Source organism: Erithacus rubecula (genome assembly GCF_903797595.1).
Source record: "Erithacus rubecula genome assembly, chromosome: 4".
NCBI lineage: Eukaryota > Metazoa > Chordata > Aves > Passeriformes > Muscicapidae > Erithacus > Erithacus rubecula.
In genome coordinates, this window is record NC_136686.1 from 17,097,815 (window position 1) to 17,224,637 (window position 126,823).

At 41.3% G+C, this 126,823-nt stretch overlaps 2 protein-coding genes and 1 long non-coding RNA gene across 4 annotated transcripts; 2 read left to right on the top strand and 1 right to left on the bottom strand.

The window, feature by feature from the left end:
• The first annotated feature begins 27,322 nt into the window (after positions 1–27,322).
• STAB2 (stabilin 2) lies at positions 27,323–101,231 on the top strand. Of its 2 annotated transcripts, XM_079304298.1 has the most exons (67): positions 27,323–27,607; positions 29,777–29,910; positions 30,759–30,874; positions 34,392–34,477; positions 35,301–35,370; positions 37,159–37,254; positions 37,405–37,530; positions 38,937–39,133; positions 39,821–39,954; positions 43,885–44,018; positions 45,505–45,587; positions 46,181–46,330; positions 47,600–47,743; positions 48,529–48,591; positions 48,683–48,802; positions 49,421–49,474; positions 50,146–50,226; positions 51,182–51,331; positions 56,304–56,390; positions 56,907–57,018; positions 58,171–58,351; positions 59,312–59,405; positions 59,603–59,761; positions 60,160–60,255; positions 60,997–61,092; positions 62,078–62,125; positions 64,573–64,709; positions 65,075–65,189; positions 66,015–66,092; positions 66,232–66,324; positions 66,444–66,551; positions 68,720–68,851; positions 69,803–69,928; positions 70,504–70,560; positions 71,479–71,574; positions 72,249–72,444; positions 72,926–73,021; positions 73,968–74,013; positions 75,048–75,124; positions 76,651–76,776; positions 77,281–77,354; positions 78,671–78,742; positions 80,590–80,709; positions 81,109–81,156; positions 82,075–82,158; positions 82,245–82,391; positions 82,785–82,910; positions 83,219–83,278; positions 83,671–83,847; positions 83,927–84,016; positions 85,987–86,133; positions 87,179–87,235; positions 87,689–87,812; positions 89,508–89,657; positions 91,380–91,484; positions 91,845–91,952; positions 92,605–92,798; positions 93,762–93,903; positions 94,194–94,327; positions 95,009–95,174; positions 95,413–95,519; positions 96,137–96,256; positions 97,026–97,184; positions 98,013–98,120; positions 98,796–98,924; positions 99,927–100,046; positions 100,640–101,230. In XM_079304298.1, the coding sequence occupies exons 1-67, from the start codon at positions 27,524–27,526 to the stop codon at positions 100,688–100,690; spliced, it is 7,497 nt and encodes a 2,498-aa protein (XP_079160424.1). In that variant the 5' UTR covers positions 27,323–27,523; the 3' UTR covers positions 100,691–101,230. The 2 variants fall into 2 exon arrangements, with proteins under 2 accessions (XP_079160424.1, XP_079160425.1); XM_079304299.1 differs by lacking the exon at positions 91,380–91,484 and having other exon boundaries at positions 100,640–101,231.
• A 413-nt stretch (positions 101,232–101,644) lies between these two features.
• Positions 101,645–121,541, bottom strand: NT5DC3 (5'-nucleotidase domain containing 3). The gene is made up of 14 exons (XM_079304300.1): positions 121,302–121,541; positions 118,217–118,401; positions 115,352–115,426; positions 114,840–114,895; positions 112,594–112,684; positions 110,815–110,952; positions 109,455–109,515; positions 109,118–109,220; positions 108,876–108,977; positions 107,814–107,895; positions 107,393–107,479; positions 106,120–106,260; positions 105,695–105,759; positions 101,645–104,643 (listed from the first exon to the last, which is right to left on the bottom strand). The coding sequence occupies exons 1-14, from the start codon at positions 121,492–121,494 to the stop codon at positions 104,382–104,384; spliced, it is 1,641 nt and encodes a 546-aa protein (XP_079160426.1). The 5' UTR covers positions 121,495–121,541; the 3' UTR covers positions 101,645–104,381.
• On the top strand, positions 106,270–106,904 carry LOC306801332. The gene is made up of 2 exons (XR_013774062.1): positions 106,270–106,603; positions 106,648–106,904. It is a non-coding gene; the product is annotated as an uncharacterized lncRNA (long non-coding RNA).
• Positions 121,542–126,823: the final 5,282 nt, after the last annotated feature.

Below are 126,823 nucleotides of genomic sequence, written 5' to 3' on the forward strand. Positions count from 1 at the left end.
CCGGCCGCGGTGACGGGCCGGGGGGCGGGGGGAGGGTGCGCCTTATTAGCGGAGAAACCTCAAGCCCGAAGTTGAAGCCGAAGAAGATAAAAGGAGCAATATGATCAATATGGTTTCATTGTTGAGCCCCGCTTACCTCGGCGGGAGACCATCTGCTCCCTGTCAATGCATCACCTGCTTGTCTGGCCTGTTGGCCGGGCAACGCGGGCGGGGGGATTAAGGGGCAGGGGGCCGGGGGCCCAGCCAGGGGCCGCTCCCCGAGGTGGGGCAGGGTAGGTGGGGACCGGGCGGGCTCCGCTACATCCCGAGGAGCGCAGAAAACAAACGCCGCGTTTCGAGCGGCGGGGCGGTTTCAGGAAGGCCCTTCCTGCCCCTGGAAGTCAGCATTTTGCTGCACACGCTGGATTTAGGGATGCATGAATGAGCCAGCCACAATGGACGCCCGGGGAAGAAAGGGCAGCCGAGGGGTCCCCACAAAGCCAGGCACTTCGCCGCCGCAAACACAGAAGGGAAACAACGCACAGTGCTCTCAAATTCCCTCAACCCCAGAAGAAAATATGCTGTGGAAGATATTGAAACAGCACTGACATTTTGTTATTTTAATACCACCGCAAAATCAGGGCATGTACATAGGTTGAATGTAAGGGGGGAAAAAAAACTAAAAACCCTCAGATGTCGTACAGTAGCAAATGCAAATAAGATGTTGAGTCTGTGCATTAGAACCCAAAATTATTTACTTTTTTTATAATTTTGGACAAATTGATGTTAAACACCAGCCACTTAATAAGCAGATACATTACAGCTCCCTGGGTCCCAGACTGGGCAGTATCACACCACTTTTATCAATCCCTCAGAAGGTGTCAGAGCAGATAAAATGTTGCAGGTGTGGTACCCCTGGTTTTGGAAGGTGGGTGAGGGTGGGGCTGCCTCCTGCTCCTCCCTGCTCTGGCCACAGGAGCATCTCTGCTCCACCTGCATGAGCACACTGCCCAGTGCTGCATACACCTGCACTGACTGGGGCAGGTTATGTATCCACACGGAGATTCATGAACATACATGTGTGTTGTTTGCACCTGCAAACATCATCCTCTCACAAGACTTTGCATCTTGTATCCACAGCACCATTGCCAAAGCAGTGCCTGCTCTCTGTGTTTTACAGCTGCATCTCAGCCAGCCCTGCTGCTCACTGTGTTCAGGCATTTGGTTTCAAGCCTCACCTGTGAAGCAGTTCTCCCAAAAGCAGGCTGAGGTTCTTCCCCCACTGGAATCACTAAACATCCTAAGAAATAAATGGACAAAAACCTGGCAAATCTTGGTGGTCTGCTGAGTTTCTCGTTAGCCTTTTATTTTATTCTAGCCCCAATTAGGAGGCCCAGGCAGTGATGAGGGGTTTATAAACAGGAGTGCAAGAGAAGCCAAGTTAAACTGTCAGCCCTGCAGAGTTTTACACTCTACAAATCACTCTTCAGAGAGCAGATTTCTCAGATGAAAACCTTCTCAGATGAAAACATTCATTACAAAAAACTGGATTTGAATGCTGTCATGCCTTGCAAAGTCATAAGCAATAATACATAAGCAACAATTAGACCTCACTGCTTGCATGAATAAATAAGAAACCAGACTTCTAAAGATGGGACATTTTCTTCTCAGGATATTATTATTCTTTTCAGTACCATATAGTTCAGAGTAATCCTCACAGAAGGAGTATGGAGTATTTGAATCCTGGATTTACCTTGCATTTGAAAATGTGTATTTCTAAGCCAACAAAGGGTTGCAGAATCAATTACAAATAAATGAGGAAGAAATTGAAAGAATCACTTCTAGGAAAATTAAAATCAATATATTAATAACTAATACAGAGAAACAAAGGTCAGGCAGACATCTCATGTTGTTGTCTAAAGTAAAACTTTTGCAGTCTCCTTAGCCAAATTATTGAGGAGGTTGTTTGTATCTCTAGTGCTAGCTTGTTTTCTCATTTTTTCTCAGAAAGAGTATTTCAATTAATTAATTGTCTGCAATTCAAGATGCAAACCGTCAGAACAAGAAAACTGAAGAAACATTCTGATTTATATGAATAAAGGATTTCTGTTATTTCTTTGCTCTCTTATGCACAAATTCAGTAAGGCATTTAGACAACTCCATCTAGTAGGGCATGATATCCTGAACATCTTTTCCAGTCTAAACCTTGGAATTCAGAACATCAGGACCTAACCTGCACAAGAGGAACAAAGTGAACATTTCTGTGGACATTTCTGTGAATAAGTTAGCAGATCCTGGCACTTAGGAAAAAACCAACATTGTATGGAAATGCAAGTGACATGCAATAGATAATATAAACAAAAATTCATTGTTTAAACCATAAGTCATCACAGAATTCCCAAATCAAAGCTGTAAGGGACCTTCTTAGATCACCTGGTCCAAATTCCTGCTTAAGCAGGTTGCTCAGCAATGTGTCCAGATGTATCTTCACAGACAAAAACTCCACAGCCTCTCTTGGGTAACTCCCCAACAGCAACAACAACAAGAAGTAGCTCCTTGCATTCAGATGGAATTTTGTGTTCTTCAGTTTGTACTCATTGTGTCTTGTACTGGGGCCAGGTTCAGCAGGACATCCTGCTGATAGCACCAGCTACAAAACAGGAACTATCCCATATTTCCTTCTGAAAATATAGAGACTTATTCACCTTTATCAGGAGTTTCATTGTTTATACTAAATTAGAATTCAAATTAGAATCACTTTTTTTCTGACCCACATCATCCAAAAACCATATTCTATGCATGCAATGGCAGGTAGCAAATTTTAGTGAGATCTCTAGAGACAATCAGAGACTCCCAACAGTATATCCTTCCTTCCTCTATTTGTTGGTGCGTGAATGAGCAGAGATTTCAAGAAGTCCTTCTTAAAATACATGAGGATCATGGATACCTTATATCATGTTGTAGTGGTGAGTCTCTAGAAAGGAGAAATTTTTCTCCTATCCATATGCAACTCTCTCCAGTATTGCTTCTGCCACCCACTATGGCTATTTAGGGCTTCCAAGAAAACCCTCTGAACAACATGTTTCAGGGATATATTTGGCCATTTTACATTTTTAGCTGGTTTCCAGCAGATATCAGTGATATGTTGGTTAGACCCTTCTTTGCTCTACTGTGGAATTTACCAGAATGGGTCCATGGTGCTCACACATAGTTGAAAAGTGACCAACTTTTACAACCAGAATAAGTCACTATGGTACAGGCAGCAGTTCTGAAACTACAGGTCACAATAATTTCCTTTTTTTTAAATCCAGTATGGGATAGTCTATCCTTGTTCTCAAAATTGATTCAATTCCCTTCACTACCATTTCTTGGAAGTTTGCTGTTTAAAAGTTCCATACAATTGTCTGTAAAATCTCTAACAAATCCATGAAATGCAACATTTCATTTCTTTCCCACCACCACACCACAAAAACACTGTGGTGTTTATTCTCATTTGCACTCAAAGGATCCACCTGTAAGTAATAGCTAAAGCACATCATAACAAAGGCCTTCTTTTAACAGCTTTATTTCTAAAAATTAAGCTCTGGAAAGATAACAGCTTGTCCATGTAGAAGCCAGCCTACTGTTCCTTGTGATAGATCTGTGTTACTTACTGCCTTTACTCTGTGGTCAAGGATTTGCTATAATTAATGTTTTGGACAAAAAAAATATTCTTAATTTTATGCAAGTGATGCTTCAAACTGTACTTGGATATGGAGAGAGAAGACTGGAATTTAGTCCCTTTTTTGCAAAATTAGCTATGGCTGGGAAGCAGCAAGCACAGCAACCTTGTGTCCCTGAGTGATTTTAGTCTAATACGCCAGTGCTGCCTCTGCTCTGACTGGAGCCACGAGCATGCAAACCGAGATGACATGAAACTCCTTCACATATGAAAATCTGCCAGCACAGGTAAATAAAAATATTTGGACCGAGTTTAGTCATGAGGAAAAATGACTTTGAAAGACGTTGAGGCAGATAATTAGGTGGTAATGAATGCAGAGCTGCCCTTGGAATTCCACTCCAGCACACCGGGCGGGATGTGGAGCTGGGTCTCCATGCTCCTGCCATGCCTCACTGAGGACGTACACAGCATGGCCTCAAGTTGATTATTGCTGCTCTCCAAGAGGTTGTCAAAATATGTAAACTGTCAGCAGGAGACACACTTTTAATAAAACTGCCTATTCTCCAGTGGTATTTTTCAGTTATGAAAAGAGCATCTTTTCATATAACATGCATGTGAGCAAGAGAGCATGTAAAACACTGCAGCAGCATTCCCAGAAAACAGCATTTTCATTACAAGCAGGCAAATTGGATATTCATGTAGACTAACATGCTCTGTGCTGTCTATTACATGACAATGAGATGATTTATTGTGAACTGACAAACACACTGTGTTTGCTGTGTGGGTCTGATATTTCATACTGTCTTTTCAATACACATATCTTAACTCATTGTTTTGGGTGAGAACACACAATCCCAATTCAGTATTTTTTTTATATGTGTGTGAGAGAGAATGGATGAGACAGCAACATCAACATTTTAATGTACCAAATCATAATACTCAGCGTGCCCCAGGAGTGTAGATTCACTTGATATCATCTCCTGTCTTCTCTAGGAGAAGAGGTGTAAATGGAGCCCAGCTGGTTTACAATGACCATGAAAATAATCTCTGGAAATGTAAGGATAGAGCTGGTATAAGCATGTCTTGTGTGGCCTATGTCCTATTTCAAAACCAACAAAAGCATTTTTAACAAAGGCAAATTTCAGATATTTCCCTGAGATTTAGGACTTCTACATTTCTCAATGGGTTTAAGAATCACAGTCACTGCTCAGGGTAGAGAAGCAGGAACTAAAGAGAGGTTATGGACAGTGAGAAGGGGATGATGTCTGCCTCCTTTTAAGCAAAGATCAAGTACCACATACCCTCAATTTGTAGAGAAGAAATATAAATGCAGGTGAGTGCATAGGAGAAATTGCAATCAGAGTTCTAAGTATTGATGCACCAGTTCTGAAGGGCTGCACGGGCATGGTAGAGGAAGCTAGAAACTCTTTTTCTAAGTCTCTTGAATTGTAGCACTTCAGTTCCAGAGCCTGGCACGGGTTGTAGTGACTTGTACACACAGTTATTTCATTCTGGGTGCAGAGCAAAAAAGCTTTTCCTGCTTAGGGTATGTCTTGTTAAAACCATCTTTTAGACAGCTAAATACATAAGAGTTATTTTGTGAGTTTATTAACATGGCTTCTTTTTAACATGTTCTCCTACCTCCCATGGTCACAGACTCAATGTCAATGTCAATGCTTCCTTACCTAACCCCCATTTTCTTTATCCTCTGATAAACGATCGTATTTGAAAACATGCATAGATCAATGCTAGTGGGAAAAGTAACAGTAACCTTTTCAAGAAAGAAAAAGTGAAAAACATGACTGACTTCCCACTGCATCTTTATCAAATTCAAAATAATTGAGGTATTTGAACTGGCAGGTTTGGTTTGTTAGCATAGTTTATCTAGGGTTTAATTTCAGAGTCTTTGTCCCTTCCTTAACTTGTTTTTCTTACTACTATATTCTTCATTTGTGCATCATTCTGCTCTGAAGTATCCACCATCTATCCTGTGTTTGTTCACTGCATGGGTTATTTTTCTTCTCTGCATTGCTACAAATGCCATAGAACTAACAAAACCCATTTAGTTTTTCTTAAAGATAGATTTAAAATCATGTAGTGAAATAAACTGACAGCAAGGGGAATCTTTATTTAAAGGGGAAGAGTTCCTCTAAAGTGGCACTACTAAAAGCAAATACCAAAAAAAAAAAAAAAAAAAAAAAAAAAAGGAATGGCCTTATTTTTCCATGCCTCTTCTTTTCTTCTTACTACTAAAAAGAAACTCTTATAATCCCTGTTACCAAACAGGGCAAGAAGTGCATCTTTGCACTCTAGCATCAATGATCAAAACAAAGCTGGTGATGGGCAAACTTACATTAATATTTGTGTTCATAAATAATTGCTTTGTATTTAAATTCATCATTTTCTAAAAATTGTAGGCTAGATTTGCTTTTTTTACTGTCCATGACAATGTCTTGAACAACTTTCTGTCAGAGTGCCCTGAGATTAGTAACTCATCACAAGCAGCCATAGATCAGTATTGTGTTTGATTCCTCAGATAATGGAAATTTTTATAAACATGGCAAAGAAAAGAAAAATCACATCATGCTGTCACAAGCAGGAAATTCAAACATGGAAACACCTAGGAGTCAGGCAGGCACCCATAGCAATGGTTTCCTCTCTTTGCTCAGCCAGCTGACAGCAGGAAAAAAACTGGCAATACCCTTCAGTGCTTTTCTTCACGGAGAAATATGAATGTTAATCAGGAGGCTGATAGACAAATCAGTAGACAATGTCTATCAGAACCCCAATTAGCACACATTACCCAGTAATTCTCTCTTTATAAGAGACACTGCTTACCACAATGTTTTGGGAATCATGCAGCAAGGAAGGAGATTCAATAGGTATTTTCAATCTTCTTTCAGTCAGAGGGAGCTCTGATTAAATCTCTACCTTTCCCAATAGCTTCAATCTCAGCCTCTCTTTCTTGATGTTATGACTGCAAATCCAACACAACCATGTTTCAGGTCACTGTTGAACCTTTAATATAAATTTCTCCTGAAAATGGTAATTCTTGAATTGGCAGTCTAGTTGTGCTGTAATTATTTCTGAATTGCTCAACATTTTAAGGTGTTCATCTCTGAGATGCAGTCACAAACTAACCTTCAAAAATTTAGCTGCCTCTCACAATGATGAAAGGTATAACCTCATCTCACTCAATAATTCTTCATCTTTCATTTTGGTTTCTGATACAGATTTAGTGTGACACTCCTCAGCACAGTTTCACACTAAGTCTGTCCTGACAGATTTAACTGAAACATGCAAGAATATGGAATTATGTATCACCTACAGAAATAAGGAGGGGTCTATTGTGCAGCCCTCTTTTATCAGTCCACACTGCTCACAAGCACAAAATGGTGCCCCATTTAAGGCTTCAAATACTTTGGAGAATTTAACCACTGGCAGAGCATTTACTTGCTATTCTCTTCATTGCTTTTCTTTCTGGCACACTGTGGTGTTTGGGGATGTTGCTCTGCTTGAAGAAGCTCTGTATTAATCAGTCTGATTCCTAATACTAAGACGTAACACCTACTTTTTTTTTTTTCCCCCAAGAAATTGCATCTTCAAGGCATTCCAAAATACCAGAACACCCATGTATTTTCCTCTGAGCTAGAGGCTATCCTTCTGCACATGCAATTCTTAAGCCAGAGAAGGAATCACCTCTAGTGAACTATGTTATGAACATGAAGTTCAGGTTCAGTGATTGACATGAGGCTGCCTTTACCCTGCGGGCAGTGGTTGCAGGTCACCACGGAGTTTGATGCTAACTTCAGGCACTAAAACCACCCAGGCTTCAGCAGCACAAAGCACAATACAGGCTCCAAAGTTCACAAAGATTCTGGATAAATGATCATTTCTTCTGTCATGCTGAGAGCACTCTGCTGCAGCTACATGGCAGCAGTAACCACTGCAGCAGGTTGAGAGGCAGCTCCACTGTGTCCAGAGGATGCACAGTTTAGCCACACTAAATATCATAGAAGCATAGTTTATAGTTCACCAATTTATTAAAACTCTATCTCCAGTCCTTCAGGGAAAAAAAAAAATAAAATAAAAGCAAAACCAAACAAAACTACAAGTGCTCTTTAAAAGCTTTTCTAAAATGGTTTGTTCACCTTTCAGTGAGACTCTTTTGCAAACCTGAGTGTCATTCTTCAATTAAAAGCTGTATGATAACATATATCCTGCAGGAGATTGCTGAAGATTTAATTGCAGTGTTTCTTAACTCTTACACATCTTTTTCACAATGTTTATGTTCTCAGCATAATTTGATGTGGCATTTTAAAACAGCTTACACAAAATTAGGAACAGAAGTATAAATCCCAGAGGCACAATTATCTGACAAGCCGTATCTTCGACGCAGTATCATGTTCAATTTCTCCAATTATATTTTATGGGAAAGAGATAGCACAGAGAAGATAACTTCCTTTCATCACTGTCTCACATCATTCTGAGAAGAAGACTCCACAAAGCTTTGTTTATTGGGACCACATCACAAGTTGAAGGTCAAAATACAGAAATACGCAAAATATAATCTTAGAATCATTGAGGTTGGAAAAGACCTTTAGGATCATAACTTCAAACCATGAACTGCCAAGAATGCCAAGTCCAAAAATGCCAAGCACTGCCAAGTTCACCACTAAACCATGTCCCTAAGCTCCACCATCTACTCATCTTTAAAACACCTCCCAGGATGGTGACTCCTCCACTTCCCTGGGCAGCCTATTCTAAAGAAGACAAGCCTTTCAATGAAGAAATGTTTTCTGGTGGCCAATCTAAACCTGATACTTTAGTACCCCCACCTACCTTTTAAAGAAATCTCTTTTCCGTGGATTTCATGCCTGTCTCCATGCTCCAGCATATTCCTGACAGACTGCTGTGCTCTATCAGGCTCTTCTTGTTATCCAGTGCCCCATACACCTGAGTGCTCTCCATTCCCTGTTGCTGGTTCACCAGGTTTCACCAGCCCAGCTTAAGAACACAAATGTGATATATATTATTCATATTGCTTTCTTGTTTTAAGCCATATTGCCCTTTTAAATAAGGGCCACATCCTACACTCAGCAGTCTCTACCTTGTCCCAGTAGCTGTAGGGTGGTACACAAGTGAAGACATCTTTTCCCTAACTATATTAAAACTCAAAAAGTCGGCCAAGTTAAGCCAGACTTATTTCATGTTCAGCTCACAGGCAATTACTCTTTTCTGAAAAGCTGCTCATTATAAGAATATGCATACTCAGGTGAACCTTAGTAACACTGCAATGTTCTGATAAGTTAGGTACACATGAAAAGGCAAACAGCAATTTTTAAATAATTTTTAAGTTCATTTGTACATTTCACTGAAAGTATAATTACAGCATCAGCAGATGATAAAATTTGTAGTGCATTTAAAAATTTCATCTTTTCATATATGTTAATTACTGAAAAACAGGATAGAAATATGTCTAAGACTGCTCTGCTAATGATCTAGAACTATGGGGTTTTTTTAATGTTTCAATCTCTAATTCTAAATTTGGTATAAAATGAGCATACAGATGGGTTTAGACATGTTTTTTCTAAAAAAAAAAATGTATTTTAAATTATTTCATTCTAGTCAACTTCTCTGAATGCTGCTGTGGAAAGCAAACATGTTTCATCTAAACAATGGACTACCACTTTTATATCTAATCCTGCTCTTGTCTGTGCTAACATAAATCAGGACAATAACTAAAGCCAATAGGATGACATGGGGTCAAACCAGTTTGAAATCTGAATGAAGACCACACACTTTTCATCCCTTAGAAACACTCATACCATTTTGCTGTTGCTTCTCTTAACTAGGCTTTGCTTTCTGGTTTTTACATACCAAGCATAAGACCAACACACAGACATTCATGGATTTAAATGGAAATGAAACAAAAGTAAATTCAATTACATGCTGCTCCCCAAGGCTAAGTCAGACAAGCTATAAACTTTCTGATGCTGTTTCCTTTAAAGATATACAGGATTAATAAAAAAACCTTTTTTTATGCAGTTTGTAAATTGAAAATTGCTATGATATAAGTTCCTGATCTAGTTAATTTTCACTGCATAGTGAGCCTAGAAAGCTTTCTCAGCTTGACCAAGGAATCAGGGGAACAGATCCTTTAGCTTCTGACAGCAAAACAAGAAGGGGTATCGTCTAGAAGCTCACAGAATTCAGTGAATCAATGTTTTTTTTGGAGTGGGTAAAAAAAGAAAAGAGTGATTCCAGCAATACTTTTTTATCCAGAAGGGCAACAGAATCACAGGACATGGAAAGTAGCTCCTCAAACTGCACTCACTGACATCTAAGAAGCACTGGATAATATTGTAATTTGAGGTTCACGGCGATGCATTAATACTACACCATTAAATATATTTAATGTTTTGCTGCAATGTCATTTTCTTCCTTTTTTTTTTTTTTTTTTATTCCCTGAATACTTTAGCCTTTGATACATAAAGTCAGGTGAAAAATGGCAAAGGAAAAAAATCAGTTGTGGTACAATGTGTTTTTCCTGTATCATTCATTCAAATCAACACAGCTTTTTTTTTTCTCTGTATGCTTTCTGAGGTTTTCCTAATTAGCTCTAGGCTTTATTTCAAATTTTGTCCTGTTTTGTTTTAAATATCAGAGCTCATATCTTCATCTGTTTGTGGCACACAGACTCAGATGGGAGTTTATCATGCCCTTCAACTGTTCATAGTTCCTTTTAAACAGCAGCTTTGTCCTCTCCAGTTTGAGATAAAAATCCTTAAAATCAAAGGCTACTAGTTAGAAGAGCCTACATTTGAAGTGCCTTGAAGTCTTTGGTTTTCCTTTCATTTCTGTGGGCCTCGGCTCAGCCTGTACAGTCCCCTTTGTTCATTTATAAGCACAAAGAAAAGATTCTCTTTTATTTATCAGAACCATAGCCACTCGGATAAAAAAGACATTTTTTTATGCGGGATGTTATGGAGTTATTTAATGATCTTATAAGCTAAAAGCTCATTACATGTCTCCTTTTAGATCCCTGCTAAGGGTCTGAGCGGGGCTAGGCTTTGCACAGAGACAGGGCTGGCTTAACTAAGCTGAACCCATGCCTGCAGAAGACTCAGACTCGTTGGAGCGTGTGGGCAGAGCGAGGCCAAGCACGAGCCTGAGGTGTCTTGCCAAAGCCAGTGGGGTAAATCAGGAGCTGGGCTCGGCCCCACGCGCCTGTGCAGGAATCTGAGCTGTCACCACCACATGGAGCCAGGATTGACTTATTAAGAGTTTGACGAGAGGCACTTGGTATTCCAGAGGGAAGGCGGCCTTCGCCTGTGTGTTGGGAATGGAGGAGTTATGGCGTTTCTATGGGCCCTGTGAGCCTTTTATTTCATTCAGCTCTCCCTGCTGCACAGCATGAACTGACTGAGCCCCAGAAGAGGTTAACGAGCACAACAGCCATCATTTGTGAGGAGTGGGAAAGAGCCATGTGCTGCACCAGCTTCTTTTCAAGGCTCCTGATTCTTTTTTGTCTTCACACTGGCACAGGGGCAAGCACCCAGCATAGCTTGTCTTGGGGAGCTTGGCAGCATTCTCCACTCCTGGCAAACCTGATGAAGCCAAATAAAGTAATCTGTGCATTGTCTATTCCTTCGCTTGGGTGACTTTTAAGTTGAGGGAAAAAAGACCAGGGGGGTGATAAGACTTTTGGACTGGGGGCTCTGTTACTACTCATACCACAAGTATCTTGCTTGGGACAAACTAACTGAAATTGTGTTTTGAAATTGCACTTATTAAGTAGAAATTATTTTTTGAGCCAGGTCTCTCTCCACCATCCTCCTCCCATCTTTTCTGAAGCCATCGTTGCATAGATTTATTCTATTCAGCTCTCACATTAGCAGATGTGAATGAGGGAATCTGACTGAGCCTGTCAAGGCAAAGAAAGCCATGAAAGAAGAGAGAGAAGAAACATTACACAACTATAATAGCAGCCACAATGGAAATATGCTGGCGTGAAAACAATTAATGCAATTGGTGCTCTAAGTTCATGGCTTACTCCAAAACCAAGCAGCCCCTGGAAGCAGGAAGCTCATCCCAATGTAGGGGACAAACCCCGAGCCGCTGAGGAAAGCACAACTAAAAAGGCTTTGCTGTGCATGCACAGCTGCTCTGGGAAAGGGCTTTAGCATGGAACTTCTCTGCCATGAGCTGCTGCTCCAGGCTGGAGCCCCACTTAGGGACCAGAAAGCAGCCCATGTATCACACTGCAAGGCTTCGCCTTGCTGGTGTGCATGAATCCATACAGCCACACCATGGCGTGTGAGAGCCAAGCTGGGCAGCCTTCCTCCCCACTGCCAATCCGAGCATCCAAGCCTTCCTCTTCTCAATGGAACAAAAAGGCACAATCCTGAAAAGGTTTGCAAATCAATAGCCATAAGGAGAGAAAGAAGGGGAAGTGCAGCTGGAATGTTTTCTTTTGGTAGTGTCAAGTGTGCCAAAGCAGAAAAAGAAAAATTTCATCCAGAAAATGGTGAAATATGCAGTTTCAGGAATTTTTTATTTCCTGAAAACAGCCTTTGCTGCAACTAGGTATCGTCTCACAGGGAAGAAGAACATTTTCTGGAGGTGTCTAACTAGCTGTGTTACACATGCACCCATCTGCAGCTGACTCCAGGTGTCACTCATAGCACATTTGAGTCCCTCAGGACTGGTGGTACAGGACAGCTTTGGCACAGCAGAAGTGCTACTTTCCCACAGCTCACTCTCACTAATGACTCATGGTAGAAGAAACAATCTTTGGACCCAAAAAGAGAAGTGTTACAGAGCATGCAACCTTACATGACAGCAGGTCTGAAACAGGATTATGCAATAGGTTTCTAGCTGTCTCTGCATGTTGTTCCATCTCATTTGCATCATTTCTCTTAAATGTAGTCATAAAAGAATGGTGTATATTTGTTTTTCTATTTATAATTTATCTCCTTGTAGAGATAGAAATGATCCCTCAAAATGCAAAGGAGATCCATCAGCACATTTTTCTTTCCTTCCTCCCTTTCTTTTTAGAATCACCTCTTTCCTTTGTAGTGATAAATAAGGCTCCTTTTCTTCCCTTTTGAGAATTCTAGGGGAGCTATCAGTCACTGCTGTAGGTCACAAACTTTTTACACGTTATGGTGATAAATCACTGTCAGGAGGCAGTCACTGTAGATTAAAACAGGGCCCTGCCCCATGATAATGCAATAATACATTCAAGTAGACCTGCAGCATCTCACTTCACCTGAAAATCCTGAAATCCTCACAGTTATTTTCAGAAGATTCCCCAGAAAGTTTTTCTCCCTTTTATTTCCCAGGGCACATGCACATTTCCGTTGAACTCTGTGGGATCCCCAGCACTCCAGGTCACTCACTGTCAGAGCATGGGGTAGGGACGTCTTGGGGTACTCCGTTGTATTGACATTCCAAGTTTGGTCCAAGAAACAATCGGTGAACCAGAGGGAAAGGGAGGGAGCAAGGAGGCAGTAGGTGACACAGAAAGCCTGGGCATAAAGAAAAAGGGCTGAGCAACAGTTTAAAGTTATAGAAAATAAGTGAGTTTACAGTCAGTTCACACATACGGCACTATCAATAAATTCAATTTTCAGTGAGAAGGTTTGCTGAAGGCCAAAAAATAGATCGAGTATCAAGTGTCCTACACCAACTTTCAAGTCAGAATGTGAGCCTCAGGCTTTGTACACCATGGAACTAGCTCAGATCTCAAATTTTAATATCAAAAGGACAAAATTCTACTTACATTATCAAGTTACCTTATTGCTCCCCATCATATGCTGTTCCTAAGGCAGTACTTGAGCTATACAAAAGAGCATATTTTCTTTGTTTCTTTCTGTTCAAAATAGAGAAGACAACATAAACAAGATGTTATAAGCCTACTATGCTAATTAGATTATTATTAGAATGCACAACTTCTAACTATTTGACAAAAAAAAAAAAAAAAAAAAGCAGGGGAATGAGGAGAGCAGCGGCAAGCAGCAGTGTTTGCCAGCTCCCCATTATGACAGGGTGTAAATAGAGGTTAGGCTCATGCCTCTGTCTGCAAGGGGGTCACATCACACTGCTTTCACCCCACAGGCAAGGTGAAAACAAGACCACACAGACAAAGAGGAATTGAGCTTCAGCTGGCATGACTGGAACCAATGCCAGTCAAAGAGTTCATTGAACAGTTCAATCATTTATCTTGACAGGATATGATTCTTTTCAGGCTCCTTCTAGCACTCAGGCACAGCCAGCTCCTTAAAACCTGACACAGGATTTAATAGCTCTAATGATCCAAATGAATATTTAGTCTAGAAAATTAACTTTTGATAACAGTGGCTGATATACCCTCTTATGGCATACTGTGTTTATCAAATGCTACGCTGATTTATCACTGGGGAAAACAGAATGTTAACTTGTATCGACAGACTCCAGCACTTCTTTCTAAATGTAAGTTTAGAGAGGGATTTACAGTGGTCCTTACCACACAGGTTGCCAGAGGCTGAATTTCCTGTCCTTGAAACCAAAACACATACCTTCATCACTTGGGAGGGAGCACAGTGCTGCTGGACCTCCCATTCAGCAGGTGTTATGCATTCTTCCTACAAAGTCTGACTTCCAAACTGGTAACTCTCTGAGAATTTTCACATTCTCATCACTTGCATTATTTACATGTTTTGTTATCTCCACACATGAAAACCATGACTTTAATAAGGAAGGTTTAGCCAAACCTAAAATTAGACAGTAGCATGTCCCAGTTTTCCTGTAGCTTTGTCCGGCTGAGGAATTTCCAAGTTTCACAAGAGTCTTGCTGCAAGATGGACCACATAGGGATAAAAACATATAAGTTTGCAACAGGATTTCTTCCCAGATCCATCCCAAGCTGCATCACACCACTGTGCAGCTTGGTTGTGTTTTTTTCTGTTGGTTTTCAGAGCAATGGACATGATATTAGTTATTGGTGGGGTCCTACCTATGACACTTTTAGGCCAACTGACTGGAGTGAACAACCTACTCCCCCTTTTTAAATTGTTCCTTTTCTCACCACTAGCTGACTCTTTTCTAGCTGTTCTTGAATGACTTTGGAAATATCTCCATAAGATATTTCTGTAAGAAATATCACAAATCAGTTTTTCTTTCATTGTTCTGAAATCATTTCAGTTGCAAGCAGGGATTATTTCTCTACTCTGCTGCCACAGAAATATGTTTCTGGGCTGCAATGAATACAGTCTCCAAACTACCTCATTAATTCAGCTTTGGCTTCATTAGCAACTCTCTGATAACAACCCAAAATCAGGTGATTTAAGTGAAAGGTGCCATCCTGACCAGTCAGAATTCAAACACACACATCAGCCAAAATTTACAAAAAGGCTAAAACCCCAAAGCACAGCTTGAGCAGAAGTTACAGACCCTCACAATCCAGCTGAAATCCTCTGGCACAGCACTAAGGTACACTCATAGCTACTCATACAACTGCAGCATCTGCTCTTGAAAGGTGCTTAAAAATCTTCATAGTCGGGTTAATGCAGCTCAATCCAGCAGATTGTTATCCAGAAGAATTGCCTCAACTATAAAAAATATTCATATTTTTCTCTTCTGAAATTATAAAGTTTTGTTTTCCTCCTACATTACTGCCTTTATTGTAGAAGCACTACCTAGTACTTCTGACACTAGTTACCTCTTGGCTTTATTTAATTAAACAGACTTAACCTTATTAATCGCTTGCATAAAGCCAGATTTTCCAAGAGCTACATTTTAACATTACAATATTTTCATCAGTTCATTGGCAATTATTTTCTAATATCAATAGAAATTAAACCTATGTTATTTTCTGTGTATTAGTGCCAGTGTTCATAATTGCCAATGCTTGTTTTAGAAGTAGGCAAAATATTTGGACTGATCATTTTAGAGCAACAACATCAATATGAAAATTTTAATGAGAAAACTTAATTATACTTTATATTACTACAAGAAAAAAAGTATTTTACTAAAAAGATTCTGTTTCCCATAAATTTTACATGGGATTTAAGCAAAGAAGTCTTTACATACATCCAAGCACTTTCTAAATATTGACATAGCAAAGAGAAAAAAAAACCCAAAACCCTTCCAAAGTCGGCAATAATCAGAATGAGAGAGATTTCTTTTGTAAAAGGCTCTCCATAGCCAAGTGTCTAAGAGACAAAACATCTTGGAGCACCTATCACATGGAAGGCAATTACAGCAAAGCAGTCTAGAGTGCTTGCTGACAAATAATAATTTAGGAAATAGAAAATAAAATACACCCTACCTGGTATCATAAAACTGTAGCTTCACCAGGGGATTTTCATGGTGTTATTAAGTTTGAGAGACAAGCTCAAGTGGTTTAAATAATTGAAAGAAGAAAATACAACTTCCACAACATCATATCTCAAAGTACACTTCTTTGTGTCTAATATATAGGGCAGCCTCACTCCAAATACATTTGAGATTTTCTATTTCATGTTCGGAGATGATGTTTGCAGCTCTGTGCAGGTATCTAATTTCTAACCAAAGACAATACACTGGGGGCAGCATGAGGTTATAGCAACAAGCCAGTCAGAAAATAAGTTATTCAAAGACTGTTCAAAATAATCATGTAATTCTATCTATTGTGCCACCTTTGCTTCCAAAGGATAGAGCCATAGACTGCTCACTGGACAGTTTTCATGAAACCAACATTATATAGTTTAGATATTCTTACCCAATTTGAAACAAAAATAATAAATATTTCACTTTACAATATTGCTGCCATACTTCTGCATGAGTCCCAAATGACAGAATTATTCTAATTTCTCTGTCTCAAAGAGTAAAAGAAACTGGGAGTATGTGTCTGCATCAATACCTTGCTTTTGGATAAAGAAACCATAAATGAAAAATGAAGTTTTTACAGCAACTTGATAAGACAGCTGAGCACCTTGGTCAAGAAACTAAGACAATAGATTTTCTTACACGGTACTTGCAAGAGTAAAAGTATATGATTAAATGTTTGTGAATTCTCTGACAAAGAGCCTGCTGTTTCAAGGAGTGCAGATCCCCAACTCCATCAGAGCTATAGCCAGGTATGTGACCCAGCCACTCAGGCTCCTGACAGAACAGCCCTTTACAGAAGCCTCTGAAAGGAAGCAAGTGGTGATGGAGAGAAGCTCCTCAGCTAACTGAATTACAGGGAATGGAGGAAAGGTGATTTTTCACACTAGAGGGAAAATGCTGGCCGGCACTAACCCTCATGTGCATGGAAAAAATAACTGTGACCCAAGGAAAAGTCTTTAAACCAGTACTCACACTCCTTAAGTAAAATATGGCACCCTTATGTCTCCCCCTCTCTACTGTCAGCTCCATTTTTAAGAGGAGACAGAAGAGTATACACAATGCTAAGATTTTTAAGGTGAATTGAGAATGGAGAAGAAAAAATACTGTTACATAGTAAGAGAAATCTATGAGACACAAACATCTTGATTGCTGTTGGCAGCTTACATCTTCCCATTTCCAAATCTACAGATATGAACCAGAAGAGGTTTTAGCTCAGAGAAGAGCAAAACTCAAGTCAGAGATCCAGGGAGACTCATGTATGAGGGGAAACTACATCAACTATAGCACTTTTACCTGGAAAAAAACAAATAGGGGCCGAGTTTGGAGGAATATGATACAATTTCACAAAGTCATAGAGTATTAGCTATTACTCACACCCCAGCATGTAACAAAGGCTTGAAATAAAAGAGCCAAGCCTTTATACATAGAGTGCAACTAAACTGTGGAAGTCACTGCCACAAGATGCCATGGAGGCAAAAGAAAAGATATAAACCAGTTAAAATTAACTTGTTAGAGTTAGAATCCCGAAAAAGCACTTTAAAAACATGATCCTGCATTTGGCCTGTTTCTTATGCTATTTTACTCAACCTCCAATATTGAGAATTCTCAAGAAGTGAACATCAAATGAGCCTTTGATTTTAAATGGTGTTGCTATACTCCTGCACTCTGACAGATCTCAAGGGTTAAATTCAGAATTACATGTTCACTCAGGAGTTTTGCCAAGAACACAAATTTGGGCATTTTGCCGCCTAAGCACTGTGACAGGAATTAGTTAAATCCAACTTTGTAATGGACACAGTGTTTAAAAGCTTCACTGTGCTTCCCAATGCTGTCATCCTTGGAGGCAAGACTGCCATCAGCACTGTCTCTTTACAACCCAGACTTTGGTCTTGAGGTATTAACACTGAGTGAAGAATTCACCTTCACTCTTCTACCATGTCTTCTCTTGCTGCTTATCAGCAACTCAGCAAACTTAGCTCCATAATAGCATTCAAGTTTTAATGTGATCAACCCATCAAGCCAGGCTGCATTTCATTAATAATTAATTATTGCACCCTAGTGCAAGCTATGGCTGCTCTACAATTCCAATTTACAGAAGCTGCATCTAAAACAGCTTAAATGCTGAAAATATATAAAGCCAAATCATACACGAAAAATCACACACATGAAAAATCGATAATATACCTCACTGAGTGGTAAGACATTCCAGCAAGAATCAGCTTTTAGAAGCCATTTTATTTACTCACTAAAATAATTATTATGATATTTTCAAAGGAGCTCAGCACTCAATCTGTTGAAATATTTTGAAAACGTGTTCATAATAGTCAAATGAGAACTGAGTTCTTTCAGATAACTAGTCCACAGCTGAGAGGTGCTAAGCTGGTGAGAGCTGAATCTCAGACAGAAAACTTGCTTCATAACACCTCTTGAAATACTCAGCAGTGGTTGATGAGAACAGATGAGTATCTACTCTACCCTCTGGTTGCAGCCTGCATCAGACAAACACAAGTTGTGACTTTTCTGTTATTTTGATTTCCCAACAAAACACCCGGATTCCAAAAAACCTTTTATGAGGGAAGATATTGATTCATGGATGAGTTTGCTTTCCACTCAGGACACTGGTTCCATGCACTGCAGTTCTCAGGACATCCAGGCAGCCACTGCTTCCTGACTTGTGGATTCACAAGAAAGTAAGAGGGAAATCTGCATATTAAAAATTGTGATTGTACAAATGTTTGCCTGCTGGGACTTGAAAAGGAGATATCTGTGTTCATCCTACACCCAGCTCTCAGTAGCCACACTAACTCTGCAGCTCTTGTCACTTTCAGGTTTCCAGTTCCTGAGATCCTTATACCCACAGGGATATTTTCTTTGTCTAGGATGATTTAGAGGCCTCCTGGTATCCCATGCCAGATGCTACTCCAGGAAGTCACAGCACTCACCAGTACCAAAGGCATCTAAAGCAGCAGTAGCTGCCAGTATTTAGGCACTTGAATTGCTCCTCAACAATGTTTCAGACAAAGTACCACATCTTTGAAGAGTCCAGTGTGCCAGGCAGATGCTTTATCCAGCAACTGAGGCAAAAAGTGAATATCCATGTTTTCCATCCAATAGAACTTTTTCAATCAAAAAGTTATTCAATTTACTTTCTACAAGAAAGAAGAGTTTGCTTCTTACATATCCTAGCTGAACACAGCATAAGAAGTCTGTTAAAATATTTTTCTGCCTTGTTGTTCTCAACCACAAACTTCTAAAATGTTAAGACTTACCAACCTACAATTACACAAAAAGAGAAGCTGCATTAGCAGAAATTACTGAAAGCTTTTTCACCTCTTATTTACAAAGAAACAATTTTCTTTTGCCTTTTTTAAAGGCAATTTTTTCAAAAAACTGGAGAATTACAATAAGAAAAAAACAAGAATTTCCTATTTATGATTTCTACACATATAATAATCCCTTTATTCATTTTATCCCTTTTTACTTTACTACCTACTCCTTACACACATTTATCACTTCCTAATTTACTAATATCTGCCATTTTCATTCTCCAGACCCTTTTAAATCTTTCTATATTTTTCATGGACACCAGAGTCAGAAGAAAAATGGAGAGAAACTGTCATTAAAATATTCAGGCCATATTTTAATGAACTGTTTGGTTTTCTTCTAGGAAGTATAAGTGGTTTACCTCCATGAGATCAGTAATGTAATCTCCCCAAATGATTCCTGAAGTTTTTATACAACTTCACAATTGCAGGTCAAAATTGGAAAAAAAAACCCAAACAAACAATAACTTTAAGTTTATATTGCATTGTCATGCAGTGCTGTTCTTTATCCCTAAAAACCAGTGGCCAGCAAGCCAACATTTGTAATATATGGTCACTTAGAGGGATTTTGGGGTTCTGGTTAGCTCAGTGTCATTGAGGGTGATGGGCAAAAAGAGGATGCTAAAAAGCTGTGAATGTGAAATAATGTGTCTTTACACTGCTTTAACATTGCTCATGTTAAAATAAGAATCACAAAAAAGTCGCAGCAATAGAAAAACCCAACATTTCTACTTTGAAAATTTGAAAACAAGACAAGCACTCAAAACCTAGAAAGTTTCTGTTTTATAGCCCATACATAAGCTACTTTTTTCCTCTCTTCAGAGGACTACTTCATGATATTGTTTAATTGCTAAAGTGAGTAACAGCCTTGGAGAGGACATTTAATTCTGGATTGTTCATAGCTCTGAATACTTGACTCTTCCATCAAAACTTTTGAAATGGTAGCTCTTTTGTTTTACATTAGACACATCCAAAACTTATCTGTTAGTAGGTGAGGACTTAGCACAGTCCTTAAAAAGTGCCTCCTGTGAAGAGCTTTGCTATGCATAGGTGGACATTTGAAGAGCTTTCTCTGAATTTGTGCTCAGTCTAATCTCTTTGCCAGTAACACTGGCTTTACATTTTTCTGTTTATTTAGACTTTCCAGTGTGTTTAATACAAAGTATGGTCTATTTACCATAGCTTTTGTATAGTTGGAAAGAAACCTTGTATGTTTACTTCATCACAAAAAGAAAAAAAAAAAAAAAAAGGCACCAAACAGAAAACTTTGTAACAAAGTTTAGTCTTCAACACAGAAGCCAGAATGCATAATCTTTTAGTTGAATCTTCTGCTCCCTTGTATCTTAAATCATTCAAATTTCTTACTCATAGTGTATATACAACTTTGTGGGAGTCAGGGAATGTGAACAGTTCCCTAGATGCTCATTTTCTGAGATGCAGCATATGTTGGTGCTGACTATATCCTCTGTATCATGACTATATATATCTGACTATATCCTCTCCCTTCTACCTCATGTATTTTGTACTCTTTGCAACAGATGACTGTTTCCAAATATACAGATATAAAACATGAATCATTTTAATATTACCATAATTGCATTTCTATATCTATATGCTATATTATTTATATTCCTGTTAAAGATTTATTATATATTTATGTTAATTTTATACCTTTATTTATTTTACATATTTTATGTATTTGTTTGTCTTTTATATTTTTTAATATTTTTAGAATAATATCTATGTTTCGCAAATTTCTTTTTTATTCAATATTTTTCTTTTATGGATTTATTTTCAATGTGCTTGCTATACATCTTATATTTTTTACTCCTTATTTCTCTTCTGTATTTCTTTGTCCCCACGTGCTCTCAGACCAATTTTGGGAAACCCCCTCGGTCTTGCCAAGGCATTCCCATCTCATCCCGGGGCTGGGATTACCCACGCAGGGGAGCTGCCTCCCTCCCTCCCTTCTTTCCACAGGGAGATCGCAGCGGCTGGTGGGGACTCCTGGAGCCGCTTCCAGGCGCTGCTTCCCGCGGCTTTGGGGGCTTGGAGCCGTGGCTTGGGCTCTGCTGCCCTCCGGTGGCCCCGGGAGGGGTGAAACTCATGGTCCCCTTCCACCAGAGCATCCCATGGTCCCTTCCAGCCGGAGCATGCCATGGTCCCTTCCACCGGAGCATCCCATGGTCCCTTCCAGCCAGAGCACCCCATGGTCTGAGCGCCGAACCGAGGAGGGATGGAGGATGATGGAGAGATTGAGTTCTGTTCTCAGGAGCCATCCTCTCCTCGGGGCCACCTTTGGAGGCACCAAAGACACCTGGAGGAAAGCCAGACAAACTATGGAGAGGAGAAAGGAGACACAGCCAAGGCAGAAGGGAGAGTGGCTTGGCCACATCTTTAAACAATGGAGCCCAAAAGCCAGCCTGAGCTTTCTGCCCGCAGTCCGGCTCTGTTCCCTGTGGCAGCAGCTCACCATCCCTGCTGGCCTGCAGCCCCCCAGCACACGCCAGCAATGCCACACTTGGCTCTTCCCAGAAATGCCAGATGTCCCCGTGGCCACCTCAGCAAAGGCATTCCCATTCTGCAGTCCCACACCGAGCTACCCAGCTAGCACAGCACATCACACAGCCCTGTGGCAGGTTTACACATCGTGAGGAGGAAAACAACAAAAAATAACGTTGTGTTGTTATTCTATTTGTGGGAATTATGCTGCATTGTTTTCTACACAATTTTCTTTCTCAATCAGATTTGGGGATGGCTTTTCCTAGACAAGATAATTGGCTGAAATCAATCCACAAAATAGCGACAAACACGCAAATTTGGATAATGCTACAAAGGCTGCATTTAAAAGGAAGAAAGAAGGAAAAAAAACCGAGAAAGGGTTAATTGCTCCATATCACTATCTGCAATTCAGTTCCACAGTCAATTATTAACTATATTAATCTAACTTGTCTGACTAGACAAAACAGAAATATTACTGTGAAAGCATACAAGTTCTACACAGGCCAGAATTACAGCGAGCTCTCTGCATTGTCTAGAGGGAGGAAGGAAGTCATCTGGTAATGACACTGCAGTAACAACACAGGAGCTTCTGCTTCTGCCCTCAGCTCCACAAAATCCCTTAACTTATGGTGCCTGGATTTCCCAAACTTTCCCAGTGCTGCTGCTAAGATCTGAAATGTGTGTGCTACTCTCCATCCTGCTTCTCTGCCATAGGGTTAGAAAAGTCCATGTAACATTTACAGTACCAGAAAGCCATGCTGTACATCCCTCTAACCATCCCAAACCCTGGAATCTCAGGGTTTTCCTAGTATTTTTGCTTTACTTACTGCAACTTTAGCAGAACTGCAGTAGAAAACACATACAAACAACCCCATTGTCCTTCCTGGATGTTTATAAACTGCAAAATAGTTTTGTTTGAGAAATGCCCTAAAGATCCATTTAACCAAACTTTGAAAGTCCATTATTAGTTCCTAGCTTCCTATATCCTTTAATCGTATCTTAAAGCTGAAGCTCCTTGCATGCTGATACTACACAGCCAGATGTTAACTTAAACTACTAATTTATATTACTGTATTTACCCAGCAGCTCAAATTGCAATTAATTTTATTTCAAATCTCTGTGAGGAATACATGCTATATTTATACTGCATTAAACATGAGATTTAATGATTCTGTAGTGTGTAGGAAGAGCCACAGTGTTCAAAGAAAGTCAAGATTTTGTACCAGGGCAGTACCTTTTCCATTTATCACACCATTAGCTGGCAGCAACATGGGATCAGAGTCTATGGTCTATCAAGAATGACAAGGCAGTAGATGGGAAGTAAAGACAGGGATAGAAAGATAACTTGAATGTTCCTGTAAGCCACCTGCACTTCCAGATCAAGGTCACTAAGTCTTTTCCCCCACTCCATGGCATTGCTGCTCAGGAACCTGGCAGATCCAACCCCTTGGACATCTGTCTCATGGGGTACATGGGGAACAATTCCAAGAAACTGGGGACTTACTAGTAAGTCATGTATCCTGCAGGACCTACACAACCTGGGACTTCACCCTTTCCTCGAGGATGACTTCCATTTTTTTAAGCAAAATGCAATTATAAATAACATGAAAGGGTAGCAGAAGTACCTGTGAGCAGCCCCTGATTTTGTGGTTGTTAAATTTTAGAGCATGATACTGATTGTAAGCTCAGCCTTACAGCTCCCCAACCCAATCCTGCCCTGAAAATTTGTGCTAAATGTCATTGTCCAAGTTAGCACTCCACACACCGCTCTCTTCATGGCTCCCTAGCAAAGCCCTCTAGAATGCCTTTTGTTTACAATTTCACCAGCTGAAAGACTCTTTTGAGAAAAAAAAAAAAAAAAAACCAAAAAAAAAACCCCCCCCCCCAAAAACAAAACAAAAAAAAAAACAGAAGGGAAAGAAAGAAAGCTGAAGAGGCCACTATGAGGATCTAATCTATGGCTAAGACCACCCCTTGCCTGGCAGTCTGCACTGCCATCAGCTGTATGCATGGTGAGCACATTGGGGTTTAGATCAGCTGTCTGTGCCTTGTCCCTCATTAGCATGGATAAAAGCGATGGCCTCTGCCGGGTGCACGGCATTCCTCAGCATACCAGCTGCAGCTCCATCTTCATGCATCCTCTGGGCTTGGAGAATTAATTAGTTCTGATAGTCACTGTGTTTCAAAATGATGGCTGTCATAACCCCGCAGATAAAATTACACACCCCTGGCATTTTCCACATTGCCCATTCAGGCTCTCCATAGGCCACCGTTGGCTTCCTCAGATGTATGGCACTGGAAAGGTTTAACTTGCCAAACCCCTTTTTTTATATCCCTTTGTTATGTTCCAATTAAGTCTGTGTTAATCAAAGGCAGTATGTCTCAAATATTCCCCCCCTCCTTTCCCCAAGCCTCCTCCTAGGCAACTTGATGATTTGTACCCCCCTTCCTCCCACCTACAATTAGCATTCAGACGTTTCTCTAGGCAGAGTCAAAGCCTCCCTCCCCCTAGGAAGTTTTCTTATGAACACATTTTATATTTCCCTAGCCCTCTGCAAGGTGCTTTAGCCAGTTTCCAAACAAAGAGCAAAGTGACTTCTCTCAGACATGTGGAGCCTCCAACTGTATTCAAACACCCCTGTGACAGTTTTCCTGCTGTGACTGGCTCTAAAACAGAAGCCACATACAGTAAAAAAACAATAATTCATTGATTTTCTTCTGCTTACTTCCAAATTACCAAGAATATCAAATTCAGCTCAATACTGCCCTCACCCTTGATGCTCTCTAAGATCTCACTAAACAGGCTGCACCCCTGGGAGAGGAGCAAGTAGGGTAGGACACACCAGGAGAGCAGTACCAGCTTCTATCATGCAGAGCTCACAAATGTTCAGCCTGCAATGAGTGCTTGCTCTCAAAGTAGCCTTGTTTCTTTCTTATTTCTTCCTCTGAAATGGGGCTTTGGCAATATGGTTGTGAAATGGCTGAGCTTTGTATGAGTCTCTGAGACATCATCATGTAAGTTCACTCACCTCTGGTTGAGAGAGATTCACATTCTGAAAGTTAAGGGGAACAATACAATGCAAGCTATATGGTCAATACTCAATTAAAAAAAATTTAAATACAGAAAAGCGTGTGGTCACCAAAACTGTGTAGAACAAAAACAGTGCTGCAACCATCACATCTGTATCTCTGCTGATTTTGATTTACTTTTGAACTGACCTCATGAACTTGGCTCTAAGGAAGAGCAGCTACCTCATTGTGATGTTGAAATAAACATAAACACTGTTTTAAAAAACATCTACATAAATGAGCCATCATGTTTTCTCTGGTTGGTTGACATTTACAGCACAAAAATAGATGAAGTAACTTGGGGAGAGGCTGTAAGTGAATGAAGAAAGTAAAAGGACTAGTTCACAATTACCTGAAGTAGGAGCATCCAGTCCAGGAATGCAATAGCAGAGCCAAACTGTGACACACATAAGGGAATGCCCTGGCATGGGGTATTTGCAGTATTAAAGCACACACAGTGACTCTTAATAATCTTTTTCACAGGCTGCAACCTGAAATTTTCAGGGGTAGAAGGGTGACTAGCAGCTGAGACAAGGGCATCTGAGGAGGAAGGCTTGGCTGGGCTCCCCATGCCAAACTGATCCCAGCTTTTAGGAAGGCAGCTCCCAGGCTGGCACCCTGCCACAGGTTCTTCAAGCACTGAGGTGCCACCTTCCCACCCCAAAGGCCCAGGGACCCCCACCCTGTGTGCCAGGTGACCTTTTAGCCCAAATTTTTGCCCAAAGTGGGGTAGAGCTGTAGCCAGAGCCTGGCACAGCCTGTAACATCCATGAATAAGGAAAATGCCCGTCACCAGCAGGAGGAAAGGGTGGCTGGTCCCTCTGGAACAAGGAAAGCAATCATCATAGCAGTTATGAGGAGGCCATGCTCTGATGAGAAGAGAGAGGAAGGAAAGGGAGAAAGAGTTTACTTCACACAAATGCCTATACAAGAGGCAAGAGCAGATAACAAGAGAGCTGATGCTGTTAGTTTTTATCTCAGTGTACAGGACAGGAAAGGGACGTGCTTGATTTACAGCTCCTTTCAGCACTGCCCTGCTGAAGTGGTGACAGGCAGGAGACCCAGCTGACCCCAAGCTGCTGAAGAAGCTCTCAGCTCCTGCAGCAGCACACAGGGACCTGCAGACGTGTTTTGCCCAGGTGGCACAGACCTGACCAGACAGCCACTCTGCCCATGCTCCCACAGGCACTTCTGCAGAAGAGGGAGGGTAAGTCTGGCTCCCCAACTCCCCCAGAGAATGGGATGTGGCCATGGGCTATCAGCAACCAGAAGAGGAGATCCTCCAGGATTCTTCTTTTGGAGTAAGAGCCGAGCCATCCCTTCCACCAGGCCAGACTGTACGTGGTATGCAAAGCCAAACTAATGTGAAACCTTGACCTCAGAAAAAAGAAACACCCCTTCTTGGGAACATACATGTGAGCATGTCCATCACAACCCTGGCTGTTATCATGTCTGCACAAACAAGGAATGATTTACTTTCCTCCTCATATAGAGAAAGGAACAGGATCTGATGAGTGCACAGGAAACACCTTGCCCTGCCACCTCCAGCCATTTTGCAGCGTTCTTTCAGAGCATATAACAAAAGTAGATGGATTTGTATGTTATGTTATATGTTTATCACCACTCAGTTCTTTAGGAAAACCACACAGAGTTAAAGACAAAGTGTTAGGAAGCACAGCTTTGTATTAAGGCACCCTTAAGGAGCATCTTATAATAACAGAAAAAATCCTAAAGTCGTGGGGACCAGGCAAAGCTGAAAAACTGGAAGGAGCCAAATTATTGTGTATTTGAGACATGAGAGAGCCTGCCCTAACAAGGCTGACCAGAGCAATGGCAAAGAGCAGCACTAGAAATGAGCTCGAAAACTCTGAGATGAAAGAAAAAGTCTTGCTTTAGGAAAATCAAAATGGCAAAATCAAAGTTCTTTTGGCAAATCTGAATATTCATCTCTCCCAATCATATCCAAGTAATATAGATGAGTCAATTTTCCTCTCCTTAGCACCAGAAAACCAGTCAAAACTATGTAACAGAAATAGCAAAAGGCAAGAAAAATATGCCCCTTTTTATCTGGCTAACCAAATCTGGGGATGTTCTTTTGGCCTCCTGAGATAAAATCAGTTGTATTTCTGCCAGAACCCACATTGGGGTGACCTATCCGTGTGTTATTAGGAAATAACTGTGTTATTCCAGAAATCCTTTGCTCTCCCTGAGATCAGTTAAATAACTGTAATAATAAGAAGCACAGTAGCTACTCCAGCCCCTATCCATGCTCACCTAAGAGTAGAAATCATCCTCTGTCATAACAGTTCAGTGTCCTTGGTTTTGTACTATCACCAGCTCCAGAGGGAGGATTAAATGATTGGAGCCCTGTCAGGATATCCTGCCATTCAGCAGGGGGGCTTTATTCAGCTTTCCAGGGAGAGCTTTCAGCAAATACCCTGCATTTTGGAATCTCTCCTGCCTGGGCAAGCTCTGCATGCCTTATCCTTCATTCATTTACTTTGGGGAAGACAAGACTCCTGTTAAAAGTATTTGCCTGAGAATGAAGAAGAAACAGCACCTCTAACAATAATTTTACATCAGAATTTCAGTTTTCATTCTTGGACGGCTCCAAAAGGAAAAAGTCCAATTCACAATGGGGAAAAGTCCAGGGGTTTTATTTTTGTTTTATTTTTTGGTTGCAATGAAACTATGCTTGACATCACAAGTCCAAGATGAGGTAAGTAGAACCTTTTTACATAATGGATTATTATTTGTCTATATTACTCTGCATTATGGAGAGAACAGCTATCAGATACTGTATCTTATAGCAGAAAAACCCACTTAAGCAGTCACTGGTGCATATGACAATGAATTAAGAACCTAGGAGCTATGTAATTCAGTCACCTGAAATAACAGCAATGCATCTGTTTGTTCTGCATGAGAATTTGACTCAAGTGATACAGCCTAAGCACGCTGAAAAAGTCTCTAAAACTGGCATGTGTGACAAAAGATTGTAAATTATGCATTTATCAAAAGAAATTGATTGGGATTTCTGCTAAATCAGAAGATGAAAGCAGAAATTTTTTCTATAGTGAAAATTATCTGTTTCTAGTAACTAAAAGGAGGAAAAGCTATTTTAGACAAGAAAGGGATAAAAATCTAAGGAATTGAGCTATTTAAAGTAGTAATACAAAGTTATAAATGTAATTAAAGGGTTTGTAGACCTTTGGGGAAGTGGTGCATTTGTCATGTACAAATACAATGAATCTGTGGAATTTCACAACACCTGTTTTCACCACTCTTGTAGAGAGGCAGATTTAGAAGAGGAAACAAAAGGACAGAGAGAAATTAGAAAGGGGTAAAGGAAGACATTCAGGTGTTTTGTTGTTTATTGGTAGCAGTTTTTAAATGGAAATATTGAAACACTGTACATTGAAATGTACAAAAATTATAGGGAAATATGTTAAAGTTATTATTTTACTTTTTAAAAAGATTAAAAGAGGTGACACTAAAAGAAGAGACACTAAGAAGTCAACTTTCTTCCATTTTCTCTAAAAGCAAAAAGGGAAAATGAGGAATTGGGAGAAAGTGGAAATAATGTTACCATTCAATAACAGTGTTTTGCAGCTGGTGTATAGAAAAGGCACAGGTCATTTTAATTTAAATTTTTCCTTTTCAAAACACTCAATTAATTTTATTTTTCCAAAAATGAAATTTTGTGGGATGCCTTTTTTATGGCAACCAAATGTCTTTTCAAGCTGTATCCACATTATACCTACATCTGGGAAAAGGTCACATTTTTACTTTAAACTAAAAAGCATCTACACAGCAAAAGGGTTTCACTACCCAAATATTTCGTGTTACCCAGACCAGACTTCAACAGTGCACTTATGAAGACTAAAATATGACAGATAGATGTTGAAATGTGCTTATATGTGGCTGGTGGTAATCACATACAGTGTCTCAGAGGTTATGAAGCAAAATCTCCTTATCAGTGCCTGTGATATCTCCTCACAAACTTTGCTGCTGCAATGTCCAGCTGTCAAGGGGAAAAACTGCTGAGTGAGGGCTCCATCCAGGAGCACCATGGACATGGAAAAATCCTGCCCAAGGTGCCAGGTACCCACCCAGACCAGCTGTGAGGTTCTGCAGAGGCTGCAGCATCCCATGAGTGCCCAGAAGGTCCAGGACTCTCTGGATTGAACAGGGTTGTGTTGCTGGTTTTTAAAAACTGTATTCTGAATTAGGTCACTTCTCACTATTTGTGAATTATGAACTTCTACAAATTCTAGGAAGAAAGAAGATGAAGTCAGCATTATATGCAGTTCAGAAGCGACTTAACTGCTTTAATAGACTCATAAAAACAGATCTAAAAAAAAAAAAAAACAGGTCTGCTCTTCTCAGTGTCTTCTGGGTCAGGCCCAACACCTCCACCAGATTTGAATGCAAAGCAAGATGTCATTCTTTGACACCAATTTGAAAATAAGAGCCACAGCCCTTTAGATAAATACATTTACTTTTCCTCCTTCACAACCTGTTTAATTTTGCCTTTGAGTGGGGAAGGCACTTGTCAGCAACTTTGGAACTAACATTCTGCAGGCTGATGCTGTCCCTGTAACCTGGTTTTTAAGTCTGACAAACTAAGCATTTTTTGATTGACCACTCTTAGGAAAAATATTAGACTTTGAAGGGTTTATCTTGCAGTGGTTGGACATATTTTGTGCAAGCAAAGCTTTTACAAAGCACTAACATGTGGTCTATTACCTGGTTTAGCTCCAAAACAAGGAGCTCCTGCTGAACAGAAAAGAGCTGTGAGTGAGAAGAAAACTGAGTTAAACTTGTCATTTTTCAGCGATGTCATTTGGGATAGTATTTCTTCTTGTTAATTATTTTTCTCCCATTTCAGGTGAAGAAGCAATGTGATCAAAAGCTGCTCATTAGAGTGAAAACCAAATGTGTACCTTGCTCTTTAAACCTTGACACCCAGTGCCCTGCTGGTTACACCAAAATTACCAATGGGACAGGGACACCAGACTGCAGGTATCTCCTCTGTCAGAGCTTTTCTCATCAATATTGTTCTCCAGTGACTAGAAAACGTTCACACATATCAAAAATTCTCTAGTCTATGCAATTTTCTTGGAAATGCAACATTTACCATTGGCTTCACTAACTCCAGAACTCATTCAAGATGCATTCAGGATATTTGATGCTTGGAGTTAAACAGCAATGATATAAGAGGAAAATAAATATTGCTATTGGTGTTCTAACAGATTTTCTCTGGAACAGTATAATAGAGTCTCTTCTATAGTTATTCTGCACACTTGATATGAATGATACAAAAACATATGATAAATATGTAATATTATATTTTGTTATATTTATGTATTAATCTTATACAGTATATAAATAAAGTATTTTTCACACTTCTCAAGGAGCTGTGAGGGTGAAGGACAGGAAGAGATATCTCAAAACTAATTTGACATCTTGACATTCCAATTGGGAAAAAAAATAAAAAATTTTTAAAAAGCAGTATTTTAGAGAAAATGTAGCTACTTTAGAGAAAATGTAACTATTTTGAGCTAACTTAGCATTTAAAGAACCTTGATATTAAAGAATTTTTAGACTTTTTTCAAATCAAAATGTAGAGAAATGTGCTGTATTTAGGCTGGGATGGGACGATAAATACACCATCCAAGAGAAACAGCTCCAAGGATCTTTTTAGACCTTGGCATCCAATGTATGTTTTAATGAAGAAGAAAAACATGTAGATCAATGCAATCAAGCTTAAAGAACTCTCGTCTGACACTGAAAGAAGAACTTAAGGATTTCATTTTTTCCCACAGGAGGTTTGTAAGTACTTTAAAGCAGCTCTAACTTCTTTTCCACAGGTATTACCTGGAAATTAAAACCCACACACTTTCTTTTCCGGGCTGTCGGCATCGTTGTGTGAAGGAATTTGAGCAACCCGAGTGCTGCCAGGGCCACTGGGGCCCAGACTGCATGGGTAAGTTGTTCAGGGCTTTGGGGTTTTACTTTCATGTAGGATTTGAGCAGAAATAAAGCAACAACTTTTTTTCTTTTCAGAAATTATTGCTGTGAGAAGTTTGCTCCTCATAGCTTGTTATAAAAGTAGAAATAAATAGCAGTTTTCGGGTAAAACTTTGTGGATTTGAAGAAAAACAGATGTTCAAATTTTCCTTTAAAAAGAAAAATTAATAGAAAAATGTAAAGAGCCTCAGAAAACCTCCTAGATTTTTGAGATTCTCAAAACAAATCATTACAGCCAATGCCTGCAAAATCATTTCGTTCAGGAGGATCCCCAAAATGGATTTTAAAAGCTAGGAGTTTCAAACTAAAAATTTAAATGTTTAAATTTTAGGTCCAAACCACCCTCATCTGCAACTGAAATATTTCCAAATCTCCCCAATTCTTGACTTTGTGATGCAGGGTGGATCTTTTCTTTCAGCTCATCTTGAAACAGCTTCTTGAACTGCCTGTGAATGCTGAAGGCCATTACTGAAACAAGGAGTGCCTCTCCTCCTGCTGCCCTTCCTCAGGAAAAGCTCTTCAGTATCTCCACACATGCATCAAATCTCAGGCTACCAAGAAAGGCATACAGACCCACAGAGGAAGTTTCTCTGCCCAGCCAGTGTTTTTTCCTTTAGTTAATGACCTCAAGTTCTTTTTCCATGTCTGTGAGGTCCTTCATCCACAAAATAGATTTTTAAAAAATTATAATTTCAGCCCAAGCTATTATTTAAATACCAGTCTCTAATCTGCTAAAGGAAAGCAATCCAGCTGCAGCTCACAGCAAGTTTAAGAGAAAAGACAGGCTGGGTGTTCAGTGTGTGCTCATGTCTTCTGAGCAGAGTGACTTGTGGGGTGGTTTGGCAGCCCACCACCAAACTTACCTCACCACCCCATAGTCAGGGTGCTCTGGACAGCCCACAAGGGGCTGCAGAATTTCTGGAGAGGGGCAGAGTCCCCTGCCCCAGTGTCAGAGCCCTGCCTGCACCCTGTGTGAAGGAGACTGCAAAGGCAAGAAAACCCTCCCTTCCTTTGGACAAACTTCCTGACCCCAAAAAGCAAAGAATCAAGGTCTCGGCATTGTTTCTGCTTTCATTTGGAGGAAAAGAAAATACTTATCTCTAGGTTATCACAACTTCTGTAATAGGATATGGCACAAGTTGAAATATTTGGAGGAAAGATGGTCCTTCCTGAGGCTGGGCAAAAATCCCTGACTAGGGGTTTACTTCACATTTAGCATCTGATGGCAAGGACAGAATTAGGTCTTAAATAGCACTCTGACTTCCTTAAATGATAGCACATGCTGAAACACACAGAATGAATGAAAGCTCTTTTGTCCCGTTCCCTCCCCACAGCTGCACACCAATCCCTCTGTAAAAAGTCATCAAGTCAAGAGAGAAAAGGACAGGTTCAGTAAAGGTCCAGGGGGAAAGAGCACAGCCTTTCCACACTGTCAGCATCATCCAGCCACAGGTATTACAGCTGGTGGAATTCAGATGCAGCAGGAGCTGCATGACCAACAGGGTAGAAAGAACTGTAAGAATAAAGGGGTGGAAATGGGAGAAGAAAAAATAAAGGCCAAGAGGAAAGATACTAAATCTAATGCTATCAAATTATATGATTCAAAATACTTCTTTTCAAATATTTTTCACTGCTTCAGCCTCACAGGGAGTCAGGCAAAGACAAGTGCTTTAAGAGGTTCTATTTGATAGCACTTGGAAAGTGCTGAATTTAAGTCCAGGAAGGGAAAACATGCTGATAGATTTAGGTTCTTTTGGCCTAGATTCAAAGACTTGGCCTTCACACTCTGGCAGCTGTTAAGAGATAAGCAAGAGCATCTCTTTCTTACTGCTTTTCAACAAGCATCCCCAATAAAAGCAAAGGTCTGTCTTCTCCCTGGGGTGGCAGCAGGTGACTGTGCCAGCACTGCTCCAGTGTCCCAGCACTGCCTCCTGTGGCCCTGCTGGTTGCAGGAAGCACTTTATCTTGTACAACAGCATGGTAATTTACCCAACTTTTGATAAAGCTATCCCTTGGTGCTGCTATCAAAACAAGAGACAAGATGCAGTGAAGACAAGGAATGCAATGAATGCCAATGGCAAAAAAAAAAAAAAAAAAAAAAAAAAAAAAAAGGCTTTGTCAAACAATTTTAAAGTAACTTTTCCTAGGAATTATACCATGAACTCTAAGTTTTCTCTATCATTTTACATTCAATTAAAGCACCAGTGCAAATAATTTTTTTTCATTCTGTGCAAATATTGAACAGTTTCCATGAATCCTTAAGGTTAGCTGTCATATGGTAGCCAGAAAACAAGATTCACTAAAAGCCACTTTAAAGATTAAAGCATATGCATTTATTACTTTCCCTCATTTTTAGTTATTTAACCTACATTTTTAAAGCATCTTATTATTTCAGTCTGTATGAGATAAACAGCACTAAAATGTTCATCATTAAATGTTCTGTTTTTTTCAAAAGAAGCTTATACAGATGCAATAAACCTCAGACTACATTAAGGAATAAATTAAGAAATATTAACAGACTGGTATAAAGCCAAAGCTTTCAGTGGAATTGAGTGCACACATATGCACATCCTCTTATTTGCCCATCACTCCAAATCAAATTCATTTCTACTAAAACTTCCACATTACCTTAATACTTTAAATCAGTATTAACTTAGGCAGGGGGAGCATAAATCTGGTGCTGCTCATCTCCACCCACACAGAACAAACTCTGAGACTCTTCATAAGCAATAAATCTCACTATTTAGGTACAGCAGAGCTTCTGTGAGGCCAGTAGGAGTTTGGTACATTTAGATACCACCTGTATCAAAATTATGGTACTTAATGGGAATCCTAATTACAGGAAGGAAAGGTTTATGGAAGAGAGTTAATGGATCATTTACAAGGAGGAACAGGACAACTGTAAAAACTAAAAGTATCCCTACAGGAGAGAAAATCTGACAGAATGATCTGACTAAAAAACACTGTACTATACACTTCCTGCAGGCAATCTTTCAGTAAAGATTTGAATCTTGGAAACCTTTCAGACAAAAATAAATTGACTATTTCATTATAAATATGGTGATTTTTTCTTATCTCATCCTCCTGGCTGGGGCTTTTGTTCAGACTGTCTCACCTTCTATACCACTGCCTTAACCATGATTTTAGCACCAGAGGCACTGAAGACCATAGCACACCTTTGGCACACCTGTTTGATTAGTGACCACAGCCCCTTGGACAGGATTTGGTTGTGAGATATCTAGATATTGCAATTTCCAAGATCGTTTGAATCAATTATCACAGTTTTATAAAGGTAGCAGGGAAAAGGAAAAATACCCCACATAATGCAAGTGCAATTTTTGGTGGAAAAAAAAAAGGTTTATTAAACTCTAATTTAGCATCAAATAAAATCCTGAGAGCAAATTATCAATCCATCCAAGGGGAGCACAAGGGTCAGAGCAAGGTGACTGATGGCTTAACCATTGTATTTCCAGCATGTCCAGGAGGAGCTGCATCACCATGCAACAGGAGAGGACTCTGCTCACAGGGCATTACTGGGAATGGAACATGCACTTGTCAGGTACATCCTTTCTTTTAAATGAAAATAAAATACAACAATAGCATGCAAGCTATCCCAAGGAGTAATATATGTTCTACTGTATAAATACATTAAAGGAAAGTAATCCAGAAACAGCAATGATCAGCTTGGAGTTCATTTTTTGCTTGGATTGCATTAATCTTCACAATATTATTTCTCCTGACTTGAGTGTGCTCAGGGGGAATTATAAAAAAGTTCTTTCATCTTACCTTCCTGAGACAGATGTTTTGAGTTCCTCTATGTTTTTTTAATTGTGCTACTACTTGTGACTTTTTGCCCTAAATAGAAAGTACTTTTACATGGGGCTATACTCTCGATACCTTGTTCCTTTGCTGAGAGTGCAACATGTAGTGCTTAACCTCAGGTAAATAGATTTTTAAGAAACAAGTTATATGGTTCAAAATACTTCTTTTTCATTCAAATTAATTCAAATTAATCTTTTCTACTTCCCCCTCTACTGGTTCATCTTTATATCAAAAGTCCTCTTCTGGGGACATGTGAAAAAGAGACAGTGGTAGAAGTATTCAGAAAATACAATTCAACAATTGTAAGCCTGATTTGGATGTTAGGCTTGATTAGTGTACTTCATTGTTACCTTGATATTCAGAATATCTGATTTGAAGATCTACATTTTTTTAAAAAGATGTGGGGGCAAGATTGTTTTCTAGATTGTGGTAGCTATTGATGGAAACTTTTATGTTATTTTACTTTTGCCAGTTGCTGTTTTCAGCTTGCTAAGCATATATCTATCTGTATAGAGTTAGATGAGAAATTTAAGTTTTGGTTTCCATTGTATAATTCACAGAAAGGGTTCAGTGGGACAGCCTGTGAAAAATGTGCTGAAGACAATTTATTTGGCCCTGACTGCACATCAGGTAAGTTTTAACTTTCTCTATTTGATAAGGGAAAAGAAAGGATTGAAAGCTCTATTTAGACTTTCAGAAATCACAGTGAGATGCATAGAGAACCCAAAGAATTCCCAGTAAGAGCTGCTGTTGGACACAGAGATGGGGAAAGGAAAAAAAAGGGAGCTCTTTGCTCTACTCTGTGCCAGGGAGATACACAATTCTGTCAAAAGTGAGGAAAAGTCTGTGTTTAGTTTTGGGGTTTGGGTGATTGATGAATTCACTGATTAGCCATACATCTAGCAGAAGCAGAAGCCTGAAAGAGCAATTAAGGCCGTGTACACTTTTTAAAATGTTTATATGTGTATATATGCACATAACATTTTCCACTTTTGCCTGCTTCTTAATCATCTCTACTATTTTAACTTCCTGACCCTTTCTGAAAATTACACTGAAAAACCAGAAAACTGCCTGAAAAAAAATATTTAAAAGTCTGATTCTTAAGTGGTAATAGTTGCTTATCTCAAAGTAAAACTCATTTTCTTCTCTCAAGATCTACATAATGTTACTTTTAAGGAGTCACAAATGGTCTCAATTTAAATAATCTATGTTGGCCTTTCTACACTAATCCTACATCACTGCTGGCTCAAAAGCCCTTTTTCCACCAGTTGTCCACTGGATGCCAGTGTTGATACACAGAAATGTAACTGAGCCAGCATTTTCATGAAAATAGGGTACTTGAATGAATTTAATATCATGAATGTAATTATTTTCCAAGAACTTACTGGAGGATTCAATTATATATTAATTTAAGCAATATTTTACACTTCAGCTTTCAGATATTTGAGCTCCTCCAAGTGTTCTAAAATAAATATATTACAAACAATGTTCATTTGTGGCTAACTGCTTTTCAGCAATACCTTAGACATACCTGGCTTTTATATTATGATTATCAACATAGGTAGGAAGTTATCAATTAATTTCTGCAGGTGTTTTGCATGAACACAAGCTATGTTCTCAAGGGGAAGAGGATATTCTACATCACATCAGCTTAAAAACAAAATCAGCTCTACAATTCTGTACATCTTTTAGACTTTTCTAACTGTAATTCTAAATAGCCTTTTTTAAAAGCATCACTGCCATAATTCAAACAGTTATAACTATAATTTTTTTCAGTATACTCAAAAATTACTTATAGAAGGGTCTCACAGTTTCCTGGACTGGGAATGCATCATCTTGCGTGCATATTGTCATTGAGTTTATAACCAGAATACAACCAGAAACAAGAAACTGTAGTAAGAGGGAAGCCTGAGATCTCTACTGTGATTAATTATGCTTTTAACTAAACAAATTCTGTTTAGGGAGGAGAAAAAAAAAAGTCACAAAGTTCATCTCTTCTTGAGGTGCTCGAGAGATACAGAATTGAAGCAAAACCAAACAATATCTTTACTGTTATTAAAGAGGTCTGTGTTATGCATTATGTCCAATTTTGGCTTCAGATTGTTTGTCAAATTTTACAAGTCTCGTGGCATTAGCAACAAGTCAGCTTGGTGTTTACAGTGTGTGTGCAGATTTTCAGACCCCAGGCTCCTAACATCTTTCAGACATTCATGTATTATTTACTGAAATTTGCAACTTCAAACATTGATCACCTCAGTCAGGGAAGCCTATAAATTCAGGCACTCAGAGCAGAGCTTGGTTTGGCCAAAGCTGCTGGCTGGGACATTCCTTGCTGCCAGTAACCACTGGCAATGTACACCACTGAACACCAATGAACACCCTTTGTGTTCAGTAAAGCAAATCCCTTTCTCCCTGTAGTTTGTGACTGTGTTCATGGAGTGTGCAACAGTGGAATTGCTGGGGATGGAAGATGCACCTGCTTGTCTGGATACAAAGGGCTGCGCTGCGATCAGCGTAAGTAGAATTTCCCATGTGACAGCCGTGATGCAGGTGGAATTGGTAAGACTGAATTGGTCTCAGGTTAGTCATGCAAAAGCAACCAAAGATGATCCTCAAGGCCTCTCAGTGTGGAGGTACAGCTTAACCTGTCCCTCTGTCCCTCAGCCATAGCCGAGTGTGAGGCACTGCGCTGCCCTGCAAACTCCAGGTGTGCTGTCTCAGCCGAGGGTGGAAGGCAGCTGCAATGCTCCTGCCTGCCCAACTTCCACGGGGACAGGACACGATGTGAACGTGAGTAATTTCCAATCTGCCCCAGCTCTTTGATACATCACCATTACTGGTGTATCACCATCTAATTTTGCTTGTGTTCGTATTCCAAAGCACAAACTAGATTCCTTCAGGATGGAACGAAATCCTAAAATGTGTTTCAAAAGCACATCCATCCAATTGCTAACGAGCTACAGTCCATGCAATCAGACTAAAGCAAGTCAACCCCCCTGAAATACATAAGGTGGATCCTGAGTCATCAGTGCTTACAAATCCACTGTTGTCATATCCCTCTGCTTGGTATAATTCAGCCTCACAGCTTGCTTCCATTAAAATCAACAACAGCAACCAAGGGTTTATATTTATTGAACATCCATCATGTGGCAGCTCAGTTCCATCAGGAAGCACAAACTCCATTCATTTAGTTCATCTTAGCTTTCCTTTTTTTCATGAAACAAAGTGAATAGCATCTCAGCTAGAGGTAAATTCTACCTTAATGGTGTCTTTATAGACTCCTCAACTTGCCACTGAATGCCCAAATTGAATGTATAAGAGTCCAGATTTTCTTTTCCTTACTCACTTCATGTCTTATGGTATCAGTTCTTTCTAGACCAATTGCAACAAAGAATATTGTTTAATCTAATGCTTGATGCAAAATTTAGAGGTTGGCTCAGATCAGTCTCAGCTGAGGGGAAAGAAAAGGAGGAAAAGAGGAGAAAACAGTGAGAATCACCACTTTTTAGGTGGGTCTAAGGCATGCCATCTTCTAGATACAATGTTTGCTTAACCATAAGGTAACCTGGACACAAAGGTGTGAGAAGTGGCTCTCCAAGCACTACTTGATTTTGAAAAATAGCAAGTAATGCAATTGCCTAAAAAAAATGGTTCATGGAAATAACTAGTGAGCTTCTAGTGCCATCCTGAAAGTATGTGGCAAACTAGAGTGTTTGAGAATAAAGCACTTTTCTGGACAGCTTTCCATACAGCTGTACTGATGACATTATATTGTTTAACTACCGGAAAGAAAACAGCCAAGGCCTATTGTATTGAGAAATATTTTCCAACTGATCTAACATGTGCTTGCACAGACCTCATGCCTCCCACCTGACCTGCTCTAGTTAAAATCCACCAGAGAACAAGGAAATAGTTGTGATATTTTAATGAGCACGTTACGTGCTTTAATCTGTTTATAACTCAATTTGCCAGGTTAAGAGATCATTTCTGCTCAAAAGCAAACAGCTGGTTGCTACGTTAGCAAAAACACATTCCTGCCTTCCACCCCCATGCAGCCACAATACTTCAGCCTTGGCTGTTATGAAAAGTTTAGTCTGCCCAGGCTTTGTTTGACGTGGAGGTGCTCTGGTAAATCCTTGTCTCCAATTTTAGAGCCGTGGACAATGGTTCATTGACTTCACTTCTTTTTTCACAAGCCATCAACCCGTGCTCCAGAAAGGTGTGTGATGCTCACGCCGAGTGCGCGTACCTGGGGCCAAACCAGCACCAGTGCACCTGTCGAGAGGGTTTCACAGGGGATGGCCACGTCTGCCTGCCCATAGACCCCTGCCAGGCAGCACGGGGGAGCTGCCCTGCACAGTCCAGCATCTGCATCTATGACGGTCCAGGAAAGGTCAGTGCAACTGCCCAAGCAGAAATAATGCTTTCTCTACAAAAGGAAGCCATGAGGGTATGGAAACAGCTCTCAAGGAAATCAAATACTACTCCCAGCTTGACCATAAGCTCTGCTGTTGACCAGAAGGGAGTCCTTTTAGCTCCCCTCTGAAAATAGGAATGGCAATAGTGTTGTTTTTTCTGGGACTTTTTGGCTCTGAAGGCATCAAAATAAATCTTCTCCCAGTTAAATTTTGTCTGCAAGGTCCTTATACTGGTACCACATATACATGTCTAAATTTAGTTTAAGGAAAGAAGCAATCTGAGTCTTTGAAAACAATGAACAGCACTTTTCAAAGACTGCATATTATTCATGATGTTGGGAACTGGCTTCAATTTCTGTGCATAAAACTCACACCACCAAAAAAGCAAGACTTCAAAAGGCCTGGTTTGCTTGGACACTCTGAAGAGCCAAAAAGGAACTCAATCATTCAGGGCTTCTTGAAGTTCCTGGTCATGTCTCAGTGAAGTGTCCTGAGCTGAAACACAGGCTGGTGTGTACAAATATCAGCTTTATATTTGTGTCTGAACTCACCAGGTGATTAACTAAGACACTGTGTTCAAACTCTAGTTCCAGAAATTATTCAGAAATCCACAATTTGAGCACAATTAATTTTCTCTTCCCTCTCACATCTTTCTGATTTAGTCCCACTGTGAATGCAAAGAGCATTATACCAACTTTGTACCTGGGAAAGGCTGTAGCATGATGGACATCTGTGAAACAAACAATACCTGCCACAAAAAAGCCAAGTGCTCAACAGTTGCACCAGGACAGATTGCGTGAGTCTTTTTGCTTATGAAAGTTTCCCCACAGTTTCTCCCTCTTTCCCGAGTAAATGGGCTGCTAAAACAAATCCTGTGGATGGGCACCTCCTGAAGTTATCTTTAATGGCTTCTTTATCAAGGACAAATCACAAGATTTAATGGGGTTAGGGTCAGCCAACTAACACAGTGTTAGATTTCATCAGGCCATTTGCTAATACCTATTAAGTTTTATTTTTAAAGCACTCAGAGGTCATTGCTGCACAAATAAATAAAAGGGACCAAAACCTCTTTTCTCTTTCTCAGGACAAGCAGCATTGTCTGTCTCACAGCTAAAGTCTCTTCCAAAACAGAGTAACTGCCTCTTGGCAGCAGTCCCTGGCACATGCTATCCCTTCAACTGTGCCTGGGCACTTCCAGGGAAAATGCTACTTGGTGTGGGCCAGAAACATGCCAGGCAGCATGGTGAAAATTAATCAGCATTAATTATGGGATAGCACTGGAGCCCTGCCTCTTCTGAGTATACCAATACAGATACAGCCAGGGAATCTGCCCCCCAAGCTATGAAAGCAACACCAACACCAGCAGATTCCTTAAAACCTTAAATCAAGCAGGTGGGAAACTACAAAACCTCAGGCAGTCTTGGCTTTTCCTGCAGAGAAATATACTACATAGGTGTTAGGAAAAAGGCAAAAATGCCACTAAACTCTACAACTTAATCCACAGAAGTTGGTTTATGTGCTTCTATAGCCTAGTGATGATAGGTACTAGGTTCAAGAGCTGTGCCTGAAATAACAGGTTTGGGGGGCTGAGAGCTCGAACATGAAGGATAATACAGGTTATTCCTTGTAAGCCAGGAATAAATCATCACATAGATCCCTAGACAGAAAGCATTCACTCAGGAGAGTATTCTTATTGCCAGGCCTTGTGTCATAATGCAGCTTGCCCTTGCAGGGCAATATCAGCATCACTTCTGTGTAAGTTACTGTGCTTTTCAAACAAATTTATCTGGAATATCCCCTCATTCTCTTCTACAGCATAGCATGCTACTCAGACTGCTTACTATAAACTCACACAACACTTAGTGTAGAATTCTACCATACTGCACAACATCAGCTAAAATTTGGAATTAAATTCCAAATCAGGAGCTCTTTTTCTTCCTAATTAGTCACTGTTTCACTGTTTTAAAATGTTTTTTAAAAGCTGAGAAAGTTTTGAGAGTTTTAGAATGGGAAAATTAAAAATGCATTACTGGGGATGGAAAAGAGCAATAAAAATTCTCTGCACATCATTCATTCAATGATATTTAATAGAAAAAAGTACAGAAGAATGGAGTGGGATTGAAATAAAACTTGAGCTAAGGAAAATCCATTTATGAAAGAGAAACTTTACAAAGAAAAGCTTTGATTTGTAAATGTGGCACAATAAATAGATGCTGGTAAGTGACAGACTGTGTCTTGGCTGCCTCCCAGATTTTAAATGTATTTGGTAGGGCTTTTTTGGTTGGTTATTTTCTGTTTGTTGGTTTGTTTTCTAAAACACAAAGTTATAACAGAGGCCACAAAACTGCATTGCTTCCTTTCTATTTTTGATTATTTTAAGGATACAGTTGTGCTATTAGCTTTCCCCCCCATATACAGTTCTACTCTCTCCAGTACCAAATTATTTTTACAGGAATTAATCTCTCATATAGGCAAATATGTAAAAAAACCCAAACCTTTGATTTATGAATATAATACAGCAGCATCCTCAAAAATCACTATTTCCTCTGTCTTATGTTCCCAGATAGAATTTTCCTGAGTGAGTGCTGACACTTTCTATGGTGTTGCTTCAGCACAGTAATCATGTTCAACCTTGCCCAGAAGCTATAAAGCTCCAACCAGTGCAGAATTATACTGCATATTAGATCATAACTTCTCTGGTTTCCAAGGAGAGCTGCCTTACCACCAGTTAAACTCTATTATTTTCTCTCTTAATACCACTCTTATTTTTTCTCTAGGTCTTCAATGTAGAAATTAGTAGCTTCATAAACCAAAACTCTATTATACAGGGTTTTGGTAAAATGGAGACAGAAAGCTAAGCCTCCCTCTTCCAGAGAGATAGAGTTTTTCTTCCCTGAAGCTGAAGTGGTGACAGATCCCATCTTTTCCAATCCTGCTGGTCTTCCCCATTCCCAGCCACAGAAAGTGAATTCCCTCATCAGAAGGAGTGAGGACACATACAGGTTGAAGTGTTCAATCCTATGCAATAGGTGCTAATCTGTAATTGCTCAATGCTTTCCCTTGGCTCACAAATCCAAACTATGTTACTTGGATGCACACTCAGGAGAGAAGTTTCAAACTATGCAGGAATTTCTGCAGTTCTGCAGAAATTATATCAAAAAAAAGTTATTATGTTTAACCATAAGAACCACCTGCCCATTTATGAACATTAGAGGAAAAGGAGAGCTTTATTTCAAAACCTGGATCTGATTTGTGCCATATTTCAAGGGTAGTTCATTTTTTTTCTACTATGCCATTTTCAGCTCCTTTGAAGTCTCAGTTGTTTTCTATGTTCAGAAGCAGAAGGGAGCTAGCTACAGCAATTCAGCAATGCTTGCCCCACCAGAAAAAAGGACCAGCTCCCAAGGAGCAGCTGTTCCTCACTCCCAGCTGTAAACCCTCCATCCAGGCTCCAGAGCCATGCTCTCTCTGCTCAAGAGATCCCCTTAAAAAGAAGCAGATTCACCCTCAAAATAGCATCCTAAAAATGTAGGATGCTTTTAGACTGCCATTTTTATCCAGGATCAGAGTCAAAGCTGGAGACTCTTGGCCAAAATCTCAACACTCCTCTGAGCCTGTATGCAGCTATATGCAGGGACTTGTGGGGATTTTCAAATAATATTGCTCTCACCAGAGAAACAGCTCCAGAAGAGACCTTACATGGGGAAAAGGAGAGGCATCAGCCTGATTCCACTGTGGGGTGCTAGTGCCAGGTGTGTGTTTTTAACAACCAGCACATACAAATAATTAATTATAGAAAGGGTATTTTTTGTTGACATGAAGTAATGTTCCTTCTCTAGTGATGCCATCAGGAAAAAATATCCAGAGAGATGAATCATTATGGATAGAGCTTGTATGAATATTGAACATGCTGCAGACTTAACTAGGAAAGGTACTGTTAAATCCAGTGTCTGTCTGTCCATCTTATAGGCACCATGACCAGAGTCTGCTTTAGACATCCAGAGTACTGGGTCAGGCACACATCACAGGCTGGAGTCCCCAGGAGACAGACAGGGTGTTACATATGCTATTTCCAGAACAGTGACAGCAGCAGCATATACATCTAAAAAAGCATGAGATTTTGTCCTGCAGCAGAAAAAGAAAAGAGATAATGCTAAAAGTACAAGTATCATTGCCCAAAATGGTGGCATTACTTAAAGGGCAGGGTAACAAACCACCACTTTGCTTTGTTGAAAGGACTGACACCAATCTGCTCTTTCTACAAAATCCATGCAGCTATTCCAAGGAGTGATGAGCTGCCAGGACCTCCATTAACTACCATTAATCCTGCCAAATCCCATGTCATGAGTGAGGTCTTCACAAAACAGCCTCCCTGCTGCCAGAGTAGCACCCCTCACATTTGTGCTGTGCCTTCTCACCTACAGACAGGTTCTATGGATTTCTGGGCTCCAGCAAACACATTTTGGGACCAGAGGCTGCACATAGCCTTTATTCAGAGGTCCTGCAAGGCAGACACTGCTGTCTCCTGGTCCAGCCAACAAGAGTCCATCACATCAGGCAAGCAGCCATCAGGCTGCCCCACACACTGACACACTTTAGAGCAGGCAGAAGCAAAGAATTAACTACAAAGCACGGGTGTTCCCTGAAAATGCCTCCAGAGCAGCTGCAGGTAACACCTGGTGCCAGTTTATTGAGAGCCACATCTAAAGTCCCAATCCCTCCACAGGTGCACGTGCCAGGGGGGCTCCGTGGGGAATGGGTTTGTGTGCTATGGGAACATCATGGAGCGCCTCCAGGAGCTGAATGCACAGGTGGGAGGACAGTGGCAGGGCAAGCTGACATCCAGCCTCGTGCTCATGGGTGAGTAACCACACACCAGCACAGCCAGCTTCTGCCAGGGGCTGCTCCTGCCCTGACACAGGGAAGTGTCCCCACAGCATGGCAAGCACATGTGCCACTCCCTGCAAAGCCCTCAGACCCTCCACAGCTGCTCTGCTCCTCACACCATGAGTGCAGCCTGCAAGACCTCCCAGGCAGAAGTGCTAAACCTGTTTCCACAACCCCTCACACATCATTTGATATCACCAATGGGTTTTGCCCCACAGTATAACAAGTGGGATCACCCTACTGTTTTGGACAAATGAGATTTGGCCTAGAATGAAACACACTAGTCCATCAAAAACACTGGCATATCCAGTTATCTTTTGAACTGAATAACCTAACAGCCTTCATCATCTTCTCTATGGCCAAAAATTTGAGCTATGAACAAACACTGCTAGAACTGAGCTGGATCTTTGGCTTAAACTTGTAAACAAGGGGGAAGAAAATCCTTATGTTTAATATAATTTGCTCAGTTCCATGGAGCCCAGCAATTAAAATAAGGACCATGAACAGCACAAATAAGAACCCTCCATATCTGGCCAAGGTCAAAACCTGGCAGTGACTGTCACACTCAGCACTGAAGATCGATATCCATTGCCTCAGCATTGAGAGCTCAGTTTCTGTTTATGCATTTCTCCTCACGTGCCTGAAAAGTGCCAAGCATGCTGAGTTAGCAACAACCCAGATTTTATGTTCTTTGGTTAAGTTTTGGACATAAATGTGCCATATGATCTACTAACCAGAAACTACAAAGACACATAACCTTACAATATGTTCACTCCACATTGATTGTTTTCAAAAGCCAAGAATTTACAGATGTTTTGCAGGACAGCATACTAATTTTGAAATACATTATCTGTACAATACACCTGTAACAACTGTAAAGATTTTTTTCAGTTCTGATGTTATACCTCTAGAAAAAGCTGAATATCAGAAATATTTCACGCCTTCAGCTGCAGAACCAGTGGACTCTCATGCTGCTGTCTTGGATACAGAAATAGCCTCTGGGTAGAAAAGGAATTCTAATTAACTTTCAGTGCATCAGCTTTGATTACCAGTCATGTGTTTGCTGATATTTGCAGTACCAGCAGGTTATCAGCAGCGTATTTCTCACCCCACAGAGACTGAATTGATTTAACACAGAAGGCTGTCTTCCTGTAAGGACACATCTCCAAAGAAGCTGCTGGGTTTGGGTCCTTGCTCTGGTCTGCATGCCACAGAATCCAGGCTGCCAGAAACATCCTGAATGTTTTGCCTCATTTTGTGTCAAATATGCACCAGCACCTGGATTTCACATTCCATCTATCTCTCATCTTTTAATGACTTGGGCTGTAGAATTTTAAATTAGTATTTAATAATCAGATAGTATTATTGATCATTCTCCCCTCACAACTTTGCACCATCCCTTTGTCAAATGAGCTATTCAATAGGAATTTAAACTTTTTTTTTTTCTTCTTCTCATAAGAAAATACCTATGAATGGCAGCTGAGCACTCTGGGACCATTTACTGTGCTTGTACCAACAAACAGGGGACTCAAAGGTACAAATGTAAGTAAACAAGAGAAGAGGTTTCACATCAGGTGGATTTGGCTTCTGCAGACATCTTGTCTGTGTTGTAAGTGTTTTGATTCAGCAGATAATTTTCTCTAGCAGACTGCTGGTCACATTTAAATCTAGAGGCCACAGACTGCATTTTTCCCACTTGAAAGAAAAAATAATTTGGTGAGTTAGGATAGAATACTCAAGTAAGTTTTGGATTGTGTTATATGACTATGTTCAAAGTCTTTTCACTCAGTTGAGACAGGTTGAAATAAGATCTGAATTTTCAGCAGTGAAACCTCCAGGTCACCTTTCATATAAGGGGGATAAAAAACCAACACTGACATATAAGTAGCACCTTCCACTGACATCAGGACAGTTCTGGAGGCACCTACTGCTCATGAAGGGACATAATGGTACAATGTGAGCTGAACTGAAACCAACCAAGAGTGTTCTCCACTTTTTTCAGACTACATCACCTTGCTTCAGGGTAAAATGTGTAATTTCAGAATGTAACAACTAAAGAGAAAAAAAAATATTTACCATTATTTTTTTATATGAAGCCTGCATTAAAATATATCTCTGTTCCTCTGCTTTTCTAGATAAAGAATCTTCTGAAAAATAAACAGAAAGCCCAGTACTTTGTTAAACTCCATATTATAGCAGGTCAACTGAACACCAGTAGCTTGAATAATGCTAATGCAATATATACTCTGACTGGCAAGGCAGGAGAGATGTCAAAGGGAGAAAAGGTAAGTGGCCTTTCAGCCTCCCACAGGAAGAATAGTGTTCTCTGTTCCCTCCACAAGGAGTAGGAAAGCTCTTTCTGCAGGGAAGCTCAGGGTAAAGATATGGATAGCTGTGGATTATGAAAAACCACAGCTGTGGCCATGTGCTACAAGGAGCTCAAGTCAAACTTGAAATCTCACTGGCACCAAAGTTCCCACTAAAACCAGGGGAAAAAAAAGTTACTTTTAGACCTGTATCAGCACTGAGTGACTTGGCAGACTAACAAAGACTGGCCTAAAATGTTTGCTAAAATGAAGTTATCTTAAAATCTGCAGGGATGACCCACAGAGCTGGGGGGCAGGGGAGGGTTGAGAGCCCAGGTGAATTAAGAGGCAGCAAGGGAAGAGAGAAGCCCTGAGTTTATGCTGGAAACCTGTAAATACTGCTCACATGGATCAAGCACTGACTGAGCTGCAGGTCCCACCTCCTGCTGAGCATCAGCAGCAAGTGGAAGTCTCCAACAGAGAGACTGCACGTGGCAATTAACCATGAAAAATACACAGCAAAGTTCATAATTAGCACAGATTATCCAATGTCAGTAAACATCAGGGCAGTCTGATCCCACTGTTTAAAAAGTTCTCTATGGATGGTACAAAAGATTTTATAATCTGGAATTATTGCTCTTGGTTCTTTGTGTGTCTCTTGATGGATTGGGCTGTGTAGAGGCTGAAATCATGTTTTACAGTAGATCAGTGGCATCTGAGCAGAGATATCTATTTTGTATGTTCAGTGAGTACATACTCCATTTGTAACAGGAAAATATCATTTCTGTCTGAGCCCTGTTTGTTTCCTGAAGGCTTCAGTACAGTGCAGAATCAGCAACACTTTGTTGTTTTAAACCTACACAGAATATAAGGAAATGGGTTGGAGTCCCTTAAGATTATAGGAGCTGACCTTTCTACTACAACAATATTTTAAATCATTTCCTGGCAGATTTTTATTACTAGCAGAATATTAGAACATTTTCAGGTTCACTGAATTCCCCTCAGGATCTGTCTCTCTTTCTCTTCTGAATTTTGCTGCCCTGAAAGATCCTGAAGGATCATGATCTTGATCCAAAGGAATTTTTTTCCATTTCCTTGATAAGGATTGGAAGCAATCTTTAGCCTCCCCAGATTTAAATTGCTCAGGTGATGGCAGCAGGAAAGGATCTTAGAGCACATTCAACCTGTGTGTCACTCTGCTGTCATTTTGAAATAAAGAACTCACTATCCATTGCTGGCTTCTTTCAGGATAACCAATTAAGGATTCAAATCCAAGGAGGAAGGGGGAAAGGAAAAATATTGCAGGGAGATATCATTGCTTCCAATGGAATTTTGCATATTATTGACAAAGCCATGGACAGTGTGGAGCCAACATTTGAGAGCAGCAAAGAGGTGAGCTATAAATTATATACATGCAATGTCAAACTTTCTCTTAAAATAGTTTCACATTAAGTGAATGTGAAGGAGGATGACTGACAGAAACTAAACAAACTCTACTGAGCCACTGCACATCAGCTCACAGAAGCAATATTCAAAGTGAAAGGTAATGACACAGTTTCCACAGAAAGCAGACATTCATCCTTGTGCCAAGCTGGAACATGGAGGGTTTGGATGTTCTCACTGCATCTGAGTGGCTCCTTGGATAACTGACAGTCATGACCAGTGAATTTCACTGAATGCCAGAATCACATACTAAAAGGAGGGACATCTGTACAGATACCAGGCAAGATTTCTATTCAAAGTTTCAATTCCTCCCCTCAAAAGGCTAATATTTTTTAAAAATGGTAATTTTAAATGCTTAGAGGTTTTTGTGCCCAGCTTATCATGCTTGCTTAAAAATTCTCTTCCTTATGTTACATTTTTTTAAAAAAATTTACTCCTATACCTTTTTTTAGTGGGAATGAAGAGATAAAAACCCTTTCCCCATACATACACAGCTGTGTTTTCTGTGACCACCCAGTATTTCAGAATGACAAAATCTAACTATAAGCCAGCATAGCAACAGGAAAAATGTCCTGCCATCTCAGTCATTTCCAAGCATCATCAGCCTCCCCAAATTACATGTATTCCATCTGTAACAGCTGAGACTCACACAGTAAGTCAAGAAATGTCTCATAAGAACTGGTGTTTATTTCACATTCCCAACTAAAACAAATCTTACTTTGATCTTATTTCAGAAAACCATAATGTCAGTACTTCAAGCTAATGGAAGATACAGCCAATTTACTTCTTTGATAGAGGTAAGAATCCAGAAAAGCAATTAAATAAAGCTACTCTCAGATGTTCTTCAATATTAATATGTAATTTCTCTTTATTTTTAAACCAAAACAGAAAACTGGCCTAGGAATGGATTTACAGCAGGACAACCAGCCTTACACAGTATTTGTTCCAAGTAACAAGGCTCTGAGTAACATAAAAGCTGAGGTCCTGGATTACCTGCTTTCTGAGGAGGTACAGTCTTTCTATAAGGCAAATCCTTCTCAGACAGTAGATAGACAGGAGGTGTTTAAATGCATTGTTCAGTGTTCATCTAAATTAGCTCCTATGATCAAGGTTGAAAGCCATCTCTAACTATTAAAGGTCAATTCATCAGCTAGAGAGGAAGAAGGTCTGGGGTCTCCCATCACATATAGGGATGGTGTTCCTCCACACCAGGCTCCCAAACCTCTGTTTTTGCCCAGACATCACAGCCTGGACAGCCACATGGCACAGCCTCTCCTGAAATGCATCCCCCTTGGTAGGAATAGTCAAAGGGCCCCACTGGATGGGAGTCACTGTTGATGGGGTTCCAGGAGGTGAATATTGGGGTCCTGTCCCCTGGACACCTCCTGCCTGTCCTAGCATGCATGCATGTCATGGAAATAAAATAAGAAGCCAGGGAGGGGGACAGATGTACTGCACGTAGGGGTGAGCACATGGAATGCCACAAGCTGAGCACCACCACTGACCCAAAGGATTCTGGTGCACCAGCCAGTGATGCTGTTCTCATCCCCATGTCCACTCATCAGGCCAGACTGGGTTTCTGAGGCTTGTTTTGGGCTAAAAGCAGCCTCTTTTCTGCACTGGCAGGGTTCCTGGAAGCTGCTGGAGCTGGTCAGATATCACATTGTCTCCAACACCGAGGTGAGCACAGCTGCTCTGGCAGCCCAGGGTGCAAGAGCAAGAGCCACATCAGGGGTATTGTCAGGACTGCAGGCACAAGTAGCAGGAAAAGGACTTGATGCCATTGAATACAAGCTATCTCTGAGCCTATTCTGCTAAAGTCAGTCTTCTGTTTTTCAGAAAGAGGTGGTTTTTTTTTGTCCTCTAAGCAAGCCCCCTGTTTTTTTCTGGGGGGAAGTTCATCCCCACCCCAGGCTCTGTTGGGTGGAAGGAAGGAAAGAAAGAAGTGACTGTATCCTTAATGAAAGGCTCTGTTTACGTCATCTGATGTGGTCACTCCCAGCAGACAGAGTACCATCTGTACCTTCCTTCATGGTACCAGCACCACCACAATGATCTACAGATGCAAACAGGACTATTTTTAGATACAAGCATTAACTTCAATTAGAGTGATTGCTATAACTGGAAGAAAAATTAATATTCTTTTGAGCAATAAGGTTGTCACATGCAGGAACCAGCAAGCTCAGTCATGATTTAATGGCATTAGCTTTGTTACACAAGCTGGTTAGTCAATGCTGACCACATTGATAATAATTTTCTCACACCCAAGAAAATCTTTCTTGTGAAATCTCCCTGGATTGGAAAAGAGTAATGACATTACACTTCTCTCAACCAATTTATATTCATTTCAGCTAGAGGTTGCCAGCCTTGTCTCAATAGAGCACATCAGAACCATGGCAAAGCAGTTCATTCACTTCAACAGGACCAGCACTGTAAGTCACAGCCCTCACCTATAAGCAGCTCACTCTGTCCAGGCAACCTCACATGCAGGGGGAATAAGAAAAGGGATAAGGGGAGGCATTAGCAGAGGAATTTCTTGCTTTAATGAGGCAGGAATTTTCAGCTTCTCATTCCCACCTACTGTTAGCATTAATATTATAAAAGATGTAGAGCAAATGATTGGTATGTAAGGACAGCCTACAGGGGTTTTGTCCTTATGATTATTCAGTCCAGGAATGATCTTCATTCATGCTCTGCCTTATCTTAAAAAAAAAAAGAAAAAATTCTATTTAAAGTATTTGAAATCATTCTGTTACATATTTTAGTAATTTTAAACACTTATCAGTGCACTCAAAAAAATCTTTTTCTCTCTTTAATATTGTAGTCAATGATCCTGATGTACCTAGTGAAAACATTTTTTAGAGTGTTAATTTGCCAGTACTTGTGCTAAACAAAACTGATCTGTTAGGTTATCTTCCTTCTCTTCTAGAGTAGAGATGCACTATAAAACTCCTTGTAAAGGCAGAGCAGCTGCAGGAGTAAATGCCCAAAGAATACTTTTTTTTCCCTCTCTCCTGTGAATTTTGGATGGATCCCAGATTCTCACTTCCCCCCTCCTTTGTCAGAGAGAGCACCAAGTCATGCTTAAACCCACTGAAATCAGTGCCTGAACTCGTCAGTAGTCTTCTCATTTTGGCCAATCTGTTATCCACCAGTTCCACAGGCTGACAGGGCAGATTCATAGAAAAGCTTGAGATACCTCAGTTGAAGACCAATATTCAAGAAGATACACGTGTGTGCTTCTTGCATAAACAAGCATAATAAAAATTAGATAGCAAATTAAAAAAAAAAAAAAGTATGAATAGAAAGTGATTTTAAACATTTAAAATTAAATCATCAGAAATTGAGGTGCTAAAACACTATTAATAACAATTTATTGTTTCACAGGGACAAGTCTTGGTGAGTGGAGAAAAAATGGAAGAAACAGATATTGTTGCAAAAAATGGTCGCATTTATACTCTTGAGGGCGTTCTCATCCCGCCCACAATTGTTCCAATCCTACCACATCGGTGTGATGAGACAAGTCAGGTCACAAAGGTAAGAGAATCACAATGAATCTGTGTCTCCAACTCTTCCACACAAAGCATTCCAGCTTCCTCTTTTCACTAACTTTTTTTGACATCATCCATTTGAAAGAGTTATTTTTGGAAATAAATTTATCAGTGGCCACCAGCCTAGCAAACAGGGAACTCATATGAACACATCCTAAACCATTTTTAAAAATCTAGTTGTTGCATTAATCCTTTGAAATACCTTTTGTCTCTCCAGTCCAACTCTTTCCTCCTGTTCCTGAATCTCACAAGTATATAGGAATTTACAATTGTCATGTTCTCAGGGAAAACTACTCCCTGTTTTTAGGAAAACTACTCCAGATCCATATTTTCATTTCTACTAAATATGCATGGAAAGGAAACAGCAAGTTAATATTTTAACACAATTTTATATTTATATATTAGAAATATGTAATTTTCAGCAGCCTCACAGTTCCCTCGAACCGTGCTTTGCTCCAGAAACAAAACTGTTCCAATTTAAAAGGGTGGATTTTGACAAACCTTGCTCACTTAGGTAACACAGTACAGACCTTTTCTTGGTAACATTCAGATGCTATTTCTGGTAAGAGGGCTGCATGTCAGACCAAACTTTTCACTTGGAGGAAGCACAGCTCCAGTGAGCTGCCCCTGGACCATGTTCAAGCCACATCTGGGCCAGTAACAGTTCCGGTACAAAAGGAAAACTTTTAATGTCTTAGCTTACAACAGTCCAGAACCACAGCCTGCAAAGAGGTTCCCAGCAGAGCTGGACAGCATCAAAATGCAGTGAAGAAAACACTGGCAATGTTTTCTCTGGCAGTAACTACCTAGTGCTGTATGTGCAATATAATCATAAACCAGGCAGAGCTCCAAGAAGCAACCTCTGATTCAAAAAGCAATCCATACCCAGAACATTCCAGTAATCTGAATTCCTTACCAAAAACCTACCTAAAAATTATGTCCAACAATCTATCCTAAAGCAACAGACAAAAAATATTTAAAGACAAAACAAACCCTGTCAGTCGCAAAAATTATTCCCCAAATTTAAGTTAGGCACTTCTGTCAACCTTGAAAGCTTCTTGCATAGTTAAAAATATAGTTATGTATTCCAAGATTTAAGCAGAGCACTGCTAGCCAGGAAAACACAAAGGAAAACACAATGGCTTTTGCAGTTTTTAGTTTGCACTAAACATTTCCATTACACTCAGAAAACAGGAGCAATACCACCCAATAAATACTACTTGTATTTAAAGAATTAAAAGACACAAAACTTTTAGGAAATAGTAGATCTACACACTTCTGAGAACTTTGCATCCCTAAAGATGAAACCTTTAGGCTAGTGCATACCTATCCATGTAACTATATCCAGGTGAAAGCTGCACCTGAGCCTAGCTGAAGGACAGCAGGGCTTATTCTTAATGTCACAAAGAGCACAGAAGGGACAGCAGGTCCTCAGTGCCTGCCTGATGTGTGGACCATGGCCAATTTTGATGATTTCTGATAAGGGGTGCTTGGAGCACTGAAGTAGCAGCTGATCCCTGCTCCACCTTCCCCCAGAGATCATCACCCCTGTGGCAGGTTTGATGGGAATATATCTCTGTGCTCCAGTGACTTCAGTGTAAAGGCAGTGTATCAACCTACTACTGAAAACAGGCAGATCTGACCTTGCCTGGAGGTGTGAACACGTTTCTCTGTCCTCCACTGGGGCATGGCAAAAGACAGAGACCAGACTCACACCCTCAGGAAAAGGAGAGAGCAGGTACACGTGGCTGGGACCATTCCAGGGGGAGAAAGGCACTGAGTAGGTGACACCAAGTGGCACTGAGCAGCAAGGAGAGCAACACCAACAGAGGGAAACATTGCCCACAATCACCCAGATTTTTTATGCTCTAAAGGGGCAAAGACACACTTACAGGAATTTTCAGAAAAACAAAGCTATATCAGCTTCAGACATGACTATGCAGCTTGTAAAGGAGCTTTTATAATGTCTAAATGTATTTGCCAAAATATATTTATCTAACCCACAGACCTTTAAAACATAGTAGTGGTATTGGTGTCTCAGCTATTTGCTGCACAAATGCTTTGGTAAGTCTGGTTCTTCATTCTTTTAAGTCCTGTACAACATGAAGGACTACTAAATCCAAACCAGTACCTGATTCTTTCCCCACAGCTCCAGTGATAAATCTGTGAGAGAAAGTGCCATAATTCAGGTTTAAGATCTCCTGTTCAATGGCTACAAAACAGTCATGTAACACCTTGATGCTGGCTCTAGGATTTATGCTAACTTGACTGAAAAACAAGACCATGATAGTGACAAGGACAAAAGCTTTGACAAATTCCATATCCACACTCTGAAAGGTTCAACCTTTCTGAAGTTATTGCATGTAGAGCTTGTAGAGAATTCTCCTTTAAAACTGTCAATGGAGTTTATATCTCCCCAGTAATGTAATTGCCAGCCTCTGTCACCACCACAGGATGATAAATTAGCTAGTCAGGAAAAGCAACCAAAGGGTGAAGTCAAAAAAAATATCTGTTTACCACTGGATCATAATGGAGTACAGGATCTACAGTATGGAAGCAAATAATATTTTTCTCTTTGCCATCTACACACAAGACAGATTTCTGTTCACAGTGCCTGCATTCTAGACTCAACTAATCTGTCGTTTTCCAGGAAGAAGTAAAATATTCTCATAAAAGTTAAATGTGTAGACCTCACTAGACTCTCAGAGAGTATCAGTTAACTCATTATACCAAGTTGAGGACATTTGTGTGTTCATGTCCTTGTTTTCTTTTGTTGAGGAAGCTTCAAGTTCATTAAAAGAAGTGAGTGAGGGAAGGAAAAATGGAGAAAGAAAGGAGAAGGTGGAAATGATCAACCATTCTTCAAAAATCAGAGCCAGAAGATATGGCCCTGGTGCTGCCCTTTGGTTCCAGATTCATGCTGTAACACTTATAAGCCATAAAACAGAGGTACTTAAAATTTACAGGGCACACCATCTGTAAACATGCATCTCAGCAGTTGGTACAATGCCTTTTCAAATCCCCATCCTTATTGTTTCCATCTAGGTTGTGTGTGCAGGTTGTTTACAGCATCCCTGTCCCCAGGATCCACAGCCCATCCTAAGTGACACTTCCCAACAGACCCACCAGTCAGGCACAGGGACAAGGGATGCCCATAGACAGCAAAAGAACCACCAGGTTTTATACAGGAGACTGCATAAAAATACAAATATAAATGGTACTTTCATCTCTTTTTGGCAGACTGAATCATCTGATAATTTCAGCTTTTTTTGTTGTTGTTGTTGTTGTTGTTGTTTTTTTTGCTGTTGCAAAATTCCCTGTATACTTCATAGAAGTTCTTACCTATTTCTCAGGTGAAACAAGTTCTATTTCAGCAGAGGAGAGATGTGAGGAATGAGAATCACTATGACAATGCTTTGAGAGTTAATAAACTGAATATGTTTAAAATAGACCTCGCATCTGTTAAAAGTTTCCTTTTGATTAAGCATCCTCCCTGAAGTAACAGTCTGCAGATGCAAGTTCAGGAAGGATTGGAGATCTCCCATCTGCTTTGTATCTAAGAGATGCAAATTTAGCTGCATATTTCTCCACATACAAAATTAAAGTCTAGCTACCACAGGAATGTTATTCCCCATTTTAAAATATTCACTGATAGTAGTCCTGTGAGCCAGTAGTCAGAAACAATGAAAAGAAAGTTCATATAGTGAAAAATGCATAATTTAATAAGATTTTTAAATGCAATACCAGCAAGGTGCTTTCTGTTCTCCAGGTAAATTATTCTGTGATATTAAGACACAGAACTCTACATGGCTTAGAAATACTAATGCTTCCCTTTTGTGCATGTTTCAGCCTTTCTCAAAACACAGGTGCATTATTGAACACTCAACCTTTCAAAAAATTGGCTGTGCTAGAGCCTGTAATACAGTAACAAAGCTATAGAATTATAGCTCCTTATAATGAAATGTATGTAAAAGTTTTTAAAAATATTGTCTTATGCATGGTGAACTTTCCTTTTGGAGTTGAGGGATGTTTGAACATGTTCATGTAGTTTCCATGTACTTCAACACCAGACTGAGAGGAGCTAGTTTACATCTCAGAGTTAAATATCAGGGAAAATCCAGGTTAGCTGTAGTATGTTATTGACAACACTCATACTCTGCCATGCAGGAGTTTTCACATAAGGCTCCAAGCCCAGCTGTGTTCATTTTCCCATACAGCTTCACCCATGAAGAACAGGACAACTCATCCTCTCCTGGTCCCAGCCACTCCTGTCCCAATCAGGCCTCTGAACTTCATAAGCATCACTTAGTGACAGGCAGATAAATCTAAAAACTGTAAGCTTTGTAAGACCTTTTTCTAGATCCTATTCTCTTGAATCACACATGCAAATGAGGCTTTTCTAATGCACTTTTCTCTTTACAAATAAATGAATCAAGAAGCCATCTCACAAATAAAACAACAGATATGACTTAAAAGGCCATTCAGATCTGCATGGTGGCTAAATCCCACCCTGGTGCAGAGGGGAAGGAGGAAGATGAAAGCAGCATGACTGGGTGTCACAGCATCTCCCTGGGGTGAAACTCTGGGGTTCCTGATCTCAGATTCCAAGGAGGCTGTCTGCATCCTAATTCCACTGCACTCCCACTGGCAAATATGAGACTGCACAAAACATGAGCAGATACCCACTGGCATGTTCATAAGTGGGGACAGGATAGGGATTTCTAAAACTGAGTCTGATAAGAAGAAGGGCAATATCTGGTGGTCTGTGCATTCCCTTATTGAACTGTCAACATCCTTCCTGGTTTTTAAGGAGGCCATTCCAGAACTGATTCTGGTTCAACACAAGGGTTTTGCAGAAACAGTTGTCCCTTAGGGCCAACACGCAACAAAGATTTGGTCTTTATGCACTGCCTCTGTCCTAAAGCACTAAAAAAGAGGATATTTTCTTTATTTTGCAGGAGCCAAAGTGTTGTAAAGGCTTCTTTGGCCCTGAGTGCAGACCGTGTCCAGGAGGTTTCTCCAAACCCTGCTCTGGAAAAGGGCAGGTAAGCAGAGATCCAGCAGCATCTAACACTCCTGGGAGAAGGATGAGCTGTGTCCCTAAAGTCCCTGGAACATTTCTGCAAAACAGGAATATTTGGCTCTGCAAGGACTACCCCCTTAATCTGTGTCCAGTGATGGCAGTGAATTTCAGGTCTAGTTATAGGTGGGAGGGAAAACAAATCTGTCACCTCTCAGATGCCCAAATTGCAGATTTCTAGGGTTCCAACACAGCACACAGGCAAGGCTGAGTGGTCCATTCTCATGCTTTTAATTTGCACAGCAAATTAAATAATGACCTAGCTCACTATTCTCATGCTAAAACTGCCAAGAAAGGTAGAATATATAGCAGCAAAGAAAAAGCAGAAGGGAAGTTTTCTTTGAAGCACTTTTTTCAGCAAAGCTGGGGGTCTTGCTGAGAGTCTATCAGAGCCACAAAATATGGACAAGCATACAGTCTGTTTTCTAGGGTAAAGATTTGTTTGAATTCATACATAACAATCACTTCCTTTCCATATCAGTGTATGGATGGCCTGGATGGAAATGGGACTTGTGTTTGCTCTGAGGCATTTCAGGGCTTGAGCTGCCAGTTCTGCTCAGACCCTGGCAGATACGGACCTCAGTGTGACAGAGGTAAGTGCAGCTCTACTGCCTCAGCACAAGAGCATGGGCTCTTTTTTTTTTTTTTTTTTTTTGTGATGGTCAGGTAGGAGTTAACTGGCTCCTAAACAGTCCCTGTGGAGGATGAGCAATATGTTCCTGGGGTATTTTCATTTCCTATTTCAAAGGGACATATCATAAGGCCAGGGTCAGTGTAATTACTCTAAATGACTTCTTGCAGCTTGTTTTATACTAATGTATTGTTCTTTTGATTTCTGTATCCCTCACAAAAGTAATTGAAAAGAAAATCTTTACTGTTCTGTTCCCATCTGCTATTGCCCACAACAGAACAGATTCTGCCTGCAATGACAAGCACATGTAATCTAAGAACAGCTAGATCTATAAACAGGCCATGTTTAGGACACTTAACTATCCTTACTGAATAATTTCTGATCTATTTTATAGCTTATAGTTCTGCACTAACAGATTTAATCCTACTGAGCCAAACCATAATACATTTGAGAGTCTACAGCATATCAAACATGCATACATTCCTCATCTACAAAACCATTTTAGTCTTTTTTGTTATAAAACAGCCTGCCATTCATGAAGCACAGCTCCCTTGAAGGGTCAAAGGTATTTGGACAAAAGCTGAGACACAAATTCCTTAAGGAATGGTGGTAGTTCCTAAACTCCAGTCCCACTAAAGTAGTAAGTGTTTGCTTTACTAGTCACCACTTGCACTTTTTGAAATGCACAAAGCTCTTCTGGTGTGTCCTTTGGGCACACTGCTGTGCCTCCAGCAGCACTAACCCACCCAGTCCTAGCAAAGTGCTGGTAGGTCTGTGCTGATGCTCTGTGAAATCTGCAGGATCTGTGGGCTCAATGTGTAAAGGCTTACTCTGTCACAAAGCACAGCAAAAGTCAGGCAACGAATAACTTCAATAGTCTAGGACATAGCATTTTGTTCCTACCTCTCTGAAGCAGGTGTTAAACAGTTATCCATGAAACACCCCTGAAAATGGCTACAATTAACAAACAAGTCCCTCATCAAAGTGAGATTAAAAAATACAAAAGTTAAGATTTTTGAAAAAAAATAGGAAGAGCTGATTCATAAGAAATGCTATGTAAATATAAATGCCTTTTTCCACTATGGAGCTGCACATTGTAATTTATCTTTGGTAGAGTGCCTCTGCATTCATGGGAAGTGTGATAACCGAATAGACAGCGATGGGACCTGTCTTCCTGGCTCCTGCAGAACTGGATACACAGGGAAGCTCTGTGAGAAGCAGGTTGTTCCCTGTGAGCCCTCCCTACAGCTCTGCCATGCACATGCAGACTGTCAGCTTAGTGATGGCACAGTGAGGTGAGTCAGTACCTTGCACCAATTAATATTCACTGTGCTGCAGCTCTTTCCTGTCTGCCTGACCAGAACAGCCCCTGGCAGCAGCCACTGCAATCCTGCTATGCACCAAATAAGCATAATCATGCACCACATCAGCCTTGAGCTGCAAGATGATAATCAGGAGTTCTTACACCCTGTACCTTACATATTCAACACTGATAGTTGTATACAGATTTGATCCTTGATTAAAAGCCTCCCTTCCTACCAACATCTACAGAGGCTTTTAAGCTCTTGTTTTTCTAACCACCCCTTAGTGATTTAGGAGTTTAAGCCTTGCTGGAAAAGAATGAAATTTTTGATATCTCAGTCTGGTCAGCTCAGCTAAATTTTGCACACCACAGCACAGGTTCCTCAGTCCTGCCAGGACTGGCCACAAAACTCTGTTACCGCTTCAGCTGCCCCTCACTTGCCTCAAGCTCACCTTCACATGCAGCAATTTTGCCTCTTTCTGCAGTATATCCACAACGAGTCACAACAAAGCACAGGGGGGATGCTGCAGAACCTGAGTGCTGGAGTAAATCCCTCCAATATAGGTTAATCCTGGGGAGAGACCCAGGGGACCAGGGGGGCTCATTATCTTGCACACATTTCAGGGAGAGAGCCATCTTCTGTGTTATTAAAAGACAGCACAGCCAGCCCATAAATATTTTGGAGCTGTTAGCTCAGCTTTGCAATGGTAACATCAGAATTCACTTCACTCCCCATCTTGAATGCAGAGAATGGATCCCTAATTTCACTCAATTACCCCAGTCAACATTTTGGGGGAAAAAAAACATAATGTACACACTTGAGCTACTTGCATCATGAATCCAAGGTTACTGATTTTAAGCTGCCTATAAATAGCAAGTTGCAGTGGAAAACAATCACTTTACTTTAGAGCTATCCTGTCATGTGTAACACTTCCCTCTTCTTTCTCTGCAGCTGTGTTTGCAAATCTGGCTATGAGGGAGATGGCCTGAGCTGCAGCAAAGTTGATCCCTGTGCTGTTTTAAACCCAGGTGGCTGCAATATCAATGTAAGTATGTGCTTTTCCTACAGAAAAAGGTAAGCAAAGAGGAAGTTTTGGCCAGAAACTTCTGCAGAAAAGTCACAGTTTTCAGTGGAGTTCCAGGATCTTTCCCCACATACCACTACAGAGCTTAGACAAGCCTTATGGCTAAAGCTGGACATCCCCCAGGAGTCCTGCATGGCTGTCTCTGCGTCTCCCCCTAGGCTGAGTGTGTTCAGACAGGCCCAGGGGAGCACAGCTGTGTTTGCCAGGCAGGATGGACAGGTGATGGAAGGGACTGCTCAGCCATCAACAACTGCCTGCTGCCCTCCACAGCACAGTGCCACCAGAATGCCACCTGCATCTACGTCGGGCCAGGTCAGGTATGTCCCTGCATTCAGTGTCACCCTCAGTGCATGTCCTCAGCCATTCTGCTCTGCCAGAACTCGGGCTTCCTACCCTGTTTTCTTCCCCAAAGCCTCCTCTCTCCCACAGCCACAATGTTATTTCCACACGGTGCTCTCTATCCAAAACAGTCTCCTTAAATTCCAATCTCAGTGCTCCCTCCTTTCTGTGTGGTGGTGCTCAGGCAGCAAACACATTTTTAGAAAGTATATTAGCAGATGTCAGGTATAAAGGTCTTCTGCAGATATTAGTCAGTGTCATTGCACTGAAGTCAATGCTAAGCTACAGAAACACAGAGAAACTAATTCACCATGTCTAGAATATGCACACTATTTTAATCATTTTAATGAATTGCTGTGTTTTATTGAAACGACAGAATGACTGTAAGTGTAAGGATGGATTTCAGGGGAATGGAATTGAATGCACACCCATAAACTCATGCCTGGAACAAGATGGAAAATGCCATCATCTGGTGAGTAATTAATCATCCCCTGAACAAAGTGTTCAGATACATATCACACCTCCCTCCTGCGCACACCATAGAATTTATTTGCCATTTCAAGCCTGCAATTTCTTTTTGAGAAAGCACTTTCCAAGCAGTTATACAAGCACCAAAAACTGTGTGAACCACATCAGCATGGTACATGAGCTGAGGACAGACTGCAAGGGCTGCTCCCAAATCTGCTAGTACAGAAGGATTATCTCAAGCCTGGAACAAACAAATGCTGTTTTTCTACCAGCAATTACAACTTGGACCCAATATCCTGTTGGGATATTTGCCAAGTCAAGGATCTCTCCCCAGGCATCTATCAGCTTTATCAGTAGCTGCATGTACTCTGCTGTGCCCTGTAGTCCCAGCCTCAGGTGGGGCACAGGGACAGAGCTGATATGAGGAGCACTGGGGAGCAGAGGATGGGTCTGCCATAGTCAGCTGAAAGAATAGGGTCCCAAACTTGCAGGGAAGAAACAAGAAAAGATGGAGCAAAGGTTAAGATTCCTACAGATTTAGAACATGGTGGGTAGGGGAGGGAGTTACTGCCCTGGGCCAATGGAGTGTGTCCTGCAGGAAAGTGAGAACACCCACGAAGATGGTTAAAAGCTCCTTTCTAAGTTTATGCTTGTGTATAAACAGGTCCTAGTAAGAGGCTTCACAGGCCATCCTTGCTGGAGTGGTCTCTTGATATTTGACAAACTCTCTCTTTCTGGTTTGAAGGCAACTTGTGAGTTTGAGTCTCCTCATGGCTGGCAGTGCGTGTGCCCCAGGGGCTACGAGGGGGACGGTCGGATGTGCTACGGAAATGCTGCAGATGTAAGCAATGGGCTCACTGCCTCTGGGCACCTGCTGCACAGCTCCCACCCTGCACCCTAACCTCAGGGAACAGCACAGCCTTTGCAAACAGTCAGAAAATATGATGCCCACCAGTGATGTCTGCAAACAATGTTCCCAGTGGGAACACTTGCCTGATTCATAAACTATCTGTTGTGTTTACAAATATGGTTTGGAAAGGGGCCGAAGGGTGCAGAGCATATTTCTGGCTTCAAACCAATTGAAAATTTGAAATTGAAACCTAATTGAAAAACACCAATCCTAGAATCCAGACCTGCAGAAGTGCTAAGCACTCACCTCCCAGCTGGGAGCACCAAGAAGTCAACTCTTCTGAAGTTCTGCCCTGCAGTCTCTCTCAGTGGAAATGATCCATTTATCATGTTCAAACAAACTGTGCTGACCCATAGGGAGATGAAACCAAAACCAAAAGTAAATTGGTGAAATAAACATGCATTTAACAGTACAGGAAAAATTAAAGTGTCCTTAGTCTCAGCTCTGGGCAATAATCTTATATGGCTCCCAGTACTATCTGCCACCCCTGCTTATATCATCTACCCCTGCTCTAAGTAAGCAGAATAAGGGATGGGTGATGTAATATGTACAAAAATCAGCTAAAACAACATAAATTTCAATCAATTTTGCATGGAGTTAAGAGAAGAATTAAGTTTAAGATCACAGGAAATTAATGCTTAGCCTGGGGTCAGTACACAATACATACCAAGGTCAGATACACACCTAAGCAATCCAGGCCTGATTTTCAAGAGTTAGTAACTCACCATTCCCAGTACCAGATAGCACCAGTATTCAAAAAGAAACATTAATGCCATCCCTTTTCACACATAGTGAAAACCTCCTCCTCCATGTCACATCACCCAGACCAAACACAGTGGGTTGCACCACAGTAAAGAGCACTTTGGTACAGATAATTATAGCTTACAAACTCACTGGTCTCTCTTTTTTTAACCAGGAGCTATCCACTCTGTCAGAAGCAGCTGCTTTTAACCAATGGGTTAATGTAAGTGCACTTTGTGATTAATTTCTGTGGTATGTTCAAGTTTGCAGAAATGCATGAGCCTTGTAGAGTTTAGAAATGGGAACCTCACAGCAATATTTCCATCAGAAAGAGGAAGATGAAGATCTGGAGAGACATCAGGATGCCTTTCCCACCAGTTGTGGAGGGGTTGTTCATCTGGTTCCCTACTTCTGTCTGAAAAACAACTTCTGAACCCAAATTCAGTGTGTAAGGAAGCTCCCCAAGCAGCAGAGTTGGTTCCAAGCCTGCACTCTGAGGCAGGGAGCCACATAAGCTGTGACTAGTTCTGCATGAAAACACACTGCAGCCTAGATGAGCAGCAGCAGGGGCAAGCAGAGACTGAACACAACCCCAGGTGTCTCCTTTCAACTTCTCTCACTCCATAAAATGACAAGTGGAAACGGGAGGCAATGCCTTATCCTCCCCATTTTCACTGTGCCCCATGGCAGGAAATGCCAATGCATGGCTGCACAGTGTGCTGCTGCCACAGCAAGAAAGCAGGAAAACCTCAGTCACTCATTCTGTGCAGGCCTGACTGAGGTGCAGGAAATAGAATCATGGAATGATTTGAGTAGAACAGGACCTTTAGAGGTCATCTAGTCCAATCTCACTGCCATCAGCTGGGACATCTTCAACTGGATCAGGTTGCTCAGAGTCCTGGCCACTCTGACCCTGAATGTCATCCACCACCTCCCTGAGCAACCTCTTTCATCAGCCTCATCGTAAAAATCAATCAATCAACCAATTAATATTTCTTCTACCCTTTTTCAGTTTAGAACCTTTATCCCTTATTCTTTTGCAAAAGGTACTGCTACATCTTTCTTACAAGTTCCCTTAAAGTACTGAAAGGCCACAAAAGGTCTCCCTGGTGGAGTCTTCTCCAGGCTGAGCAACCTCAATGAGGAAGGAGATTAGCTTTAGTTGCTTTAAGACTTTTCAAAATCAGATGGCTTGGGGATCATTAAAATACATAATTGCAAGGAACACCTCAGGGAGCTTCTTAAGAGAGCTCAGTGTGGCTAATTCAAGTCAGTTGTCTGCCTGGCCCTGAGCTCAGATTGTGGCACTGGACACTGCACAGAGAAACTAAAGCATTTAAAGAAATTAGCACAGTAGGAAATGCTGTTCACCTGCTAATGTGCTCTTTAGATAATGAGGGAACAAAATAGAGGGAAGATTCTGTATTGAAACAGAGATGTGGAAATTTCTGCTACACTTCAGAGAAATGCTATCACTTAGAATAAACATTGGTAACTACAAACATGAGCAAAATAGGGAGGCATATCCATCTGTGGATTTTTAACTTTGTGCTTGAGCAGGAATGTGATGCTTACCACTTTTCATAACCAAATATTATTCTTGCTGGTCAGGAAGGATGAGAAGGGGAAGTTTGTTGTTCTTTCTATGTTTAAATTTTTGGAAGGTGATAGGGATGATGGCTAGAAAGAAAGATGATCTTAACAAGGACAAAATTCTCAGCTATTTAAGGGAGTCTATTCCCTTCTTGACTTAAAACCCAATATGGATAATGAAGAACTATACAAAACAAACCAGCTTCCAGGCAGCATACCAGCTGCAAAAAGGTAGAACCCAAGCTCATATTGCTCCCTCAAGTTTTGCAGGATCAAAAATGGCAAATTATGGAGCCTGTGAAAAGTTTGGAGAACCTCATCTTCATCAAGATCACATGTAAATATTTAGCTTTCCATTTTTTACTCTAAAAAAAATCCACACAACTGGAAAAATCCTCTCTGATAGAAACTCTTTCCATCCTTAAGGTAGATAAAAACATGGAAAATTAATTAATTCATGCATGCTACAGATCTCACAATCCCTATCTAAAATTAGAGCTGTCAGCAGCAAGCTCCACTTTAGTGCTAGTGGGCACAGATAACTCTTGGACATCTCGAAAAAAATCCCTCCTATGTTAAACAGTCTTCCTCCAAATGGGAACATTGTGTCATGGGAGTTTCTTATATCATGGTTTATAGTCCTTCTTTCTATTGAAATGCATAGAGTGCTCTGTAAGAGCAAGTTAGTCAAATTTATCAGTAACCACTAGCATTTATCACCTCCATTTATCACCACTATTTTTTTTAAACATTCAAGTGCATAATACAAAACCTATGAAACAGGCTAACTTTTGTGGGGGTCAAGTTATATATGTCATAATAAAAACGATTCTGACCTGAACAGTATTTCTGCCCTTTAAATGCTGGCAATCTATTCTGTAAAAAATAGACACTCCTTTACCATTTTTGTGCAGCTCTAAGTGCTATTGTTCAAGTCACTGCTCAGTATAATAGTCTTTTCCTTTCCAGGCTGGTCACAAAGCACGTCACATACTCCATCCTGCTTAAAATGTCACCAGCTACTATTTATAGACCATCCTTAGAATGAATTATTTTAACCTCTTTACTTTCATGCAGGAGGCCAAGATAAACTCAGTGTTGTCCACCACCCCAAACCTAACTGTCCTTGTGCCTTCTCTGCAAGCAATTGAAAACATGGATGAAGATGAAAAAGCCTTTTGGATGTCAGAAAATAACATTCCAACTCTCCTTAAGTACGTTAATGGTTTGGGCGTTTGACTCTTTAAATTAATTGGTTTTATGCTAAACAAACCTTTGGTTTGAAGCCACTAGAGCAAGACAGGTATTTTGATTTTAAAGGAAGGGCACAGGATTCCCCTTCTAGTTCCAGAGGTATAAATCTCTGTAGCAAGGCCACTGGATAAAAAGACTTTATTTATATTATGTCAGAAATGTTTAAAGGTCAAACTAAGATCAAAACATGACTGAATAAGGTGTTATAGAAGCAATTCCTACTTAAAACCACAGTTTAGACACACTAAACTTGTTTATCTGAAATAAGAGAAATAAAAAAGAGGGAAAAAATAAAAAACATTCAAATCCAGTTAATTTCTTTTAGGTATCATGTACTGACAGGAGCTTACAGCTTTGCTGATTTCCAGAATTTATCATCCTCTGACATGCTGCCAACATCGCTACAGAGCAAATTCCTACACTTGTCTAAAGAAAATGGGGTGAGATGACCTGCAAACCACTGTGGTATCATACCCCAAACCCTACCCATCACTGACACTGATTTTCTTGTACTACAAAACCATACAGACATTATGTATTTGTTAAAAACACATGTGATAAAATTAAAGGCATAGTTCAATTATACTGGGAGAAACATTAGCCTGTTTTTCTCCACCAATTTACATCACTGAAATTTGTCCACAATATTATTTATTTCTAATGTCCCAGTAACTGCTGCAAACACTGGACAGTCTTGTAACCCAGCGGAAGGGCAGCCCTTGCCTGGAGCTGCCTGTGTGAGCTAAATTAAGACAAAGAGCATCAAGGAAACCAAATAACTTAGTTTAGGGAACTGGGAAGGTAGGAGGAAGCAGTGATAACAGACATCTCCATATATGCAACTTGATAGTCCTAAACCACTTGAGAGTATCTTTAATGGCAAAAAAGTTACAGCCTTTCCCCCTTAGCCTTTTTATTAGGTAAATTCCATGTTCTGTGGAGGATTTCCTGGAAATACACAAGTCACATTTAAGCATCATCCCCATTAAGGGAGTGGGAAGTGCCCCTCACCTCTGTGCTCCAAAGGCAAAGTTATGAACAGGGTCCTTCAAAGCCGCACAGAACTGGGAGGGTGTGAATCAGGCAAGTGCACCTAAGCCCAGGTAACCACTCCAGTGTGAGCAAATCCCGGGCTCTGCCAGTGATGCCACGATGCAGCTCTGGGCAAGCATTTGGGGAGGTGTGGAAGTCCACAGTGGAGCTGCTGGGAAACAACACCAGCCCTGCAATGAGAGCACAAAGTCCCTCTCCTCCCTCTTCTCCAGACCCCGACCCTCGAGGGCGCTCACTTTGTGGCCAGTGACATCACCTCCACAAACGGGGTCATCCACGTTATTGATAAGGTAAGCTATGAGGATTTTCCCCTCTGCACCACAAGCAGTGCAAAGCTATTAACCTCTTATGGAAAAAACTGTGCACAGAGAAGCATTTTGTCCTGCAGCTGATCCTGGCAGGTGATGTGGAATTTCTGCTCCCTTGCAGGTCCTGACCCCGCTCCGCAGCGCTGCCATGCCGAGGCTGCTGGACCGCCTGGAGCAAATGCCCGACTACTCCATTTTCAGGGGCTACATCATTGTAAGCTTTCACATCACACTCACGGGGTTTTCAGCACAGAGGAAGCTCTCTGCTTTGTTTGTTTCAGACTAGTACAGAGTATCAGTGGTCGTTCTGATTGTTTTTTCAATGTTTCACAGCAATACAGCCTGGCTAATGAAATAGAAGCTGCAAACACATACACAGTCTTTGCCCCAAGTAATGATGCCATAGAAAATTACCTAAAGGATAAGAAATCTGCTACTCTGGTACGTATTCCTCACAAGGCTTGTCCTAACAGCTCAGTATTTCATCTCTCTTTCAAGTGGATGGGTTACAAGGACACATATATAGGAAGAGATTTGTTTCCCAGAAATCAGGTAAGTAAGGGTTTGTCTGTAACACCAGAGAAGGTGAAATGTCTGCCAACATTTTCCTGACTTGCTGGAAGAGCCTAGCTATTTGTTCTGTGTTTTGGGCTTCTCTAGATTAAAAACTCAGTGATAATTTCCAGAGTATCTTGTCAGTATATTTTGGTTTGGTTTAGGATTTTGAGAGAGTTGGTTTTTTTTTGTTGTTGTTTTGGTTTTTTAATGTAAAGAAGATCAGTATAGGAGTGACTAGAAAAAAACACTGAAATTAAGTTTTTTAGGTGAACAAACTCCAGTCTCCTGACATAACTAATACCCCATCATTATTAATGCCATGAAACATTCTGACTCTTTCTTAAAACTATCCAGATGCTGGCCTTGTCACTCCTGCAGGAATGCCTCAACAACTCTCTCTCTCTCTGGCACTTGTACCCTGACATATTTACAAGTTCAAACCCCCTTTTCAGCCTTTTTGGTTTCCTCCCAAGATAAGCTTTTTTCTGCATCATCCCAGCAGCTTTCTTCATATTTTCTCCAATTTGAAACAGCTTTATACATTGCACATATCAAGAGGCACACACCTTGCAAGAGAAGCTTCACCCATTATTGCCCAATGGCTTTAATTCTTCCCTGTCTCCTCCAGAAATACTTACCCTGCTACACACTATCCATACTGTATGCATGGTCTCCATTTACAGCCAGGAAACTGAGGAGCACAGGGTTCAAATGATTCATCCCAAATCATTTACCAACAACAGCAGATTCGTGGCAAAATCCCACATTCACAAGGGATCAAGCTCCATCTGCTCAAATGGCTTTTGAACATTACTTTAGTTGTTTCTTGACACAACATCATTTCCACATCACTGCAAGAAGAATTTGTAACAAATTTTGAGAGATACATAGGACATCAATCCCAGTAGATCTGGATTACACACACAAACAAATTGTTTTCTTTTCCATATTCACCAATATTTCTTGTCTTTCTTCCATCCTCCTAACCTTGCCTGATGCTGCAATCTGAGGGAAAAAAATCAAAAATAACCATAAGGTTGAGTCTGCCTGAGGCTTAACCTCTTTGTAAAATACTTGGGAGAACTCTGCTGCAGAGGGAAGTTTGGTACAGGGAGAAGAAACCATTTCTTGGCCCTGATGAGGGGAGATGTCTTGACTCTGCTGGTGATTAAAGACAGAAATCAAAATGGATCAGTGCTAGCTTTTCCTAAAATTCATCAAAGTCAGAAGATTAAATAGGGCTGGACACTGATGGATATTAGCTCTGTCTTAATTCCCACTTTCTCCTCTGCAAATATCTCTTTGCCAAATAGGTGGAACCAGGACAGCCTTAAGAGATGTCAAGGCTACTCTTCCCCTCTGTGGGAACAGTCAGGCAACATCACAAATCTCACATCCTGGTGCTGCTTCATGCTTTCACACCCTTTTGAAGGAGCAGAAGAGCAGGAGCAGCATGGACATTCAGAGTAAGGGGACAGTGAGCAACAAGATTTCCCACAAGCACCTTTTACTGCAAAGGCAAAGCTGCAGCAGCACTGTCTGTTGGCTGGGCAGCTCCTAAACTCTCACATTGACCAATCTCCCACCAACACATCCTGCTTCTGCCTCCTTCTCCTAGTCAGGGAGAGCTCTGGGAGTCTCCTGCTTCAGAACAAGATGCAGAAGGAATAAGGAATAAGTATGGAAAGATGATAAAAACACTCATGAATATGCAACCCTTCATGTCAATTGAACCCATGAAGTTCAGAGCTCTAAGGAGTAATTTTCCCTGAATTCAGCAGACAGCCCTATGCACAGAAGCACATTACAGGCTCAAGCAAACCTTGGTCCTCCCAGTTCAATAGCCTTTCACCCTCCATGGTCAACAGCATTTTCACTGTGGCAAGAAGGCAGGCTCTCTACAGGAGGAAATAGGAGATAGCCTGCCTACTGGAGAAGTTTCTCTTCAAATTCAGGAAATCTGTGTTTGGCATAAACCCTCTGGAAAATGCTATCCCTAGGAAGTTTTCATGCTTTATCACATAACTCTGAATGCAATTGTGTGTTGGCAGGATGAAGGCCAAATCCGCTACCATGTTGTTCTGGATGAGAAGCTCCTGAAGAACAGCCTGCACAATGGAATGCACAGGGAGACCATGCTGGGCTTCTCCTACCAGGTTGGGTTCTTCCTCCACAACAGCCAGGTACTGCTGTCTGCACTTGCTGGGAAAAACATGTTTTCTGCTTTTTACAAATCCAGCTTCAGCTTTAAGCTGACATGAAGTCAAAAGGAACTGTGCATCCCTCATTAGCTTCTGTGACTCAACAGCACAAAAGTTGTCACTCAAATGCAAGGCCTGTCTCAGACTTGCACAATTCAAAGTCACCCTTGAAGGCATCTTTGAGTGAATTTGATTTCAGCTGTGCTGCTCACATTTAGAATTGAATTTTAGGCATCTCTCTCTAGCAACTACAAGCCTGAATTCCAAAACAGTCATTAATCTGACTTCCAAGGGCTATTAGAAACCTGCCCTCAATTATGAAACATTAATTCTATATTCTATGGATTCACTCCATTTTCAGTCCTAAGAGCTCAAAGCACTGGGCAACAAATATGAATTGCCTTTCAAAATCACTCATGGAAAAATCAGGCACAGCAAGATTAAGAATCAGGGACAGGAAGGGAACTTGGTCCTCCTTCCCTGTCCCAGAACTCCCTCTGGGGGGACTGCTGCTGGTGAGGCCACGATGGGAGTGTGGGGTAGCACTGAGAGGATGAAAGTCCTTCTTGAAAGAGCAGTTGGTGGGAGGGTTTCCTTGGAGCCCCACATCCCCCAGACACAGCAAATCCACCTTATGACATGCCTTAGGCTTCTTCTTCATAGCCTTTACATTCCCTAGGAAAAGCTGCCCTGCCAAATCCTGTAGCTATGAAATTCCAACAGGCTGCAAGCCATCCCATGCCCTCCAGTGCAGTGAAGCAGCTAAATGAAGCAGCTGGAATATGAGCAAGTGCCTGATACTTACCACCTTTGTTGGCTTTTCTTAAGTGATCCCTGTGCATTTCTCTCTTTCTTCCACCTCCTACAGGTCAGGTTTCCACAGAGTCATGGAACAGCTCTGCTGCTCTCTAACTGATTGCATGTCTTTTGCAGGTATACGTAAATGATGCTCCTATAAGCTATGCAAACGTTGCCACAGACAAAGGAATTATTCATGGACTGGGAAAGGTCCTGGAAATCCAGAAGAACAGATGTGATATCAATAATACCGTGATCACTGTAAGTGGTCTCGTTCATATAGAAAAAACCTATAGCCAAAAAAAGCTCAAATGTATAGGACATGTAATACTGCTTCTCAGCAAAGAATGCACACATTGTCCACAAAGTGTATTCCTGCCAGAGTTTTGGCATCTCTTAAGACAGCTTTTGGTCCCGAAATTGGCATTCTGACAGCCCGGATAAAACATAAGCAGAGTAGCTCAAGAATGAGAAATTCCTGAGCTCTAATATTCAGATAATATTAGTAATGCACTATTCTAACACATCATACATCTTTGTAACCAGACCACTTGTTTGTAAAGTGGGAAGCATCATTTAAAAGAGCAAATAAAAATAACCAAATGATCTTTCCTTCTTCCCCTTGGGGGAAGAGTGTCCCCACAGAGCCACTCATAGGGATATTCTTCCTGGCTGAGCAGGACAGCTTCCCTCACCATATTTACCTAACAGGTTATCCTGACAATATACTTCAAACACTAGATTTGGGCATGTGGCTGGAAATCTTTTTTTTTCTATGAAACAACCTGCCTGCAGCTCTGTAGAGTGTTAACTGCCTCCCATTTGTGTTGCTTAAGGAGAAGTGCAGAATTTGTTCACGACCATCAAGTTGTCCCCCAGGAACAAAAGAAGTAGTAAGTATTTTTTCATTTATGCTAGAGTTGTTGGCTTTTTTGTATCAAAATTGACTATACATGTAATTGCCTCCATTACAACAAAAGATGTGTTTACCTCAGCCTGCTACATGCATTGCTTATAATCAAGAGACTTAATCTACCCTGACCTCAGAGATTTTTAGTTTTTTAATCTCCCTGGGATCAAGGTAGCAGAAGGGCAGCTTAAAGATTGTTTTTATTTCAAGACCAGTTTTTCATATGCACGGGGACAACTAAGACTCCTCAAACTGCCAAGTTTACCTCTACCATGCAAAGTGAGGGGACTTAAATGTGGTGTACACTTGCTCCAAAAGGAATTACAGCACCAGCTTTGAGCCCTTCAAATCAGAGATGTACAGAAGAGCAAAATCAATCCATCCCCAGCAATGTGCTGTAAGCTTGGTCACAAGAAAACTTGGAGATTAGAGAGATTTTGGATGCCCAAGTCACATCCATGAGAACTGCAGATATTTAGAATTTCTTGCTCTTTCTTTAGCAAGCAATCTTTCCCCAGTTGTGTTCAGACCTAGAAGATAATTTTTCAACAGCTGTTTTTGCACAACTTCCTCAGTTTTCCAAGAAGAATTAGAAAGAGCAGAAAATGTATTTTTTTTTTACGTTTGTAAAATTTCTGAATAGAATCTGTTCAGTTCTGAGCAAAGACAATCTTAGACATCTTTAAAACACCACAAGACACTGAGTTAAGCTGATCATATATTCACAAGAAATTATTTAGCTAATACATTTTTATTTCTAAAAGCATTTCCTTCATTTTAATTGTGAATGTGTGAGTCAGTGCACAGCATGCATTAAGTTAATGTCCCATTTTTTAACACATTTGAAAGTAGCTGATCAATATTATTCAGAAGTGCATCTGTTTCTCCAATATTTGCTCAGGCAGGGGAGAAGAAGTACTGTGTCCTCACAGAAAACTACATGAGACAGTACACCATCCAGATTGGGTGCAAGCCTAAGTGTGCCAAAACCATCATTGTAAGTTCACTGCTTCTATTGTGGTAAAAACCAGGAACCCCCTTCCCTGAGCTTCATCCTCCTGAGCACACACAGGGTGTCAAGGCAGCTCCTGACAGATTTATTGACATTTATCCTGGACACAGCAGAGATTGAAAGGTTACAGACTGATGATAGCTGCAGCACAGGAAGGTCCAAACGGTGCACAGGGAGCACAGGTTTGGGAAGGTTTGCCGATCCCTGGAAATTCTCCACCTCTCCCTTGGGTGGTGAAGGGCAGCTGGGTCCCACCAGGGACTTGGGGCGGCAGCCTGTGTGCTGGCACCCTGAGGAGTGTGGTCACAGACCAGCAGAGCCGATGTGCTGCTAAAAATCACAGAATCAAAGACTAGTTTGGGCTGGGAGGGACCTTACAGACCATCCTGTTCCAACCGCCCTGCCATGGGCAGGAATCCTCTCCTTGACCAGGTTGCTCACAGCTCCCTACAATCTTGTCTTGAACTTCCAGGCCCATAACCTCTCTGGGAAACCTTTTCCAACACCTCACCACAGCAAAGAATTCCTTCCTAATATCCAAATAACCCCATCCTCTTCCAGTGTGAAGCCATTCCTCCTTTTCCTCTCCCCAAAAGCCCTCCTGAAAATCCAGACCTCTCCTTCGCCCTGGCGCTGAGGCCGCGTTTGTGCGTTTGCAGAGCCGGGAGTGCTGCGCGGGTTTCTTCGGGCAGCAGTGCCAGCCGTGCCCAGGGATGGCCGGGAACGCCTGCTCCGGGAACGGCGTGTGCCTGGACGGCATCGGCGGCACGGGGCGGTGCCGGTGCGAGCCGGGCTTCCAGGGCACCGCCTGCGAGGCCTGCGCGCCGGGCAGATACGGCCGCGCCTGTGACCAAGGTAGCGAGCCCCTCACGGAGCCCTGCGGCCGCAGCCGCCCCTTGCGCCCGCCAGCCGCGCTCGGGCTGGGCGCTGGAGCGGCACGGCACTTCCAGGGGAACGGACCAGTGTTAAAAACATCATTAACCCGTTGCCTTTACTCTTTATGGTGTTTTCTCTCTAATCCCTAGGCTGGGTTATTTCATGCAGTATCTTCTACTCTGGCACATCCCAGATTTAAAGAATCCATCAAGAGCAATCCTCTTTATCACTGCTGTTTTTCACCAATTCTTTCCTATTAAAATACAGTTTCAGACCCTGCCTTTGGGAATAGAGGAAAGATAAGCATAGTTTGAATCTAGAGTTAATTAGAAAGCGAAAGGCACAAGACAAGGGCTTTCTTGGAGCAGAAGGTGCCATCAGCAGGGGAAGTTTGGGCCACCCTGCTGTCCTTGTGCCAGGGACACTGCCAGGGACAGTGGCTTCCCCATCTCTCCCACAGTGTGCACCTGTGTCCATGGGAAATGCAGCAGCGGCGTCGACGGGGATGGCTCCTGTGAATGTGACATTGGCTGGAGAGGAGTGACGTGTGACACTGGTGAGTGCCCTGTCTTTTCTTTTTATTGAGGTAAAAAAGTGAGCACTTCAGAAAATGGCAATGATCGGATCCCAGTGCAGCTTCCCACACGCAGTGATGTATGGGTCACATTCCCGTGATGGCAATTAATTACTGTATTATTACAGAGCCGTTTGAGACACTGCTCATGATACTGAAACACTCACTTAGCTAATTCTCCACCTGTGTCACTATCTGTCCCAAAAGAATATCCCATTTATTAAAACTATATGTTTTCCAGAGTAGATTACCCAGCACATTTTGACCCTCAGATCAAAAGCCTCTCAAGTGCTTCAATAAGTTGATTTAGCTATACAACACCAGATATTAAATTATGTTCTTGCTAATGTGATAAAAAATAATTAGCAAACAAATCATTTTGTGCTGGCTTAATACAGCTCCTGTATCAAATCAAATTATATTCTAGTTAGACATAATTAGAATGTATTCATTAACAATTTCAGAGCTCCATCTCTAATAGTATAACATTTAAAAATGTTATAAACACATTAATAACAACATTCAAGATGGTTTTTAAATTTTCCCATGGAAAAGATTAGTAATAAGATTTTTATAAGAGGGTTGTTATAGTTGCTACGTCTGAGAAAAATTTCAGCTCCTTTAGAAAACTTGCCCTTATATAATCCTAATATTATACAAGATTCACCAGACTAAATACAAATAAATGACAACAGGTGAAATGTTTCCCGTGGCAATATGACACAACTCTTCTTTGCAAGTGAATTTAAGTGGTATCCACTGATTTACAGAGACTCTCCAGCTGGAGTCTCTATAGAGGCTGAGAGCATAGCTGTGTGGCACAAAACTCAGGCTCCAGCTCCACATGGTGGGAACAAAAGACTCTAGATGGAAATTGACTCAACAGGTTCTGATCCCTACTCCTTTTTTTTTTTTTTTCCACTTGCAGAAATCAAAGATGATGCATGTAACACCTCGTGCCACACCAGTGCTAAGTATGTATGAAATGTACTTATTTAGAGGGGAGGGGAGAAAAAGGGGATCTCTTACTAGGCAAAAATAAGTCCACCTTGCTCATGACTGCTCAGCAGCACATCTCATAGAGATAATATAAATCTAATGTATGTGGTGATGAGGCCAGAAAGGTCAGACCTCTCCTTTTTACATCAAAATATACAAACAACAACAAGATGCTCTCACCAGCCCAGCATCAATATTGGGACACTAACTAGTTTTCAGAGGATCAGGTGAGCTCTACTGAGCTATTTACTAGAGTGCATCTGTCCCCTCACCACTGACCAGGCAGCAAGAATTACACTAGTCAAGGCATCTAAAAAAACCCAAGAAAAGGAGGCAGGAAAGGCTCCTCATTTTCAGCCACAGCTCTTCTGTAGGAGCTGAGAAACCAGAGGGGAAAGCCCCCTTTTTCCCAGATGTAGGTCATTCTCTCCCCTGTGTTTATGACCTTCTGTTCACAGTAGCAATATTTTATCAGGCTTTTTTTGACAAAACTACCCTCTCAGATTTGCTTATGGGAACCCCACATATTCTGGAATCAAGACTGTGTTTCTGACAGAAGCAGATTGCTCTTCTCTTGTGTACTTTTCATCCACTGACATACAGCTGTAGGTGTGAGGATAGGTAGGGCAGGAGTAGGGGGCAATGATGAATTGTGCTGGCTGCATCCCTCCATAAATTGAGTGCCCACAAACAAAAATTGTTCACAGCTTTTTGGGTGAGTGGACATGCAAATTCTGGAGTTCTGCACAAAAATATAGGATACTCAAAGACCAAAGCATGGAATTCCAATACCTAAAATAATACATCCAAAACACATTTGAAAAGCTTGGTTCAGCTAGGTCCATTTTTATGGTTTTAGCTACCTCTTAGTGTGTGGTTAAATGCCTTGATATTTCTATGCAACATTACCCTCAGAAACACTCACAGAAACAAGGGCTGTACTAAAGACCTGACCAATTTTTTTTTTCCTTCTCTTTTACATGATGCCTCCCTCCTTTTATTTCATTAGCTGCCTTCTCCTATCAAATGGCACTGCCTATTGCAAGTGTGCAGCTGGGTTTGAGGGGAACGGGACATTCTGCACAGGCAAGTGAACTTTGTTTCTTCCCTTTTGAAAATTTAAAAAAAAAAAAAAAAAGAAAGAAAGAAAAGAAAAAAATAAACCAAAGCATGCTTGAAGCACTCTCTGGTCACAGTAGAGTTGGTGAGAGATGAGCACTTCCCTATGCACCAGTTAAAAAGCAGGAATTGTTGCCAGTTCCCTCAAAACAAATAACAGCCCAACAGGTGCTGTTGAGAGCAAACAAAGGGCTCCAAATCTGCAGGCTGGGAGGCATTGTGCTGAGGGAGAGCAGAGAAAAGGGAACATGCCGTGCACAACCCCAGCCCCATTGTTTGCAGAGTAATGAAACCTGGTTTGTGACTTTTACTCCCTTTCCCAACAAAGCCTAGCAAAGAGAGGCCAATTCAGGGCACAATAACACTTCCAGCTATTGGAAGCTGTGTAGCTCTACCATTTCCTCAGCTTTTGGATCTTGCTCAGATTTCTGGCATGGTAAAATCCATTTCTTTAGGCTGGAGAGATTTAAGAGACCCTCAGAAAGGGATAATAGCACCTTACCCTAGATTGTTCCTCCACGAGTCTGGGTTATCCAAAAGAGACAGTTTCCAGCTACAATAATCATAATTACTTATATTTTTTCTTAATTCTTAACTGATGAAAATACTAATGTTGTTCAGAACAGAAGCCCATTTTTCTACTTATAATGGCTGGAAGGGTCCTAATCCCAGATTTTGCCACTCTTAACTCTGCCTGCTTCCATTTTCTCTTCTGACACGAGACAGAAAAATCCATTTTAATCTACTGGGGGGCAATTCCCATGTGCAGGAAGAGCTGGGTGGCACAGGTCACCTATAGTGACTCTGCACTCACCCTTGCTCCCATATACTGGATTCCTGGGCAAAACCAGTTGCAGGAAAAAAGCAATTCCCTGGTCTGAAATTGCTGAAACAGCAATTTAGGGTCATTTGAAGCAAAAATTAAAGCAATTTGATTTGGGTCACACTGAAGATCAGGCAAGGCTCCCTTGCTGCTCTCAAGTTGTGGGCATCCAGCTCATCCAAGGCTGGGGAAACAGTACGAGTATCCATCTGATTAAGAGCCAGGACTTTCTGTCACAGGAGGGCTAGGTGATAATATACTCTAGGCCTCTTGCAAGAGAAGTTATATGATCTGTGTGCAGAAAATGTCAAACTCAGGGAACACTTGAGTGGCTATGTAAACTAGAGATGAACACAAACATGTGGGGGTTTTTGGGGGGTTTTTTTGGTGTTTTGATGGAAGTGGCAGAATTGGAAGACAGAAAATTACTGATAGTCAGTCCTGGATGAATTCTAACATTCCAGACTAGAGACATCATTTTAGCTTTCCCTCTTGAAACAATAATAAGTGTTAAATAATTGGCACTAATGAAGTCTGTGACCTCCAAATTCAAAAAGACTATGTTCTGCAAATGTTAGTAAATCCCTTTAAAAGATGGAGACAGACTATCATGAGAAGCAAGAAGCCAACCCAGCATATTGGTTTAATGCCTGCTGTTGTCCCTGTTCAGCCATTGATGCCTGTGAGAGCAGCAACGGGGGCTGCTCTGCCAAGGCAGAGTGCAGGAGAACAACGCCGGGAAGCAGAGCCTGCGTGTGCAGCGCCGGCTACACCGGGGACGGGATCGTCTGCATGGGTGAGCACGGCATGGCTCAGGGCACACAGGGCAGACACACAGCCAGCTTTCCTGCAGGGGAAAAGCATCATCCTCCTTCCACTCTGCCCCACAAGTGCAGCTGGCTGATGCTATATCCCCAGATCCAAAGGCATCTTTTCCTGCCACATGGCTGGTGCCACCTGGCAAACCGTGCACCTACATAATGTGACACCAAATCTTACCAAACAACATCTACCTCTGGCAAGGATAACCCCATCTCCAGCAGCATGATGCACACACAGTCCTCTGGACATCACAAGCAAAGACTTTTAGCTGCTGTACCACAGCTCCCCAGGTTTGGTTTCAGAAATGCTGCTGAAAGGGCTGTAGCTTGCACCAGGACAACCTAGACTGAGATACTAAGTGCATGAGGCAATGAATTTTGTCAAAAATCTGCATTTCTAGTATTCTTTACTTAAAATTTATTCTCCTTGGGTTTTCAGAATTACACTCTCTTTATTACACTGTTTCTGTTTTATAAAGAAATCAACCCTTGTCTGGTGAACAATGGTGGATGTGATAGAAATGCAGAGTGCACACAGACTGGACCCAACCAAGTGAGTACTTTGTTAGTGAAGAAAAATTGGCCTAGTCAAATGTGTATTGTTAGGTAAAGAAAGATTTCCCCATGTCAATTTTGTTTTTAAGTAGAAAACTGAATTTCATAACAATTCTGAAAAGTATATGCTTCTCTCAAAAATGCTTTTGAGGGGGAGTGCAGACAAACCTGAAAAAAAAATCTATTTCAGTGAAAGAAATCTAAAACTGCAAAGGAAATCAGTGTTTTTCTCTTTCAAGTCGTTGTTTTTCTCCTGTGGGAGGTTTTGATGTGAAAAGCTGTAAGTTTGAAAGCATTGCTAGATGATGTTTCTTTTATTGTTATAGAAACTGTCCATGCAAAAAATTCCATTTAAGACTAACCCTGCTCCCTGCACAGTTCAAACGTGTCCACAAGGAAGCAAAATGCCCTAAACCACAGCTCTTGCATGTGGGTTACAACATTCCAGTATCCTCTCACTCCTCTGCTGATCTCTAGACTTCTAGAAGTAGTAGCTACAACCTGTTTATTCTTCCTTACTTGTGAAAATGTGATTAACATCAGAGTAATAACAGCAACAACAAAATCCCAGCACTGCAAAGGCAAGTTTATAGGACAGAAATGCATCTGCTTTCTTTAGGGATCTCACTCACCCAGTAGTTACATAAACACTGCTGTTAGACTACCTCCCAGTTTGATTTCTGCTGCAGATACCTCACTGAATTTTCACACTCCTACATATTAAAATCTAATTTGAGAAGCAGTGAATTAGAGAATATAATTGATTTCTTTGCAACTATTTTTTATCTTGGTGTAACTGCAAATGCAAAATAAAGTAACCAGGACAAAGTTTCAGATGCATTTCCACTGCATGGGAAGTTGCCAGTAACACACAATTCCAGGTGTGTTATGAAAGTACTTTTCATCACTTAAAAAAAAGCTGGAGAAGGAAAGGGATGAGAGGGGAATACCAACCTATGCAAAAAACATGAGGGAAACAAATTAGGGGTTCAGCCTGTTCTGTCAGCAAGACAATGACGTGCTAATGTCAGAGGGGTCATTTCAAATGAACAGGACAGCAGAGAGGAGACCAGAGATGGATAGTCAGGGAAAAGGCACATAGAGCCTAATGAAAATTATTACTTCCCAATCTCAGTCTGTGGTTACTCATACTGGCCAAGAAACTGCTCTGGGAGACATAATTTACTTTAATGAATTGCACATCATATCACAAAAAGTAAACTGGGAAAAAAGTAAACTACATATTTGTGTGCTGAAGAAAAAAAAAATCAAGCATTTTTCAATGTATATATGTTTTTCTATTTTGCTTTGTAGGCAGTATGTAATTGTCTGAAGGGATATTCTGGAGATGGCAAAAACTGCACATATATCAGTTTGTGTTCACAAGTGAGTATCCATTTCAGGAGACAATTTCAGGTCTCACTATACTCATTACACTTGTGGGGTTTGTATGCATTCTAAACTAAGATAGGTGTGCTAAGAATCAATTTATGTTAACTTGGCTAATCTTTAAATATTCTTGATTCAGTACATGCTTTAGTGCTGTCACTATGAGAGAAACTAAATTTGCAGGAAGGGCTTTTCCTCAGCCACAGCCTGGACATAATGCAAGTGAGAGCCTGGGCTCATCATTTAGTCTTAAATAGCTCGTTTCAAATCCAATCCAAAGAAGCAGACCCTGGTCTGTAGTGTTAAAACCTAAGTCAGCAAATTATTTGTCATATAGAGTTCCTATAAAAAGCCAACAAAACCATTTCCTTCCACAGCACCCAACCCAGGACATACAATGGCACTACCCATTCTGTCCCTCACTTGTCACTGCAGGATGAGAATTATCCACATTTGTTTAGCACAAGCTGGCTCACACACTGCAAGCCACATTTTGGCAATCAGCGTGGTACTGCTCTGCCTCTTGGCAAGCTGCAGCAGGGACATATCCACTCTCCCATGTACATTAATCCTCTGTGCTCTGAGCACAGTAACAACTCTCACCCTCCCAGCCTGGCCTCTCAGCTGGCTTTCTCTGACCTTGAAAGGTTGCAGAGATGAAAGAGCAAGGGTAAAAACAGAAGCTGGAGGGAGTTTAAAGTTATGAGCCACTGCTCCCTATGACTTTGCATTCTCTTGCTTTTTCCTATGCTGTGTTCCAGCAGCTCTGTTCCACTTGACTAATTACGCCAGACTAATTATGTATTAAAAAATAAAAAAATCATCTTGAGGAGCATCAGTGTCATACCAGAGGCTAACCTGGCTCCCCAATGACCAAACTGCTGTGCAGCAAAGCTTCACAGGCAGCCAAGGCTGCAGAGAGTCTGCCTAAGCCAAGCCAAATTCACGGCAAATCCACCTAAACCCGCTGCTTACAGCCAGGCAAATCTCTGACCTGCCAAGTCAAGGCCCCACTGGTACCTCCCAAATGAGTTTCTGCTCCCTCTCATGGCCCATGGGAAAGGACCCCTGAGATGATCAGCAGCAGGACACCATGAAACAAGTACAAGAAGAGAAAACAAGAAAGCTTCTCAATTTTCCCCAATTTGCTCTCAAATCCAGGATAGAAACAGCTTTGCAAGCTGAGGTGGTAACAGGGGAGCACCTACTTGTGACTGAGCAGAGCTCTGAGCTCCAACATGCTGCCCCTGAGTGAGGAGCATCTTGGTTTGGTACAGGGAGCTTTCTGGAGGCAGGCAGCTGGGTGAGATGCATCCACTGCTCCAAGCCCAAAGCTGGACTCAGGTGCAGACAGGAGATGTTTTAGGGACAAGGACAAGGCAAGTCCCCATTACAGCTGACCTGGGCCATCAGACAGTCCTGTGCTATGATCCTCCCATAAATTCAGTCTCCATCTCAGTGATGTACAGTGTGTAAATAGTTACCCTTAGAGTAAGTCAGTGCTGCATTGGCAGAGAAACTAAGACTCATCCCTAAGGTGCAGAGTGAGACTTGATGCAAATATTTTGCGTCCTTACAGCATCATGAACTAAATATATAAGGAGAGAATCAAAACTACATCCTCTGCATGAGAGGAGACTAATTTTTCATAAACCCTTAAATGCTCTTTAGTGTTTGGAAGAAAATACATGCCATCAGGTGTTCCAGCAAGATGTGGTTTCAAAAAGATCTTGTGACTAAATCTTTCTAAATCATAAAAATGGGGGAGGAAAACTGGTGAATCAGAATTGCTTCATACACCTGGCAATGAAGGAATTCCATATTTTAAACTTTGCTCTTACAAGAATAACGGAGGCTGCAGTGAATTTGCCATCTGCAATGACACCGAACTGACAGAAAGGACCTGCACCTGCAAAACCAACTACACTGGGGATGGATTTCAGTGCCGAGGCAACATCTTCCAGGTAAAGAGCTTCACACATTTGCTGCCTCCCATTTTTCTTCACATAGTTACTTAATACAATGGTTGAAGCACACCACTTTTTTCTTGGACAAAGTTGTACCCCAGAATTTGAAGTTATCCCAATCCAAGAAACCAGGAATAGGAACAAGATGCTGCAAGATAACCTTAACTGCCAAAACAAACAAAAAGCCCTAATGGACAATCATTGTTACTGCAGCATTAGGGAGTTCTAGATTTCAAAGAAGCCTGCTGTTTGACAGAGTAAGATAACAACAGAACTGAAGCAATACAGATATGCAGCACTTTTTCCCTTTCTTGTCTGAGTGCTGCATTTGTTTGCACTCTGCAGATGTTGCCTCACATTTGCAGCATTTTTACAGAGTCTTGTTCTTAATTGCAGGAACTTCTCAGGAACTCCAACACATCTAGGTTTTATTTCCACTTACAGGTAAGAAAAGGTTGAGTGGTTGTGTTTTGTTGAGGTTTTCTTGAGGGGGGATTCTCCTCCCTATTTTTGTCCAAGAGTGTAGAGATGAGGCAATAATCTGATGTGCACTTCCTTCAATCTAATTAAAACTGTATTTGGATTATCAGTCACTAGTACTTGAGATGCTCTAATGTAAACTATTAACTGTCACAAAAACAGTATTAACGATCTAAAATATTAGGATCAAGGTCAAGGTCCCAGGGAAAGATAAAGCCCCCAGACTGGGCATAAAACTGAACCTTTTACCTGTTCACAATCTGAGATCTGCTAGCACATCTCTTGTGAATTCTGAAGCAAGAATATACCACCCATTTACTACGCCTTCTGCATCTCCAAAAGGCAACACTTTCAGTTGCCTCCCTGAAACATCACAGGGTGTTCTGTGTCTTGCAAGACAGCCAGTGTGCAGCCAGCTCTCACTGATTTTTGGAGACTGGTGACAGCAATTCTTTGTTTAGCAAAAGCCTCAGGACAGCATAGACCTGTACACTGGCCTGCTAACCTGAAGACCTATAACCTAGTTTCAGTTCTGATTCCTCCTGCTTTAAGGGAGCTCTCAATTTAGCTTATCAGTGGTCATTGCAAAGTGCCTCCAATAACCCAGGCCCATTTGTACTTCTAAGAGTAATTAATTAAATTCCCTCATCTCCTGTTTGTTTTTGCAGAGGAGATAAAGATAAAAATTTTTCCATTTAATACCTGTGAGCAAAGGTGACAGACGAGGCTAGGAGTCAAAGTCCACTCGAGGAATTTCTCTCCCACTTGTGTTGCAGAAAAGGGAACTCAGTGCACCACCTTGCCCTCCACAGGGCAGTCCCTGGCCCTGTGTGGCATCACATGCACTAACTCATTGCTGCTTTTTCCTCTTAAATTTGGCAGGCCTTGTCCATCAGAGATATCTCAGGCCCCGGCCCTTTCACCCTGTTTGTCCCTCACACAGACGTACTGAACAGTGACCCACGGGTAAGTAAAAGGGCTCAGTAAAAAGGAGTTTTCTGCTCCAGACACCTTGCTCAGCTGCTTCTCAACCCCTCCATTCCCCACTGCAGGTCAAGGACTGGATTGCCAAAGGAGTGATGGCCCAAGTGCTCCGGCACCACGTGGTGGGTTGTGCCAGTCTGTTGTACGAGGACCTGACAGCAATCACCAACATCACCTCTCTCCAAGGTGAACAAATACACATCAGCTACTCCCAGGTAACCAAACATGGAGAGACAAGGAGCAGAACAGCAAAACAGTCCACTCTCATTCAGCTTTCTTAAAAACTTCAATGGTTCCCTTTCCACCTCTGATGTACAAAAATTAATTTATTACTTTCAAATAAGATTGCCTGTTTAGCTGTTCAGCACTTATCAACATGCCAAGAGTGGAGTTGTACAACCCTTGCTTTGACACAAGCTATTTTATCCTCAGACTCTGGCTTTATGAACATGAGGAGAGTTTGAAAAAGCAAAAAGCAATTTATGAAAGCTGAAAGTACTGTTTGCTCCAAAGAAACAGTGGTCTGGCCTCATTATATTAAAACAATTCAGCATCAGTGTCACTTTGCCAGTAGGTTTTACAGAAAAATGTTTTTGTTGCCTTTCCAGAACTCACTGGTTTTGAACAACAAAGCAGAAATTGTACTCAGTGATGCTGTTGGCACAAATGGTGTGATCCATGTCATAAACCAAATTCTGGTCCCTTCACATATGCAGGATTTCCCCCTCAAGAAGGTATGTGCAGCTTATCATCACTCCCAACCCAGGAGCTTTTTCACAGTTACTATCTGATATATAAATCATATAAGTAAACAAAAAAGTTGCACTAAAAAGACCTTATACAAATAAATTAAATATTATATTTCAAATTCACCAGAACTACAGATAAATAAGAACACTATAAGAGGATTTCTGCAGAGGGTTTTTAGACCAGCTTTGATTTTAGGACAAAAAGTGACAGAGAAAAGCAAGCTCTTATCTGCTTTTTTAATACCCAAATAATGTATTTCTTAGGTAAACTATTCACTTTTCTTTCTTTGTAGGAAAGTCTTAAAATGGTTGCAGCCAGGCATGGGTACATTCTGTTCAGCACTTTGCTAGAGGTAAGTACCTAAAAGATAGGACCCATTGGGAAAAGGTTGTAAATTCTTTTTTTTAAAGACAAAAGTATACACTGGCAGGATTTTGTTCAGGAGAACCAAAGGCTTACCACACAGTACACAACAACCCTGGTCACCACCAGTCACACTCCCACAGAAGCTGGGGGTACATCAAGCAGGCCCACAGTCACCTTTCCCTTCTCCACTCAGCTCTGTCCTACTGTATATCAAGCTCAACTCGCACATCTGGTTTTTTAAGTATTTTTCATGGCATTTGCAGGTTGGTGACCAGGCAACCCACAGGGCACCATGCCCCAGTTAGACCTGACATCCACCCCACAGGGTCACTTTGGGCTGAGCTTTAACCTCCTGCCCCAATTTCTGCTGTGTTGCAGAAGAACAACCTGCTTGGGCTGATCAACGACCCCATCCACAAACCCGTGACGCTCTTCTGGCCCACAGACACAGCCATCCGTGGGCTGCCACAGGAGCAGCAGGACTTCCTCTTCAAGAAGGCCAACACCAACAAACTGGTGCAGTACCTCAAATTCCACATTGTCCGTGATGCTGCGGTAAGCCCTTGCCTTATGGGAGTGCTGCCACAGCCACAACGTGCCTGCCCAGATGTGCATCTCCCCTTTTCTTTGCCAGGTGTTGGCCTATCAGCTACCCAGCTCCAGCCCACTGAAGACCCTGCAGGGCTCCAACCTCAGTGTGAGCTGTGGGGATAATGGGGAGATTGTAAGTGTTCACTCTGCTGGCACATTGATTTCTCACCCCTGCTGCAGGATCCACGCCTGTACACCACACTCTGCCTTTGCACAGCCCCCAGGATGGGCCAGTGGCACCAAAACTTCATTGGTCATCACCACTACATTACACACCAACAGATTCAGCAAACTATGTGGTTTGCAGGACTTTTTGGAGCTGTCATTTGCTCTGTGCTATTTATTCAAAACAGCTCTCAATCACCTTGAAATTGAAATATCAGCACAATTTAACTTCTGCAATACTAGTGCAAAACCACTAAGATCAGCCTGGTTTTGACCTCCATGAATGCAGCATCTGCATACAAACTCTGGTGTGTAAGCACTCCCAAGCTAAGGTTGCAGGCACACACATGGCCTGATAAACCACAGCAATGTCACATTTTTCTTTGCAAATGTATCAGATCATACCTGGCAATATACATAAGATAAACCTGTGAACATTGGACTAGCATATTCTGCCCTCTTCAGAAACCATAAAATCATAGAAGGGTTTGGGTTGGATGAAGCCTTGAAGATTATCTTGTTCCAACCCCCCTGTTATGAATAGTGTCACCTGACTCTAGACCAGGTTGCTCAAAGACCCTTTCACCCAAGCCATGAACACTTCCAGGGACAGGGCATCCACAGGTCTCTGGGCAACTTCTTCCAGTATCTCATCAACCACACAGTAAAGAATTTCTTCCCAATATCCAATCTAAACCCACCTTCTTTCAGTTTAAAGCCATTACCCCTTGTCTTATCATCACACACCCTTGCTAAAAATCTTCTCCAGCTCTCACACATGCCCACTTAGGGACTGAAAGGTGCTCTAGAGTTTCCCTGAAGCCTTCTCTCAGCTGAACATCCCCAAACTCTCTCAGCCTGTCTCACTTCATAGGAGAAATACTGCATCTCTCTGAGGGTCTTCACGGCCCTCCTCTGGACTTGCTCCAGCAGGTCCACATCCTTCCTGTGTTGGGAACCCCAGAGCTGGACACAGTACCCCAGACACACATCTGCCCATAGGAAGAGAGGCCTCAAAACCATGTTTGAGCCCCTATAGCCATCAGTTTTACCTACAGGATAGTTTGACATACCACCTTGCCCCAAGAACATTCCTATAGAGAGCAGAAACCCAGAAAGGATGTTGGAGTCAATGAGCTAGGAGTCTCTGAATTCTTCAGGGAGAAATCAGAGCACAGGGATTGAATTAAAGCTTTTTAATGGATTAAAGTATCTTAAGCTACTCACACTTAAAGTAGAGGTGTAAGTTTAAGTTTTAGGATAAGTAGTCGGTAAGTTTTAGAAAGAGCTTAAGTGCTTTTATGGGGTAAAAGGTATCAGATGCCAAAGTAGCAGTGTGAGTTCTAGTAAAAGTTGAAAAACATACTAGTGTTTTCAGTGGAGGCTCCAGGAACATAGTTTTAGACATAATGGAGCTATAGTAAGAATATTGCTTACATTTTTCAGATAGAACAAAATAAGCCATATCCACAGTTTATATGCAACCTGGCGTGTTAAGAAACAAAAATTCTAATAGGTTAAGGAGTGGTGGTCCAAGTTTGTGTCTTAGCTTGTTGGGAAGATTCTACATAAGAGCATGCACTGGGAAGAGCTGGTAATTTTTACCATTGCTTTTACCATTTTGCTTTACTTGTCACCATCATCAACACCCAGAAAAAAAAACAAACCACAAGTTGCCCAGCAACATCAGCCCCACCAAGACCTCCAGAAGCAGCTTCTGCTTCTATCTAAAACTTTATACCAAAACTTAACATAAACTTTAATGTCTGTAACTTTGCTTTTAAAACTAATGTGCTTCTATAAGAAATAACTTTTTAGCAACTATTAACTGCTTTACTCATTTACAAAAATAACCCAACGAAGTTGGTGCCTTGAGCACCGGAATGGAACCTCACAGAGGAGCAGCTCATGACTTGTCCCCCTGTCCCCATGTGCCAGGGTGCCCTTTTCCTGAACGAGGGGCAGTGCAAGGTGGTGCAGCGGCAGCTGGAGTTTGACGGGGGCATCGCCTACGGGATCGACTGCCTGCTGACAGAGCCCAGCCTGGGGGGGCGCTGCGACAGCTTCCTCACCCTGGAATTCCCGGTCAGTGCCCCTTCGGGTCCCTCCCCCCGACAGGACACAGCCAGGGGCTGGTGTCCATCTCCGCTGAGGTAACACTCCCTCAGCTCTGGCACTCCTGCCAGTAAAGCCCCACTGCTGCATCTGCTGCACTGCCAGACTGAGATTAAGAAATGCATTACACGTGCAAGCAAAAATTTGAGCAAGGACAAATCTTACTGCCGGGCTTTTAAATTAGTGAAAGTTCAAACTACAGATTTGTCCATAGAGATCATATTTCCAAAGTTCCCTACTAAAAAAAGAGCAGCATTGCTACTGCAGCAGCACAGGGTATGAAGGACACAGACAGAGAACTGCCTACTCTCAGTCTCTGGCATTTCTTGTTTTTAACACACCTGAACAGGCACTGTTAGCACAGAGAAAGTTTCCTCCGTGAGCATTGATGGGTCCCACAAATGGGAAATTCTGAAAGTCATCTTCAAACAGTTTCAAGATCAAGTTTACTTCAGTTCAATTTGAAAGTATGAAAAAATTTCCTAGAAGGACTTTCAGGTAGTCAGTCTTTTAAAAGCTTACTGGAACATGTCTTTCTGTTGTAAAACTGGCAATTGTGTATATCCCATCAGCTCAAGTTGCCTTTTGTCTATGATGTTATTAAATTAAATAGATATTACGTCCTCAAATTTCATCAGCACTTCCTGAGAAGCAAACATTTTTCTGTACTCCAAATTAGACATCCAGGCCTGCTACAGACCACATCAATACTTATTTGAAGAACTGTCATCATCTTTTCCCTCCTTTTTTAAATCCCAAGCAGTTTCCCCTTCCAGAATATATATTCTGGTATCAAAACTATTTTCTTGTATTTTTGTGGCTCTAAATTATTGCAACTATTTTGTTTTCATTCTCCTTTCTTATTTCTCCAGAATTTTCCATTATTTTTTTAAGTGCAATAAGCTTTACCTTTTCTCTGCTGACCTTTTCTGCTCCCATAAAACAGACTTTTTTGTCCAAGTCAAATGGCCTTTTGTAGCCATTATTTTAATATAATTTTTTTCCCCTTTTCCAGGGGCCTTGTGCAAGCTGTTTCCGTAATTCTAAATGCCCTCCAGGGACAAAACCTAAGGTAAAACATTCAAATCTCACATGTAAACATTCTAATGTGCTCTTCTCTGTACTTCACAATAGCAAACCAGAAAAAACTTCTTAGAATAAACAGAAAGAGAAGCTTTGACAGTGCTGCCATACTATTGAGTGACAAAGCTGTGCCTGGGCAAGCACCCAGGTGCTGGTGGTGGGGGATGCTTGTTGGTCTCACCCTGTGAAAGTGCTTCAGCTGACTCCAGAGCAGTCCCTGCTCTCTCAGGAATGGTGCTTAGCATGCCAGGAATCAGAGAGGGTGGGGGTCTCACACCCACACTCTTCACACATCACATTTTGATTCAATGTACATCAGAAATTACGATTTAAAGAGGAAAAAAAAAAAAAAAAAAAAAAAAAAAACAAAAACAAGCTCCATGCAGCACTCATTTTGGTGTGTTCTGCCCCTCCTCTCCCTGTGCTGACACGTGGCACACAGGAAGGAATCCACTGGTGCACCTACGAGTCCTACGGACTGCGGCGGGACGGCTGCCGCAGGAACTGCTCCATGGTCATCCACATTCCCAAGTGCTGCAAGGGCTACTTCGGGCCAGACTGCCAAGGTAGGATTCCCACCCATCCTGTGCCCCCCCTCTTCCCCAGCACAGCTGTGTAGCACCCAGCAGGCAAATCTGGGAGAACTGGAATAATGGGCATGAGAGGAACCAGCTGCAAGATGAGGGAACTTGGTTGCAAGAGCTGAAGAACACAAAGGGTTAACTGCTTCTTCAATTCAGATTACCTCTTCACATTTAGGGCAAGTTTTAAACTCCATAGTAGTAGCAGGTGAGGGCTACAGAGAGTAAAGGCTGTCCTGCTGAGCGGGTCACCAGCTGAAAGTCCTTTAAACACGGGCTCAGGTTCACACCACAGCACCAGCACACACCTGAGAGCCAGTGCATAATGGCTCAGCCACAGGCCAGTGCAATCAGCAAAGCACAGAAGCTGTAGTTCTGAACAGGTGGAGGTTATTTGGGAGGCTCCACCTCAGTCTCCCATAGCAGACATTTCCAACCTGTTCTCCTTCACCTGCCAGCCCTGTAGGGGAATAGTTCTGAGGTCCCCACACAGGGTCATGATCCAGGTCAGGATCTCTGCTGCTGATAGACCCAGGCACACATAGCCCTGCCAGCTTGCTCTGTCCCAATTTCACAGGTTGACACATTCAGATCCCATGCAATTTTGGCCAGCTCAGCCTAAGCTGCCCTTTGGGGTCACCCAGACAGCACATAACCCACAGAGACCCACAAGAAAGGCTTGTTTAGGGCAGTGCCATTCACACAATGAGCAAGCAGCCAGATAACAGCATCCACAAGTCCAGGCTGGAAGGATCCTCAACACCCTTCTGATAGGAGCTGTGGAAGTATGTCATGGAATTTAGAGCACAGGGCTCACAGTAGTCCTAAGTGTTTATCCTGATTTGAAGGACAAGTGTCTGCCAATAAAGGCAGAAGCTTCTCTTTGAAATGGAGAATGTAAACCCTCAAAACTCCAAATTATTATAAATTTGAAATTAAGGGGCTGTCAGGCAAAGATATGGGAATTAGGAATAACAGTTCTTTACTAGGAAAATTAAAATAGAAATACAGTATTACAAAGAACAACGCCAAAACACTGACAGAATCAGAATACAACCTGACACCCTGTCAGTCAGGGTGTTGGTATCAGTCCCATTAAATGGTGGCTGCAGTCCTCCTGCAGTAGCAGGTGTGTTTCAGCTGAAGCAGTGCTCCTATAGAAGGGTGCAGTTTTCCTCTGAAGGTCCAGAGGTGATGTGGAAAGGTCTAGCTTTCCTCTGGAATCCAGTGGAAAGAACATACCTTGATGTTCCAAATCTCAGTTTTTATCTATGTAGGAAAGGCTGGAGCATTTCTTAATGGGATGATGTAATTTTATTAGTCATACAGTGGGACTTAATGGCCCACAGCAGATGATATCTTCCTGGGGGGAGGATGGGCTGTGGAAAAGATAAAGATGATTGCCCCACCTAGTCTTAAAAATAGTCCATCAGCAGATAAAATGTACCACGGAGATAAGGAATCACTACCCCACACGGCTTCAACAAATGGTGAAGAATACACATTTCTGGCCACAATCCTGTATTGCAGCCCAAGACAGTGTCACAGCCACTCTTAACACCCCAAGGGAGATGCATTCACAGGCATTCCCTGCTCAATGTTTTTTACAGAACACTGGCTAACGAACTGTGACAATGAACAAGCATGCACCTGAGCTAAAGAGGCACTTTTCTTTTCCAGCTTGCCCAGGAGGCCCAGAGAGCCCCTGCAGTGGCCAGGGCTCCTGTGAGGATGGGTACACGGGGACAGGAGAGTGCCGCTGCCACGGCGGCTTCAACGGGACGGCGTGCGAGCTGTGCACGCCCGGCAGATACGGCTCCAGCTGCAGGCGTACGTTCCAGCTCCTTCCAGCCCCTTCCACCTTCACCACTGCCAGCAACGAGTGTCTGAGCAAGCCAGGAATGATGCCCTCTTAACAGCACCGGGGTCAGAAGGAGGAGGGGGTGCAGAGGCTGAGTAGCTCTGTCTGCACAGGACCTCCCACTCCTACACACTGTGTCAGCAGCAGAACAGAAGCAGGGCCACCAAGGGGTTTTAGCTACAGCACAGCTTTCTCCTCCATCCCATAAAGCTTAAGACAACATTTTACCAATATGGCTCCTCAAGGAATTCAGGAGGTTGGCCATGCACTTCTTCTGCAGAGAAAAAAAAGGCCACCGAGGTGAGGGCAGCTTGTGGAGAGGGACAGCCAAGCAGCTGCTCACAAAATCCACATCTCTGTGGCTTTAAAAGTAAACTAGGTGGGAGCAGTATCAATATCTCCCTTTAAACTTAAATATTTCTCTGACATAAAGCACTCAGATAAGAAGCTACAACATCAACACTTCCATCCTAACCCTATGTACCTGTACTGCTCCTGAGGCACATAGGAGGAGGGGTGTAGGCAACACAACAGGTTTGGACACAGATTCTCAGGATTGTACCTGCCTACAATTCATCCACTTCATAGCACACCATAGCATAAAGTGTGTGGGCCATTAGCTTGAAACCAGATTATGAAATATATGAGAAAAAAGCTTTAAAGTCTCTTCCTTTTGATGTAGATCTAAATCAGACAAAAATTAACTAAGCAAATGAAATGAAAAAAGCCAGCAAGAGGGAAGCTCCTTTTCAGCAGGACAGGTACATAAAATATCAGTTCCAAAAATCCCACATAATTTTCTTCTACAAACAACAATATTTCAAAAATAAGAATAAGGCCATAAAAGATGCTGCAGCATGAAGTTATAAAACAGAGAGCCATGAATAATTCTTTAAAAGGATTTAGTGCATAAGTTATTGCAGGTCACAAAGAGGAGAGGAAAAACATCACCCATAGATTAAACAGTTCATCACACCTCAGGTTGAAGGGTAGAAGGAGGAAAGTCTTACCTATGAAAGGAACTGAAGGAATCCAAAAAGCTTTTGTTCATGAAAATATCTGAAACCAAAAAAAAAAACCAACCAAAAAAAACTTACAGGTAACTTGTCTATGTTTACTGTAAAGCTCACTAAGCTCATACCTGGCTCCCCTACTCAACTGGACCTTCTCCCACACAGCAGCCAAACACTCTCCCTCCACACACCCACAATTAACAGCTGCTGCACATTAGGACTGATTAGTCTGGGCCATCAGTTCAGGTGTTAACTCTTTCCTGCCACAGTCCTTCCTGTAGTTTCCTGCTCCACTGCAATGTGCAGATCAATACTCATTTTCATTTTCAGAGGCACACTGAGCTAATGCTAATTATAAAATCATAGGACCACAGAATAATTCAGATTGGAAGGGGTTTCAGAAGGTCTGTAGCCCAACTCCTTCTCAAAACAGGATCAGTCCCGAGCTCATGTTGTTCAGGATTTATCCTGTCAGGACTTGAAAATCTTGAAGGATGACAATTGTTCAACCACTCTGAAATGTCTGGTCCTCTGCTTGACTGCCCTCATGGTGGAATACCATGAATCTCAACTCATCTAAATTATTCCTGAATAATACTGTATCTAAACTGACATGATGATGTTTCTCTAGAGAAAGACTTTCCCACTCTGCAAGTGACCTGTGTGTTTCTTTTCCAGCTTGTGAATGCAAGAGCCACGGGCAGTGTGACGAAGGACGCTCAGGGACGGGGCGGTGTTTCTGTGAAACGGGATGGACTGGCCGGCTGTGCGAAACCAAGCTAGGTCTCTGAGAGCCTGCCCTCACCACACTGCCCCCGGAGCTATGGGTTGAAACTACTGCAGTTCAACAGAAGGCTCCCCTAGATAAGACAGAAAGGGTTAATAAATGTCAGGAGCTGTCTGAGAGCACTTAGGGACTCTGCGCTGGACTGAGGACAAATCCCTTCAGCCCACTGTCTCCTCTTTCATCATACGAGTTCCTATCTCCCTTGTGGAGGGGATTTGGGCTGTGGCAGTCAAAAAATAAAATTCTTACAAGCTTTCCAGTTAGCCAGACTGGTATGGGGGGTTCTCCTTCTGCATGAACCAAGGGCATTGTGGTAGCAGAGCTCTTTGATTCCAGCTGTCCTTCCCTCCCTGCAGCTCTGCCACCAGTGTGCTCCCCGAGCTGCTCAGCCAATGCCATCTGCACGGAGAACAACACGTGCCAGTGCAAGCCCCTGTACGATGGGGATGGGATCACGTGCACAGGTGAGCTCCCACCCCTCTCACTGCCAGAAGGCAGGTTCTTCCCTCTGGCACATGCACAGGAATGCAGCCACTGCCCACTATGAAATGTTGCCTGCCCAACCTAAAAACTTCCACTGTGCAGCAAGTGAAACAAATTTAGGATATACAGGGTGCAGGTTTTTCTAAATAGGAAGGCTGAATCCTCCAAACTTCACCAAGCAGGAGCATGGGCAGCAAGTGCACTTCAGTCAAGTTTTGAAGACAGCAGGGTTTTTTCCCTCAGAGGATTTACAGTGGAAGGCAAAGATATCAAAGTGTTTTTCCAACACAAATGATCCTATGATTTTTTTTTTATGCCTATAGGCAAGGCAAGTCCCTGGCAACACTGCTACAGAAGCAGTTTTTCTTTCTCAGACAGGTGTCTTTCATCTTCCAAAATCAATCTGAGGGTGACCACCATGTCTCCTGAATCAAGAACATCCTGACGAGGCTGTCAGAGCCCTAAGGGATAGACTTGCAGAAATTCAGGAAGGCCTCAGGAAATAGGAATTGGGATTTTTCCCCAACAAGTATTCTAGTGTTTTTAGTGTGGAAGGACCAGCGATGGGTTGTCTTTATGAAGAACAACCTCTTTAAAAGCAGACTTTACTCATTTGTTTTTTTTCCCCTGCAGCTGCAGAACTTTGCAAACAAAACAATGGTGGGTGCCACAAGGCGGCTGAGTGCACACAGCACGGGGTGAAAGTCTTCTGTAGCTGCCAGAAGGGATACAAGGGAGATGGGTTCACCTGCCTTCCAATAAACCCTTGTGCTGATGGGTTCAACGGGGGCTGCCACGAGCACGCCATCTGCACTGTCATAGGACCTGTAAGTTGAATCACTTCAGTCCCCAGCAGGGAAGTCTGAGGGGTTTCTCCTTGGTGCCAGCAGAACTCTCCTCTGGCTGGATCACATTCTGTACCTCTCTAAATCCCTGTTTTCCAAAACAACCTTTACTTAGCTCCAACCTACTTTCCACATCAGTTTGGTATGCTTTCAGCTGAAGGCTGAGAAACAGTCTGACATGTTTGCTCTGGGCAATGGGGTAACACACAAGCTGGGATGTTTTGCTTGTACAGTCTTTCTGTCTCAATCAGCTCTCTCTGTCTATCCTTATCTGCAGCACAAATTTGTTGGATTAAAATTAAATATGTTTTGGAAGCTAAACAAAGGGAGAACTGAGAGAATAGTGTCCCTTGTTGATTGCTTGAACTCAACTTAAAAAGCTCTGCAGCCACATGACACAAATTCCATGACCCACATAGTCAGTGTGGTTAGGGAAAACTTGTGCAGATGACTTGATGCAGCATTTGTCCTGGTGCTTGCAGGATCACTTCTCCATTGCATTTGGGTGTCTTGCCTGAGCTGCCTTTCAGGAGTGATCTAGAAAAGTCTTGCTGATAATCCATTCCAGCTGTCAACCATCACAATCCCTGGATGTTACCAATTCTTGCTTAGTTCTCATTTATTACTAGCAGGGAACTGTTAAATTCCATGCTTGCTTCCATGCCCAGTGATTTAAACATCATTGTGATATGTTTGCCATCTGTTTTTGTGAATTGTGTCATATAACCCAATGCACATTATTAACTTTGTGGATGAAATTATGCTTTGGTGTTAATTTGACAAAGCACCCAAGTGCATGCGTGAATGTTTGGCTTAGTTGTTAGTAGCAACTTTTCTGTTTGTCGATCAAGTGAAACTTCCCCAGCAGTTCAGAATGTAGCCTGAAACACCAGTTCCATGTCAGCCAAATGCTTGTCTTGGCCTTTTCCTTCTGTCCCCGAGCAGGGCAGACGGAAGTGTGAGTGCAAGAGCAGCTACATTGGGGATGGGCTGAGCTGCTCGGAGATGCAGCTGCCCCTGGACCGCTGCCTGCAGGACAACGGGCAGTGCCACCCCGATGCTGCCTGCACCGACCTGCACTTCCAAGGTGAGGAGGGCACACCCTGCCCACCACAGCCCTGGGGCCGTGACCGGCAGCTGGAAACTCCCTCGGGCCTCTACTTAATGGAGTAACAACGAGGTTACAGCTGGAGCGTGAATTTGTGCACCTTCATGGAGCGATGTGTGAGGGCAGTCCAGCTGGGAATGTTACCCCTGAGGACTCAGTCTGCTCTAATTACAATTCACAAAATCCAGGGGTATTTGCACAGCACAGCTGACCCTGCACCACGGCACAGAAACCCTTGATGCAGAGCTGGTCCTGGTCTCTCTTTGCAGACACCACGCTCGGGGTGTTCCACCTGCGCTCCCCCCTGGGGCAGTACAGACTGACCTACCAGCAGGCCAGGGAGGCTTGTGCCAACGAGTCAGCCACCGTGGCTACCTACAGCCAGCTGCTGTATGCACAGAAGGTGAGCAGCCCCTTGGAGAGAGGATATCCCCAAACACAGGCACGGTGTAAACAGAGAGGGAGGGGCAAGGGGGCTGCTCTCTTCTAACAAGCAGCATTTTCCCTCCTTTCTTTCCCCCATGCTCCAGGGTACGTTTGGCAGTTTTCAGGTTTTTTTATTGGTTTTGTGTCACACAGCACTGAAATCACTTGCCAAGTTCTTGTTTCCAGTATTGCTGGGGTGAGAGATAGAGTCAGACTTTCAGAGTATTCTCAAGCAGATTTTAATTATTAACACTTCTTAAAGAAATGTGCGCTTAAGAATTATGCTTAATTTATTTCTTTAAAGTAAGTCTCCAGGAATCCTTTCTTCTAATGCTGTTAACAGACCCATTTTCATATTGCCTCCCTTGAGCACATTATAGACAACACATGTTGTCTGTCAGTGTGATGAGCATCTCAGCTTGGGTTTGCAAAACTTGTTTTAGAAGAGTGGGTCAGACTGGCTGTCTCTCTCTGGCTCCTTCCAACTACAGAAGGAAGAAAGACAACTGTTTAGAGACACCTTTAGCAAAATGTGAGGCTGGCAGGGCAGGCACTGCCTGAGTGCCCCTGGAGGCTCTGTTCATTCCATCTGCAGTTCCCCAGCCCCACCACCCAGGTTTTCCCCTGAGTTTTTCCCTCCTGGCTGTGCTGCCTGCAGGCAAGGTACCACCTGTGCTCTGCTGGCTGGATGGATGGTGGAAGGGTGGGCTACCCCACCGGCTTCTCCTCCCCAAACTGCGGCTCCGGGTACGTCGGCATCGTGGACTACGGGAGAAGAGCCAATCTGAGTGAAACCTGGGATGTTTTCTGCTACAGGGAGAAAGGTAAGAAGGTCCTTTGCCTCATCCCTATGTGAAAATGAGAGCAGCAGCCCAGATTTTGGCTCCTTTCATCAGCCACTAGATAGGCTGCTAGATAACTGCAGGAGACTCTGCCTCTGCTTTAACTTTAAAAATAAAATCATAACCTGTTGCTTACAAGTAGTTTTCAGGCACAGGGCAAGCTAAAGCTTTCTTGGAAAGGGTGTTTGCCCATACAATTGTCCATGTTTGTACCTTTCAGAGGTGAACTGCACCTGCAAGCCAGGCTACGTGGGGGATGGCATCTCCTGCAGTGGGAACTTGCTGCAAGTGCTGATGTCCTTCCCAACGCTGACCAACTTCCTCTCGGTAGGAGCAAAGGCTGGGGTGGGAGTGGAGCAAAGCAGGCCCTGAGTGCTGTATCCAGGGCTTGCTTTACTAACCCAGCAAACACAGGCAATAGCAACACACCAGTGAAGCCAGGCAGAGTGGTCTGAATCTGCACCTCTCTGCTCTAAATCCAAACCAGAACTTTTTTAATTACTTGCTCCAAAGAGGTTTCTGGGTTCTAAAATTCAATTGGAATTCAAGGCCTGGCACAGCTTTAGCCTAATGAAGACTGTCTACACAACTTTTTAAGCATCACAAAGAGCACTGTGCTTTGGAATTTCATTGAATTGCTACTGGGAAAAGGCAAAATGTTGAGAGTTCTTTTCTTGTCACTACTCAGAAAGGCACTATATGTATCAGCAGCCTCAAAGACAACAGAGGCCCAACATCTGCAAATAAGTTTAATATGGACTCATCAAATTAGCAGCTGGAGCTGGTTTTGAATACAAACTTCCTTTGGAAAGTCACTCCAGAGCTGCTTCATGGCTAATAACAGAGAGTTCCTTTGTTGCCATTGATACAGTGTCATCTTTTCCACTCTCCTCACAGGAATGCACAATTGCTCTCTAGTAAAGCTGGATTTTGTTTCTGCCTAGGACATCATGGCTTATTCCAACACCTCGAGGAAGGGGAGAGAGTTCCTGCAGTACCTCACAGACCTGTCAGTGCATGCCACCCTCTTTGCTCCAAACGATAGTGGGTTAAAGGAAAATGAGGTCAGGGTTTGTTTTGGTTTTTTTTTTCCTTTCTTCCTTGTTCTAAGGACTCTTCTTAAACAGCTATTATGGGTTTCTGCATCCCATTGAAATTTAAGCTAAGAAAAATAAGCTTAGTATGATGTGACTTCTGCTTAAGCTCATCTAATTTAAACTGTGCTCACAAAAGACATGAATTCATTGTTTCCATTCCCCTTCCATGGTTAGGGGTGCAAGTATAGAGTGTTCAAGTCACTAGAGAGACTTTTCCATTAGGGATTTTAGTTACCCTGTTATGAAGGGGTCCTGAGATGAAGTCTGTTCTGGCTCATTAGCATGGAGCACAGTTACTTGAAGAAAGAAGCACACAGCTTTGTGTGCCCATTAAAGATATCCATTCCTAACTTCATTTCTATCCTTACCCCTTTTATTCCTTCCTTCCTTCAATCAAACACTGTCCAAACAATTCATAAGGGTTTATGCATTGGTTCACATGTTCAAGCTGTTTGGAAAATCTCTGTCTCATCACTTCAGGTCATCCTACAGAGTGGCAAAGTCTTTGTCCTGCTGGAGTTAAGGTCCTGCCTGCTGCAGGCAGCCATCAGAGGCCAGCAGGGGCACAATGCCCCACTGTTCCCATGCAGATTTCCCAATAACCTCTAATGCTGCTGGACTCACTGCAGCATTAATAGCAGAGGGAGAAAAAAGGTCACAGACACATAGCTTGCTAGTAAATCCAAAGGATTAATGAGATCCATTAACACTCCTTGTATTTTGCCCTCATTTGCAGACACTTTCTGGGAGAGACATCGAGTATCATTTATCTAATGCCAAAATATTGTTTTATGAGGACTTGACCAATGGAACCACCCTTCTAACTCGTCTAGGGAAAAAACTCCTCATTACAAACACTGGGGGCCAGGAACATCAAGTCCCCACTGCTGACCAGGTACCTCTGCAATAAATTTCCCATCTTGGTGTTTTTCCTCCTCTGATGCTTATACTCTATAATCAAGTGACACACTCATCTGGAGGGCATTTTGATAAGGTTAGGGTGGGCAGCAATGAGAGACTGAGCTCAGAAGGTTCTTTCCTGTCCAGAGACTGCAGGATAGCAGCTGGCAAACTACAAATTTACAAGCTTGAAAATGGACATCTCTTACCTCAAAGGAAGCTGTTGAAGTGGCTTTCAGGAATGGAAAAATGGGGATATGAGCTTCATTTAACTCTTCTCTCAGCTTGGATTGTGGGAGATGGCTGTGAGATAGGTGAACAGATGAAAGCAGTGGCTTATCATTAAAAATAAGGTGTTGGCATTTGTAAAGTTTCTTGGTAACTTTCTGGGTGAGGCAGGAGACACCAACAGAGCCTTGCTCACAGCAAGCAAACTCCAGCCAACAAACTGAGTGGCAAGTGGCATCCTCCACAGTGAAGGTGGCTGCCTGGCACTCAGGAGTGACTGCCCTTCTAGGCAGAGCTTGGCAACTTCACTAAGATCACAAAAACCTTCAGTTAGAAAGAAAAAAGGGACAGAGCAACATGAAGGTAACATGCAGGTAATGATGATGGCTACTCCATGAGCAGGAGAACTGTGACCAGCCAGGGGCCATCCCAGGCTGATGTCCAGCGAGGCAGCAGTGTAATTTTCCATTGTTTTTTCCACATGTTTTTTCTCCCTGGGTGTCAGCAACTGAGGTGGGGAAACCATCGTAATGTCAATTTCAGTACCAAAGGGAGAAGGGTCAAAGCTCAGCTCTCATTCCTCTTCTCCTGGCAGAGCGAGATCCGATACGTGGACAGAAGTGCTATTGTTGAGTGGGATATAATTGCTTCCAATGGGATAATCCACATCATTTCAGAGCCTTTAAAGGCTCCATCAGAACCTGTAAGTACCTAGTGATTCAGGTTTTTAGGGTGGTGAGAGGTAGCTGTCTTATTTTACCCTAAACTCATTGCTGACATTTGTATACTCCCGATTTCCCTGACATATATACAGCTTTCAGCTTAAAAGGTTACTTTCAAAGAGAATTAGAAATTGAAAACAAGGTACCAGTGATACTGAAAATTTGTCTGAACAATTTCTTCCCACAGTTATAAATTTGTTTTCTTCCTATAACATAATGGAGCTCACATATGTAAGAGATTTTTAAAAGCTCCATTTTAATTCTTCCACTTTCAAGCATCTAAGGTACCTTATTTACTCTCTCCTTGGCATTCATTCCTAGACAAAACAACAAGATGTTTTGAAAATAGAGATCTTTTGCTTGTGTGAATCCCTGCAAAGCTCCCAGTTATCCAGCTGTCTCCTTGGTCCACAAGGTTTAGTGACAGACTTGGCAGTGCTGAGTGAACAGTGGGACTAGATCACCTATTTCAACATAAACAGTCCTGTGATTCTATCAAAAAGCCACATTTCAATGTCTCTAGGGAACACCTACCAGGAAACCCAAGCACACGAACAGCTCAGGACCAGAGCATATCTCAAAGGGGCACTGCACATGTTTGGCTGCTGTAAGCTGACCAGTGCCCACCCATAGCTCACCCTCTCCCTTGCTTCCAGGCTCCTCTCCATGCCAGTACTGGGACAGGAATATTCTTTGGCATCTGCATAGTCACTGGAATTGTGGCTCTTATTGGATATTCTTACCTCAGGTTCAGGAAGAAAAACATAGGCTTCCAGCACTTCAAGGTAGGTGGCAGCTGGGAACACAAAGCAGGGGGGGACCAACCTGCACTTCCCAAATTCACAACTTTCAGTTTCTCCATACATTTTTTTAAGATAGAAACATTCCTGATCACACTTGAGCTGTTCAGAGTGAGACACAGAGAAAGTGGGGAAGGCTCACACGCTTGCCTTGGCCATGAGCTTACATTTGCCCCCAGACCTCTCCACCCAAGTGTCTGCTCACACAGACACTTCCAACACCCAGGGCTGGCCCAAAGCTGATTTAAATACAGCAGTGCAGGAGCCTTTCCCTCCCCAGAAAGCTCACCCTGAGGGCAACAAGGGACCTACAACCACTGCAAGAGCACCTCTTCTCCTCCTCCATTACTATGAATTTTGTTGCTCTGGAAAAAGGCCAGATCCAACAAACAAATCAAAATGCCTGTAGGATTGAAAAGTGCAAGTTTTTACACTGATGCACTGTCATGCTTGATTTCTCTTTACTAATTTTGCTAGCAACACATAGATGCAAAACCAGTCAGCAACAGCCAAGCTACAGAGGAAAAAAAATTACAAAATACACAAGAAAAAAACCCAAAAGAAAGTCTACCTAGAAGTGAACAGAAATTTCTTCCCGTTCTAGTCCCTGCATGTACCATGAATTATCTTGTAGAAACAAAACCCAGTAGCCAAGAGCTATAGAGGAAACACTTTTATTTTTAAATAGCTTCATTGGGAGCCCTCAGGACTAAACAAGTACTTTTTACCCCAAGCAACATTTCAGGGCCACACTTTCCCATTCTTTGCTGAGGCTTAAAAACAAGAAGGAAGAGGAAAAGAGATACCAGTGTTAAGTGACCCGAGATAAAACAACAACAAAAACCACAGTTCATGCCCAGAGACAGATTTAGACAATAGTCAGTTGAATGACAACACTGCACCAGCTGGTAGGGAAGCTCAAGTGCCCCACATAATGCACTGGGGGAAGAGGATAAAATTTAAGCAAGTTTGTGTGTTTTTGTGTAGCCAAAAGATGACACTGACACAACGTCACTGGACAAGTCACAGCCTTCAAATATCACCAACCCCTCATATGAAAGCACTTCAACACTGACTTCACCAGAACCTACTTATGATCTTTTCTCAGTAAGTAATCATTTTGATTTGAGATTGAGACACTTCTAATATAATGACAAGAGGGAATGAGTTTATAAAAGAAAATTATCTAGTTGGAAAAGAGAAATTAATTCAGGAAGCCAGCGTTTGAGTTCCCAGCTCTCCTGTCTCCTCCCTGCTTGAAATTGGGTTTTACCTGTAGTAAAATTGAAGCTGTGGTCAACAGCTGCATCTCAAGGCCATCTTCAAAGACAGCTGGATGTAACCTGGACTTCAAATGCCAAATGGATGACACTGACACATCTGTGCAAACTTCAAAAGCCTTCTAATTTTGTCTCCATGTCTCTTTGCTACCAATGCAGCTGAGAGCCACGCTAGCACTCCAAAGAATCTGAAACACAGCAGGGAGTCAGCTGGGAATCCAGGGAAGGAAAGATTGCACCCCCATGTACATGCAGAGTCTAAACTCAAAATGCACCATTTTGCATCCAGTGAAAGGACTTGTTTGGTGCAAAAATGTCAGATGCCAACTCTGCCATCTGTACAGAGAAGTTTGCCAAAAAGTTACTTTTGTTTCTTATTGCAATGTTCTAGTCTGATTTTCTTTCTATTCTATTTTGTAGGATTCAGATGACCAACAGCTTGTGATGAGTGGTCCTCATGATCAGAATTAAAAACAGAATTTGGCATTAGTCATCTAATAAACACATTTTTATTCACACTTACTGTGAAAAAAAGAGCACCTACATTACAGGGAATAAAATCTTGTTACAAATTAAAAACCAAAAGAGCACAACTTTGTTCAAGATGCCTTCCATAAAGCTCACAGATACCAACTTCAGAAGTGTTGGCTGAATCTGAGCAGTACCAACTATGAGTGCTAAAAGCAAAATTGAGTCTCAGCTAACCTACCCAGAAGCAGACATCTCTCTGGGAAAAGCTGCTGATTTTTCACTCCCCTGCTATTTAACTGCTTTTATTCTTCTTCACAGACTTTAAAATGGCCACATGCACACAAAGCCACTGATTTGGCAAATATCCTAAATGTTCTAGTACTCCAGGTTTGTGCTTTCATTTTGGCTTAGTTACAATTAGAACAGGCAAGTGTGAAACAGAGTATGTGGTAAACCTCTACTTTTAAACTGAAGGAGTTTTTTTGCTGGTATATTTTCCTGTTAGATAGCAGCAGGAAACAGAACCATCCTGTCTGTCCCCCTTGCCTCCTCTAGCTTCTGTCTTTCCTCAGCCTTGGCTCAGTGTTTGGTTTACATCTCACTGTACAAAGGGAAGCAGTAATCGAGGCAGCTTTAGGAAGAAATGCAGGTGATATGAAAACATTGTTGATGCAGCTACCAAGCACAAGGGAGGGAACACAATGTGTAAATACACATTCATCTGGATGAAACACACAGTCAATTTCCTCAACTCCTTCCCCTGTACCCCTACACAAGCCTGCTTGTTTCCATAGACTTTAGAAAATTTAGAACACAAACACACTTAAATTTAGAACACGCACACACAGACACATCTAGGAGAGTTTTCCCCACAGAATTCTGCAATCAATACAACTCATGTTCTTTCCTTCTCCCTAGTCAATCAAAATATTAAGGTTCACAGAGGCCAGAAGATAAAGTCCAAGCATTTATTTTTATAATAATCACTAAATATTTTTATCACGAAAAAAAAAAGCTCCAGCATTCATTAAACTCTTTTTTACTGACAGGCTATTCAGCTCTGTGTTTTTCATAGACCAGAACAAAAATTTCTTCTTGCTTTGGTGCTCAAATGAACCAGACTCCCAAAATTAGTTGACATTGCCCATTAAACATGCCTAAAAATCTCTTTGAAATCAGTAGCACAAGGTTAAAATGAGTAATGCAGAGAGCTTCAAGATGAAATAATTCTAAAAATACAAGACATTTTTAAAAGTTAAAAGCAGCATTTTAGCATGAAAAATAAATAATACACTTGAATATTCTCACTTAAATTTATATTATATATAGTTGGGTTATTTTAAAGAAACACAACCCTTCAGTAATTAAATTTTTTTCATGCAACATTGTTTATTTCAACAAGTCGTGCAATATAAACAATATTTTACTTCAGTTGGCTGTTGCAATATAGCTTGGTAGAGAAGTTTGATTTATAACTTAAAAGAAAGGAAGAGTGAGCAAAGAAAATCTTGAAACAAAACATGCATTTTGTGCATAATAAACCATCCAAGCCAATTAAACTGTTCCTGCTTAACACAGGATGTACAGTGGTTTGGGTGGGTCTCTTTTTAGAGTGCATTGAAATCTCTGGAGCGTGAGAGGTGCTGCACACACGTAACACCAAGTTCAGTTGAAGCTGAGCATTAGGATTAAGAACTGAAGGCAAATCAGGATATTCCCATCTTTGCATTTCATTATCAAGTTATGCTAAATATTTCTTGCACTGCCCCACCGTATCAGCTTCTGCTGATTTGCAGTCAAACTAACTTCCTGCAACATGTCATCTTTTGATTCCAGCAAAACAAGAAGGACAGATGAACTCACTCATTTCAAGTTTATTCATCTGTTTAAACACAGGGGTGTTTAAATCACACACTTCAGTCAAGTTTGAAATAGGAGTATAGGAAAATCATAAAATCTAAACCACCTCTGAGAACTTCATACTGATTTCAAGCATACAGGAAAACTACTTACAAAATTGTGCAGGCTAAATTAGAATACATTCTTTACTTTGCAAACATGCTTTTAAAAACATGAAACATCACTGTATATGAAACTCAATCCAGGTACTTGCACATACAGACAGGTTAAAAAAACAAACAAACCAACCAAACCAGAAAACTTTTGGTCAACAAAAGTTTGTTTGCCTGACAATCATGATATAAAGCAAGTGATATCCCAAAATGAATACCAAATGCTGTATGTTTTGTTAATCACATGCTTTTAAAAAACAAGCCTTTAATAACTAAAATTTGAAAATTATTAATCATATTATGCCTTCTAAAGTGGCTGGGGTGGGAAGCACCACTTTAAAAAAACAAGCATTTCCTTTGGATACAGAGAAAGGAAACAATTCTTATTTAAAAACAACTATATAGCAGTTCTATAAAGTGCCTCTTTGAGGAAATACATCAACAGATGTTTTCCTTGTGCAAAATACAGATTTTTCAGCTCAAATCTTTGAAACACATATGCTACCCAGAGTTTGTGCTCATGCATTACTTTCAATAAAAGTAATTAAATAAAGCTTCTAATCTATACCAAAACTATCTTTCTTTATTCCGAGTGTGTACCACTCCTAATTTAGCTTTCAGGGCTTGAGCTAAAAACACATCATCAGAAAACTCTGGGTTTCACTTTCTCATGTCTTAATTTTTCCTTGAAGTCCTTTGCCCATTGTGCGTGGTTACTTTTGACTGTAGAAGTCCATTACTGAAGGCTATATGAAATACATTCTCTCCTAGGGAACAGCAAAGCCACATGGCATACCACTGGAATAAGACACTGTTTAAATCTTTAAAAGCAGCATTTAGGATCAAACTAAAGCCTGATCTGAAGATCTGTCTCCACTCTTTACAGATCTCTTCTGTAAAGAGAGATCTGTCTCCACTTTGAAATGCAAAATGACTATTATTAGAGAGTACATACTTGAAGTGTTCTGAAACTCAAAAGAAAAAGGTACCTAAAAGTTAAAGAGAAGGAAGCTGAAGCAAGCTACTGCAAGTTTCAGTTTTAGGCTCAGGTCTACCTGCAGCCAAGCACAGACATGGCAAGAACAGAAACTGCTCTGACAGGATAAAGAGCCTGGGAGCCTGAGCCAGTGCAGCAGAGCCAGGACACTTCAGCCCTCAGCCCCTCACAGGTAAGGCTCCATCTGTAGCAGCAAGGAAAGGTACAAAGTGTGACCATTCCTCTCAGTCTCACCCCAAAGCTGGTTACTAACTTGTATCACTGAATTATCAATACTGGATTTAAGTTCTTCTGTGCCAAGATCCATCACAGGCTCCAGCTGGAGTGCTGAAAAGGGCCAGAGGAGAGAATCCTGGTATTTCTTTGTAAACCACAAGGCTGCAGATTAAAGTTTTCAATGAATGAGCAAAAATAACCACCACAGAACACCAGCAGTCCTCTCCCTCAGATGTGCCCTCCCTCCTGGCCCACTACTAGTTTGGCAGTCCATCATCTCATCTGTGTGTAAGAGGAGTTTTCACATATCCGAGCAGGAGAGGAGAAACACAGGTACAAAGCTCATGAGATATGTATGAAATACATATAAACCAAGGTAACAGATTTAAGTGACTTAAATAAAATACAAGTACATTCAATGAAACCAACAGATATTTGTCCATTTTAGAAATGAGCCACCATCAGTTTATTTGACCTGAACTGTCTCTTGTAGGAAAGGTATTCTGAATGTACCAGTGCACAGCTGGTCTGACCAGCCAGGAAGTTCATGCTGCAAAGGAGTCCTTCTTGGATAAAACGTGTAATCGGGTTCGTAGTTCAAGAGACAGCTCAGAGATGCCATGTAGATATCTGCAAATCTAGAGAGACGTCTCAGGAAGTAAGTTGGATTCTCATCAGTTCTGAATATGCTCCCAAACTGTGCATTGAAGAAATTCCTGTTCATCTCCCTGTCCCCCAAAAAGACAAAACAAAGGCAACAAAGTGAACAGACCTGCACACATCTCTTCACCAGTTGGCATCCATAACCTGAAGCAGGCAGATCCTAAGACCTGTTCTGTGCATTATTGTCTTGCCAATGTTCTTCAAAACACCAAAATGTGCCACACAAGTTTTTTACCTCTTGCACATATACAACCAGGTCTAGAAATCACAGTTGTGGAGAACTTCACACATCTCCCACTAGAGATAAGTTGCTTGTGATATCAGAAACATATCTCAAGCCTTCTTTGCTAGTGATTGTGAAAGATTTTTGCCTTTATCTAAATACTAATGACACCAATGTTCCAAAGATAAAAGACTTCTTAAGAAAAGTCAAAGATTTGGCATAATGAACACAAAAAGTTTAAACACATGTTGGAATTAAGTTCTGGGCATTAATCACTACCAAATATAATTCCCATTTCATTTATTCCCACATTTCTGGGGAAAGCTGTTGGTGGTACAGCTGCTGGCCTTGAAAATTGTGCACCTGACACCCCCTGTGTTTAGGGATTTCTCCTTCATGATAATAGATTAGGACTTCTAGCCCTATTACCTATTTTTGTGATAAATCTACTGCTAAATCCAATCTAGTGCAGAACTCAGTCTCCATGTATTCCATGTATTTCCATGTGTTACACATAATCTGCAGAAACTACATAAAAAACCTAGAAAAGTGACCCAAGTCTTGACAAAGAAATAATTTTTTTATTTGTGCAAAAGCTGTGTAATCAAGAGTGACAGCTGAACACAGAGGGACAGAAGAATCAAAATGAGAGGGAAAGGGATTTGATACCACGTTAGCAAAGTTACATATGCTCTAAAGATAGCAAACAGGGAAAAGGGCTCAGAGGGGAGAAGGGCTGCCCAAGGGACAGGTAGAATATTGCTTTAAAAGTATTTTATAATGTCTGTAACTACCAGGGATGGGAAGAAATTGCAAAGAAACCCCTGGAAGACATTGCATAGATCCTTTGGCTACCAAAGCATACTTCAAATTCTTCATCCCCTGTGTCTTACCTCATTTCCTTTCTTTCCTTCTTCCATTCTTCTAAAATCATTTGGGAATCAGGATCACGGTGAACCTGAAATGTAAAGTATGGATAACCTGTAACTAAGGATAACTTTGTAAATAAGCCTTTCTATTAATAAATCCTTATCAGCTATCAGGACACAAGCAACAGTTCAGAGATCCATATACAGAACTTATCCACGTGCATTTTAAACAACCAAAAGCAGGAATTGATCCAGGCTAACCAATGGAGAAACAGGACAAGATGTTGAGAAAACTCCTATTAACCAACCACACAAACAATTGCATTTATCTACAGCCCAACACTTCAGCAAGACTGAAAGCACTTGCAAACATCAACATCCAGCATTTAGAAACTTGGCTGGATCCCTCTGGCTCTCCAGAGCTGATTACACACACACTGAGCACAAACCTGCATGTGTTCCAATAATCCTGTCAAGGTCTGCAGCCAGGTCATGGTTTGAATGTACTTCTCTGTGTTCATGATTTTAATCTCTGATCGCAATTCTGGAATAATCGCACCAGTGCGCCAGCCGTGCTTCAGGGTCAAGTCCTATTTACCAAGAATTACAAAATGCAGATATTAGCCTCAAAAAGAACTACTTAAAAGAAAAGAATATGACTATTGTTTATCCCAAAACAGTACTAACTTAATTGGTTTTTACATACAAACAAAAGTATGGAACAGTGGAATTTAACTGTGCCAATGGACAACAGAATTCCATTTCAGATTAAGCATCAAATCACACAAGCACTCACAAATAAACACTAATTCATTAGGTTTCAAACAAACAGCAGGAAATGCCTCTGCACATGAGAGCTCTGCTGCTGCCAGCAGCACCTGGAGGAACTGTGTGCTGGGTTTGTGCTCTTTACCCACACACTCAGCTGACAGTGTGGGGGCCAGGAGCCCCACCTGTATTGACAGGTACAACACAAGGCAGCTGCCACCTGTGCTCTCCTCTCCATTGGACCAGAGCAGAACAGAGTTGCATCCTCCTTTTGGACCTCCATCTTCTGGAGCACACAATGTTACTGTTCTTTTTAAAAGCAGACTGAGGGGAAAATGTTAACACCTGCTGCTGCTGCAAATTACCAAAGCTTGGCAGTGGAAACTTCACATCCAGGCATTCATAATAAATCAATTACAAAAGAGCCGAGTGGTTGTCACTTACCCTAAAGTAACACTTAACAGAGCATTTGTTCATAAGGTGGCAAAAAAAACCAAACAAATCCTAGAGGGTGGGGATACAAATCAGAGCAAGGACTTGGGAAGAACATTCACAATTAGTGGCTGGCAAAACTGCTTCCTGCACTCAAAACAGAAGATCATTCAGCTGTCATCCAAGTCAGGCATATCCTGTACGCTTGGATATCTGTGTTTACTTTCTATTACATCTGACACAATCAGTATCTGGATCAGGAATGCAACCTCACACATTCCTGACCACAGCTAGTAAACAACTTAAATGCTACAAGTCAGGTGGAAAATATGGTTGGCATTTTACAGCACCAAGGTTCTTCGCTGGGGAATAAAAAAAAGCAATATGGCTTAACCACTAATTTTCGTTTTATTTTAGAATCTTAAATTAAAGAGTGTTACATTGAATAACTGGGAAGGAAGGGAGAAAAACTAACATAAAAGCCTCATAATTTTTCTGATTTTGAGAAAGCAAACTACTTACTGCCAAGTCACTGTATATGTGGTCACCAAAGTAGAGAACCTTGGAGCCCCTCCAGCCAGTAAGCTTCAGAAATTCATACAAGTTACCCTGCAGAAACAATGACAGACATTGTAGCAGCATGTGCCTTGCACCTTCACAGGCATGAAAAAGGAACTTACTACACCATTAAAAATATTTCATATCACAAATCTTGTCCTCAGTTCATACACTATGAATCCCAAATTTTACAAGTGATTTCAGTGATAGTAGCACTTCAAGAGACAAGAACATATAATACCAACAATGAATTTGTACAACTTCAGACATTAAAATAACTCTTAAAGAATGCATCTGCATTTTAGAAGCCTTTATATCCAAAGAAGTGTGGGATTCTAGGAAATAGGTATGAAATTTCAACAGAAAGAATCCATTGAAAGCATACCTGTTTGTAAATCTGGCCTTTCTGCAGCTTGTGAATCTTGTCCCAGAGCAAGACTCCCCTTTCATTCACCTTCCGAAATGGTCTAGAACAGATATGCAATTGTTATGTTGCTGTAGAAATCCTGACACTTCCTAGAAAATTAAAGTCCTAACATTGAAAATATTCATCTCTCAAAAGGAAAAAAAAAAAAACCTCTCTATCTTCTGAATTTTCTAAGAGAAAAAGCAAAGCTCTAAAACTTCCACTCTGACCAGTGAAAAGATATGTAACTCTCCAGTATACCTGTGACATTTATAAACACAGTTTGAGAACAACTGCTGAGAAGTAAGGCAGGGACCCCAGGCAGAGGGAAAGAAATAGTGTGAGCTGTCTGCCACTAAGGAGGAGGGAACACAAAAAAAACAGATCCCTCAGTCTGCACATCTGGACAACTGAAGATGAGAGAGCACAGGACTGGGGCCAAGACATATAGCATAAAGATCTTTTTTAAATTAAATGCAAAAAGTAAAGGAAAAATAATGCCACCTCCCTCTATCTCACTTTCAAATCATAAGCACACATAAAGGAACAGGTCTTTTTCAAGGTTAAAAGTAGGGCATACACATTAGAAATGTGTTTACTTAATCACAGCTAGTCCAAATATTCAAGTCTGTTAGCCAGACAGATGCCTTTTAAATATCATGTGTGAGGAAGAAAAAAAGAAAATACTCAGAAGCAATGGAAGACATTTCCAGATAAGGGTCTGATTTGAAAGGCATCAAGATTTCTCATGTTTATTAGGAAAGAAGCACACTTCACCAACATGCAAATAAGATGCTAAAAGCAGCTTCTGCGGCCCTAAGTCACTCCAGTAGACCTGTGACAGCTCCTAGAACTTCCTTAGGAAGAAACAGTAAATATTTAAACTTCAGCATTGGGTGTTGCTGCATTTCATAATGACCTTACCCAGGATTTCATCAAATATGATTTCATTTTACTTTGCAGCCAAAATATTTCCTAACACACTCTGCAGCCTTATATGGAAGAGCTGCTTGAATCATTCTTTACTGACTAAACACTCACCTTCGCTTATCGTTGAAAAAGTTTGGTTTTTCTGCCTGGACAATGACCACATCAAAAAGATCCCTCCAGTCCTTGCCAACAATGAACTTCATGCCTTTGTCCCTGAAAATGACAGAGGGATATTAACAATGAAGGGCAGCAAAGTGCAGCTGCCTGTGCAATAAAATGAACTGTACCAGAGACCCTCATTTTCCCCATCCTTTAAGAATGCATAGTTAAACAGCAAACAACTGCTCACTTACACAAAGCTGCTGGGACTGTTCGTGATGAGAAACATCTTCTTGCCATGATCAGCCAGCTTTGCTAACACTGCACGGGTTTGTTCAGCATAGCAGATGTATTTCTCTGTGAGGATTGTGGAAAACACAGCATTAATTGAGAAAACTCTTGTGAAAAACTTGGGAAGCATTCAACCAAGAGTTCAGAACACAAGGTTATACTTAAACACACCTTTGACAAGTGAGAATAACTCTTACAAATTTTAAAAATTTAGAATTTGTTATCTTTAAATACAGAAGCCAGAAAAATCATATACTATCAGTAAGAAAAGCTTTGATAGATTATACCAGTAATACTTACCAATATCTGCTTCAATTGCTCTGTACATTATCCCTTTGATATGAACATCCCTAATGGAATCCTGTAAGGAAAGCAATGACCAATAAAGAACTTTGCCTTTTCAAGTGTTCACCAAACAGCAGTGGCAATTTCTTTTTAAAACAACTCCTCTCTTAACATTTCCAATTTTACAGAAAGGCCATATAATGTGCAATTTAATTATATTTATGTATGTATGTAGGTATATATGTATATATGATGTCACCACTAGACAAAGACTAAGCTTGTCCTCTGTGAAATTAACTTCATAATTTTGGAAAGTACAAAACTATATAGCAGAGGGGCTGTTTTCCATAACTGTGAAGAGTTGCTCAGGAGGGTGAGGTGGGGTGAAAGCCCTCTGCAGAAGCAGAGTCATCACAGATTTCTAGTGACCTTTGGAGCAGAACACATTCCTTTCTCCTTACAAAAAAAATACTTGTATATCTGACAGATTTTAGATTAGTCACTCCCAAATGCCCTGATTATTTACATAAGAAATTTATTAAGAGATGAAAGAAGCTAAATGTTTGAAAAAAAGTACTTATAAGGCGCTCTGGAGGGATTAAACAGCTCTCCTGATCCAGCTCTGCTCCAGAAACTTTGCCTAGAACAGTGATAGTGCCATTTTGGTACTAACACAGGATATGTCCTCAAAATCCTCAAAAAATACCACTATAGGGTTTCCAAAATGCTTGCAATGCTGTGTAGTACAAAAATTTTTCTACACACCAGAGAAATCACAAGAACTGGCCTTTTCTATGTTACATAACCATGACATAAAATTATCTCCTCTGCAGGACACATGACAAGCAATCAAGAGGGTCAAATTACTCTAGACTAGTACTAGAGCTTTTCTGGAGGAGAAAGAGAGGTAAACAGGGAAAACAAATAATTCAAAAGTATATAGAGATAACAAATGATTGTACACTAGCCAAAATGAAAGCTCTAAACTGGATTTCCCTGTAACCTCTTACATTCCATATAGCCTGATAAATCCCTGATAGTGAGAAGATGTGTTCAAATAATAATCAAAAGAACTTTTATTGCCTTACAAGATCTTCGCTTTCCCCCTACTCACCCCTCAAACCTATAAAAAGAGCAATAGCCCTAGAATGCCAGCTTTCAAACAAATTTCAGTTTATTTGTTTCCAAGCTCTACCCTAATTTTACTTATGGTTTTACTGTTGTATACCCATAATTACTCCATACAAAACCTAAGGTGAGGTACTTCACTGAGGCTGGCATAACAAATGAAAGCTTCCTGAAGTGCTCACAGAGAAATATACAAGTTTACACACAAATATATAAGTTTATCAAAATCTTCAAACTTGACATCTACCTTGACATCTTTGTACAGATGAACAGGTTCATAGTCTATGTTGTTTTTCAGAAAATATTCATTCACACAAGAAAGGAGTGTCATTTCTGGCAAGGAAAATATATCCATGAATTGCTTCATTGTATTTCCTTGTGAGCTCTAGAATGGTAGGAAGAAAAAGAAAATAAAAACAAAGTCAGGCATTTCTCAGATTAGAACACTTTCATTTGTTCAGTGTAAACACTTCAGCTTAGTTGCAGATATTCAGCTTTTGCCATTCCTATTCACATTGCTAGATTGTTTTTCAGCTAAGACTTTCAATAAAGTTATCTTCAACAAAAGTATTGTGATTAATTCTCCAAATAAATCCAACTCATCACTCTTAAGAGCAGCATGTTAATTGAAAAAAAGAAGACAGTGCTCAGCTAAAGTCAAGAGAAGTCCTTCACTAGAAGTCTGCACATCTGCAAACAAGAGCCACTGATGAATAAGGGATGGAGGTTTTCTTATTAGTTTGGTGGGGTTTTTTAGGAAGTGGAATACTAATTAGGATTGCAAAACAATTTATCTCCTTGAAATGAGATAATAAAAAGTTGCAAGAATCTACAAATCCTAGCACAGCAATAGAGATTTCTACTCTGTTAAAGCTGTAACAATAGTGATGTTTCACAAAAGTAGAGAATCTCATTATATAGCAGCAAATGCAGCCCAAACAACTCCCAATAAGAAGGTAAGTAAAGCAAGAAGCCCAGAACCAGAGTAACACAGAGCAGAGGTTGCAAGGGACTGCTGGAGATCCTCTTGTCCAAGTCTCCTGCCCAAGCAAGGCCAGTGCCCAGGACCTTGTCCAGGTGGCTTCTGAGTATCCAACAACAGAGTCCACAATCCCCTGGGCAACCAGCCCGTGCCAGTGCTAGGCCAGCCTCACAGCAAAGGAAGCATTTCCAGATGTTCAGAGGAAACCTCCTGTGTTTCAAGTTTGTGTCCCTTGCCTCTTGTCCTGTCACTGTCCTTTCCAAGATCAAAGTACAGATCTAAACAGACCAAGGCATCCCATTGGGAATGCCAGAGTGATATTCACAACTCCTGCAGAGGCTAGATTCAGGAATTCTGAATTCAGCCCCTTAAAATAAGAACAAGTGCAAGAACAAATAAAATGTTCCACATCACAAAGAAGGGCTTTTCAAGTCAACATGAAATTAACATCTGTACATAAAAGGGGTGAAATAACTTGGCTTTTTAGCAAAAAGTCAGCTTCATCCTTCATTTGGAAAAGAGGAAGCAACCCACCAGAGGGAAAATTCAACCTTCTCCACCAAGTTCAGGATTTAACTTAGAAGTGTCATCTTTCATCATTCATCTTTTGTCAAATCCTCTTACTGTCACTCTGCCAGCTTGCATGCAGGAGCTGCCTCCAAACATTTACTTGCTGCTACACCAGAAAAAAGTAAAGTACATGAACCAGATATGGTTCATTTCCCAACCTTTATCAGATCCTGTGTGCAACACTGAGCAAGTCACTTGATTTTCTGTGTTCTACCACTCTGTCTGTATGACTTGGTAAGGAAACAGAAGAAACTACACCAAGCAGGAGAACGAAAAGTCATTTGTCACTTCATGTATTTCACATACAGCACTAAACTAAAGTCAACCATATATTGAGAAAATATAACTGCTAGTTATAACAAGAACAAAATTTAAACCTCTACACTCATGGAGGAAAAAAAACCAAAAAAAAATAAAACCACAAAAAAACCCACACACAACCAACTAATTTTAGAGACCAGTTTGTGCTTTTACCTTTCCATAAAAGTCACTCATTTGTTCTAAAGGGACATGGGAGCCATCATACATTGCAATGACTTCTTCATCTGGGACAACACTGAGGCCTCTGGAAAACAACACTAGCTTTAGTTCAAAAGTCAGATTAAAATTTTCAGTAATCACCAAACTCTGACAGATTAACATTTAGATCTGGATCCTGTTAAAACACTAATAATGTCACAGGAACATTTATTTTTTTTTTTGGTAAGTTAAAACCGCATCTTTCCTTTATCAAACAAGTAACATTTTAACAGACTCATTCACACAGAACACATTACAATTTAAAATCCTTTCTACTTTCTTATGGGAAAAAAGCTTATTAGTCTCCATTAGAGCTATGCCTCAAGGGTTTTTTTAAGAAGTGGTTAGAACTTCTCATTTCTTAACACAAAGTAATTCCTCACACTGCCTTTTCTTTCCTACAGTATTGGTGATATGATAGCATTTAAACCACGTTATTCTGCAGCATGACCTTGAAGACTTAAAGGAAAGAAAAATATACACAACCTTTAACTCAATAAGAATTCCTTCTAAACTGTATGACCAGTTCAGTTTCCCAAAATTTAAAATTACTTGAAGGATGGTTGATAATTTAAACATTCAAATATAACAACAAATGTGGAGCAGAGAACATCTCCCCAGAGTTAGCAACTATTAAGAGAGCAAAGACTTTCGTTTGCTTCTGAATCTTTACAGCATCAAGCATCTTGCACTAAAGCATCTAAAAGACTGCAGGTATGCAAACATCCTCATCAGAGGCCACAGAAGTGTTGAGATTTTACTCAAGATTTTAAAAAAATTAATGCAAACCAGATCAGCTGGTCTCCTTTTTCCAAACTTACTTATGGTGTTTCACAGCCTTGTAAAACAGACCATTATTTCAGTGCCCCCTTTCTTGGTCTGACCAAGAAGTGTCTCCAGGCACTAAAATAAAAATAAATTGATTGACAAGCCTAGTGCTTTCAGTGATTAGAGTCCATACCAGTTTGCAGTGGAAAGGACTCACCCAGGCTCTCTGTGGTGGCAGAGTCCCACATCAACCAGCTCTTTTACTGCACTTCGTTCCCCACACCAACTGGGACACAACTCTGAGCTGCTGCTGGCAGAACTCCAGCATTTAAGTTGGTCTTGTGCAGCAACAGGGCAGATAATACTTGGGTTTTGTAACATACAGAGTTCAGTATCACCCCCTCCACCACAGAAAACACAAAGAAATGCAACCAAAATATAAGCCAGATACTAAGTAACATCATCAGAACTGAGGAGGTACCTTCTGGTCTGGAGACAGCTACACCAAGTGCTACTTAAATACAGCTAGAGGAAACTTGTGCATCAGAAGCTACTTAAGCACAGATCAACACAGGACAATGGGAAAACCACAGTGGAGAGATGACTGCCTAGGCAAAGCTGTATATTGCCACAAGGCTCACAGTCTTTACACAGTTCACAGCTGTATAACCACACATCATCTTGACATCAGCACTTATGGTCTTCAGCCTCTCTTTTCCTCCCCTCATCCCTATACAGGTGTTTGGGGAAACAGTGTGAAGGCCTGATCCAAACCATCATTTCCAGGTCATCCCCTTTTGGACCCAAATTTGTGTGTTTGTCCTCATGGTGGGTGGGGTAAAATAACTAAAGAGTGCAACAGAATAAATTTGGGTCAAAGTCTTTTTGTCCAATGACTTTAAGAAAGGTGGCCTGGCTTCTTGTCTAACTTAAAATCTGATACAAAGTGCGGTGCAAGCTTGATTTGGTTGATGTGTCCAGACTTAAAAGCTCCATGCAAACATGGCAGGACTTCACAAGTGTCTCCACAACCACACCAAAGTCATGCTATCAGGCACTCTGTGACAATTATTTACATAGAAAGCAACAGCAGACAAGACATCAGGGTATTTTTAGATGTCTTTCAGCACAATTTAACAGCCGGAAACAAAGTGAGTCAGCACTATGTGACCAACCAGCTTGCCAATTCTCCCAGGGCTGGACTGGGGAATCAGCTGTGCTGGATCAGGCAGCAGATGTGTACATGTCTGTGTGTACACACAGAGGTGCAAAGAAAACCCCTTCCAGCAAGGCTGCAGTGCCCATTCATGTCTGTGCTCATCCGGGCACAGCTCCCGGCAAGAATCCGAGCTGTACACTAATAAATGCAATTAAAAGACACACAAAGTAAAAGCATATATTGTTACTATAAAGAAAAAAATAACTTTACCCACCTGTAAACTGTTCCCAGCTGAATATAATGAAAAGCATCGATCTTCATTAATAATGCCTTGCAAGTAAAAAACAGAATATAAGTTTTTATCACTTCAACTATTTGACATGAAATTACAAAAGTCAAAGCAATTTTATCTACAACCTTTCTCCTCAAGAACACCTGAGCCCTCTCCCTGCAACTTCCTTCACAGCTTCCAAAATACCTTTATCAATGACTTTTGCCTAGTTTTACCCTGTTGCACCCTAACTTACCTTTCCCCACCCACCATGAGGACAAAATGCTCAAAACATGTTCTACTTAAAAGCCATTTTTAAAAATATTACTATTATGTCAATAATAATAACAGTAATAATAGTAACACTTATAATATTTGCTATTAAAGAGAAAAAGATGAAACAAAATCCTTACACATCAAGGCAGAGTGAAAAGTTGAAAGGCTTAAAAGCTCTCTATTTTCTTTGGCTAGGTTCTCAGCACTACATAATTCATCACAAAGTTATTTATACATACCCGGTGCACATCATAATGAAGCCCTCTGATGGCAAAATTGGGATCATAATCATATTTTCTTATTTCTGCAGGATACTAAGAAAAGAGAGCAATTATTTGATTTTAAAACCACAACCAAAACAATAAAAATTGTTTCTGAAGAATTTTAAAAGCCTAAGTGTTCTATGCTTCTCATTTGCTGCAATCACTTAGAAGAATTTTTCATAGGTAGGTGAGATTTGCAGAAATATACGTCTGCAAGACAAGTCAAACATTTTTTCCAAAATCCAAGGTCATTGTTTTAAATCTAAGGCCATCCTGGTACATGAAGTTGGACATGCAGGTAGTCTGTAATGATTACCTTTGAACATTAGCCTCTAGTTCAAAAAAAATTAATTTAATATACTCTTAATACATTCTTGAAAAAAAATCATTCAGACATGCACATGAACTAAATGTCTGTCATGTACTCTTGCCTCAGGTTCTTTTTATATAGGGTAGGTAGCTCACACCATTATATAGTGTGAGCTGTAATCTAATGTTTTTCAGTACAAGCCTGATTTCAGTCAACTGTAATCTTGTCCTTCTTTAAACACAGGTTGCCATGGAAAGAGATGTTAGGCTCATGTCTTGGGCTAAGGGTTTTGTTCACTTGTTTTTAAAGGGTGAAATGCTTCAATAGTTTCAACAAGGCCAGAGAAAATTATCATTTTAGATTAAGCCACTGAAAGGCAATCCTTCACAGGTTACAGCAGTCTTAGGACTTGACATTGTTTTTTATCTTCTCTACAACAGTCTCCATACACACATAGCTAATTTACAAGCCTTCACAGGGAAAAGTGCATTATGCAGCTTCAACAGAGCCTTTAGCTACTTTATAACAAATAAAATAACAAATAAACTGTCATTTCCCCCCAAAGTTCTTATCTTGCTGAAGAGGACTTGCCCTGGAACTGCTGTAGATTGCATTTGTACTGAGTACAGGCATCTAAGCTAAAGAAAACAGCCTTATCACCCCTATACTAGCACTTCCAGAAACTGTGGGGCAGGCTACTGATCTGAGTGAAGAGCAGCATCAAAAACCTACAGACAGGTAGGAAGAGGCATAGCTTTGGTCAGGGAACATGAAGCAGAGGCACAAGGGGAATCATCAGGGAATGATACAGAATGTGATCAACTAAAAACTACCGTGCACGTGCCCCAAAGCAACCACATCAAATATGCACATGAAATTTATTTCTGACTTTATCAAATTTCTGCACACTTGACTTGCTACTTTAATTTATTCTACTAGAAAGTTGTCTCTTCGATACATGCAAGTACATACGAGAAAAAAGCCTGGGCTTACCCTGGCATACAAATCAAAGCTTCCTTGCAAACCAAACAAAGAAATGATAAAAATGGTACTGTTTGCTTACCCCACTTTTGGTAGGGGCAAATAGAACTGGAGTGAAAGAGCAGTTCTGATAAAAAGGCAAAAGGCCAGTGCACCAGGAAAGAAATAAACCCAGGAGCAAGAGCATACATAGAACACCTGCTACCTCCTCGTCATTAGCATTAAATTGATGTTTATTCTCCTGGACAATTCTTAGTATTTTGCAGTTTATGATGTATTACCTCCTACTGCCATGAGCAAAACTGGCTATCTTTTGAGCTGAGAGAGTCATAATGGACACTGTCTAGAGGGTCTTTTTCTAATGGTAAAGGCAAAATAAATACATAAGCAGCTAAATTCCAAGCTGTCTCAAAAAGTAATTACAGCTTTATTTAGTAGAACTCAGGAGATTTTAACCAAGACAAAAAAAAAAGCTATTAGTACCCAAATCCACTCAAATAGTAAAGGCAGAACACCTTAAGAATTTTTGTCTACAAGAATTAATCTTGACACCTACAGTAACAGGTTTTTTTTTCCAAAATGTAGCTTTAATAAAGTATATTTACATATCCCACAGAAATTGCTACAAAGAATGCCAAAATTGCAGGGGGATAAAGCTGTATATGCTTGTAGCACCCATGAAGTTTTGTTTGCTCTTCCAAGGATATTTATAGCTGTTTATATATAGCTCCTAACCTTTAGATTCAAATAGGAGAGTAACACCACGCATTCAGATTTAGGTTGTATAAAAATACACAAGCAGTTTTATTAAGATACTCCATGGACTTTTTGTATTTTCCTTTCCTGCAAGTCCTACAGTTTAAGTAATCTTGATTCATTTAGTCCATGGATTTTTTTTCAATCTTTCTCCAAGTATTTTCCCAAGCCACCCATGTCCCCCTCCACTACCTGACACACAGGAGCTTTTCCCATCCCCAAACTAGACAACAAGCAGCTCCAAACTGCCTGGATGTCAAGTGGTCCCTGATGCTTGGAGAGAACACTGCTTGGAGAGGCAGAAGGGCAGTGCTCTGAGCTGAACACTTCCTTGTATCCAGGCTCTGATCACTGCACAGGCTGCCCCTTCAACAAGGCAGCCAAAACGCCAGCTACACACACAGCACTCAGTGCAAGTGCTATGAAGTCCAGCTAAAAATTAATCACTGCACCCACAGCAAGGGATGAAACACAGTAATGGTAACTTTTAAGCTTCTTATTTATTAATGTGACTCCAGTAAATGATAATCAGGAACAAACAACAAACCATATGCCCACATTAAAAGATAAGACAAATATAACTGTATTCCTTAACAGATTGTTCTCTGCTCAAAACTGCAGCTGAGAATAAAACAGGGCTTCTGTTGTGCATATGTAGCTGTTGTACAAAATGTGCTATTAAGGAAGCCAATTTAGGACTGAGGCACGAAAAGATGATTTATGACTCTCAGTCAAAAATTATTTATTACACCCTTTATTCATAAATGCATTGTTATTCCATTAATTGTACTTACCCGATGCTCATTAATAAGAAGATCTCGAGCAGCATTGAATATGAGTGTGTGCAGATGTTTAGAATAAAAGACCAAGGTGTAGTCATAATCAAACCCATAAATTTCAATGTCTGACAGGCTCATTTCATTGTTTGAAAAAATAGCATCTGGATTCAGCATGTTACTCATAATTGAAGGAACCAACTCTGTGAACAGGGGAGAGGAAAAAAAAGTTATACCAGCCTTGTAATTTTATTTAAATAAAGACAGAAAAATCCATTAGCAATTGCTAAATATAGATAAATTATGATGGAAACTATCAAAGTAATTCACACTAACCAGCTAACCCTTAACAATACAATGCTATTGAATATGCTGTCCCTAACTTGTCCTGGTGATCCCTAGTTTTTATTTGAAGTACACTTTTCTCTGCAGTCCAAGTTTGAAGACAAGATGCATTTTGGCATCTTGCTTATCAGAGAACACCAGACATAATTTTTTGCTAACTCCATTAACACATTTATTAATGTTTTTGAAAATTAATTTGGAGTTGAAGAATATTATTGTATTATTACTACTACTAGCCTAGGAGCCTTGTCTTCTCCTCCCATTACTCAGTCCAGCTCCTGCCCCTGAAGCAGAACTGACATTGTTTTAATTTGATATTGCTTTAATTTTTGCTTCACCATTTCAAGGTTATCACATTAATCAATTTCAACTAAACTAATAAACTGCATGTGACTGTATATATAACAACTATTACATACACATTGTTATGCTTAATAACCTTCTAGAGAATCAAAAAAACAAAAATATTCTGCTTATTTTCTACACACACACAGAGTGTGTGCACCACTTCCATTTTTAAGGGTATGTTTCTGTTGATAGTTGATGGAAAACTACACTGACTGGGAAACTAACACTGTGACATAACAAGTTACTTTAAGACCAACACACTAATGTCAGTATTAAACATTGAGAGTGTTTATATTTCTTGTTTACAAAACTTGAAAGAGCAACATTAGGAGGTTAAATGCTGCTCTCCTGGCAGCATAAAACATGAGCATATTTTCCTCCCTTCATTTCTCATATACTGTCTTTATACTCCAGACTTCTCTCTAGTGGAAAAAAAAACAGGGAACATTAATCTTAAACCTGTGCTTGGAAAGGTGAGTTTAAAGGGTATGTGTGTTGTTTGGTTACTTTCTACATAGGCCTAAAAGGAATTGATCAAGCTTCTCTCAAAACCTTCAGCTCTGAGGACAGATCCCTACGTGCTCCACCATATCTCAAAAAGGCAGATGCAGCCACCCAAGTCTTTTAATTTTTAAGATGGGAGAAAAAGCAAATTCACTGAGTTTAATTCCAAACTTCAAATCAAGTCCAGCAATCAAATCAAATGCAATTTGACATGCTACAATTAAGGCAAATATTCCAACTCTATAGGAAGGGCCACAGAGCATTCAACTAAATTGAAGTCATAAGCACAGTTTTTAATCAACTTCCAAAATCACGTTACAACATCAGTTTCTGTATTATAAAGTATTTTTTCAAATGTCAATTTTGCAGCTTGGTGAGTCAACACTTGTTTTAAAAATAAAGATATTTGTGTAGCTATATATAGATAAAAAGATACTTCAGTTGAAAACTAGCTTGACTAGTGGCTGTCTGAAAACAGACAGCATAAACAGTTGGCACCTATTAGGCATTCTGGCCAGCAGACAACATCACAAGTGCTATAAACCTTGGGTCAAAAAACGGGAGAGCCTTGTAGCCTTGTCAATCTCAACATCCTAACTAACAGACATAACATATACTTGAAACCATTGGGTGACTTAGGTTGTAATATAATAGCCTGAAATATTCTAGAAGCAGTTGCCTCATCTTTCACCAACTCACACCCACTGACCAACTTACTTTCTCACAACATTACTCTACCCCAGCTCTTAAGTATTATTTGGGTGTGGTTCAGAACAACAGAAAGTTAATTCCAAAAACAGGAAAAGAAAAAACAGATTCAAAATAAAAGGCACTTCCCTTCTTCCTACCCCTTATCTCACCCTCTAAAGCAGACCTCCCTCGAGATCACTAACATGGCTTTTAATTTCACTTCTGAAATGCTGACGCTATTTTACATTCACAAATGCTTTGTTTGCACCCAGCACTGTGAAGTCCCAGCTCACATTCAAGACTCCTAAGTGCAGGAAAACACAGAAATTTCTTTCTTTGAAGGCAAAACATGCAATCTAAAGCATTATCCACTGCCACTACAGGACATGCTCTTCCACTCGGTATTGTAGAACACACACTGCCTTTTTTTCTTTCAAGTACTATCTTGGTAATTTTCTTCCCATCGGAGCAAGGGCAGGAGCTAGCACACGTTTCTGCCTATACTTTGAGCTGAAGAACAAGGCTTCCAGGGTCATGGAATGCTTGATTTTCTTTCTACATTTGCTTTACTACATGCAACACACCTCCAAAACCTGCCACTCCGCCCGGCCCAAGCTGCGCCGTGCCAAAGGCGCTGCGGACAGCGGCGGCCCCGGACGGGCGCTGGTGTGAGGGCAGGATGAGGGACAGCCGCCCCGGAGCCCGTGTCCCGGCTGGTGTGAGGGCAGGATGAGGGACAGCCGCCCCGCAGCCCGTGTCCCGGCTGGTGTGAGGGCAGGATGAAGGGACAGCCGCCCCGCAGCCCGTGTCCCGGCTGGTGTGAGGGCAGGATGAAGGGACAGCCGCCCCGCAGCCCGTATCCCGGCTGGTGTGAGGGCAGGATGAAGGGACAGCCGCCCCGCAGCCCGTGTCCCGGCTGGTGTGAGGGCAGGATGAGGGACAGCCGCCCCGCAGCCCGTGTCCCGGCTGGTGTGAGGGCAGGATGAAGGGACAGCCGCCCCGCAGCCCGTGTCCCCGCCGTGCGGAGCCCAGCCGCACCGGGTGAGGGTCTCCCCGTGCGCCGGTCCGGCCCCGGGCACACACGGCAGCGCAGAGCACACGGAGCCGCGCCTCGGCCCCCGGACCCGTCCCGCTCCCCACAGGCTTCGCCCTTGCTCCGCTCCCGGCCGCCACCACGGCTCCGCTCCCTCCGGCCCGCCGAGGGGGCGCCGCTCACCCTTGGTGACCCTCTTGGCCTCCTTGTAGCGCGACCACAGGTAGCTCTTCATGTCGGGCGACGGCTGCTGCTGCTGCTGCGGGGCCACGGTGCAGAGCGGAGCGGCGCCCGCGGCGGGCAGGACGCGGCCCCGCCGCCCGCCCGCGCCCGCCCTGCCCGCCGCCAGCAGCGCCCGCGCCGCCACCGCTGCCATGCTCCGCGCTCCGCCGAGCCGCTCCGCCGCCGCCGGCTGAAGTCACTTCCTCGGGCCCCGCCCCGGGCCGGGAGGCGGGCCCGGCCCCGCAGGTAGCGGCGGGAGGCAGGGCTTGGCCGCCCCGACGGCTCCTCGGCCCGGCCCCGGCACCGAGGAGCGGAGCCTGAGGAGCGGAGCGCGGCCCCGGGGGCCGGGGAAGCAGCGTCCCCCCAGCCACCGTCACCGTGTGATCAGCGCTGCTGAGCAAGGTCAAGGGGAGCTGCCGGGGGAATACACTCCGACCTCATGGCTCTGCTGCTCCTCAGGTCTCTGCTGTGCTCGGAGCTGCCTGGGATTTTTTCACCACAAGCCCCGCATCAACAGCAAATATTTACTTCTCCAACCCGCTTGCACTGCTGAAGTACTATATGCACCTGCTTACATCTGTAACGAAGTAAGCTCAAAACACAAGCTGCAAGTAAAATACACAGACGTTCTACTGCTGTTTTGGAGCCCCTCGTGTCCTTGGGAAGCACAAGCCACTGATAGCTGTAGACTCTGGCAGTATAAGAACTTGAGCCATATCTATTATACTTGGAGAAATAAAAAAAAAAAAAATAGATAATGAAGAGGAACCAGTCCAGACCATTGCCTCAGTGAACTGGTTACAACTCCACATGCGGAATTTCTGATTTGCTCAGAAACTTCTTGCAACAAAAGGAACGTAGTCTTTTTCCAGTACAGTAAATATTGAATACAACTTGTTATCATTTCAAGGAGATCTACACTGCCATTGCCACTTACATCTGGGAGTTACTCAGCCATTCGTCCCCATGCATCTCAAAAAAAGCAATCCTATACAAAACTGAAATATTTCAGACTAAATACTATTCTGAACATTCTAATTCTTTTCCTTTTTCACAAAGAATGGAATTCACCTTATTTTTACAGGCAAAACTACAAAAAATTGAAAGAAAAGTAATCAACTTAGGATTTCAAACTGTCTGTCAGCGGGTAGCTATGTGTTCTATACTTCCAACCAAGGCTGAGTTCTAGACTGACAGTACAATTATTACAACTGAGATTGGCAAAAGTCTGATCTGCTAAGGACTCCCCAGGCTTGGTTATTGCTGGAGACCAGACACAGATTTCATCAAAGTTCCTACATTATACTTTATGTTAATTGCACTGTCATTTCAGTGTGTGATTCTAGTAAGCATTACTACAAATCCACCACAATAAATTCTGGGAACAAAGAACAAGATCATCAATATTCAGAAAACAGAAGGTAAAATGAAAAACAACACCCTAGAGAGTTATTAATCTGGTATTTGCCTTCTTTACTGTTTCTAATCTGAGAATATTTTTGCAGAACCCTGCAGCAGACAAAATGAAAATTCCCATTTAACTTTCAGCATCAGATTTTCCATGTACAATTACAAAAAAAAAAAAAGTCATCTATGGAATTACAAGACTTGGTAGAAGTAATTTTGAATTTACAGCATAGTTCTAGAGTATTGTAGTTTTTCTTGTCAGCCCAACTCTTCATCACCTTCAACAAAACAGAAATATATAAAAACCAGACAGGTTTTTTAATCCAACCTATGGGTTAATTGATCCCACATGCAATTCAGTATAAGTTAATAGAAAAAGTCTCATTGTTCTTCTCCTGAACACAGCCTAGTCTGGTCTCCATGTCCCAAGACTATAAATATTGTGAACAATAACCACTGCGGTAGGTGAGGCATTCTCAAGGAAGAACTACAAGAATTCTGAATAATACAAGAGGGAGCAGTAATGAAGAAGATATTTCCAGCAGTCAGTGTGTTGACACAGGTGTTGTTTGCTGTGCCATAAGCAGCAAGAGAATACTGCAGAGGCAGGGATTTATATTTCCTCGCTGTGACACTGGCATTAAGGTCAGACAAGTCTAATAGAAATCTGCAAAAAAAACAATACAGTGTTCTGTAACACTCGCTCACTCATCCCTTGAAACCTCAAGGCTTTAAATTTTCACATTAATTTCTTTTTTGTATGATCAGACTAGAATGTTAATGCTTCTATTTCTTCTGCAAGCATGTGCAAGACAGAGCCTTGGATGTGCAAATGATTATTGTTGATAGAATTGTTGATCTTTGCTGCAGACAGTTTAGGTCCCCAGGTAACCAGGTCTAACCAATAAAAAGATCATTCTCCCTGCCTATCAGGCAATATGTTTTTTTAGTGCCTGATGTATGTAATACAAATAAAAAGAAGTAATTTTCTTAATGGAATTCTGTGAGCTAAAGCAACTTTCACGGGGTGTTTGGCCAGCGAGTTATTCTCACTAATCAAATTAATGCCTAAGTGTTAGCAGTGAGACTAGGGACAGAACTAAAACATGAGGTAATGGTGTTTAAAAATAAGTTGTTAAACAACTCAACTTCAGACAACTCTGTTCTTTCCTGTGTCTGCTGGTCTCCAAGTAATGACTCAAATACTGGAAAATATGTGATATATAAACTGGAATGAAGGAGCACACGTGGAAATTAATTTACCTTTATTTGGGGTCCACATTCCTTCTTCCAGTACTTAAATCAGCTTTTATTTAAGCAGAAGAGAATGTGCAGAAATAGAGGATGTCACATTCAAGAATTTTTTCTAAAAATGGCACTTACCATGAAATATGATCCTGCAGGCACTTTAAATACTTCTTAATCAGATCAGTCTAACTGATCCTAAAGACGACTAACTGTAATGAAACAATGCACAAAAGAATCCAGACTTTCCCTCATTTTATTGTCAGAGTTGACCACACCTATGATATTTAGTTCATGCAAACTGATAGGCATTTAGGTATGTCTGACAATTAAAAAAAAAAAACACTCCAAAAAAACATACCCAGCAGAAAGAGTTTCACAGAAGAATTACCCTACAAAGAACCTCAGAGGGCTGTCTTACAGAACAAGAGAGAGCATAGGCCTAAAATGAAAATGGCATGAGTTTTGTTATGTACATACCACGTAAGCTGATTTATATCTGGCATCCCACTATTATTCATGGCCTGTGGAATTAACTAGGATTTGGATGAGGAAACAGACATGATTTCTTTCAAGCTAAAGAGAATACTTACAAACTGTTTCCCTTTCGACTGAATTTTGTGACCAGCAGTAATTCAGGCAGAGGCTGCACAGAATCCTCATTCATCACAAACACCAGCTCTTTTGGCACTGCTGAAGGCTCAGGACACAGATGCCATGTGATCTCTGCATGTGCAAACATAAAGCACCTCTGAGAACCTCTCAAGTGTTTCACGTACATTACGGATGACAGGTCAGACACCACATCTAATTTCTCAGGTTTGAAAGTTTTGTTGACACAGGGAAAACACACTAATCTCCCTGCAGCCTGCTCAGCCCTGCCAGCTCCTTCCCACATCTGAGATCACTGAGAGCACTCAACACCTCAGAAACCACTTGGCCAATAAAGACACTCCTGCACTTAAGTCACTGAGGGATGTATTTCTAATCAGCTTGTACAGCCTTCAACTAAAGCCTCTGTCTGGACTAAGGGATACTGCAATTCATTAAAGCATCATTAAATGAAATTAAAATGCAATGCTAGGAAAGCTGACAATGTCTTACTGCAGCTTCTGTGGTGCAGTGTTCCAAACAGAACAGCTTTGTAGGCAATAAAACCATTTGACAGATTCTGTCAGACAGTTGTTTATCACAGAGGTGAATGACCTTGGACTGACAGAATGGGCAAAGGCAGCACAGAAACAACCTTCTGTGAAAGAATAAAGAAAGAAAGAAGTCCCTTACCACCCTAAAAGATTCTGAGGAATGTCATTTTACTCATCTTTATTATATTTCCTGCTTATGTAAGTTATCCTAAATGCATTTGCAAAAGTTATTTTGCTTTTTTACAGAACCATCAGATGCTATTCACCCAAGTCCTCTTGGAAACCACACCCTTTCATAGTCCCTTTAGCCGCAGTACCTCTCCCACTAACAAATGTTTCCATATAGAAATTTTTGACCTTGTTTTGTCCCAATATGTTTTTAAGTATCAATACAAAAATGAAAAGCAAGTGCAGCTGTGTTCCTGTGCACCTATTTGGTAAAAGCATCTAACCCTTTGGAGAAAAATCCTCTTTTGCCTGAGCTACTTCTTTGCATCCTTTGTTTCTATCTCAATAATAACTAGACACCATTTGAAATTCATTTGCCAGATCTGATGTGGAAAAGAGAACATAAGCACACACTAACCAAGCATATTAATACATGGTTAAAATGAGAGCAGAAAAATAAAGCAATAAAATCAGAAATATTAGTGTGTGCACTGTTCCTCACAAACTTCAATATAAAGCAGGTCTGTATACTTTCAGTGTGACACTACACGACACAGCTGGGTAGAGTAGTTTCTGACTATTTAGTTCTGCCCGGTGAGCACTTGTCAGCTGTGCCACCTACCAGAAGAAAATTTGTAATCCAAACAAGTTATGAGATTTCCTGGAAACTGAAGTGGCACAATTTTACTACCCGGGTACCTTGGAGTGTGAATTCTCATGCATTATTCTATCCACTATATCACATCCTAAAAACTTGCCCAAACTCTCCATATGTTTTAATACAATTTGAAATAGCACACAGTTTGTACAGACTTTAAAAAAAACAAACCACAGTGAGCAGACAGTTCCAGTAATAACACAGAATAATCTGAGTTTAAAGGTACTCAAAAAGGATCATCAAATCCAGCTCTTAAGTGAAAGGCCCATCCAGGGATCAATATCAAGCAATTCTAAATAGGGATGCAAGTTTTGTAACTGCTTTTGCCCAACTTAGCTTTGCAGCCTAAGAGTAAATTAAGATTAAATGGCAATTTTTAAAAAAAGCAAAAGCACACCACGTTTCTTTTCATATGAGATAGTTTTAAACTATAGATGCACTTAGGAGCAAACTTAGCAGAGAAGTTAGCAGCCTGTCATTATTCTCTGTTAATACCACCCAGTATAGCACCTGCTATGTGACAGGTGAGCACTTCTCTAGCATCTGGTCCAAAAGAGAGTGAGACTCCAAGGTAAAAAATAAACAATCTTGAATTATTTTATACCAAATCTCAAAACAAAAATGCTGGCAAAGCAGGCACAGCCAAGTATGTCTTTACTTACATTCACAGTGGACAGGAAATGCAAAGAAACACTCTACAGAGACCATCACACTGTCTGGAAGACGGAGCACATCCTAAATGCCTGTCACCATCCTCAAGTACTCCTATTAGCTCTTGGACTAGCTTGTTCAACCCTCATAAAAATATTCTGGACTAAACCAAGTCTACCAGGCACTGTTAACTATATATAATTCAAATT

Excerpts from the sequence above, each read along its gene's own strand:
- NT5DC3 (XM_079304300.1), bottom strand. The coding sequence starts at position 121,494 with ATGGCAGCGGTGGCGGCGCGGGCGCTGCTGGCGGCGGGCAGGGCGGGC. Across the intron at positions 110,953-112,593 it reads TGAGTGACTTTTATGGAAAG|AGCTCACAAGGAAATACAAT; the intron begins GTAAAAGCACAA and ends CTACCATTCTAG. Across the intron at positions 105,760-106,119 it reads GATTATTGGAACACATGCAG|GTTCACCGTGATCCTGATTC; the intron begins GTTTGTGCTCAG and ends TTTACATTTCAG.
- STAB2 (XM_079304298.1), top strand. The coding sequence starts at position 27,524 with ATGGGGAAAAGTCCAGGGGTTTTATTTTTGTTTTATTTTTTGGTTGCA. Across the intron at positions 37,531-38,936 it reads GGACAGGACACGATGTGAAC|CCATCAACCCGTGCTCCAGA; the intron begins GTGAGTAATTTC and ends TTTTTTCACAAG. Across the intron at positions 66,552-68,719 it reads ATAAGAAATCTGCTACTCTG|GATGAAGGCCAAATCCGCTA; the intron begins GTACGTATTCCT and ends GTGTGTTGGCAG.